The following is a 122,298-nucleotide window of genomic DNA, read 5'->3' as shown; positions in this document are numbered from 1 at the left end:
TCTAATCTATCTCAGAGACCTGCTGACATCAAATTGGATCTTTATTTGAATATAATTTTGTGACAAATGCCTTCCTTTTTCTTTCTTCCAGATCTCATTGTGTATAACCAATCAGACTTAATATGAGTTTTAATGAGCTTCCAACTCTTTAGCTTCTTTAAAAGACAAAGACTGATTTGATTAAATTATGTTAAAACAACCTTAAAACAACAGTCCCTAACATATTTGCTGTTGTAATCCCCCACCTCCTCCTTTACTTTCTGTGAGCTGCATTCAGCCCACTGGCTCCTAACTTTAGGGCATAAAATATTTACCAGCCCTGGGACTCATAAACACATCTTCAGTGGGACGCCATGATTTCACGCTATATCACAAACATTTTAAGGCATCAGATGCACTGCCTGTCATGGACTGTCATTTTTGGCGTGTTAATAATATATCTTGGTTTCTTCGGCAGACATACTTTGGCACTCATAGCACATAAATAGGTAAATAACGCGGATAAATAGGTAAACAACGCAGGTGATGTTAGAGCTGAAAACCATCCTTATAACCAGCATATGCTTTATCTTTATTTTATTTCATTTTTTGCTTGTTTTTGTTCATGTGAATTAGAAGAAAGAGTCGGATTCCATATGTTTTAATCAAATATAGGCCCGTGTCACGCTACAAACAAATCACTTTGCTCACAGCGCTCCACAGATTGTCCTAATTAAGAGCTGTCTAATTAAATTACAGCCTTGACTTAACCAATAGCAGTACTCGTTTCATTAGCAAAGCAGGGAGAGTGATGAAAAGAAAATCCTTCCTGATTGCAGGATGGTGTCAATTGGCTAATTTGCTGCCTCCGGTACCTCAAGTCATAGTAAGGCGTTTTCGTTAGATTAGTAAAGGCGTGTGCAAAAGCTTGTGATATATGTTGAGCTAATAGTGGCTTCCTATTGAGCTATGCAGGTCGAGAATTGCATCTCGCCCGCGAGTGATCTGTCCAAGAAATTTATGAATGTGGGCAGTGGCTTTTCGAGCTCCGATGGATCAGAGCTTTCGTTGCAGGACCATCCTATTATATGTGCAAGTGACAACCTGGAGAGAAGTTCACCTCTGAAAAAAAACTCTAGGGAGATGACGAATCAGTCAGAGGCAGACAATTTTCCCGACTCCAAGGACGCATCGGGGGACGTCCAGAGGGGCAAACTCTCTCCTGATCTTCACGGAGTCTCTGACATCCGTCATAATTTCGATGGATCTGCAGAAAGGTGCATCTTTTCTCCATCCACCCAGCCACAGCCAGTCTCAGCAGCTCCCAGTGCCATGTTCCCTTACCCGAGCCAGCATGGACCAGCGCACCCGGCTTTCTCTATTGGAAGTCCCAGCCGTTATATGGCCCATCACCCGGTCATAACTAATGGAGCTTACAACAGCCTTCTGACCAACACTTCTCCTCAAGGCTACCCGGCAGCGGGCTACCCTTACGCGCAACAGTATGGACACACGTACCAAGGAGGGGCTTTTTACCAGTTCTCCACCGCGCAGGCAGGACTGGTGCCGGGGAAAGCGCAGGTGTACCTGTGCAACAGGGCCCTGTGGCTGAAGTTTCACAGACACCAAACAGAGATGATCATCACAAAGCAAGGACGGTAAGTGCGCGCACAGCAACGTGCGGCTTGTCTGTCATACACCTGCAGAATTAGTCGATTTTTCTGGCGGCACAAAATTGACGCGTATTAACATGGAATCATCGCCCTGAATTAAAAGGATAACGCACTTGGTATCACACCAAGAAAAACTGGGAATATAATCTGAGTTTTCTGCCTTTTTTATTTTTTTTTTATGAGGGGCGTTTTCTAAATCTGCGTTTCTTTATTTTCCACAGACGAATGTTCCCTTTTCTAAGCTTCAACATTTCTGGCCTCGACCCAACTGCTCACTACAATATATTTGTGGATGTAATACTTGCTGATCCAAATCACTGGCGATTTCAAGGAGGCAAGTGGGTGCCATGTGGAAAAGCAGACACAAATGTAATAGGTATTATAATCGATTTATTCCTACATTTGTTGCACCGTTAACGTTTTTAATACCATAGCATGTTTGATATATTTTGGCCAGTGTGTGTGATTTAGAAATCAGATTTAAAAAAAAATATAAACAGACAAACAAAGTCATTTTAAATAATAAGCCGAACAGTTTGTGTTTTATATTCCCGTATTTTCGCGTATCCTTTTCAGGAAATAGGGTTTATATGCACCCGGATTCGCCAAACACCGGTGCGCACTGGATGCGCCAGGAAATATCATTTGGAAAGCTAAAGCTTACAAACAACAAAGGTGCCTCCAACAACACGGGGCAGGTAATGCAAAACCACACGCAATGCTTCAATCGAAAATATTATTTTTGATTATTTATGTAATAACAGTCGGGAAAAATCCAGTTGTTTTCCCACTTACTTTTCCTAATTATTGTTTTTCATCTGGAAATTTTATTTTTTCTAAACTAGATGACTGGCTGTATTTTTCACAGCACAACAACAGTCATAAAAATAATGATAAGATCGAACTGAACGAGTTTCTGTCTTAATCATCCACCCAAAAGTTTGAAGCTGAGTTTCTGACGTATATTCCGTCTTTTAACTGAATCTCCAGATGGTGGTTCTCCAGTCTCTCCACAAGTACCAGCCCAGGCTCCATGTGGTGGAAGTAAACGAGGATGGGACGGAGGACACCAGCCAACCAGGAAGAGTCCAGACTTTCACCTTCACAGAGACGCAATTCATCGCCGTCACAGCTTACCAGAACACCGACGTACGAGCTCTTCATACTTCACACGAAGCTGCAAATGTCCACCCAAGCGAGTCTCTTATCCGTTTTTAACCAATTCATTATCACTGAAAGAAAGGGACAGAATTTTCTACATTTTAGAATATTATTTATGACTTTTATTATTATTATTATTATTGAAACAAAGTAGAGCGCTGTGGATTTTAACTGGACTGAGGAAATCAAATTCAAGCAAGACTTTGAATGGGAATCACTTGGTCCTCTTGGCTCGATTTCTTACACAAAATAAGACTCGTTACTAAATAAAAACACAGATTTTAAGATTGACGCTGCAGCACCCTGAACTCCAAACACACGCCTTTTGTTTTCTAATTAATGTATTACTTACTTATTTATTTTATTTTCACAGATTACGCAATTGAAAATTGATCACAATCCGTTTGCTAAAGGATTTCGGGACAACTATGACACGTAAGATTTTCTTTCTTCTTAGCATTTTTTTTTTGAATATATATATTCAACCGTAATTTGGTTAAATGTTGTTTTATTCCATGCTGCTGTAGTTGGAATTCATAAAAATATCAACAACAGTTTAACTTCATTAAAAGGCATAAAAACACTTCATTTTGCTGAATTTTCGGTGAATTTGTATCCAAATTTGAGGGGACTCACGAGCTCTCGATAATCAATTGAACATGGGCATGAAAAAGTAAGGGATTTTGTACCTCTGAATTGAGTGAAATTGAGGAATTTTTAATTTAGCAGTCAAAACATGTCATGTAAACATCCGAAGAAAAAGTAAACACTGATACCCAAACATTAGTTCAAATTGCTTTGACTAATGTCTATTAAGGACAACGTTGTTCTTTCATTCGAGTCCACCTTGTCTCGCACTCAAAATAAGTGAATACTGAACAAAAACCAAGTGACGACTTTTTGGAAAATGTAACCCTGCACACATCGACGCTTTTCTTTTTCTTTGTATAAGACAGTGGAACTTTTTCGACTTAATACATTTGCGTAAATATTAGAATTATCTTAAGAAAAGGTTCCACTAATGACACGTGAGAATCTACTAAATATAGTGGTTTATTTGGTAAAATGGATATTAACCTAAATTTCGGTGATTTTTTTTTTTGTTTTGTTTTGTTTTAGAGAACTGGCCATGGCGCACCGTTTAGTAACCGAATTGTTTCTCTGTTTTTCTCTCCATCTTTTCAGTGTCTACACAGGCTGCGACATCGACCGCCTAACTCCATCACCGGGTGACTCTCCGCGTTCACAGATCGTGCCGGGTGCGAGATATGCCATGCCTAGCTCTTTCCTGCAGGACCAATTTGTCAGCACTTATGCCAAATCTCGCTTTCACCCTGGCATGGGGACTGGTCCTGGCACGGAGCGCAGCGTCCCACTCGGCAACAGCTTGCTATCCCCGCAGCAAAGCGAGGAGCCCACTGTTGCCACCCCCCCGCAGCGATGGTTTGTCACCCCTGCCAACAACCGACTGGACTTTGCTGCCTCGGCATACGACGCCGCTGATTTCGCCGGTAACGCGGCCACCTTGCTGTCCTACGCAGCGGCCGGAGTGAAGGCTCTTCCCCTGCCGACTGCAGGCTGCTCCAACCGGCCTCTTGGCTATTACGCAGACCCGTCGGGCTGGGGAGGACGCACGCCGCCGCAGTACTGTGGTGTGAATAGCAAATCGAGCTCGGTCTTTTCCTGCTGGCCCGCTAACTCTATCGGTGGCAGAGCGGGCACCAACTACCTGTCTGAGGAGGGAGACTCCATCCCGACAGAGAGGTCACCCATCGGCGGCTCGGAGGAGACCAAACCCAAAGACATAACATCAGAGTCGAACTGGATAGAGACCCCGTCCTCCATTAAGTCCATCGATTCGAGCGATTCTGGTATCTTTGAACAGGCCAAAAGGAGAAGGATCTCACCTTCTGCCACGCCGGTGTCAGAGACAGTGTCCCCGCTAAAGTCTGAGCTGCTGACACCGAGGGAGTGTGAGAAAAACTGCACAAAGGACATTGGTTATTACAACTTCTATACTCACAGTTAAAATACAAGTCTGAAAAAATCTATCTATCTATCTATCTATCTATCTATCTATCTATCTATCTATCTATCTATCTATCTATCTATCAACAGGTTACTCATTAAAAATAAAAAAGACGAATAAGGACTGCCACTTCCTCAATTAATGGCCAAAAAAAAAAAAAAAAAAAAGTAAATTCTTCCACTACTGACTGCTCTGTTCTGCCATGGGTCTGACGCCTTGTTTCCACACTGCTGAGTAAGAAACACTGTAATTATGAATATAATGTACATAATACTGGTGATAGTGAGTGGATGTACACAAAATAGATTAAATCTGATTCATAAGTAGTGTTTTAAAAAAAATGCGAATCCTCTTCTGTTAAGTAGCCTGAACTGTTAGTAAAGAAAGATATTGAGAAATCTGTACATGAAATGTTCTTGTGTAGCATATACTGGCATAATAACCCGTCAGTGGAAAAACAAAAAACAAAACATCTATGTATTTTGTACTTTATTAAAGCTGTAGGCTACCAAAAGTTTATGACGTTACTGGTCACTGCAACCTTCATGATATCTGTGGCAAAATAAGTTATACATGTTGGTAATGTAGACTTAGCCTCTTTTTTAAAATTTATTTCAGCTGCTTATTTTAGCCTGTGTGCTACGCTGTTGTGAAAATTACTGTATCTGCTGTACTGTGGTTGAAACGTAATAAATAATGTTACCATGACGAAAAGTAAGATATTTTTTTCTTCTTTCTGAACTGATATAAAATGATGTAAAGTGTATTTTAACAGGCAGAGACTTTATTTGGCTGTTTTTCTTGAACGCCTCACGTGGAGGGCATTAATTCAGGGCGGTTTGCACGAGGACACTTTGAAGGTGCTGCCGACAACCGTGAATTAGATATTAGGAATATGCTAATCTCACTAAGATCATTTAGAAATAATCCCAACTACTCGACGCTCATGGGAAACGATCCAGTTTCACGAGACTCCTCGAGACTTTGTTTTTTTTTCTAAATTGCTCGCGCGTGTCTGCTGATTGGCCCAGAATATTAATGTTCCGCTTAATGAGACTTTGTGTGGCAGAGACGACAAAATGAAAAAAAAAAGAAAAAAGAAAGAAAGAAAAGAGAAAAAATAAAGAAATACTAAGTGCCCGGTGATTGGAAAAATTGGACTGGAGCCAGCTTGTTCACCTATATGTCAATGTGAAACTTTTATATTGGTCACAATTCAGTTCGTACCTGACTGAATGAATTTGCAATTAGATATTTCACTCTGAATCAACAATGAGGATGTTGCAACAACATTTGGTCGGAATGACTTTGTTTGCCAATCTGACAGGGCGATTTTTTTTTTCGTCATATAGTTACACCGAAAAAAAAAAAACTGTGAAGTTGACAACTTGTGAAGTGACACATCAAAAGAAAGGCTTGCCTGTGTGAAAATGTAGACCAGAACGGACCCACAAGAGACAGGGGTACTGACAAACCTCACAACATGGGATTTTATAAAATACGTGGTGAATTCTTTTTTATTTCACATCAAATTTAGTGGTTAATTGCTGACTGAGCGTCTATTTATGCACAGATTTTTATTTGTGTCATATGAAACAATATTGAACACTGATATCAAATTAATTAGTTAAAAAAAATATATAATAAGCTCAATGTGCACTTGCTTGGGATTTCAGTGTGAAGGAGATGCTCACAGCTGTCGTGTGTGTGTGTGTGTGTGTGTGTGTGTGTGTGCGTGCGCGGCCTTCCCAGCGATAAACAGCAGATGGCGATAACTGAATGCAGGTCCTGCAAAATCAAACAGCTTTTCATTATGTGGCTCTCGGGAGGTCAGTCCAGTCCAGGGGTAGCAGTGAGAAATCTGAAGATAACTTAATTATTAATGAACAAACTTGTGTTTATGACTCAATTAAAAGCTTACTGCGGTTTGCCTCTGGATTCAACCGCACATTTATCGAGATTTAGAGCAGATGGCGATGCTTTATTACATCAGATAAAGGAGTCCCTGCTGTGGAAGAAGCCTAACAAATATAGGGCCAAAAAAAGGATTTCAGCTGCAAGTTAATGCAGATGTATTGGCATGAGAGGCTCTGCACATGATGCACCCACGAGTGGGACCCTCTATGGGGCAGCACGTCCATCTGCATGTTACTTTAATGCCTGGTTCTCATGGTGGAGGTTCGCTACAACAACATGATGGAAATTTGTTTTTGATAAAACATAACTGAATTATACAGAACAGTAGCTTTGGATGGACAGCAGGGTGTCGGCAACACAGCCAGAGGTATCTTTGCGAGTGGGGTTAAGGGCGACAGTTTCAGGGGTCTAAAGTTAGTGATCCATATCTTCTGGAAGTGGATGAGATGTCTATCTGTGACTTTCATCGTTTAATCACTGACAATTTGAGGCTGATTCTCTTTTTTTTCTTCTTAGGTTAATCCACAGTGGGGTTCACAAGAGGCCCTAAAAGACTCACATCTTCAGACATGCCACACACAGGCCTACATCATACACACACCTTCTAACACAAAGCCATTACCCCGCCTGAGAATCACTGAAAAACTACGTCGTTTTAATTAAGTGACGGTCAAGAGGATTTTATGTCAACGTACTGACAATTTAATGCTCATGAAGGAAAGTTTGGAGAAAACATTAAACACAGTGCAGCATTTTCTGCTAAAACAGTCCTCATGAGGAAGCTTCAACACACTGAGTCACAGTTTTATGAAAAACACAATGAAACTGTTGCATAACTCGATAGAAAACACACCTGACATTAACATTTTACACGGGGGGAAAGTGGCTGAGTCATATATTTATTATCATTATTATTATTATTATTTTAGATTTCACTCTCCTCACCTCTGCGTCTGAAACTTAAGAGCGACGCGTTCACGTCTGCCCGGAAAGAAGAGCCTGTTTTTTTTTTTTTGGTTTTTTTTTCATGAACGAGAAGGACTGCACGAGAGGCGCAAATCACCGCCGAGCTGCTGACCGACGGTGATCATAAACATGTGACCGCTGAATGGTCGCACAGTTACTGCTACCCCTGCCGGGATTATACACAGCGTAGGTCTCTGCTTCATCTCTCTGATAACTGCTGAGAGGAGGAAGATGGACGCCAAGGACCAAGGTGCTCAGATTGAGCCGCTGCTGCCCACGGTAAAGAGCACTGATCTCTTGAGGACAAATAACTTACTCATTTATTTTTGACATTTCAGGGCGCCTTGTTATCCAGACTGTCTAGCTTCATACATATGATAGATACTAGTAGAAGACTAATGGTAACATATGTTGTTAAAAATGCACCAATTTCTTCAGGAAGCAGATGCAAAATATCTCTGAAGCTTTAACCAGGGTTGTAGCTCACGACTCTCCAGAAAAGATGACTGTGACCATATGTCAGCTTGCAATAAGATACTGCATCACCGATGAAAGTTTGATTCAGCTTATTTTCAGTGAGCCCAATTGTAACCCAGGCTTTAGTGGCACGATGTGAACTGAAAACAGGCACAAGCAGGAGCCTTTGACTGGCTCTTCTTTTATGTTGGTGCTGTTTCACAGTAGAATATGTATGCCGTTGGAATCATTAAGTGATGTCCTATTACTTTTGCTCTATATGATTGCATACGTGTCAAATCCCTCTTGCAACAGTTGTCCTGTAAATATAATAAAATCAGACAAAGGTGACCTTGTGTCATCTTTTGTTGTAATGAAATTGTGACATAGATTAAGGTGGATGTAAAATGCAGTAAGTGTATGGTGGGTTCTGACACAGGTACAGGCTGTACAAATGTACAACACATACTGTACACGGTGAAAATTGGGAAATCCTATAGATACAGAATAAATATTCTCAGAGACACGAGGGCCCATCACCACTGGTCTTTCGTGATCATTTTGGAGGAGTTTTTTTGTCATTATCTGTTTGCTGTTTACATCAAAACAGATTTTTCCATTTGGCTGAAGGTTTTAGATGGACAGGCTTTTAGAGGTAGAGTTTTGTTGCTCTAGTGCTTCTTTGAGAGCCACATGGCCGTGGTTTCAAATTGTAAGGTCGTAACCCGACCTCAAAAGTTACTGAACACTTAGGAATCTAAAAATAACATCTCAGAGTTAATCTTTATCTGATCAGGAGAAAAATATGTCTGAATATGAAAAGTATTTTGAGTGGCTGATTCCTTTTAAAGAGTACACTGAATACTGCAATATTCATACTGGGTGTACCACTGCCTATTAAACTACAGTTATGGTTTTTAATCTTTCAGGTCAGTTCTTCCTTTACTTCATCAGTTGGCTGCAGAAGTTTGGTGAGTTACTTTCCCTGGGCTTTATGGCTTCTGTCACTTTGAGGCTCACAGCTAAAATTAAAAACTAGCAGAGCAAGTCGGATACAGACTCACTGGTGGAGCTGCGGAAACACTCCTGACTGACCAAGTTGATTTGACACAACAAGGTTAACTATAGCTTTACCTTACACACATATTAAGGGAAGCGAGGAGGCACAAATCAATCTTTGTCTTTGATGAGATGCTGCTGGGCAGCAGCGATGATGTCACAGCTATAATCTCACGATGAGAGCCCGGTGGCTCTGTCGATAGATACTCAATCACAAATTACAGTGGTCTGACACACCAGAAGGGCTTCAGCGGCTACATGGTGTGAGCAGGGCAGCAGGAGTTTGCAGTGCAGAGCTCAGCTTTGAGACTGTGTCTGAACTGATTATATAGCAGAGGAGACAGAGGGAAAGCACATGCATTCAGAAAACTTGGAGGTTCCGTGGCTCTTCAAATATGAGGTAGGACATGACATCTTTACTGCTGTAACGGCATGGTTAATGTACTCACTGCTTTATCGATGTAACGTAACCGTTTCAGAAAATTGTTATGTGGTTAAGAAAGGGCAAAGTGAATTTTTGGGACATTTTGTATATAGAGACCCTCCTGCCTAAGAGTCCAAAATGAGTATAAAATCCTAGCTTTTTCCTGCAAATCATGACTGATCCATCTTGCACCTTGGAGATGGCTGTAGATTTTAAGTCTGCCAGAATGACAGTTCAAAGCTGTAAAACACCTTAAATAGCATATATGCAAAATAAATAAATAAAATAAATAAATGTAGTACTAATGTGTCCTCTTACAGGATGTTGAAGTTTATAGCTGAAACATTTAAGGATTACGGTGTCACATGAAAGCCTGTGCAGTTAATGATATTGCTGCCACTGATGGCTCCAAAATTGCCACAGCCATCTGTAGGGATCAGATCCAAATATGTGCCACATCCTGTGATATCACTTCAGCTGTGTAGCTTGCCAGTCCTTAAACATTCTGCTGCTGAGTGGATCTGTCGTGGTTATGTGTTAATGTTACCTCCCTGAATTTCTTTGTCTGATCAAAATAAGACGAAAACAGCAAATCCACCAAACAGCTTTGTGCATGAGTCTGCTCATATGGCTTTATACATAAGAACCATTGTGAAAGTTGCTTCAAGTGGACTTAAGTGATTATGGTGCACTCATCAAAGTGCACCAAGAGACAATTTTCTCCTCACGAGAACAGAATATATTGCAAACTATCATTAAAGTGTTGGGCATTAAAATCATTTTGGAATTGGTATCCTTCCATCCTTACTCGGTTCACTTTTTACCACTGACTGTATACTAAGATGAATGAAAAAGCTCCCCAAAAGTGAAGCCAAAAGGTCTTGATTGCCCCCTGGTGGCTGGCTGCAGTACAGGTCATAAACCCCTCCCCGTTCATGTAAGCAGATGGGACATGGGCCAAACTAAAAACTAAGTTGTTTCAGGTAGTTCCTATCACATCATTGCATAATGTTGATTTTGAAGAATTTCAACTTGGGGATAAATAAAGGGATACTGATTCTGATGTACATCCAAGTGTTTTTCTGTTTGGTTTTAATCAGTTATTTGCTGCCGTGAAAAGGGGGAGAGGATGGAAGGTCATGACTGACAGCTGAGCACTGCTCACGATTGGTTCAGGCGAGTGTATGGGTGGGAACTTGGTACCACAGCTCCACCACCTATGCCACATACCACATATGCCAATGATTTGCACATTACTATTGTGTTTGAATCATCTCTTTTTTATTTGTTCACTTGCCACAAACCAAAACTTTATTTTCACAGACAATGCTGTAATATGCTGCAGTGGGGTTTTTTTGTTTGTTATTTTCGCAGAGTCATTCCAAGTGCACTAAATGAGTAAGTAATTCTAGAAAAAAAAACAAAACAAAACGAAAAAAACACCATTCATCTTCACTATATGTACTTGCGTTAGCTGCAGATAAAGAAATACAACAGTGAAAGTCAACCTCGTCTTCTACATTTGACCACAGGTTCTCATCAACACCTTATGTCCTCTAACGTAATAGAGTTGTGACAGAATCTCGTCTGATCCGTTCCTGGTAATCTTCTGCAGACATGTCGACACGTCAGAGGGACATCTGATTGTGTGTCTGGTGGTGGTCAAAATCTTTCCACCTTTCCTACCTTTCACAAGGAAGGGAATCCCTCTATGGAGAAGAGAAATGGAAAGTAAGGTGGAAGGGAAAGTGACACCATTCTGGAATAGACTGTGAACCCCTCTAAGTGGAAGACAACAGTGAAACTCCATATGGTCTCATAGTCTCATACGATTAGCTTACAAAATGTTTTGGATTCTGCTGTACCTGCCCCTTTTCCTCCCCTGGCACCCATCTTTCATCTCCTTGTTTGACGTTTATTGATTTTATTTTTTTTTATGTAGGTGTTGCAGAAAATAGCAAATTGCAGTCCAATTTAAAGCAATTTTGTGAGTGTAGACTTTTAAACATATGCAAACCGGAGTGTAGCTACAAAGTTTCGTTGGTGGTTGAGTTTGAAATGAAAAGAGATCCTCGGTTTAGTTCGTATTCACTCCTGTTGTGCAGACTGCCTGAAGAGTTTTGAAAGAGTGAACTGTGTTGAGAAATGAATGCTATGAATTATACATATATATATAAAAAGTGATCTAGTTCTTAGAGATGTATGTGAGCACAGTACAAATTTAACACAGGCTTATGTGGCTGGTATGTTAGTAACAAATACTGGCAGTTTAATCTGAGCACAGAATTTGATCCATGCTCTGTATATTTGTAGACAGATTATCAACATCAGCCTTGTGGCCTGGCTAGCCCATGTGGCAATCCAGCTGTGAACAGCAGTGCCCTTCATTATCATAATGCCTCGATGGTCAACTGGTGGTCAAGATGGCTCAGGGGAAAGCTGATACAAAGCAAGCTTTCAGGATAAAAATATCTACTGTAATAAGGGCTTTGAATCTGTTTGTAATTTCCAGGAGACAAGATTGATCCTGCAGTGCAGTAAAGGCAGTTTGTTTGTTTTATTTTCTCAGTCCCAGCTGTTGCCACTGGGATTTACAGTAAATGACAGTGACAAATGAGTTTTACTCTTAAATCCTCACCATTGGTGCACTAATCAACACCAGCACGGTTCCCAGCTTCAGTAAGCAATCATGTCTAAATATTGTTTGTAAGTCACTCATTTCTCAGATTGTTCAATAACTGTTGTAGAAAACCAGCTGTTTGATAGATGTTTGCAGTAACAATAGTGGTTTTCTTTCTTATTTGATTTATATGCTGATTTCTTAATCTGTTAAATCCTTAAACTGTGTAAAAGTCTCTCAGACCAGCACTTTGATCCAGAGTGAAAAATCAAGACTACAACTACTGGATTCTTATGAATGTTGATGAAGATATTCATGGTCCAAAGACGACCAGGTGCAGGTGCATGAGTCCAGCTCTTGGCAACTGTGCATGACAACATGAACAACTGAATTGCTGTTGCTAGCTTGCTAACATGAGTATGCTACTATGCTAACATTACCACGATAAAATTCTAAGAATAATATTAGTGAAATGAGTGTGAAAACAACAACAACTTATGCTTTAATTGGGGGGATTACGTTTCAGATTTTTTTTATTGGAAACTGCTGCATATCTTTAACTACAAAATTAACTTTAACTACAAGATGTTCTCACACCTGCACCACACACAACAGTACTAGTTTTAGTCTCAACACAACAGATGACCAAAGGACATCAAATCAAGTGATGCCTCTTGCGTCTAATAGCTAAACTTAGTGACTCTCCGACAACCCCGCAGTTACCTCTAGCAGTCTGGCCAGTGGGCTGCTTTCAGGTCCAGGGAATGTGCATCCCGGGAACCTGGAGGTTTAATGGTGGGTTCATTGATGGAGATGGAAAATAATCAGATTCTGACAAACAGGCGATTTACGTACAATGGCTTTTCCGACTTAATGCCAGGAGTTGGCAGGCTAACTGGCAAATTGGCTTGCGGACCGGATGTGGCCACCAGCTACAGATCACTTCTCTGTAGCGCACCAGAGACTTCTGCCCAGCTGGAGTTACTATTTTCTCTTTTAGACTTTTCAAATATTATCAAGATGATTGGAACAAATTGTGACATTGGAATAAATCGTTTTGTGGCGGTTGTGACGCTAAAAAAAAGAAAAAGTTATCCACCAGTTTAAAGCCACTATGCATTTCTGTAGAAATTTTGGGCCAGTGTGCATCATGTGACCTTGTAATTATACAGTTTTCTGATTAGGTCAGATTGGATATGAAGCTTGCAGTCCTCTAAGTGAACTCCCATAAAATAGGCATTAATTGAATTTCCCAAAATATTGAATTATGCCTCAACTCCAACCCAACTTTTTGCCTGATAGTGGTAAACATAGAAAAATAAGACATCTTCATTTTTCCTCCACCAAACACGTTTTAACTTCACGTTTAAAAGCCAGCTGTGCTTTTTAATATTGGCTTGTTATGAGGTTAAGCCTCCCACAGATCAATAACTGATTTTACAATTAAGATTTGCCTCATAATTTTCTGTTTTTCCTCTCTGCACTTTGACGAGCATTCAGTTCACAGATAATACAGACTGAAGAGGTGCAGCGATGACCTGTGCCCTCCTGTACCTTTCCACAGTGGTCATGACAGCTTTGTGCTGCCTGGTGCATTCATTAGCATGTTCGTTCACTTTTTGAGGCTGCACAATTTAGCTGAGAATGTCCATGCCCAGTTGTGATAGTGTTTTGGTGTTCAGATTGAGAATTAATCTGTGCACTGTTGATAAGAGTTTTTATCCTCACACGCACTGACACACTGCATTGATTTCTGTTGGTTTTCCCTCTTACCACCTACTCCCTCTCATCCTTCTTTCACGAGAATTACATAAGCAGGCCGACATTCACACCACAGAATGCTGTGGTCTGACTGCTCGGACTCTGATCAAGTAGATCCATGCGCTCTAAGCCGTCTCCTGTTATGGCAGTGACTGGATGTACTTCAGCAGATCCCTTATTGAGCTGCCTAAAACATTTAACTGGTTACCCTCAAGGTTATGTTCTTTTTGCAATAATGTTTATTCCCCCCCATCAAGAACAAGTGCAGAGTGTTGCTGTAACTAGATAAGTGTGGGTGGTAGGGAAAGATGCATGAATAAAATGAAAAAAAAAAGCCAGTTTAAGGGAATACAAACTTACCAAAAATATTTTAGAAATGAAGTGATTCACCTTTTGAGCTAGTTAGTACATGTTGCTGCAAAGGAACTACCTTGAATAGATCGGTAAATAATTTATTGTTCCCTTTATGAGAAGCTTTTTGTTTTGACCAAGGTGATGCTTTCCTCTTCATGGTGAGATGTGCAGTTGGTGTTTGTGGGATCCATGCTGTTTGGTGGGATGATGTGTTTGTTCTTAACGTCCTCCACTCTTAGGCAACACTAAGTCAACAAAACATTTAATTTCATGGTATATTCAGAACATGTTAGTATACTGGATGGTGTGCTGTTCCACTCCCAGTGGATTGTATGCTAAATAATGTTTATAATGTTACAATGTTGATGTGTTTGCATCCACTTGCTGTCATGTGTCCTACAGAGGAGTGATGACGAGGCCGTGGTGGACAGAGGAGGAACACGATCCCAACAGGGAACCAACTTTGAGAAGGAAGATCTTGAAGGTACACGCACAGACACTGAATGCATCTGGAATACAAAGAGCCCCAAACAGTGAGGGGAAGCTGCAGCTGAGTCCGCCTACTCTGTCCTTCCAACTGCTGCTTTCCTCTTGACAGCTCTTTCATAGTTGAAAGATAAGAGCAGAGTGGGAGGTAGAAAAACTGTGGGTGAGCTGACTTTGTATCAGTAATTTCATAACTGCTAAAAAAACACGGACAATCAAAACCAAGATGCAAACAGTGTGACTCAGTAACTTTGGGTAACTAAAGGCCAGCAGTTTTCCTCATCTCTCTCTGCAAACACAAATAAAACAACCTAACATACTAGATGACACTAGACTCAACTGAACATATACTATTTGATTCAGAGAAACCCGTGTCCTGTACATAGCCAGCAGCTTGTTTTGTTGTTTTTAAACCTAAAATAAGAAATACAGAACACCTACTTGTGTCATGGCTGTACACAGCATTTTGGCATAACCGCACCAGTCACTGCGGAGAGCACTGCATGTACTGTACAGCATGGGCTTGTCTGAACCTTCATGTCATGCTGCAGTTAGCCGAGTGGGGTGATCTACGAGTGCATATGCAGACATGCTCTCTGTCTTTCTCGCTCACTTCTGCCAGCTCACACCTGCACACAACAACACCACAAACATGAACACACATACAAAGTTGTGCAAGGCATTTAAAATGCAAAAAAACAAACAAAAAAAAAAAAACCTAACCCTAACCCATGAATTAACAAGCAGGCAACACAAATTCACACAACCAAAGGCCTTAAGCATATGTAAACACAAATCCCTCATTGTTGGATAACAGCAGAAATACATTTTGCACATCATATATCTGAGCTGTAAATTCACACTTTCCTTGTCATAGCCATGTGCACTCACTTCGTGCAATATTCCTTTATGTTTTGCTTGCCTGAAAAGGATTCTATATACGGATATTCTTTGTTACTCAATTTACTATAATCTGTAATTGTGCAGTACTTTGATGCCGCACAAACTGTCACAACATATTTTCATATATATTACTTATAACCAGTACCCTGCAGCTTTTTCATACTTTCATTTACGTTAAAATTATATGCACCTGTTAGGCAGAAATACTTTATTTTAGAGCTCATTTGAACACACAGTGATTCACGTATAAACTGTTTGTTGGTTAAAGATCAGTAATCCAGGTTTTTATGTACAGAGTATGAAGTCAACACATTGCATAACAGTCAAATATTTGTTTGCGCGGAACGGAAAGAGATCATGAATCGTCCTATTTTATTTAACATAAACAAGGACAAGATTATAGCTTATAATGCGGAACTTTTTCATGAAGGCAATACAGTTAATGATTGTCATATATTTTAGATATAAACTAACCAGTAAAACAAACAGTGGCGGGCCGTGCAATTGGAAGGATGCTTCCCAGGGCCAGATTCTGAAATCTGATTGGTTAAAGAAACAGTCAATGGGCCAGCACTACTGATTCTGAAGGTCCTGGGCAGATTAGACTGACATAGCAACACATAGAGGCTGAAATCTGATTGGACAAAAATCAAACATCCACATACACGTCCTGGAAGCGGTGCAGTCGAGAGAAATGCTACGAAATGAAGAGAATAAACTGTTGGGAATAAATTAATACCATTTCATGGAACAAATATTAGAATTTAGGTTGTAAACGTAGGTCAGTGCTTCTGACAGTGTTTAGGCCAGCAGAGAAGGCCTTTCCGGCCCTGATAACCTGCCACTGAAAACAAAGTATCCTCTCAATAAACCCTTCAGCAAAAGGAGGTGCTGACAGATAAAAAGATGCCACAATAACTTTATTTTTATGTTATCCCAAAGAACCAACAGTGACACAAGTGTGATAAACTTCTAAATAAGAAAAAAACATTACTATGAACGCCCAATGTAACATACAGTATTACAGATCATGGACTCTAGGGTGTACCTTTTCAAAACAACTTCAGAAATATGTTACATTTGGCCCATTTGATGTGTTTTACATCCCCCCACTATGTTCTTGGTTCTGGGTCCTTATGGAATATTATAGGTAATTCTGATAATACTTCACTGTATGGTCGTAACAGGTGGTGTTAACTTGATGCCCAGTGTGACGTGGTGCATTATATAGCAGCATTAGGCTTTATACTATTGCTTATCATCTGTGATGCACTTACATCATAGTAAAATCACTCTGGATGCAGCACAAACCCATAATAAATAATTTAAGCTTAACAGAGTAACACAAAGACGTAGTGCTAAACCATGATCATAACGATTACGTAAAGCACGCACTCACACACACACACACACACACACACAGAGAGACTAGTCCATTGCAGCTGATCCTCCTCTAACCCATGCGGGATGTGTACCCAGGCCACAGGACTCTCTACATCGGGGTTCACGTCCCCTTGGGCAGCACAAGGCATCGCAGTCATCGCAGGCATCGTCACCATGGAAACAAACACAAGAAGAGGAACACTGAACGGGCCCCAACCTTGGTGGAGGGTAGAGAGTCTCCTGTCTACGGTATATCTCTGCAGTCATGGATGTGCATGCATTATAACACACAGACAGTATTGATGCCTATTATCACTAACTTAAGCTACAACCACTTTTGTTTTTACTTGAAGCACTCAGTGCAGTTCCTTGTTTTTGCAGACACTCCCTCCCAGAGAGTGCAGTTCCTGCTGGGCACCGAGGATGATGATGAGGAGCATATTCCCCATGACCTCTTCACAGAGATGGATGAAATCTGTGTGAGGGATGGAGAGGACTCTGAGTGGAGGGAAAGTGCCAGGTACTGTTGGCTTGTCATGACATTAACGTAGCATCTACACACAGTCATGACATGTCATTACTGAAAGCTCTGATTGAATGGACCGGCCATGCCCATGATCCCACTTATACTGATGAAAGATGTAGCTGTTTGTCTAATGTTTGTGTTCCCATTTACATTAAGTAATTGCAATGCACAGGTTTAATTGCAAAAGGAATTTTTTTGTCACTTTCTGTCTTTGATATCTGTGAATCTTAATCAAGATTTTACATATGATACCAGTTATGCTGTTCTGTTAAAATGATAAATCTGATTATACTCTGATGAGAGTCAATAAGGAAATGGAGTAAATGAGTAGAACTAATGGAGAGAGAATGAGATTTTAGAGCTTAATATGAGGAGAAAGGGACCCAGAATGCACGAGTGTTGTTATTGCAGCTAGAGCAGATGGCTGGCCAGTTTGCCATCTGCTGGCCTCTCCTGACTGGTACTCAAATTCCTTTTGCAGGTGGCTGAAGTTCGAGGAGGATGTTGAGGATGGAGGAGAGCGATGGAGTAAACCCTACGTAGCCACTCTGTCTCTACACAGCCTGTTTGAGCTGCGAAGCTGCATCATCAACAGCACTGTGCTGCTCGACATGAGGGCTAATACCATTGAGGAGATTGCAGGTAACTACTGGAATGAGACACAGCGGAAAGCAAATTGAATTTTAAGGTGAATTTTAAAATTGTGGGCTCCATATTTAATAAACTAGCTTGCATTGTACCTTTGAAGGAAAATTCTTCCAGTACATTTCATTGGTGTTTTCTTAGCACTGTGACTTTGAGCTTCTTACATTTGCTTGATGCATGGTTTGTAATCTAAGAACATCAAGTCACCCTGGACAAATCATCTGTAAAAATGAATCCAAATGCCATGTCTTTGTCTACCTTAGATATGGTGTTGGACCACCAGGAGTTATACTCTCCCCTGGGAGATGAGCTCAGGAAGAAAGTGCGGGAAACACTGCTGAAGCAGCACCATCACCAGAACCAGAAGAAGCTAGCTAATCGTCTGCCAATTGTACGCTCCCTTGCTGACATGGGTCGACGGGCATCGGAGCTCCACCTGGACAAGAGTGGTTAGAAAACACAACACTTGGATACCATCCTCTATTGTAATGGTTTCCAAACTGGGACGATACATCTGTGGGGTCATGAGATGACTGAAAGGATAGGAAAGAAAAAAAAAATATTTATATACTATATAGACAAAAGTATTGGGACTCTATTATTGAATTCAGGTGTGGTATGGGGCTGATTATCAGGGGTGAGTCCCCTTACTTCCAGTGAGGGCAAATCTTAATGCTTCAGCAAGACATTTTGGACAATGCTATGCTTCCAACATTGTGTCAACAGTTTGGGGAAGGACCTTTCCTATTCCAGCATGACTTTGTGCCCCAGTGCACAAAGTATTCATGTCCATAAAGACATGGTTGGATGAATTTGGTGTGAAAGAACTTGACCAGCTCACACAGAGCCCTGAACTCAACCCCACTGAACAGAATTTCATTGATTTTATTGAACTTTAAGACAAACTGGAATAGAGATTTCAAGCCAGGTCTTTTTATCCAACATCACTGCTTGACCTCACTATTGCCCTGCTCAGTGGATGGACATCAGCCTATCCCAGCTGACTACGGGCGAGAGGCAGTACACCCTGGTACACCCTGGACTGGTCGCCAGTCAATTGCAGGGCCAACACACAAAGACAAACAACCACACACTCACACCTAAGGGCAATGTAGAGTAGCCAATTAACCTAATGTGCATGTTTTTGGTATTGTGAGAGGAAGCCGGAGTACCCGGAGAAAACCCACGCAGGCACAGGGAGAACATGCAAACTCCACATAGAAGGGCCCAGAAACATGTTATGTTATGTTATGTTATGTTTGAGCTGGTCAGAAAAGGCATGGACATACAACACACAAACAAGGGGTCCCAGCAAGACATAATGTTTTAGGGTGTCACAAGTCAAACAGGTTGGGAACATTTTTGCTTTACTGGACTGTAATCAGTGTGGTCAACAGTAAGTGTGGATACTACGCAAATGTGCAATATGTGTATGTGTCTTTTAAACATATGGTTCTAACTTGCGTATGTTCCCATCTTTTCTTCATTCCTGATTCTATCCACCACCCACCATCTGCCCACCCACCTGCCACAGCCCCACTGAAGTCAACAGGTGCTGGTTTATGCAGTATGCCCTTGTCCCTTTCCTAGCTTACACTAAAATAACATATTGTAGAGGAGTATTCTCATGATTTGTGTTGGCAACTTAAAATAGGCTGCATTTGTTGGGTTGAAATGGTTGAGCTAAGATTAAAAATACAACCTTCATAAGTGCATTTTATAAATATACAGATTTGTTTTCTGGTGATCGTCACAGCACAATAAGTATTTGGTTGAATTTTGAGCTAAATTTAGTCAGGTTAGTCAGTACGGGCTTGTAATTGGAAGCATCACTTGCCTATATCAATGCCAGCTACATTTTTATAATTTTCAGGTTTGCCAACTCTCCACATGACAAAATTAGTTATGCAGAACACACCAAACTGTTAAATCATTTTCTAGTCTACTAAGAATCCTAGTGGCACATCATGAGCAATTTAATTTCACTGGTGTATCGTGTTCAAGCTAATTTCAAAGCAACAATCTCTGATAAGCTCCACATAATGCTTTGTGAGTGTATTAAACACTTTAATTAGTGTTCATTTTTGACCCTGCTGTTTAATGCATATAGAAATTAGGCCAGACGTGTCGGGCGGCTTGGCAGTAATCAGGCTGACATGAGTCTGGATTTTTTGAAACAACAACAGTGATGAAAATCCGAGTGGTTTTACCCACAGCATCCGGTAAAAGCCGTCCTCTGTGATCTGTGCGTGATCCTCACTCTTGTTGTGCTGTCTACAGATATTCTGCATACTTTGTCAGTGTCGTTATATTTAGGGACAACATCAGGCTGCTGAAATGCTGACATGCTGAGAGGGTTTTGGAACTGATTCATAATTCTCCTGTCTGGATTATACAGATCAGATGACGTCCTCCCAGTCTCACTTAGCGAGCCCAGACGGGAAAGGGGATGGCAGTAGAGAGATCAGTGCTGTGGACTTCAGCAAGGTATAGGACACACAGTGTACAGCCGCACTGTAAGAATACAGAACTTAATACGTATCTGATTTCTCTTAAGTTATGTGCATAATGTCAGAAAACATGTACTTAAATATTTCCATTTAATACTACTTTGTATTTCTTCTTCACATTTTCAGAGGGAAATATTTTACTTTGACAAGTGTAGTTACTGGTTCATTTGCAAAATAAAATTTTACATGAAAAGAAACACAAAAAGATAGATTGTTATAGATAGCATACTCAATAATATATAAAGTTGATTTCTGCACCAGCAATAATAATTCAGTAATATAATCTATATTGCACACACACACACACACACACACACACACACACACACAGCTGTGGTCAATAACTGAGTGACATGCAACCCAAATACATCCCTTTCTCCTGTCATCTAGTAAGGGATTAGGATTATAACCATTTTAAGTATTATAAAAGTCATTCAGCATAGATGATAAGCACATGACAACCACACACAGCACAGACAAAGATAATATGCTCCTGCATAATGTGCAGACCTATGCGTTTAACCTTTTGTTGAGGTCAGTATGTGAACTCTTTCATGTGAACAGAATGTGTTGAACTGCTGAACTGAATGTACCAGATCATCCACAGCAGCATTTTTAATATCCATAATCTAATTTGTCCAAGTTACGTTGCAGCTTTTACACTTACGAAACAGGAGATGCACATTATCATGCATAAAGTGATTTAATACACAAAGAAAAAGAATAGGTATTAACTGTTAGTCTTCACACCAGTGTTTATGTATGTCAGGACCCATGCATATATCAAAAATATTCTGTTGGATGGTTCTGAGCAGCCGCCCTAGAGCCATATGAACTGAAGGAACAAACAACACTCCAGTCAACGCTTGTCAACTCCACATAATTATCGCTGAAAAATCAACACCTTTAATATTCCAAAAATGAAAAAAAAATTTCTGTACAATGCACTTCGCCTGCAGAGTAGAAAGAAGATATATCCACTGTAAGAGGATCTTATTCGTGGTCAGCTTTTACATGCTTTTAGGCATCATACATGTGGGTAAGGAAAGATACCCCATCCTAATGAGTTATTGTGCAACAGGTCAACTAACATCTAGATTTCAACAGTCTTTTCTAATATTTTAACTTATCTATGACTTATTTGAATGTTAAATCCTATGACAGCATGCACACTTTGCTTTTTGTCGCCTTTCAGATAGACCTTCATTTCATGAAGAAGATCCCGGCAGGAGCCGAGGCTTGTAACGTCTTGGTGGGAGAGCTTGAATTTCTGAACAAGCCGGTGGTGGCGTTTGTCCGTCTTTCACCGGCGGTCCTGCTCAGCGGGCTGGCAGAGGTCCCCATCGCCACAAGGTTACTGTGGGCTGCTTCAACTAAATCTGCTATAAATATCTCTTATTTATCTTGATCAGACAAAAAAAATAATCATTAAATCTGTGTTGGTTAGTCTTTCTACCGTTCCAACAATCACCAGGTCTGGTTTGGTCGAAATGAACCCTTAATTTTTCGTGCTAGATGTGAAAATACTTTTTGTCCGATGCCCTCTTGCAGCTTTCTTGGCTGTTTCATATGAAATCCAACCCAAAACAGATGAACAATTTGGATGAGAATCTGTCTGAACCGGACACACCTGAGGAAATAAACTATGAATATTCGTCTAGTTTCCAAGCTAGCTGCCATCACCCTCACGTTGTAATCTCAGTCAGACGCTCTTCTCCCTTTCCTCTCGCTCCATGTGCACGAAGGCAGGTGAGAACCAGGTAACCAGGACGCTCCCTGTCACTCTGAAACTTTCTCGCGTTTCCCACCCTCCTCTCACATCTGCCACCCACACAGACTACGGCTCTTAGACTTTAGGACTGATTTAAATGTGGTGTGTGTTCACAGTATATTTAAATAATGTTGGTTTTACATAATGAAAAATGTTTGCAAGAAAGTCTTGGGATGTATCGTGAAGGAAATTGTCACGGGGTGACTGGGAAGTTATATTACCATAATTTGATCGATTAAGATTGTTGATTGATGATTGGTGAGTTGAATTGTTGAGTCATTTCCAGCTTGTCAGAATGAGACTCAACTACAGTTAACCACCTCACATGTATTATACTGTTATTCATACACCCTTTAACAAGCCCAGTTTCTGCTTGGCTCCTCGTGTTGATCTCAGACATTCTGCCTGTGGACTTTCATGTTCTAATCAAATGGGTATAAGGTGTGGCTAAACTTCAGCTTTCACTGCCAAAAAGCATAGAAAATTGAAAAGCACTCAAGAGATTTTAAAGAGTTGCAACATTAATGCTGGTGCTATTTGTTTTATTTTATTGTTTTTTTCCAATTAAGAAGAAGACAAGGCGTGTGTAAAATAAGAAATTGGCTCGTGTTTTAATGAGCTAGATAAAAAAACATTAACTAAAAAGTTATGTAGGTGTTTGATTATTTGCAAGACTAGGGCTTGCAAAAAAGAAAAAGTATCAGTTTCATTTCATAAACATTGAAATTATGCGAAAGCAATCTGGCGGTATAAAAAGCGTTCAGCAGCTAATGTGGGGGCCTCCTCTGTAGCTTGTCACTTGATTTTGATTAGCTTTAAAGCAAGTAAAACTAAATGAAATGAATTCAGATTCAGATCTGATTTGACAGTATATTAAAAAATATTTGTTTTTTGCCTTTAGGTTTCTGTTTATTCTTTTAGGGCCCTTGGGTAGAGCACCTCAGTACCATGAGATTGGAAGGTCCATCGCAACACTCATGACTGATGAGGTAAGAACTCACTGATGAACATCTTATTCCTATGTTATCATGCTGTGGGGTTAATTTATTCATTTATTGTTATCTATTAATGTTTTACAGAGGGTGAATTGTTTTGGATGTCAACCAGATGTCGATTTTTCTACAGGCACGTTGCATAAATTCACAGTCCAGCAGAACTCAACAAATTCCTGAAGTGATGGAACATTTCTCAGCGTGACACACAGCCCAGAGCTTTTATGACATGCTTTTGGCGATTAGTCAGCCCTCATGTCCTCCTTTTTGTCTGGGATTTAGGCTGCCATCCATCATCGCTGAGGAAAAGATGGGCTTTGACAAAGCCTAAACTTTGTTTTACAATCTTTGGAATGAGTAGATTTGATGAAATTACATGTGCTGTGTGGGAAAATTGTGACTCAATGGTTAACAGTTAAAGTGTGACCATGTCTGCCTGTTTGGTGACAGTTAAAGTTTGCACACATTTCTGCATTTAAATAGCCATGACTCTGTAAACTATGTGTTTGCACCTTGAAGGATATTACATGAAACAGGAGTAGTGAGGCTTGCATGTACAGGAGTGCAGGATTACAGCTTGAATCGACCTTTAACTTTTTTTTTTTTTTGTTGTTGTTGTTGTCTGAAGGTTTTCCACGATGTTGCCTATAAAGCTAAAGACCGCAATGATCTCATCGCCGGGATCGATGAATTCCTCGATCAAGTGACAGTCCTGCCTCCAGGAGAGTGGGACCCATCCATAAGGATAGAGCCGCCAAAAAATGTACCTTCGCAGGTTCGTGGAGCTTTCAGTTTCAGTTCTTTTCAGATTTCTTTTCTTCTCCTTCAGATTCGTGTATGTAACGCTTACGAATGTATATCTGGAAAAAGAACCCCACTGCTGTGTTTTGTTTGTTCCAACAGGAAAAGAGGAAGAAAAGTAACATTTTACCCAACGGATTGGTAGAAGGTGATGAGGAAGAGGAGCAAGATGGCCACGGGGGTCCAGAACTGCAGCGTACCGGAAGGTGGGGAATAAAAAAGGGAAAGAAGTGCAGTTTTTGTTTAAAGTGAATAAAGCCTCTAGACAGAAGTGAAGCAATATTATTTTCAATAAATAAGTGCCTCATACTAAACTGTGGATATACATCACTGCGGCAGTACAGCATGCCCTGCTTTACAGACTACTTTATAACTATTAGCCTCTACAGCTTCATACTATGCTACATATGTTTGTTAAAAATATAAAGGAGAACTTCGTGGACTTCATGGATGGATGGATGAACGGATGTTTTCTAAAATGTACCAAGACTTCCTCTCAAACCAAGGCAGTAAAGTGAAAACTATCACTTCTCCACAAAATGCACACTGCAGTGCTGATGGGCTATTTGTGGGTAAACTTGGTCAGGAGTTGTATTCATAAAGTGGTTTCCATAGAAACATCCTGCCTGGAGATGTCTATTTGCAGCTAGACTTTTCTCTCATAGGGGCCTATCAACCACTAAGCCATACTCAGTTTGAGAATGAAAAAATAGTGTTAAATTAAAAGAATGTTTCAAAGTATGTTAGTAAAATTTCATACGTGAATAAATGATGTATTTCTTTATATATTTCCAGGTGGTTTGGTGGTCTCATACTAGACATCAAGCGCAAGGTACCCCACTACCTGTCCGACTACACTGATGCTTTTAGTTTACAGTGTGTGGCCTCTTTCCTCTTCCTCTACTGTGCCTGCATGTCCCCTGTCATCACCTTTGGAGGACTACTGGGCGAGGCAACAGAAGGACGCATAGTAAATCTTATGTCCTTTCCTCTAAATGTCTAAATGTTCAGTGTGACTAGTTGTGTATTGCTGTTAACAGTCCTGGGCTGTCAGTACATTAAACCAGACAACAGTTGAAGTTCAGTATGGAAAAGATTTAAATAACTATCCGTGAATAATCTCTCTGTCCTCCTTTTCCCCAGAGTGCAATTGAGTCGCTGTTTGGAGCCTCATTGACTGGAATAGCCTATTCCCTGTTTGCTGGGCAGCCCCTCACCATTCTGGGTAGCACAGGGCCAGTGCTTGTGTTTGAAAAAATCTTGTTCAAATTCTGCAAGTATGTTTTTTTGTTTGCTTTTTTTTTTATGTTACTGCACACCTAAATCAACTCACTATAGGACCTGACCTCAGGTTCATTTAATCTACACATTTCATAATTTCATGATTACAGTGATCAGCTTGCTGTGGGATAAATTCTGTAGATGTACCATCGCTCGAACATCTGGCCCCCTATAGATCATTAAATGTTCTGATCATCTGAACAAAATACCATTTAATTTCATTGTGATAATGACTTCCTCCAATCCACCGCATTACAGACAATAAATAATCAATGTAAGATGCGGTTTGATCTCCGATTTGCCCCACAGTGATTTATCCTCCTTTTTATCTCCACTTAGGGAGTATGGCTTGTCCTATCTGTCTCTGAGAGCCTGTATCGGTCTGTGGACAGCTTTCCTATGTATCATGCTGGTGGCTACAGATGCCAGTTCCCTTGTTTGTTACATCACACGTTTTACAGAGGAAGCTTTCGCTTCCCTCATCTGCATCATCTTCATCTATGAGGCCTTGGAGAAACTCATCCACCTGGGAGACCACTATCCCTTCAATAAGAACAACAACCTGGACAAGCTCACCATGTACTCGTAAGTGGACTCTTATTCTCATCCAACAATATACTAATAAAAGTAGTTAAAAGGGATTATTACTGAATGCATTTCTTGGAGGTAATGTAAATCCCTGACAGTCAAGGGATTATTTAGTCTCCCAGATGTTCATGTCCTTCCACAGATGTTCATGCGTTGAGCCTTCTGACCCCACCAATGGTACCCTGAAGTATTGGGAGATCAACAATGTCACTGCCTCGGAAATTTACTGGGAAGCCCTGGAGGTCAAGGTACCACCCCCACCAACCATTTTGGTTTAAAAAAGTAGATATACAAAAAGAAAAGAAGAATCTGCTTTTCATGATGGTTTTGTACAAAACACAACAGAAGGAATTATTGAGTCCCGCAAAGACAGACAGAAAAAGATGCATATAGGGTTTCCACCTTAAAGTGGCATGCTCTCCCAGATGGAGGAAGCTGAACAGAGGAGATTAAGGGCATGTGGGCTGGATTATATTGGATTACTCATCGCAAATCACTGTAAAACCAACATTTTTTTTTGTACCCGGTTAAGTTTATTGTGGTCGTGGATGTTCATAAACCTGCTGATGCTGGTTTATTGCTAATCATATGTTAAGCATAAGTACCTGCGCTCTCACTGCTGTTGCAGGATTGTATTGAAAAGCGCGGGGAGTTTGTGGGTAGCGCCTGCGGCCCTCATGGACCCTACGTCCCCGATGTCCTCTTCTGGTGTGTCATTCTCTTCTTTTCCACCGTCATCATGTCAGCTTTCCTCAAGGAGTTCAAGTTCAGCAATTATTTTCCCACGAAGGTACTATTCTTCATACATTATTGTTACATGTGATCCTTGCATGAAGGCGAAGCTGCTACAGCTGGTGAACATGGCCTTGGTTATGTAACATAGTGCAGTGGTGCCCTCTAATGGTCACATAAAAGTACTGCATAATAGCAATAAGGACATTTGGAGAATGATGAGTCCTTTTTACCGTTTGTGATTTCAGTTGGTTATATAGATGAAAGTGCAATGTGTAAGGGGCATTTTTAAGTGTTTTCCTTTCTATCAGGTGAGGTGCATCATCAGTGACTTTGCTGTTTTCTTCACCATCCTTACCATGGTCTTAGTCGACTATGCGTTAGGGATCCCCTCTCCAAAACTAAAGGTTCCGAGTGTGTTTAAGGTGAGCCAGTCCACAAAAGAAACTGTTTACCAGATTTTATCAGCAAATTGCAAAGTGACATTTTTCAACAAACTGCTAATTTTGTCTAACCAACAACAATCTTTGCCTTCTTTTTTAAACCAGCCAACCAGAGATGATCGAGGTTGGATTGTTAGCCCACTGGGACCCAACCCCTGGTGGACCGTTGTTATTACGGTTGTCCCAGCTCTGCTTTGTACCATCCTCATCTTCATGGACCAGCAAATCACAGCTGTCATCATCAACAGGAAAGAGCACAAACTCAAGGTACTTTCCTGTCCTGGCTGCAAACTGCATTAGTCAGATGACCTGTGAAGGATCTTGGAGACTCGCCCGTTTGAATTAAGAAATTAGCGTAATTCAAACCTTATTTACTGGTGCTTTCCCTCTTCAGAAAGGTTGTGGCTACCACCTGGATCTGTTCATGGTGGGCGTGATGCTTGGTGTGTGCTCTGTGATGGGCTTGCCCTGGTTCGTTGCAGCCACCGTCCTCTCCATCACCCACGTCAACAGCTTGAAGCTCGAGTCAGAGTGCTCGGCTCCTGGGGAGCAGCCCAAGTTCCTCGGCATCAGAGAGCAGCGCTTCACAGGCCTCATGATCTTCGCCCTCATGGGTTGCTCTGTCTTCATGACATCGGTGCTGAAGGTCAGACACTCTCTCTTTCACTGTTCTGTACATTTCTTAGTGCCTCATCGTTAAGACTTCTAATATTCCTTGCTTAATTACTGTGTGCAGCACAGCAAGTGCGAAGTGGTGAAGTAAAGCAGTTGCTGACAAAACACTTTTATTGTTCTTCAGTACATTCCTATGCCTGTGTTGTATGGAGTATTCCTGTACATGGGAGCATCTTCTCTCAAAGGCATTCAGGTAAAATGATTCGCATTTCACTGTTTTTAATCCATCTTTTTTCATTCACAGACACTCCATGAGGAAACATTTGATATGGATGATGTTTTATTTGACTAAATGTACCCAACTAAATGTTCAAAGTTAATTTCATCACATCACAGTTACATTTTAATCATACTATTTTTTTTTCTTGTTTGTCAGCCACGATTCTTGCAATAGGCATGAAAACAATGGTCTGCACTCCCAAAATCCCAAAACTAAAATGTGATTATCACACACTTTAGGGCCTGTGTAGAATTATAGTTCTAAATATGAAATTCATTTATTTGTTTTTAGATTATCTCTAAGGCAGATTAGACAGACAGTTGGTCTGTGTGGTTTAGTTTTAATTTGCAGACACTCCAGATAATCTGTGTACACTTGATTCTCACTAAGCCATGATAGGGAGTCGCCTCCATATTGTCTGGTTGCCCAGATAAAAAGTGTTAATTGGCCTCTAGTGTGTTCCCAGCACTTAGAGAACACCTGACTGTTATTTAATTGCCCTGCTTACTTCTAATTTTCTTCACTTTAAAGTTCTTTCTGTTATTGTTTTTGAAAATTATGTTCAAATTAAAACAAGACTCTTTGGGGCGAGCGTTGGCGTCATTATTGCAAGGGTGTCCCTCTTTGTTTTTCAGGAGTAGTTCCACATCAAGCACACAGAAACTTGGTAGAGTTTGGACTTTTTCCACAAGCTAATCAGTAACAAATTCTGATTTCTGCTGATGCTGGGACGCAGTGGTGTACTCAGGTTGTCTGAGGCACAGAGGCAGGTGTATGCGGTGGGGCACTAGAGCGCAGAAAGTTGACATGCATTTATTGTAAAATGGTCTTATAACTGTAAATGTTAATAGTAAGATCAATAATAAAAAGAGGGAGGAAACTATTAACTATTCATTTAGAGACACAGAGAAGCTTTGCCATATCGACAAAGGGGGGGCTGTGTCATTGCTGTAGTCAAAACTTGCTCATGCTGCCCCCAACTGGTCAAAACATTTATTGTGGGTTTAAGACCTGTTCTCATTTATCCTCTGCAGTTCTTCGATCGTTTGACGCTGTTCGGTATGCCAGCTAAGCACCAGCCAGACTTCATCTATCTACGACATGTACCCCTGAGGAAGGTGCATCTCTTCACCATCATCCAGCTGAGCTGTTTGATTCTGCTCTGGGTCATCAAGACCTCCAAGGCTGCCATCGTCTTTCCCATGATGGTGTGTCCCATTACACAGGCAACACCTTTCACCATATACCTGAGGTGTGAGCAGGACTCACTCTGTGAGTTCAGATTGGATTGGGTTCAGTTGGGCTCCTCCCATCTACAGTGTAATTAATGCCAAAGGTATTGGAGAGGGGCACAATAACGTAAACATTAAAACGATAGAATATTTGTTCAGGATCATTTCTCTGTGGTTATGTTTCATCTTGCGGCAGCAGCTCCTCTTACCAAAGTGAGAGTGAGAATTTCTCTCTATTTGTTTGTGTTATGGCTTTGTTAGTTATTTCATACCACTTTCTACTTATTGCCAGACAAGTTCAAGACACATGGAACATACAGACCTCAAATTAACAACAGGGAAGTTCATGTGAACTGATTTGTCTTTAACGTTACCACCTGTTTCCACCTCCTTTTAATATAAAACTGTCTTCATCACAGAGTGCTCCTCTGCAGGAGTTTGTGGACTGTGACATTTCAATTCTGTGTCCTGATTCTGCAGGTATTGGCTCTGGTGTTCATCAGGAAGCTAATGGACTGTATCTTTACCAAGAGAGAGCTGAGCTGGCTGGATGACCTCATGCCAGAGAGCAAGAAGAAGAAGCTTGAAGATGCAGAGGAGGTGCTGTTGCTCTCAACAACTTTCCTGTTGTTTTCATGACATTAATATTGACATGCATTTTTACTATGCTCTGTTCAACCTTCCTCAGGAGGAGGAAGAGGAGGAGGAGCAGAGTATGGTGGCAGAAGATGGGGGAGTGCAAGTGCCATTAGAAGGGTACAAGTAAGTTTTGCAAGTAACATTCACGAGACTGTTTCATTTCTAAATGCCATCTCAGGTGTTGCACTTACTAATTCATTGCATAAAGAGTTTATCTGGCTTGTCTTTTCGCAGAGGGATACCCATCATCAATATCACAGATGAAATGTCAAAAGGTTCCTTTGGAAACACTTGGAACGCCAACAGCTGAGATGTTTGAGAAAGAACCAAGACGTCAAAATGTACATGCATATACAGGACACGTGCTCATAGCTTTTTGGTGTTATGTTGAAGATATGAAGATACATTGAAAACATTTCTTATTATAAATTACAAAAGCGACATCCTTTTGATATACTGACAACCTCAAAAACGAAAAAAGAAAATGAAAATCTGAAGATGATGCTGTGGTCGGCACTACAGGTGGGCAAGTAGTTCAAGTAAATATTTAAATGAGGAAATGGAGCTACAGGAGTATTTATCTGCAAGGTTGGCTGCCATTACCAACTCATTGAATATTTGGCTTCTTGTAGTGACAGAATGTAGCTGTTTAAATGTATAGAAATCTTTATAGGAAGCAATTGGTCTTTGCAAAAGTCAGGCACATCTTTTTTCTTCGCACAAATAAAAAATCACTCTGTACATGCTTCAAAAATACTCCCCGTTAATGTGCGTTTCATGCACTAAAACGGTCCAAAGTGCTGTAGATGAACTATTGTTTAGTCGTTTAGGTTTTTGAATATTAGATTTCATGGAGTTGAATGCGTGTTCGAGTTAGGTGAGTAGATCGATACCAGTCTCTCAGCCTTTGGACAGACTGCCTCTGTGCTCAGCCAAGCTAACCATTTGTTCAAAATATACAATACAGAGTGGTATAAACTTCTTATCCAACTCTCAGCAGCAAAGTGAATGAGCGTATTTTATTTATCAAGATGTTGAACTGTTTTGCCAAGATTCGCCTATCTCACACCTCATCACCTATGTGTCGTAGCTCACCTATCTCTGAGTGTAGTAAAGGGAATTGAACGCAATTTGGGATGACGGCAACATCAGCATGTCACCGGCATCAGCCGATAAATTATTATTTCTGCTGATATGACAGGCCGAAAACTATGTGCACACGCTGCAAAGCAATGACTAAGTAGTTTTGTTTATGTTTTTCAGTGAATTTGTATAGTTTGAAAAGTGCTGTTTGTTCACATCTGACAGTAAGCCATCATGATAAGTGCAGGCTTTAATGTTAATTCCACTGGGGGAGAGACTTCTCTGCAATTGTGTGGAAAAAAAACCCAATATCCAATATCGATGCTTCAGTATCAGCATCAGCATCAGCATCAGCAATTGGCACAGATGATTATGGAAAATATTGGCATATCAGACATGGGTAAAATCCAATATCTGCTATTCCTATACGCAATTCTCTTATGACTTCAGTAAAGAATCCGAGTCCTCCTTTCATCACAGCTGGTAACGAGTCTGCTTAATACTTATATTTATTGATTGTACATCTGTCCTTTGACTCACAGTATTTCACAACACTGCTGTGCAAGTTGAGGACTGTTAGATGAAGCTTATGGAGGACAGTGTTGTCTGTCTTTGTCCCTTCTGTGTGTCTGTAAACAAGTCTGTATTTTACTTTAAGCTGTAGTTAATCAGTCCTTCAAGTTTAGTCTTGTAAATATCAAAGTAACTGTGTTATCTAATCTGTCACAAATATTTTGCCTCTCCCTGAACCAGTTAAACCTGCTACCTTCTTGTTGCTAATGTCACATTTCTACTTTCTATATCTAGATACTGTACTGCTCACACTGAATGTAAACTACGGAAAAAGGTTGTTTTTTTTTTTTCCATGGACTGTTTGGAGTTTTTGTCATTGGATCAGTTTGTAATATTTTACTATGTGCTTTGCAATATCATCACATCCTTGGATCTCTTTATATAATGATTCCCTGTAAGTTCTTCTTCTTTGAGTTCTCCACAATATAAAGATCTTGTATTTTAAAAGCCATTCTTGAGAATAACCATATAAAAATCCTCTGAAAAGCCATACATAAAAGTGAACAAAAACAGGAAAACCAAGAAAAATGCCACATTTCTGATGTCTATTTATCCATTGAATCCCATGTAATGATTCTGAGCTTTAAAGTGAATAATGTATGTACTTCTCTCAAGAACCAAATGCAATAGCACTTTCTGCCAGAATGTCAATATTGTATTTATATGAGAAATTATTTATTTTGTGACAAGAAATGACTGTGTTTGCTACAGAATACCTTGTAGCCTAGCAGAGACTTGCAGAATTTTTCCTCCTGATGTTAGTGGATTGCTTATATTGTAAATAAATTTGAATAACAGCACAACTTGCTTTAAGGTTTATAGAGATACAAGTTTCATCGTAAAGACATTTGAACCTCAAGTCTGTCATACACCTGAGAATAAACCTATAATGGTGGAGTTTAAAAAGAACTAGCCGCTGGTTTATTTTTGAAAAATACAAACAATTTTATTATGTATATCTTGTCACTGTTATTTTAACTTAATAAGTTTCTATGAGCACTCTTGCTTTTCTTGTCATTCACTAATGATTTCATGAATCTACACACAACAGTCACTTTATTCTGAAAGTGGCTGATTCTGTTAGCTGAAACATGCCAGTCTGCTCTCTCCTGTCTCACACTCCACTTCTTTCAACAGCAACAACCCTTAGCCTTTCAATGTGACTTGAACAATGACCTTTTGAGTCATTCAGACACACAGATGTTTGCATCCGGCTGCCATTTTGGTACTAAAAGTGAGCATGAACAGGCACCGTTCTGTTTTTCTGGAGTCCAGTTTAATTTAGTGGTGTACAAACCAATGCGTGACGTGACTGAGAGTTGACATTCTGAAACTGAAAAATCTGATTCAGGATCAGAAGCAGCTTTATAGGCCAAGTGTCTGTACACATGAAAGGACTCTGACTCACTTACACACAGAACAATTTATAGGAAAATAGTAGACATACAGCTACAAACGAGGACAACTATGCTGAACAAACTATAAACAGAGCTATTAAATACATACAAGCAGGGAAAAAGGCCATTAATGCAGCTCTGTGTGCAGGATTTATAATGACAGGGATGGGTGAAACTGTATGTACGTGTTAAAATCGCACTTTAAACGGCCACTAAATACTCATTTGTAGGTAAGTGAATGTTTTAGTGTTACTGCCTTGTTGATCCCGTATGACTAATTTAACTGCACATCAGAGTGAAGGTCTGTGGGAAGAAACTGTTCCTGTGTCTGTAGAGCCTAACACAGTGGAGAAGCAGGAACAGGTTGCGATCTAATGGGTCTGCGCTGATGTCTCCTGCCCGTTTGACTCTGGAGAAGTCCTGAATGTATGGCAGGTTGGCACAGAAGATTTTTTTTCACAGTCTTGACTGTCTGTGTAATCTGTTCCTGTTCCTGTCAAGTCTTTAAGCTACCGACTTAAGCACTACTTAAAGGAGAGCAACAGCAATTCATGATACATCCTTCATGCATCAAATCCTCATGACTCATGCAACTGTTATGGATTTGTCATGCATGATTTTGTTCTTTTATTATGCAGTGCATTTGGAAAGTATTCACACGGCTTTGCTTTATGCACATTTTGTTATGTTACTGTCTCATTCCAAAATGGATTAAATTCATTTTTTCCCCTCAAAGTTCCACACAAAATACTCCATAATGACAAAGTGAAACAAGTCTGCTTGGATTTTTTTTTGCAAATTTTGCAAACTTTTAAAATGTAACATGTACATAAGTATCCACTCCCTGGGATCAATACTTTGTTGAAGCCCCTTTGGCAGCAATTACAGCCTCAAGTCTTTTTGAACAGAGCAGGTTGTCAGCAAGGATGTCTCTTTACATTGCTGCAGTCATCTTTCCCTCAACCCTTACTAGTCTCTCAGTTCCCGCTGCTGCAAAACATCCCCACAGCATGATGCTACCCCCACCATGCTTCACAGTAGGAATGGTATTGGCCAGGTGATGATCAGTGCCTGGTTTACTCCAGACATGACGCTTGTCACCTCCCTGACTGACTGAGGCCCTTCTACCCCGATCACTCAGTTTAATTGGTGCAGCCAGCTCTAAAAAGAGTCCTGGTTGTTCTAAACTTCTGTGCTCTTTGGGACCTTTAATGCAGCAGAAATCTTTCTCTACCCTCCCCCAGATCTGTGCCTCAACACAATCTTGTTTCTTGGTTTGTGCTCTTACATGCACTGTCAACTGTGGGGCTTATATAGACTCCTGTGTGCCTTTCCAACTCATGCCCAATCAGCTGAATTTACCACAGGTGGACTCAGCTCAAGTCTGAAGGATAATCAATGGAAACAGGACGCACCTGAGCTCAATTTTGAGTGTCAGGACAAAGGGTGTGAATACTTATGTTCATGTTACATTTTTTTCCTTTTTCAATTTCAATAAATTTGTAAAAAAATTCAAGCAAACTTGTTTCACTTTGTCATTATGGGGTATTTTGTGTAGAATTTTGTGGGAGAGATTTAATTTAATCCAATTTGGAATGAGACTGTAACAAAACAAAATGTGGAAAAAGCGAAGCACATTGTACATTATACAAAAGATGTTTGTAATTCATACAAATTTTTTCATTGCATCCCGAAGACTCAGAGGGGATCATTTAGGCTCAAATCACATGTCAGATGAACTGTCAAATGATGAGGTGGGTGCACATACAGTGACATGATAGAAGCATCCATTATCAATGCTGCTAAGCATAAATGTCCAATTTATAAGCCTTCAGAGATTTGGCCTACAAACAGACAGAAGTGGGCAGAAGTTCTTATAATCAGCAGATGGTTTGATGTGCTGCTGAAGACAGCTCAGAGAGGTGGCACATCCCAAAGCATGTCAGGCTGCTGGCTCATGTGAATTACTGTTTTGTCTCAGTGCCAGCAGGAACTCGAGAGTGTCGACCCAGTCATTGTTCCCAACGAGTCCGAGATGATTGACATGATTTCGTGTTCGTTCATTTAGCATAACCCTGCTTGGCGTGCTGTCAGAGTATCGCTGAGAAATCCCTCTCCAGCGAACAGCTGACAAGTGACACACATCATCCCGTTACCTGGTGGAAATCCCACAGCATTTTTTCTCCTTGGAGAGAAACGTGTTTATCGATTTTTATTCTGCCTCCATAAACAGAAGGATGAAGAGAACATGGCAGAAAAAACGGTGGTACATGCTGTCAAATCACATTTCTTGGTAACCCTAACCCTATAAAAAAAAATGAACAGTGATGTTAACAATCATACTGGATAAACTTTTAAAGTGTCATTTACCAGGCGACTCTGTAAAAAATGTTATTTGACTGTACTGTTAAACTGAAATGACAGTTCTTTTTAATTATATTCTTGGTGGACATTAACAGCCTAAAACCTCATCTTCAGGTAAAATTACGTACGTACATGTACATGTGTTCACTGAGATGTAGATCCTTGTCAAGAAAGACACCAGTATTCAAAAAATCATTAAATTTTTGAAAGAGGAAACTTGTAGATTGTACACATTTCTTTATTGAAAACTAAATGACTTTAATCTGAATAATAAGAAAATTGAGACTATCTACAGATGTAATTATCCAAACTGCAAATCAGATAAATAATGTGATTGTTAGATATTTGTACAGACTTATGTGAGGATGGAAAATGCCAAAACGTGAGGTGTGGGGGAAAAAAAAATTAATCGTGACATGAATGCTTGATAAAAATTCACAAAGGATTTATGATTGAGACACATTTCAAACAGACTGTAGCGTTTCTGCTTTTCTGACAACATCCTTCTACCACTGAAGGCTGACAGAGCTTCTTCTGTGGGGGAGGCTTTAACATCCTGACCAAGAAAAAGAGGCTAATACATAGTGTGAAACATATAATAGCACAGAGTCGGTGTGGTTTGTTGCATTATTTAAGGGACTGTCGGGGCGCTCTGGTTTACTCTCTTCTGCCTCGGCCGGTCTTCAGCCAGGACACAAACTCCTTGGCTGCCTGGTCCTGCAGGTAGGAGCTCACGTCACTGGTGTAGGTGCCGTCTGCATGGCGCCTGAATAGACTCCTGGAGGAACGCATTTAGGTGATACAGTCACACTAACTGTATATGGTAGTTAAGAGTTGCATTCATATTGTTTTGATAAAACACAATTGTGGGATACATGATGTAAAACCTGATGTGATGCAAGACGTATCAGGTGGCCGACAGTATTAGTGCAATTAAAGCCAGATGTGTGGTTTTCTCAACATATTACAGACTTGACTTAATATAATTCAAAGTATGACTTATTGAAGAGAACCATTAATAAAAGGAATCACTCACCCGTTCCTTTTTGAGTTCTTTAGCCACTGGACAAAATCTTGTGCTCTTCTTGTCTCCAGGTATTTACTGTAGTCATTGGAAAATGTTCCCTCTGAATGTCTCTTCAGGTTTGGCAGCTCGATGGGTTCGGTCAACATGGAGTTTTCATTCAGTAGCCTAAAAAAAAAGAAAAAAAAAAGGAAATACTTTAGCTTAAGGTTATGCAATCTCATCTCAAACGCATCTCCACAGCTTCCCTGCCCTTATTTTTCCTTCATTTTCTCCCCCTTGTAGGATCCACTGGGAGGGTTTGATTTGCTGGATTCCTGACCACAACACGAATCCCACCGATCACTACTCACTTCATAATCAGTGATAATGTCCGGACCTAAATGATGCAGTGATCCGTCCGTGTCAAACAGATTCAATTACATTCACTCAGTGCAAGAGTTCACCATAAGCAGACGACACCACATTATAACTCAAACGTATGAGCATCGCAAAGCTAATACATGAAAATAAAACCCCAAGGAGGGAAGTAAAAAACCAAATAAAACACGAAAGCAAACCCTCACACATAACTCCCCTATAATGCAAATTAAAATGAACGTTTAACCAGAATTTAAAACGACAATAGATATTTACATTTGCTCTGTTTCCGCTCTAGATCCTTCTCTCCCTTAAGTCAACAGCTGATACTCTGAGCGCAACATATGGAGCTGTCAATGGCAATGCTGTTTGCAAGCACAAGTGCCCTTTGCATGCCATCCTTCAGAAATGTTGTTGGCCAATTCCAGCCCTCTTAAAAAAAAAAAATTTATCAAAAAATTTTTACAAAAAGGAAAAAAATACAATAATAATATAAAAATACAACCTGCTGGAACCCTGGGAGACATTATCAAACTATCTGAGCCGTTCAGTTATATCTCAGGACAGTTTCAGGTAATACTTTACTGGTGAGATCCGCCTAATCTTTTCGTGAAGGATCTTTGCCCAGGCACTTTTTAAGCCAGTGTGAATGAAACAAAGCTGAGAGTTGATCTTACATGGAGTTTCGGTCTGTGTCTTGGTCAGGCATCTGCCAGCTGCTTTGGATGATGATGAGAAGCAGGAGCGCAGCCAAAGAGTGAGCGCTTTTCATTGTTTGAGCTTCTGGAAGAGAAAGAAAGACACCGTGAGAATGTTTCAATACAGGATAAGAGAAAAGCATTTCAAGCAGACATCCTGGTTTTGTAAAAGGAGGAAGGTACAAATGCTCTCACCTGTTCTCCTATCTGTCGAGAGTCTGAGAGTGGGGGATGTAAAGTGCGCTGATTGGCCGTGCTTCTTTCTTGGCTTCTGAAGCTGTTTCATGGTCCCCTTTTGATGTGCTCAGTCTTATATAGAGGCGCTGAGGAGCGTCCTCCCAGGTGGCTCCCCCGTCACACGAACCTCAGCACATCCTCACTTACTCTCGACCCATTAGTCAGCTTCCGTCTCAGTCCACTAAATGTATTTGACTTTGCAATATCTGGGGGGTAAAGTTGCTGCTTTAGGTGTTACAATCAGACATGAGCTCTGCCTGCCTTTGCCTATCCATGTGTTCAAATTCTGTGTCATAACACCAAAACTGTCAGTCATGTTCAATATAAATTTCTTTAATATATTTCCATTTGTGGAATTACATTTATTACATTTATTTATCTGAGTTCTTCTGCAGTATAATATGGCCATTTGTATGAGCACATTAAAACACACTGTGTGTTTGTTCAGAGAAACAAAATATGGATTAACAAAATAAGTTATTTTTCATTGTGGTTTATGCTTATACAGTGAAGATGTGTGGACTAAAGGCACGATACACTTAATGGATAATGAAACTGATCAAAACAGGGTTTATTTCACTTTCATTAGAACACGACTGCAACACAAATCACAACACTCCTCAATAAATCAGTGCAGTGCAGCTATTGTATGTTATCATATACACATAAAAAAAATGTCTTCAACCGTAATGCATGCAATGGCTTTTAGTAAGTCTTAATGTCACATAAAGTTCCATAATTCCACATAAAATTCATATGCTCACTTGTGCGAGCAATCCAACATCCATTGCACATGAAAACAAATGTACACTCCAGAAAATCAGCGAGATAAAATATGCACTAATTAGAAAAAAAAAACTGGTGACGTTCACTTTAAATTCTGTCACATTCTTCACATCTATTTGGGATGTAGGAGGCATTTCTGCAGGAAGTGACTCATGAGGGTGTATGTATGACGGGAAGCCGATCCTCTGAGGCCGTGGTCCTTGTCAGTGTACCACTGAAAATAACGCCAAATGCAAATTAACAAACAGACTCTAAAACACATTGCAGAATTTTTCCCCCCATTTGAAACTTTCATTAAATCAACACCATCAAGGCTAATATTAGTCCCACTTATCTGAGCCAATATTTACCATCGCCTCAAAGTCCACTTGCTCATCCACGAGAGCTTTGGAGATCTGTGCTGCCTGCTGGAAATGGACATTGTCTACAGGAAAGACAGTGCTCTCACTACGTGACTGAACATCAAAGCTCAAGCTTCCATCAAGGTAAATAGAGTCCATTTATGCAAGGCTGCGCTGTGTTACCGGGTACACTGATGGCTACTATCATGCTCAAAAACTGAAAAGAAGAGTGCCTGGATGAAATGAGTGAACGTACCATCTGCTGTGCCGTGAACCAATAGGTAGTCTACTGTCTTGAAATTCTTTGCTCTGGCCGTCACTGAGGAATTCTGTTAAATAACAGAGAAATTTTAAAAACATACCCCAAAGTTACACCTCAAGTCAGAATTGTGTACTATTTTAAAAACAAAGCTGTGATTGAGCTGACTTAAATAATACTTACTTTGTAAGAGTCTGAATTCTCTGTGGGTGTACCCATGTAGCGTTCAGTGTACACCGCATCTGCAAATAAAACTCAGTTAATATCACAACTGTGCAACACGAATACGGCACTATCCGACGGCTGGTCGGGGGTGAAGACAACGATTCAATAATATAAATATAAAAAAATTTGAAGGTGTGGACTTTTAAAGAATTACAACAAACCCCCTCTGGGGTCAGCTGGGGAGCAAAACGAGCCATGTGTAAATATGCCCTTTTGGCTTACAAATCTGTGAGCATGGTTTATAACTAGTGCTCTCTGATTCATGCCCATGGTTTTGCAATCTGCACACTGTGCACGTGGATTTGCAAACTGTGCCAGACTGATGTTTTACAAGCATAAATACACATTTGCAGCAGATGCTTTGTGGCTGTAAATGAGTACGACTACCTTTTGTTGCCTTAAACCTCCTGGGCTATTGCTCATTTTAAATGGCAACACAGTCAGTCTCACAGCATAGAGTGTTATTGAGTTTGTCTGCAGCTAAATACTGATGACAGATCAATATAGAACTTATGAGCTGCAATGAAATTGAATACCTTTTATTTGTCTCACAACAGAAACAAAAACATGAGAACAACTTTATTGTGTATTTACATGCGTAATGTATTAAAACAAAATGTGGAGTCGTGTCCCTCTGTCTCTCCTACTCACTGACTCATTGACTCGGTCCTGACGTGGACCCAGTGGAAATCAATCAAATGAAATGTAAATTAAATCATTTGTAAATCTGTGGGCACTGATCTGTAAACTGTGGGTATGGATTATGAATCTGAGAGCACGGTTTATAAACCATACAGATGAATTTGTAAACCAAGTGTACAGATTAACACATACACTAGACAGAAACAGTATCCAGGCAGACCTTTATGGGGCTGTTCTCGGCCCCTTACTACTTTTTAAAAAACAAACTATCATTAGTCTGAGGCTACAGAGGTGTAATGTTAAATCAGTGGCATACTCTTTCAAGGATATTGCAGAAATGAAGTAAACAGTAAACAGTATGTAAGTACACCAACCATAATATTCCCACTTGGCTACTGGGGCAACTGCAATTCCACACTTGAAGAGTCCAGTTCCAGCACCCAAAGCCATCGAGGAGACATAACCGCCATATGACTGAAGTTCAGAAAAGACAGAATTCAGTGAAGGCACAAATACTAAAAGAGATAAGGATGTGAGAGAAAGAAAACTCACCCAGCCCCATATTGCTATTCTGTCTTTGTCGATGAAGCCCATGTCAATAAACTTCCTGCGACAAAGAAATCGTTTATTAGCTACAGAAAACCAGGGAAACATATCTGGATATCCACTAAACCAGACTTTATTAACCTTTGTTATCACTACATTTTGCATACACTTTACCTCACAGCTGCTATCTGATCTTCCACTTCAAACGTCCCAAGGCGCCTGTAGATCGCATGCAATATTTCATCGCCTTGGTATCCGCTTCCCCTGCCGTCAAAGCTGGCGATGATGATCCCGTGTGAGCTGGAGAGGTAGGTGCCCCAGTTCAGCTTGAAACGATAGTCCACCCGCTGACTACAGGGGCCACCATACCTGCACAGCATCATCAAATGTTCACAAAAGGATGTTCACTGGATTACAGTCTGTTTGCGATGGAGCGCTGAGGATGGCGGCTTACTTACACATCAATAAGAAGAGGATACTTTTTCGACTTCTTGAAATTCGGTGGTAACATCATCTGATACCAAAGATCTGTGGGCAAAAATATAGATTTATTGGAAATACTGTCAAATATTTCAAAGGTGTCATCGCAAAATACTATTACATCAGTACATCCAATATCAGACAGATATTATCATTTCTCTACAGAGATGTCTTACAGAAAGATCACTAAATACTTCAATACTAAAGCACAACATACATTCATTTCCTCATTTGAAGTTCCCTACACGATAAAATTTGTCTAAATCTAAAGTCCGCCTCCACTCAAAAATGCGTCGGTTGCTTCACTTTGATGTTTAGCCTTCACGGTGCAGAATGATGTTTGTGCAGATTTTGACACTAGAAAGAAGTTCATCTGCTGAAAGGGAAAGTTTGGAATCTTAAATCTTAAACACATGCATGCAGACGAGTGTCACGTGGAAACTTGTGCCTGTGCACAAACACTGAGAATGGACTTTAAACTGATCTTGTTTTTCCAGTATTTAAAAAAATATTTGCATTTTATTTAAATAAATACATATCTTCAAACATTCTGGAGGGGATCTTTAAACATCTGCACTGCCTCACCAAATCCCGCAACCTTCAGTGTGCCGTACTGCATTGTTGGCATTTGGAATTCCGACAGAATATTTTGCAATTCCTTGTTGTCTTCAAGAACGCTGAGCTCTGAAAAAAATCAAATAAAATAAAACAACTATTATCAAACTGGAAATTACTGCACAAAAACTTAATCTAAAAGCAAGCTAAAAAAAAGTCTATTTCCATACTAAAAACTGCTTATAACCTTTAAGGGACTTTTGACCTCTCTGATACATCTTGCGTAACCAGCAGGGCTTGTTGTAAAGACAAAATAGATAAATATATATTTTTGTCTAAGCCCACTTATGCTCTGCATCTGTTTATGTACAGATACAAATGGTGGCAAATACATGAAATGACGGGGATGTAAATACAAAAGATGTCAAAATTTTCAGCTAGTACAGGCTACATGACACCACAAGAAAGAAACATCCCGTGTGCATCATCACAGACTTATTACATTTTATGAGCATTTTTATGTGTGAGGGTATGAACAATAACAGCAAAGAAATATTTGAGCCATGACATATTATGGTCTTTTTGCTTGCGCAGCTCACACTGAGGGTTGTCAGTGATAAGAAATCTGTGCACATGTGTACAACACACAAAGCGACACAATATGATCTAACTGTAAAATGATTTAAGTGTAATAAATAACTCAAGGTGGGGGGGGGTTGGGATTCATACATTTCAAAAGTAAACCGACCTGCGCCTGGGCCCTGGTTGTCCATGAGTTTGTAGAGGGGAAAACCAGGTCCTGGTAAAAGCAAAAGTGTTTTGTATAACTTTAGAAGTGACTGTGTTAGGTCACGTTGTTGTTCACAGATGTTCCCCCACCGCAGATGAAACCAACACATCGATGACTTAATGCGTGACAGGAAATGTGGATGGGTAACTGACCGTAGCAGTCCACTCGGTAGTAAGAGGCGTCAAAGCTGAAGTAAGCAGAGTTGTACTGACACCTGTCCTTATCCAGGCCACAGGTGAGGCACTGAGGGACAGAAGGGCTGCTTCCAATCGTAACCCTGAGAAACAAACAAGTAACAACTCGCTCATGTCTTTGAGTTGACGTCACTTGGTGCTAACGCAATAATATTTTTGTTGATGTGATTTCAGTTAGCATCGGCTAATGTAGACAGATGTAGACACCAGGGGAAGTAGGGAAGTAAATGCGGAACAAATAAAAGAAAAAAGTTTCTTACTTGTAAAGATTTCTCTTTACGGGTATTCCTTGGTACTCATTACTCACATAATATCTGTTAAAAGAATTTCACAATAGTCAGATTTAAATTGATTTACTTTTTCAATACATTTTTTTTAAGGTTTATGTGTGTGTTTTCTTCCCCTCCAAAAATGTCAGGTATCATCACTCACATGGCATCTTTAGTTAATTTGGATATGTAGATGACCTCCCACTTCCCAGAGGTAATGGGTGTTGCAATGCCCTTAAACAAAATGCCCTTGAATGTGAATACCACGTTCAACAGCAAAAGCATGATGAAAGCCACTGTATATTCTGTAAATATACTTGGATAATACTTACATCTTTCACATAATGAATATGTTTGTATCCCTGAGCATCACTCATCACTTTGTAGAAACTGAGTTTATCTTCGGCAAAGAAAAGAGGTAAGGGCATGTACTGGAAAAAAAAAAGGTCATATTTTATTATCGTGCATCAAATCAAAAGTAAACTAACAATTAACAATCTATGTTTGTACATTTTTGGGAACTTACATGGCCAACCCAGCCCGTCTTGCTCGTTTGCTCAAATTTCTATAAAGAGCAGAGACATTTATTTCAGTTAGCATTTGCTCACACGCCCATGAAGTCAGTACACACATCATGATCCTCGAGGTGATCTAACCAGAAACCACTCACGATCTCAAGACCAGACAGGTAAACAGACGAGTGACGGCTACCTGTTTTTCTTTCCAGCTGCTTCCATCGAAGTCGTAAATCTGCACAACCACGTAATTCTGTTTTCTCGTGAGCCACTGGACAGCGACGCGTTCGTCTGTGACCCAGGTCACTGAGCACAAAATGTGATCACTGAACAAAAGGCAACAGAAAGTGACAAGGTTTTCACATAAGACAGAACAAGAGGATTTGTATTCACTTCGGTTTTAAATGCGGTTTGACATAAACCAAGTGTTTTCAAAGTCTGAGTCAATGGGCCTTCCCTCAGACAAAGCCTGGGAAAAAGGCACCATCTGAACACCCTCCAGTTTACTTGCATGTTTTGCTATGGGATCACTATTACGTCATTTGCTTCCATAGACAAGCAACAATTGAGCCAACGTAGCCAAACATTGCTGTTTATTTCACACACATAAAAAAGGTCTCTAAGCACTTGAAAACCTCTACAACGCATTAAAGAATATACAGACCCAGAAGCGACAGAAGCCGGGGGAACCACCTGAGTGCGGCGGGATGGGTTTGTGGTATCGACCACAAACAGTTTCACCTTGGTGAGGGTCGTTCCAGCCTGCAACAAACACAGCGGAAAGTAGCATTCTCGACAAATAATCACATGACGTGAACAGACAGCTGTGCACAGGAATATAACTTACGCTATATTAAAAAAAAATATTGACTACATGCAGAATAGGTTTCCCACCTTTGGGTATGGGAGAACCACTGTCTGTGGATACTGCTCAGATCCATACCAAGAGAACTCCACTTTGTGAACGCCTGTATCATTAAACTCTGCATAAGCCAAGTATTTTCCGGTTGATGACCACCATATCGCACCGTTTGATGCAAATACTTCCTCTGAAATCATTGGAGAGAAAAAAAATTATAAATATATTCACAGAGAGACACAGAGGCACATCTCTGTAAAAAAATAAAAAGTGAATGGTATTCACCCTCATATACCCAGTCAGGGACACCATTTAGGATCTCATTCTTTTTTCCGTTGTGGGTCACTTGTACCGTTTCAGCAGTGATGTTGGGTTTGAGAAAAATGTTGAAGTCCGAGACGTAAGCCTGAAAAACAAAATGTAGTTAATAGCTATCGTTTATAGTACAAATCTACACTGGGAATCACAATTTTACTTCACCAAAAGTTCTTTCTACAGGAGTCTTGCAGGACCTGATATTCGTTGTGCAAAATGCAACAAGTCCCATGTCGCCACACAGATCGAGGCAGCGTATTTCAAAGCCAGTGGTGTTGACACAGGCACACGATAACATGGTGCAAACTTACATATTTATTTCCTGTTGGAGCCCAGGCAAAGTACTGCACGACGGTCGGAAGACTCACAGGCGTAACAAACGTTCTGGAAAGTGTGGAAGAAGTGGAAAGATCTGACAATTATTTTGGGTGGTAGCAAGTAAATCGCTGTCTTTTAGTGTGATGTCTCTGTCAGTATAATGATAGATGGCCTTCATGAATTCTTGTAGTTCATGAGTGATACTATCACAGTAAAAACATGGTGACTTACGACCTCTCCCTGTTGTAGATGGAGTAAGAGGCTGTGAACGAATGTCTCCACTTCTGTGGGATTGGAAAACACAAAATTTGCTCTCAGACTGTTGTTGTCAGGTTGCTTTAAACGCTAAACCACAAGCTGACATTTCCAGTGAGCTGCCTGAAAAGGTTACTGTAAGAACAGAGATCTACTGGGAGTTTCTCACCTTTGTGAAATTGCTTTCGAAAGCGATGTACTTATAATCGCCTGACAAGTAGTAATCTGTGGCATCCACTTGAGCCTACAATAAAAATGATTAAGGAAACGTAAGTTTAAAGATTATCATTCAGCAGTGACCAAAATATGTGTTTATTTGCTATAAAGTCTGTGTGTATATTACAAAGGTTGAATTGCTCAAATATAGTGACTCCTCTTTCGTTTCGGCATTGTGAAGGAAGACATTCCCATCTCTTGCTTTATGCAGATACTCCTTGTCTGCAGATAGTTAAGACAACATGAAGATCTGCTATGTCATCTTGCCCCAAACAACAAGCTGTATGACACAGATGATCTGAACTGGCTGGGGATACCTGATATCCAATACAGATTGTAGGAACTCCACCTAATGGTGTCATTGAAGTAATCCTCAAAGGTGAATGGCCTTTTGGTAACATCAGATTCTGAAACAATGCACAACGCGTGTTAATTTAAATGGGACCAGACCACTTCTTGCTGGTATATCAAAAACCTTAATGTTTGCCAATGAGACTTTAATAATAATAATAAAAGACTGAGTCACTAGCGTCACACGGTGGCGCTACAAGAGCTGCAACCTCCATCCGCATGTTATTACACTGATAAACCACATAAGAGAAACTTATCACATCGTCATCGTCTGTTCGCCTTGTAATTGAATCACATGTAAAAACATGTAAAAAAAAAAAAAAAGAAAAAAAGAAAAAAGTTTGAACTGAACTCGAAATGAATGATTTTGGCGCACTAAAAATGATTTAGAGTTTAGGTATTTCACAAGCTGCTTTTAGTTGTTTTCCATCAGGACGCACACACACACACACACACAGACAGACAGACAGACACACGCACTGACAGGCCTGAGCGGTTAACTTACTGCTGAAATACACTGCTGGGATTGTTATCAACATGATGACGACCGCCCCCACCACCCCCAGCAGCACCTTGTTGCAGCCCTGTGAAAGGTGACACAAAAGTTACAAAAACACGCTCTGAAATCACACGAGATCACGACACCGCAGCCTCTCGCCGTGCAGCCCGTTCATTTAACCCCGACAGCAGTGCGCTTCACTTAAGCACACAGTTAACTAATCCTGCGTTTATTTCCAAACTGTTTGCCATTTCTCAAGTGTCCCCCTCCCCTCATCACCGCCCCCACAACTCATGAAGATGAATCGATTACTGACCATGATGCTGAAGAAGAAGAAGCAGCAGCAGCAGAAGAAGAAGGAGGAGGAGAAGAAGTCGTTGTGAAGCTCTCAGTGTTTTAATAATCCCGGAAGGTCGGTGGTGTGAAGTTTGAAGGCACCTCCTGGACAAGCAGCCTGGTGAACATGCTATAAGACAAAAACAAACCCGCAGCGACGGCTTCACGCTGAAGCTCCGTCCTACTTCAGTGGAAGCAGACTTCACACACTTCCCGCTGCATTCCTGAGGAGTCCGACACCAGACGGAGATGCCTCCCTGAAGTCAGCACAGCCTGCACAACTTTCCAAGAGCGCACAACTTGCTGCTACTTAGGAAGTGGCTTTTTTTTTCCACCGAGGGCGCAAGTCATTCACTCAACAAACCTGAGAAAGCAGAACTTCACCCCACACTCCAGTTCAATTCAGCTTTATTTTTTATTCACATTTTCCACTTGTGAAAACAACCTAAGGTGTTTTTTTCACTCTCGAGGAATAGGCATTTTTTATTTTATGGATTATTTTATTAACAATATAGACAGAAAAAAAACCCAAAGAAAGAAAGAAAGACAGGCAGAGAACAGACTTAACTGATTTCCACACAGCTTGCATGTTTGTGCACGTCTCAGGCAATTAAATCATACAGGTTATCGTTCATTTATGCGGAAACAAATCTTTAAAAAAGCAAATCTAAAAATAGCACCTCTGACTGGATGAACAGAAGTGACTCATTACCAGTTGGATTTAATGGAAAATCACCAACACTTGTTTGCCTGCCTGTGCGCTGACAGGTGGGCTCTGAGGGGCTATCACAGACTCAGTGGCTCCTATCACATGAGACCACAGGGCTTTGAGACGAAAATCATAATTATTCCTTTCTTCACCCAGTTCATTACATACACATTCTGTGAATGACTATTTTTACAGAAGTAATATCTGATAAACTAACAACCTCAGGCCAGTTTTATGCTTTGACATCATTAAATAAGTGTCACGCAAGCCTCCTACCAATAAAATAATACAAACTTTACGCTGGAGAAACACGTCTGCAGTTTAAATCCACCACTGGTGAGTTCAGTCATCATGACAAAGGAAGCAGCAGTATGATGGATGCGGTAAATCATGCTGTGTAAGACACATAGTAAAGATAAGAACTGAAGTCAATGTTGATGTGATTATAAGTAAGTCTGATTTGGTTGTGATGGATTAAGATTCATCATCATCATCTGAGCTCTCAGCCACTTTGTACGCGTGCTCGATGTAGTTAAATTCAGAAAACTGGACGCTGAGCTCATTCCACTTGGTGCACTTGCTCATCTTCTTTCCACTGCATGTCACCACAAAGTTTTTCACGTGGAGGCACGGGCACTCTATCCCACGGTACCACATCATGGAGCCCCATCTCTGCAACAGAGATCAGGTGTTAAAACAGAAAAGAGATGACATGGTGCTAAAAGCAAGGCTGTGTTCATGGATAACAGAAATTCATTCTTAAGTTTATGTCATTTGTGCCCTCAGCTAAATTATAATTTGGGAGAAAAAATGGCTACTAAATAATAATCATATGTGGTGGTCATGGCAGTAAATAAAAAGGAAGTTGAATCTCATGATTCCCTGACACATCCCATTTTGCACAATTTATTTTTGTGTTGAAAACCGACCGGTCTTGACTCATTGCCACTTTTCTCCGATTCAGTTCAAAAAGACAAATCCTTTGTTTCCATTCTCCACACAGCCATGAAGGCTGCAGCTTCTTACTGAGCGGACGCACATGAATGTTTTATCAATCCTCTCATCTCGCTCCCGACAAGAGAGCAAATGAGCGTATTCCCCACAACGCCAAACTTTCCTCTAAACGATCGCAGAATTTATTTAGAAAGATCAATAAAGTTGATTAATTACAACATTAAATACACTAATACACTGTCTTTGTATTGTTTTCACTTGAATATAAGTCAAAACTGATCAGTAAATTGTCTCATTCTGTTTTAATTATGTTTCACACAGCGTTACAACTTTTTTGAAATCAGTGTTGCAATGAAATAAATCCCAACTGAAAATCCTGAAGTGCATTTACCTGCCCGCATTGCTTGCATGCTATGAAGCCATTAGTCTCATAATCCAGACGTCGCTCTTGAAGGGTGGTGTTTTCTCTCCGAATGAAAAGATCTCTGTTTAAAAAAAAAAAAAAAAAAAAAAAAGTCAGATTTGATTTCTGAAAAATTTGAGTATAATTCATAAGCTGAGTGTGATTAAAACAGTTTATATACACATAAAAGGTTCAAAATAGCGTAAATGAATTCATACTCAAACTGCGATGTAACGTTGACTCTGTGCATGTTCTCGATGATCTCGATGGCTTCACCGGTGCAGACGTCTTTGTTGCAGCCTCTGCAGCTGAACTTCACTTCAGATGGGTCCTGGTTCTTCATGTCCTTCTGCTTCTTCCTCGTCATTCTCACCTTCTCCTCCATTATGGCCTGTATCTGAAACTCTGCGATCTGATGAATGGAAAGAAAAAAAAAAAACATCACAGAGAACAGTCTTACTGCAATGTGGGTTTCTGACTAAAAACAAAATAAATAAAAAATAAAACCCAAATGGTTGGGAGTAAATGAACACACCCGTCTGTCGTAGTCCACTTGGTCTAAGGCTCGGATTTTGTCAATGGCTTTGTGCATCATGGCCATGCGGTACTCATTGACGCACTCCTTTTCAGCCACCCCAGAGTTCTTCACCTCGACCAGCGTGTAACTGCTGTCCTCAGCTCTTCCTCTGCCTTGAGCCTGCAAAAGGCAGCGGTAGAGTCGACTGTTAGCAGCCACTCTAATATTTTATTGTAATACGGCACAATGATGCCTTAATTACTGGACATAGAAGTAATCATCATTACACCACCAGGTCAGTACTCATTTGACCACTGACATCACTGACCTGAATCATAGCGATCTCATTGGTCACGAGGCCATAACGGACAACAAAATTGCACGCTGGTATGTCCAAACCTTCCTCTGCCACCGTGGTAGCGATCAGCAAGTTGATTTCACCTTTACGAAATTTGGTCAGCACGTCCTTTTGCTCTGCCTGATAAACACACATTTGCATTGAGAAGGTTATTTGTAAGTAGGACAGGATGAGGCAAATGAAGTGCAGTTTGTTAAATGATGCGCACTCACAGAGGTCATTGGTTTAACGACACTCTGGTCTCCTCCTCCAATGACATGTGAGGCTTTCACGCCAATGTCAGCAAACTTGGGATTCTCCTGAATCCACTGACTTAGAGCAATGGCACTGCGACGTGTTTTGGTGAAAATGATCCCTCTGGCCGCCTCCCTGGTGCTGAACTCTTGCAAAATTTTCATTCTTAGTTTAGACAGGCTGTCATTTTCATACTCTGGATTGTCTGCGAGCATCTGCAGCTCTTCCTTGTTCTCTGTGAGACATGGAAGGTTATCTGGTTATTATGTTGACATTATGACATTTTGGGAGATGTTTACTTGCTTTCTTCCCGAGGGTTAGATGAGAAGAATGATACCACCATGTTTACAGCTGGTTAGCTTGGCTTAGAAAAAAAGAATTGGAAAATGGGGAAGCAACAGCACTTTGGACTGACATCTCGCTTGTTGCTTCTGAACAACATTTGTATTTGTTACTTTTGGGCAGAGCCAAGCTAGCTGTTTCCCTCTGTTTCCAGTCTTTAGGCTAAGCTAAGCTATCCACCTAGCCTAATTTTTACCAAGCGGATATTAGAAGGGTATCGATTTTTCATCCAACTCTTGGAAAGAAAGCAAATAAGCAAATAACTGATAACAGCAATTGTATTGGTCACCTAAGTCAATACCTTTAAACAAACCGAAGAGAAATCTCTCAGTATCTGTGATTTGTATTGTCTGCTCCTCGTCCGGAGTGGTTTTTTTCTTGATCTCCTCCTCGTGGTATTTGTTCAGGAAATTGAAGGAATCATGCATGCGAATGGTGTTGCTGAGATTCAGGCCCTCATTGTACTGTCGAAGGTGCTCGGCGCAAACCCGCACTTTCTGATCCTCCTCTGCTGCAGCTGTAATGGACCGAGACAAGTTTTTAGATCCCGACAAGCCTGGTTTGTTTGTTCTCAAGCGGGGAGGCTGGACCAACACAAAGGTGAGTAACCCCTGAAGATGACCTTGAAATGTCTTACTCACCTTCTCGCTCTCTCTGAACAACCCACTGTTCATAATTCTGAGAACCAAGGTCACAGGTGGGGTTCAGCTGGGCATGGGCATGAATGGCATTCATGATTTTCTTTAATACATCACCAAAGGGATCCTAAAGAGCACATTTGGTTGGACAAACACAGAAAACTCTCAATGCCGCTGCTTAGAGGCAAACTGTAAAACAACAAGAACGCACAATGAAATAAAGTTAAATAAAAAAAGGCAAACAGGAAATAGCCTCCTGTTTAACACGTACCTCCTTTCTGTCTTCAACAGTTACAACTTTTTTCCTTGGTTCCTTTTTGAATTCCCCAAGGCTCCTTGTCATGATTCTGGAAGCATCCAAGTTTGCACAAATCTGTTGCAGACACACACACAGATTTACAGCGTGACCGTTAGTGATACTATTTTTAATGAATTTCTGCATGTCTGACGCAGAGGTAACGCCAAAGCACTGTTTTTAATTTGTTTCTTTTGTGTCAGTAAGAAATTTATGGCTCCCTTAGTGCCGGGCCAGTGTGGAACATTGGAAACAGCTTGGCTGGATGGACGGGATTCCTAAATGAGTGAGGCACAGAAACTGAGGCAGGAGTTGGATGAAAAAAAAAAAAAAACAATGAAAAAGTGAAATTACAAAGTAGACAAGGTGGCTTAAGGTGACATGTGAAGATAACAGTTGTGGACACAAAACAACACATATAAGATGTAATCCAACCCAAAGAAAACACTCTGAGGGTGATTAGACTGTGTTAGAAGAAGTTAGTTCATCCCCCCAGTTATTTTCAAGGCCATAATCTGAGCTGTTATTGTAGCAGACTGCATCTGAATGAGAAGTATAGCGAGTACTGTGGACACGAAAGCTGATACGTGCTAACACTGTTGTCCGCGGACAGGCAGAAAACCGAGAATGATACTCACGCGTAGTATATGCTCTTCAGCCTTCTCCATTTTTGTGGCTAAGCCGACCCCCGGTGAGGCAGTCAGGCCCAGGATCTGAGGGAGGGGCACGGTCTTCTTCTGCTCCTTCTTCAGCCTTCTGTTCTTGTGCTTTTGCTTCAGGTAGCGCATCATTATGTGGTTGTAGACCCCTCCTTTCTGAGTGTGGTGACATTCATCTATTACGATGAGTGTCAGGTCTACAGCGGACATGACAGCAAACATTAATAAATGCACTGAGTGTGATGCAGGGCGGTGTCTGCATGCTAGGTGCTGCAGTGTGCAGTGTGTTGCAGTACTGTGAGGGCAGGATTACAATAAGCAGAATAAACAAGTGCTTCTTTTAAACAATAACATTTACATTTCTGTATGTCTCACTCTAAAATGACTGTCTTGGGACAAAATTGCATACATCTTTAGAAACACTGCAATTTTCGCAACCATCCAGCGCTGTTTTTGTTCCTCAAATAAGCGGATGATTTTCGTTCATACGTTATGACATCTTCCTTTAAGAGATCTTCCCACACAAACCAGCTCTTTTCTAGGAACCTGATGCAGCAGTTTAAGCCACACAATAACATGTACTGGAAACCCGTCCACTTCAAAAATAGCTTTTTTTTTTTTTTTTTTTTTTTTTGTATTTTACAAAAGTGTAAGTACGTTTAACCAGAGTGATACAAATTCATCCCTGGAGGAATTGAATATGAAGAGTGGCAGGCTGATGTATGGTGGGTGATAGAAGCTCTCATGTGAATTTGATCGGCCACACGCTGATGGCTTGAACAGACGTGTGGCCTGGAAAGCAGGAGATAGGAAAAAAAGAAAAAAAGGACACGCTCTCAGGCGTTTCAACAAACAGCATATGTTCCACTGTGGTGGCTATTCCACCTTGGACTGGTGAGTGCCAACAAGAGTGAACAGCAGAGCCGGGAGACTTTGACAAGATCCTGTCAGGTATTATCAGGGGAGATGTTATGAGTCCTCCGGGCGGCTTTCTATTCCAATACCTGTCAGTGTCTGTGCTTTAAGCCTGGACAGATTTTAAGGTTCTAGGAAGCTTTTTTTTTTCTTTTTTTGAAGAAAATGTTGATATGTTGTGACCTTATTTAATTTTGGATGCTGCTTTGTTTACCGGAACCAAAGGAAATTATAGATCCAAGGCAAAGTTATTCACATTCTTGTGTCGCACTGGATTCTACCAACTTTTGTAAAAATGACGATAAAATCATACCGCTTAAGTTCACCCCTTCGTCCTCTTCATGGTTAGACCTCTCCAAGTAATTCTCAAGTATCTGGGCTGTGCAAATAATGACATCATTTTTCTTCACAATCTCTGTGAAAGAGATTTTGAGCTGCGAGTCTCCACTGACTCTTTCCACTTTATACGTGTCCTTCAGAAAAGGCAGGAACTCTGCGGAGTAATGCTGCTCAACAAGAGGAATCTGAGGGACACAAGAGGACATTTTATTTTACGATGCTGATGCTGTCAATAGAGATAAAATGAACAAAATGTTTCTTTTACTTTAAACGTCCCGATGATTTGAGAGTTTGTTTGTTTATGATCACAATAACTGCTGTGTTCTGACTCTGCTGTGTTCACAGCAGTTTGGCTGATCATCCGCTTTGGTTAGGGCAAGGTTTCAAATTAATTGTGCAATGATTCAGAAGATTTTGTTTCTCGGGAATCAGGGAAAGACACTCCTTTTCTCCGCAGACCTGCAGAGTTGTTGTGTTATTCTGTTCTTTTCAGCGTTGAACCATTATCAGTCTACATTTTCTCACACTGATAAAACTCAACTGAAACATTTTACAACTTTAGGTAGTGATTTTTCCCAGTGCGGGGCAGATCACGTGCAGGCTCGAATAGCAGCACAGTGCAGGGGAATATCTAAACCTTATGCTATGTAATCTGTGGTGAGCTGACACATGTGCAGATTTCTGTCTAAAAGACAGAATGTTTTCTTTGGATCTCAAAAGGACATAAGTAGGTCACCATAACAGCACAAAGCCATAAAGTAAAGTCACCAGACTTGAGTTTGCAGTACCTTGTTCACCAGGACGACCACTTTTCCTGACTGTCCCCCTGCCCTCCTGTCGTCCAGATGTTTTTTGGTAATATAAACTGCCACTCTGGTTTTACCACTTCCTGTCGGCAGGCATATGATGATGTTTTTCCCCTCCAAGGCAGGTTTAGCAACGTTCATCTGATAATCTCGAAGAACAATATCAGCTTTTTCAGGGCCTCTGGCTGCTGCTCGTGAGTCAGTTACATCTGTAACACAGAGCAGAGGTTCAAACACACAAAACGTCTGACCACGTCAGCAACCCGCAATTACGAGCATTACCAGCAGGAAAAGACAGTGCTGATCACTGTTTGTGGTTTTTGTCCTGTGGTGTGATGTTTTCTTAACGCTGCTATGAAAAAGGCAAGACGTTGTGTTTGCAAGTCCACTGGATTCATGCAATACGTTCTATGTTTAAAAGAAAACTGAGCTTTTAGACTTTTGTGTTTCAGTGATAACACACCGATTTTAAACTACACACACAGACCTAAGCACTGAATGGAGCACCAATAAACAACACGTCTCAAATAGCTAACACATGAACACATTTGTGCATTACAAATCACATCACCGAGAGGCACTTTTGCACCATATTTGCTTAATCCAAACCATAAAGTCCTAGAATTAAAAACCAAAACCTGCCAAAAGCAGACCAAAATGTGCACTCAGGGTTCAAGTATAAATAATACGAGGATGTAATCTGGCCTTTCATTACCTCAGGACAAATTTAAAACTGCAGATCACCTTGAAAGGGAGCCAATCCTGAACTTTTAACGAGACTTGAGGGAGTTTATTTCCTTGCACAAACATCTGCATGTATTTATCAATCATCAAATTTTCTTAAATTGCCAGTGAGCGTATCATTTGATTACATTTCATTTCAGCAATGTTTTCCGTGTCCTTGATTTCTATTGTTGCAACACTTTGCTTTATGTTCCTGTCTGCAAGGACAGCAGACTTACTAAGATTCACTTGAGTCAGACTTTAAGTCGCTGGCAGGCAGTGACTCATTTGCTCTGTCTCGGCTGGGGATAAAACACGCACCCCCTGCTCTGCTACTCTTTCCCCTCAACTCGAAGGTCTATATTTCCCCTCAGTTATGAGTTCAAACTCAGTGCAGACGTGTTTTAATTTTCCTTCTCAGACTTGGTATGCCAGAGGTTAAAAGTGTTGTTTCAAGAAACTACGTGGATGTAAATACGGGACTGTGCCGATGGACAGATAGCGCTTGAACAACATTAAGAAGTAAACAGCGGCTTGTGTAGCCCCCTGATTTTTCTTCTTCTTCTTCTTCTTTTTTTGTTTTACAGTCCCAGATGCTAAACTTATTAGAGAGCTAAAGTCAACAAACTATGTTTCAATAAGGACAGAAAAACCCACTGGCTTATCTTTCACTGCGATTCAGTGCAGAAGATCCACAAATAATTCTGCACATGCAAGTCATTTAACAGGCCAGTGGAACAATCTCACATGTAATCTGTGCTGTTTAAACCATGCAACCCTGGCCAACCACTCAGGCTTATTGCATTACTCAAATTAATGAGACAAAGTGTACCGTAACCTCATATTAAGAAAATAAAAGACACTTCCTGTCTTTCTTCTCTTTATATAATTATTTCCACTGCCTCATTAGTCCGCATGCATCTCCTTTTGTGCCTCGTCTCGGTTCTGGGCTGATTACCCCTAAAGCAATCACTTACTATGTGAACACAATGTCAGAGGGGAACTTTAAATGAGCACGGTGCAATGAGAGATGGTGCTTATGCAGTGACTGCTGAACTAATCAAACATATTACGGATGATTTAAGCCCGGAGGTGTAAAGGAAGGTCCTCAATCCACAGGGACTGGAATTAAACTTTTTCTTCACATTACTTTACGACACAGAGTCAGCATGTGGTTTTCATTTGAAGCGCTGGCTATGCCGTGTCCTCCTTGACCTCCGCGTGGTTCATCGTGGTAAACACATGGAACGTATTCTTTGATGTAAAGCAGGCAACATGGAGAAATGTTCCACATGCAACACGTTGCAAACACACTCGCCTCGCCTCCGTGATACTAAAGGGCGTCTACACATCCACTGTACATTTTTGTTGCTATGGCTTCAGTTTAGTTTCTGTGTGTGGTCTACTGGGGAAGAACGAGAACGAACTTTTGAGATGACTAACATAGTTTCAATAGTCGAACAGCATCAACAGCATCAAGGGTGAGTGAGAGTAAATCAGTCCCACCTGGCTGTGAGGCCTCCGAGCAGCTGGGCTGCTGTTCTCTGGATTCAGTGTCTGCTCCTTCGTAAAGGTCTGAAAAAATATCAGTCGAAGATTAAAACTCACAGCTGAGAAAGGTAGAAGTCTTAGCCTTGTTGTGCTGGGAGGGCCAGTTTGCTAAAGGGTCAATTCACCCAAACTACTACCAAAAGGCTCTTTGCCCCACTCATCCCTTGTGGTATCTGTGCAGTTACTTTCAGATTTATCTATCTCTGCTTCTACAATACAAGAGATGTGACCTGAAGTATTGCGTGCGCATTGATAAATTACATTTCAGATGTGTCACAAAGAAACAATTTCAATCACAGTGTCCCTTAAAAAAAACTATCCATACAAAATGAAAATTATCCCCATGGGCAGACACCACTGAGGATAAGTGAGAAGATATGTGTTTTGGGACAGTATGAGTGTCCACATTCAGTTACTGTAACAGAGGTGCTCAGTTAAGACCTTTGCCTTCATCTTGAGGGTTCTCGGTCGTGCTCACGTCCACAAACTGTGGGCTATCACATCCTCCATCTGATGCTAGGCTCTCCCCTGTGGCAGCTTCACTTCCTGTAGATTCATCTTTCAGCGAAGGCAGTTTCCCATCTGAGCCTAGTAAGAAATAAATATATCACACACTGCAATGTCACTGTAATTAATAATTAAATTAAATAATTGATCTGTGTGTCAGTAAATCTGCTCTCTGGCTGCAGTCACTCATGTGCAGGTGCTTTGCAAAGTCTCTGTCTGCACACCACAAGATTGGTATTTCCTGTGATGGGTGTGTGTGTGTGTGTGTGTGTGTTCCCGTTCAGTAAATAACCTTGCTCGTCACAATCAGGTGGTGTTCCAGTCAGCTCACGGCACAGATTACCGTGTCCAGTTTCACGCAGAACGGTGAGAAAATCAGAAAACCACCCGGGACGACCTCTCACGATTCTTCTCAGAAGTTCACCGGCTCCACTCTTGAGTCCTTGTTGTGCTGTTTTCGATTCAATCTGAGAACAAGAGCACAATCACTGGGGCGGACCGCTTGCGTGAAGCGCAAAACAGATGAGAGCATTTGTCTGCCATCGTGTGGTCAATGACCGCTAACACAGACGCAAAGTTAAGTTTCGATTTACCCAGAACAACACACACTTTAGACATTTTAATGCACACTGTCGCCCTTTGCTGGTCAGTTCCTGGTCAAAACTGATGAAGCAACCTTCACAACAGTGTACTTACAATCTCGGCGTCCTCCTCGGTGATGAGTTTTTGAGAGAGACAATGGACGCGCACTTCTTTGGTGTTCATGTCCACAAGAGTGGGAGACATGATGTAAATAAGCTTGACACAGTAATCATTCTCTGCCTCCACCTCCGGGTCGGGAATTTTGTTCTGCATGTAGTCCGCCGCATATCCACAACCTCCATTTTCCAACGCGTCCACAAATGCCCGGAACCAGCCCGGGGTGTGCGGCTTCTTGGTGACTGCGGTGATGAGGAGATCCGCAGCCGCCACATCCCCATCATTCGTGCACTTCTGTCTGATCCGCTCCCTTTGTTCGAGTTCTATGATATGTGGATCCAAACGATCCAGGACCCGGTTCACCACAATAAGTTTGCACAACTTCGGCCTGAAGTCTTCAATGAGACATACGTTTACCTCGTCGTTGTCAGATGCCATTTCGACCCACCGTACTTGATAACACTGATCACAGGACTGTCGAGGCGCAGTTAAAGAGCCGCTGGAAACGAAAACAGTGAATCATTGAAACTGAAACGCTTTCACTTTCGTTTCTCCAAACTCAAACGTCAGACTGGCCGGTAGGTGACAGGATTGGAACGTAAGTTTTGTCCTCATAGTTAAACACTATAGATAAATGTTAATCTTCTAACAGCGACCTTTGCTGTTAAATGGATGCTGCATTTATGTATCTGTCTCTATGTCAATATAATATTTTGATGAAATTCTTCTAGGAACCTTAACCAGAGATGAAAAGTACATTTAGTTAAAGGGAAGTGATTTCCAAGCAGCTTAGGATCATCACAGTGTGGGTCTGTATACAAATGAATGTGTTAAACATTTCTGCCATTTTTCTGCCAATAGTGTAGTAATGTAGTCATACTATTCCAGAGAAACTGAGTGAGTTTTAGTTCCCTTCACCAAGCCACAATACATCACCCACCAGTCGAAGCTGTTGGCAGCTGCATTTGCATAATTACCTTTTAAATTATCTTTCTGCTGCATAGACAGCCCAATTTCATGACAAGACCACACGTCCAGTAGTGTGATACGTCTCCGAAGGGCCCACACACACGCATACCTGGTATCCTAGCACAGTTTCACAGCACCCCCCCCCCACACACACAAACACAGACCCCCTGGATAATTCATATCGTTATATGTCTCTTATTGTGTACACTTTGTAGAAATAACAATAACACTGACAGTGTTCATATTATGACTGTGGTAATGAATCCAGTGACTCAGCTTAAATTGTGTTTTCATTTATTGCTCCCACAGCTTCAAAACAAACATAAGTACTACTATTTCGCTAAAGAGTTTCTCATATAATTTACTCAGTTAAAAAAAAATACTTTTTTTTTCTGGCATCTGGCAATATGATGCATTTATTTTCTAACAATGGTCTAACAACATTTCTAACTTTAATGTACATGGCCAACAAAAACTGTACAGGGAAATGATATGAATCATTGATGGTTAGTGATACATGAGGATGGTGACTTAGCATTTGGATTGGTTGTATAGGCACAAGACCCTCCCTGGGGCCTGTTCATGCACAAGTACTTACTTTGCAAGTGTTCCCCGATCTCCCTTACCCGCTCTCCCCCAATCCACCCTCTAAGTGCATCCTAAGAGACAAGTATGCTGACATCATTTTTAAATTGTAATGTGCTACTTTGGGCTGATAAGCAGTGCAAAACAGTAAATATATATAGATATAAAACTCATGCACTGCCTTGTAGAGATACCTACATCATACTTGTTTGTCAGAGGCCCTGCTTTGGGAACACAGCAGAGTAGTCTTAAGTCTGCATGTTACTATATCCGCCTGGACAAGCATGTATGGCGTATTCTGTTGGCTTAACGTCGTACAGTAGGTGCACGTCAGTGACCGCAGTAATAATGCACATTGTTGAAAGAGGAAAACTACAGTATACTTGATACTGTACTGTATATTGCAGTGCAATTGTCCATAACCCCTGAGTCACACTTCAGAGAAGACAGGCATACAACTAAGGGTAAGAAAACTGTTCTCACACCTTTGTAATAATGCTGTATTACACTAATAACTGCAGAAAATAGTTTGTATGATCAGTTCATATGCAGGCTCAGTGGTAGAGTCTGTATATGTATCACACGCAGGCTTTAGACTCTAACAGGCTCTAACAGCAATGACCACATCCATCAGTGACTTGCGAGTGTGTCCACATGGCCAGTATTGGGCAAGATCATCCGTTTCAGTGGAGGAAGTTCCACCTGTGGTCTTGTCAGGGCCTCACAGACAGGTGCTAGGCCAAGAATTCGGTATCTGGAGGTGGGTATTGCTGTGTCATAATTTTCCTCCTCGGGTACTCATGCATGTACGATGACAGTGAGGACACAAACCAGTGCAAGGCCCAAGCTTTGGCTCACTGGACAAGTTCTGGTGACAGTGGTGGGTTGCTGACAGTCGATATTTACAGTCTTTAGTGAGGACCTCCTTCTTCATGTCCCTGTTGCTGTCGACTGAGCTGCCTGCTCTTTAGTTGGTGCAACAGGGCAGGCAGCTCAGTGATCGTCTGCATAAAAGCGTAAAAGGCTTGACAGAAGTTGTTCCTGTCCAAAGAAATTAACCACACAAAACAGGAACTCTCCTGGCAGTGTTTATCATGGAACCCCAGATATCTGCTATGTACAGTGGGGTGAACCATGTGTGTGGCCTTTTACTGCCCCCTCTTTCTTTCTTGCTTGTTTTCTGCACAGGAGTACTGGCAGAGAAGATTTGTTGCTTCTGATTGTCACCTTATCTGTCAGGTGACCTTTGTCTTTGGTTTTGACTTTCTGTGTGGTGTTGCAGCCCTCCTCACCTTCTACTGGACCAGAAAGGACAGGTTCTTCCATCTGTCTTTACCATAAATCCCTGGATCTTTTCCAACCATGATCAGATACTTTGCCTGGGGATGGTGAGGAGCTTGAGTCATACTGTGGATGCCCTTCCTGGTTTGTTTTGTGACCCTCCATCTGCTGAACAGTGCAGTGAATTACGGTGGCTATGGCCGCGGTGTTGGGGAGCCAGAATATTTCAGAAGAAACCTGCATGATGTGATGCACAGATGCCTGGATTGTTGGACACTGGGAACCATATCGAGTGAGGTAGGTCAGTCAGCTCCTCTTGTTTAGAAGGAAATTATGACAGGAGGGACATGATTATCAAGGTTGTCATGTCTTTTTCTTGGATCCATGAATAAAATTGGGAATTTTATTTAGACCGGAGCATTGAGAAATTATTTGGAACAAATATGTTCTTTATGACTTTGTGATCCACTCAGCCCAGTGTGACCAGTGTGTTGGGGCGTAAAATGTTGCAACAGTGTCACGAGAAGCGGTTCAGAGGCTGTTAGAGTACAAAGCCTGGGTGAAACAGAAAGTAAGGTGTTGTAGAGATACACCTTCTTTGTAGTTGAACAAGTTCATGCTGATTGGTTGGGGCATCTACGTGTAGATGTTGAGTGTGTGAACAGATGAGCGATGATGCTAAACAAGTCCATCGGAGGGCTACAATATGTAACCATTGTTATTACACTGATAACTGCAGTAAACAGTTTTTAAACACTCTGTTAACTGCAACAAACAGTATTTTATCCACATGCATAATGAAAAAAATCATCTATTACCAAACTATTGCAAATTAACAATACAGATGTCTGTGCCAGCATGCTGATGAAAAGCTGCTACTTAGTAATTACAGCATTACAACCCAGATATTAGAACACTGTGCGTTCGGAAGGTTTATGGTCTTGGGAACTGTGAGTCTGAGGCAGGTCTACGAAGTCCAGTGGTGTTGAGGTTGGAGTCAGAAGAGGCTGGGGAGGAAGAGGAGGTTTCTGTTGGAAGAAGGATCAATGCAGACTGTTGATGCCCTGTGATCTGTTGTTGTTGCTGTTGCTGCTGCTGTGGCTCTGTATGTCTTTCTACAAGCAGTGATGTAAGGCTGTCCTCGACGGACGCATTGGCCAAGCTCGACAGAGAGTCTTTGGATTCCTGAATGGTCCTCTCCAATTTGAGGCTGGGGCTTCCCTAAGAGGAAGAGTGGCAGAATGTATACAACTCAACTCTGTAACTGTAATTGGTAAAAAAAAAAGGTCAGAAATAAGTGATAGTTGTCAAGTATGGAGTAACAAACATACTTAATTACTACTTGTTTTAATGTATTGATTTAACGTATTGATGTTGAAGTCATTCGGACATCAGACGATCTCAGGTAAGATATCACAGAAAAACATGAGGCTCAGTGATTCTTTCCTGTGTAATTTCCAGACTTTTTTTTTTTTTACAAACACAATGGCAGGCAAAGCAGTTAGTGAGTTAGTTAGTGTGGAGCAGGTCAGAAGAAAGCATTGCAAAATAGTGGGAGCTCATCAGACTACAGACGGCCTCATTGTCTCCTTGGACATCGCTGATGGCTCAGTGAGAATGTGATTGGTGATTGCAAAAGCCAGCTGATGCACAGCTTCAGCGCTCTGCCTGAAAGACATGCAATGCCTCGTGTACACATGGGTAAAAATAGCAACAGATACAGTGTCTGCCTCCTAAAACCTCCTTACTTGGGTTCCCGTATGGCTGAAAAGATGACTTCCAGTCACAGCAACTGGTTGAACCTTCACAGCAGGTCTGTGATAGTCCGGACTGGCAGTCACAGTGCTGTAGGCTGGAGGTCCCAGCGTCGGCTGTCTTTGCAGCAGCTGCAGGATGGTGTGAATATCTGACATCAGCTGAGACTCAAGCCTCAAAAAAGAACAGAAAACATACAAGAATAAGAACAACAGACGTCCAGATGATCGTGGACAGGTGCAGCTAAATCCATAACTGTGACAAGAAGGAGCATGTAATGGGTAAAAACACACACTCAGTTGTGCTTCACTGAGCACTAGGTGGAGCTTGTGCTCCTCAGTGGACAAATGAGGAGACGCTAAAGGCATGGAAACACATTTTTCCAGAGTAAAGACGGTGCTCCTGCTAGGAGTGATAATGAGCTTTGTGTGGGGAGGTGTGAATTCAGCATTTACTGTGGAAATGACTGTATCACACTCATTTGGTCAATCTAATTATGAGTAGATTTCATCCAGGTTCTATATTTAGGACATCAGGCAAAATCGGGTAATGCTGAATAACGTTTTAATTACCACTTTTCCTTCTAATACACACAGACATTGTCAATTTTTTTATGTTCCTGGTTTACTGTGCTGTTCTACTGCAGTGAAGCAGCATTTACATGCTACAACTGATGTGGAATACAAGTTTACATATATTATACAAGCACAAGCAGTAAGATAGTAGACATTTTTTTCATGTGCAGCAAACCAAATTTTTCTTGGGTTATTTACGTGGACTTGTTGAAGAGAATGCACCACTAATGTTTTTTTCCTTGTCATATCCTTTCAGACTAGTCAAAGCCACAAAAACACAAAATGACAGAGAAGTGCTGCTCATCCTGCAGCCAGCTAGCATTAAGGGAAAAAACAAGGTCAGGTAGAGTGCAGTGGATAAAATGTCTTATTTGTGCTAAATAAAATGTGCCAGCCCAGTATTTCAGGCTGCTGTCTCTTGTTCTCTGTGTTAATTCCATCTAAAAATACCACCTGCTGTTCATTTGGGCGTCTATTTCAGGTGGCCTGCTGGCTGCAGGTGTGCTCTTGAAATCATGGTCAATGTGGTTCTCAGCTACAGAAAATGACGAGACTAAAATGCAATGTATTCTTTGTGGAACGGAAGTGTAAATACACATTTATTGTTTAAATCTCAGTGAGTGGCTTTTGATCCAAGGAAATGTCAGACGTAGTTTGCTCTCGGTCACCAGTCTACTCTTCAAAATTGCACAAACCAACCTTTTGTACCAATCTATTCTCAAGTTTGAACTATTCCGGTTCTTCAGTGGTACATCCTACTTCCAGTAGATCCAGCCACCCACTCTGAGTCCGACAACTGCTTCTGCCAGCTAGTTGCTTTCCTCCACCTACTCATGTTCATTGGCAATTGAACTACACATTGCCAGTGATCGTGGTGGGAAGCGTAGCTTACTTTTAGCAGTGTGGGAGGTGACAACTTTAAAAAATAAAGCACTCCATAACCATTAAGTCACCAACTGAAAATATAATGGTAAGATAATTAATAAGAATACTCTCAAATTTAATTGTGTTACTCCCTCAGAATACAAACAAAAATGGTAAAAATGCCATGTCCTTGGGGCCTAAAAAGCTGCTTTTAAAAATTTCCGCCCATATTCTTCAGTTTCAAACGGTTAACATTTATTTGCTTTGTAATGATTGGTGAGCGCTGCCACAAGGTGATGGACACATATAGCTCTTCTCAGCAATTTACAATACTAAGTCGCATTTTTGGGTAATTTGGAAACTACCACAAATTCAAAATAAACTTTTATGGCTTTTGGTGGCAAACAACACATACAGTCAGACAGTGAGACTGTGTATAATACATTCCATTATTAAATCCAAGACCAACGAAGCACATGACTTTGGGTTTATAAGTGCCTCCTGCCTCTTTTTGTTGTAGCTGATCATGACATAAATACACTATTCACGTGCCTCTTTTGTGTATATTTAAGTCTGTTCAGGTAAAGACAAGAAATGCAGCCCACAATTCAGCAAAAAGAATGATTTTGAGGATAAAATTTCAGTTCAGTCAGTCACCATGTTTTGTGAAGCTGGAAGAATAAACCATAACAACAATTTCAGCTGATTTCCCAATTGATAAAGCTCTCTTACAGACTAACAGTAGTGGAAGAAGCATTTAGATTATTTACTTAAATAAAAGCATAAATACAGCAATGTAAAATTATTTTACTCTACGCTTGTACACTTAAAATCTCATTCATGCAGTATTATCAGCACCATTAATGGTTAGGAAAACTTGCAGAAAAGTGGCAACCGTGTTAAATCATTATTGTACTATTCAATTATTATCACATAAGTGGTTTGTGCTCTTTCTTTATCTGTCTTAGTTTCAATGATCCTGCACGTGGCCTGACGTGAGCCAAGACGATACCTACTGTTACTTGATACACGACTGGTAAACACTGTGTCCTTACAGCAGGTGTTGTGAGTGGGCATCAAAGACTGATGAGTTATCGGACTCAACCGATAAAGCTACGATGAAGGAATAAGGTAAAACACTTTCTGTACCTTAGAACAGCATCACTCTTATCTTACCCCTTCTGGGGTGGTCCATAGTTCATGACAGTCAAATGAAAATCAACCATCAGCACGCAGACTGGAAATATGTACCTGTTTAAGTGCTCTTGAAGCTGACCTAATCGCTGTTCCACCTCTCCATACGTGATTTCGCTGCCAGAATTATCATCCTCTCTCAGCTCCTGGAACTGTGCTGAGTCATCCATGAAGTCCGTAGGCTTCTTACAGGCCCATTTATCACAGCACAGATCTGGAGAGGCAAACCAACATGCATGCTTTACATCCTCACATGTGGGTCAGAACAACGTCATCACTGAACAAAAAGGCCCCCCACTAAAATAGAAAGCAATTAATCTCTACAGAAGTGCTGCGTGTAGGTTCTTTGTTGTAATTTATCAAGCCTCTTGCATTGGGAGAACTGTTTATTCAGTGTTTTCCAGTAGCAAACTAACTCGGTTGTTATCTCTCGCAGGCACACGTTAGCATTCACCTTGCAGTCCAGTGATATGTGTCGAGCCTCTTTTGTGATTTTAATCACAGAGATGGTTAGTTCTGTGATTACACTATCTGGTGCAGCAGTTGGTGCTGGTGGGTTTGTACTAGCACGATGAGCTGTATAGATAGGAGGATCCTTGTTCTATGTTGTGTGTGCCTTTACCGTGTTAGGCACTTACCTCTGCCCATCACAGTTATTTTCTGTATCCTTCCAGCAGCGAAGATTAACAATAGCTCCAGTCTGTCACTCAGGTCTTTTTCCCCTTCCATATCCCCAACTGTCTGTCTTGTACTACTTGGCTTGCCAGTCTTGTCAGTGGGATGTGCTATGCCCATACAAAATCCTGAGATTTCTATATCAGGTTATTGCAGCCGGTTACTGCAGTGTATTTTAGATCTGTGAGCCAGACTCCTCAAAGAAAAGAAAGGAGACTATGAATTTGGAATTTCCACTATCTGTATGCTGTCTCTGTTTCGTTGGAGAGACTGAGACTGCAGAACGATCTCAAGCATTGTTGTGAATGTATGTATTTAAAACTTATTAGTCTTAGGTGTGAATATTACACACCTGAACCTGCCAAAACAAAGAATTCAGTATTGATAAGAGACATGAATCACATCTTTCTTCGATATATGCCTACATTGTAGTCGTGTCTCTTGTACAAAAATAGGTCAGCTGATTGACTATTGTTGATATGCACAAGAGTGAACATGAACCAAAACATGGATAGCTGTAAAATATGATGCTATGCATGGCTATAGCCATGCAACAAAAAACTGCCCGAGTAAAGCTTGTAATGTTCGATCCTTATTGATTGTGTACAACAATTGGATGATAATGATACTAAGCTATTTATGTGATTCATTTCAATTATTTCATTTTTCCCATTTTCTCTCTAATTTTAAATTGTCAATGTCCCAGTACTATTTCACTCTGAATGTAGAAAAAACACAGGAGCACTGTGTGCCCTCCTCATTAGAAAGAGGGGGCATTGACTAATCAAATACATACATTAATAATACACAATATATGCACTCATTCCTATTCTATTAAGACAAGATAATACTTCCTGTATCCTGCTTCACCAGGGTCCCTGTGATGTAAATTTTGGCATCACAATGTGTACCCGCAATCTGTGTGGATGTCCGTGTACCTCCAGTGGTTCTCTTGCTATAGGACAACAGAAGGCAGCATCTGTTCTCCAAGTGTACTCTGAAAGTACTATAAACAGAGCTGTTACACATCTGTATTGTCTCCAGCTGTCTGTGTACGTGTCCGTTTAGGAGTTTATAAGTCCTCTATTGATGTGTAACTCTCCCATGTACCTTATCTTGTTGAGAGATAAAATAATTGTCTGTTTAGGAGTGAGACAGGCCTTCACACTATTGCTCAATCCAGGCTTGAAGGCCTGGGAAGATCTCAACCCCATCCACACATTTGCTCCAACCACTGCTGGAGTCGCTAGTGCAGCAACAGGAACATGACCGCCCACTGGCTTCCCACTGCCACCTACTATGTTTCTGCCCTGCACCACCCAGAAACCCCTAGCAGCACTTATGCTTAACATGTTCACTTCACCTGGTAATAAAATATAATACCTTCAAAAGATGGCCTTCTCTCCAAGTTTTCCCTAACGACAACATTTGAATCCAGGACTGCAGTGCTGGGTGGTGTAGGACCCAGGACTTCTGAAGATCTCTTTAGGCACGAGTTAGACTCCCTCTCCCTCCCCAGGTCTCTAACCACTTCCTTGCTTTCCCCTGCAGAACAGCAATCAACAGCAGTCAGTGGAATAACACTGTACTGTATTCCACATGGAATAAATGTTCTCAGGCAGTGAACAATAACAAATCTGCAACCACAAAGCATGAAGAAAGAGACTGGACTGGACCTGTGCAGACTGGTTTCTACTTACCTTTAGACAGGTCTGGTGTGAAGGAGATCCTTCTTTTAGTGCTCTTAGAGGCCTCACCATCGGAGTCACAGTCTTGGGAACTTGAGGGCTGCAACAATGTGAGCATTAGAATAAATTCATTAGTACAATTAGCGGTAGTTCATTTTTGAATTGCTAGAAGATTAATAAAATCTAACATAATTTCAAGAATCACTGCGAATCATCACAGACAGGAACAACGTGACAACTTGTTAAACAGCATTAAGTGAACATGCAAGTTCTGTAACACTGGTGTGGTGTTGTCTACCTTTGGAGACTCATCTCTGAGGTTGAAAGTAAGTTCCAGGTTGTTGAAGAAGTAGTCAGCAAACTCTGGGTACATGTCTATCACCTCCAGCAGGTCTTCTCTCTGAATGGTGCTCAGATCGCAGTAACTGAGAGCTCGCACATCAGCATTGGACTTTCCAGGCTTGGGATAGAGATGGATCATTTCTCCAAAGATGTCATTTTTTCCTGGTATCAACACACACACAGACAATAAATCCTTCCACAGTGTTTGTTGGGATGAGGCAAAAATGTCAACTTTACCTGAATTGACAGTACAAATACTAACATGTGCTATGGAGAGGAATTTATGTCATGATTTCTATGGGGACTTATATCGCTGTTCCTCAGACTCTCACTAAAGGGCACCAGACGTGTTTGTTTTTGTGGATAATAAAAATCAGACAGCCTTCCCTCTCTGTGTAGATGTTCTCTCAAGGCCTTTGCATCAGTTGTCTTTCTATCTTTGATCCATTATTTACGCTAAGGAATTACTGCTAACTCAAAGGAACTTTGAAGTGGAGGGAAAGGAGGGTTAGATTGTGACTGACACACTTGTTGTGTACTTCAAAGGGAAAAAATTATGCTGATATTGGCTATCACATAATGAAACCAGTTCAAACATATGCGAGGGATTCATGAAATCTAGCGTGGGTTTAGTTTTTGAACTGAGGAATAAAAGCTGAAATATGGGTCCTTTTGGGAAAAAAAAAATAGGTGTATAGAGGTCTGGTTTAAAGGCCGTGATGAGAAATCCCTTTGTTGATCCCAGGGTTCACTAAATGCCAACACTGTAAGCAGGGGTTCAGGAGAAAGAGATATGATATGTTGGCAGCCAGTGTGCCTTTCACAGCTTGCCTCTGACACCTTCCTGCCATAGACGACAGCCTCACACGGAGTGCTGTATCTCTCCCCCACGTACAGCTTTCAGCACAGCGATTTAGATAGTCATTAGCCTGGATGGCAGCGTAAGAGACTAATTCCTCACCAGTGGAACAATGCTAGTAGCCTTGTTGGACTCTGTGTCATTACAAGAGGAAAATGCTCAAGTATCAGTATCAGCTGACTGCTAAATTGTTATAGGCTGGGGCAGTCTGGCAGGTAACACAAGAAATAACATTCAGATTTTCAGATGAATTAGAGCCAAAAGGTACTGATGGAGCATTATGTTTGTATCAAAAATAAATGGGCTGATCTATGAGATCCGTGACTTTTCTAGTGTGTTTGTTAATAATGGGTTTTGTGTGATGCAGCAGCTTCTGCTCGGTTTAAACCCCATTCTGTCAGGTGCAGCTTTGGAGAGCATTCATCTCATGAATAATGGCAAGTTTAATCCAGGCTTGGCCTGTAGCACCTGCTTGTGGTTCACCCGTGAAGAAAAAGATAAATACTCATTATTCCAATAAGAGTAATGAGCATATAACCATATTACTAAGGAAAAATATTATTAATAAATTTAGAGCTGGCAGTTGTTTTGTCAGCAGTTTTTTACTGCCTTTTTTATAATCTCCATTTTGCAGCTTTAACTCATTTCCCTCTGCTGTCAAGAAAGTGGCAGCAATTTCACCGTGTTCTTTGAAATTGCCAAACAACCTTTCATGGAGCCACTTAATAGAAATGTCAGAGTCTCAAACCTGCCACATGAACAGCCCTGTCGCCCAGAGGACAGAAATGGGGGTGGCAGGCACACCTTGCCATTCTTGTCAAAATGTGTGAACATGATGTGGCTTAGCTGCTGTAATGACCTGAAAATTATTCACGTAAGGACTCACATTACAACAGTTAATTCTTTGATGTGCTCACAAGCCATGCTTGGTTCCTTGTAAATATCGCTGCATTATAATAATGTGTGTCCACCGGGAAACTGCACTGCCTGTCCTTTCCTCAGCTCATGACAACAGCAGCATCTCCACATGTTTGAAAATATCAAGCATCCTGGGCAGAGTAGGGGGTTAGCTCAATGAATAATTCAAATGTCTCAATCAATCAGAGCAAACTACATAATTAATGTCCTGCACAAACAGTGGAAACCCTTGCAGCTATTTTCAGCCATCCTTAAATTTTAAATCGACCAACATGCCTTAAATTCACATTTGGGTGTTAGTGTTATTAGTGCTTTCTCTTTGACTGTAAAAAAAAGGCCCAATCTTATAATACAATGATTGCACAGACCAGGAGATTAGATATGCTTATGCAAACTCACATAAACAACACTGAGGTCAGAATAAGACTTTGAACCAGCACTTCCTTTTTTTAAAGATCTGAATAAGGTTTTTATGTTTGTCTCAACAGGATTGATGCTGACATTCAAGAAACAATCAGCTGAGACATCTTGTGTACAATAGGGAGGTGACTTTTCCAGTTCACACCTCACTGTGATGGGTGGAGGTTTTGAGAACAATGGGGACTGCTGCTACATCCATGATACAGATGATGGACACCGGCAAAAGGTCAAAAAAAAAAAAAAAGATCTTACCTCAAAGGAGATGGAAAAAAACCCGAAGCTTTGTTCACTTAAAGCAATTTCAACTTTCTTAGCACATACATTGCTGTCTCTTATTAATTCAGCGCCAGCTATTCAGGTTGGACATTATGATGCTTCACATGCTCATACTTACCCAGGATGGCTACCACTATGTCATCCTTCAGGATCTCGATAGAGCCACGGGACAGAAAGTAGAGAGCAGTGAGCACGTCGCCGCTGTGGACCAGAGTATCTCCAGGAGGGGCATGAGTGGTTTTGAAGTGCATGGCCAAGGCCCTCAGGCAGCCTTTGGTGGCTCCTTGGAACGCTTTGCAGTTGTGAAGAAGATTCCTGTTGAGGTGAAGGCAGATATCCGCCTGCAGGCACTCAGGAAAACCTTTTAACACCTGCGATGCAGACAAAACTCTGAGTAAAATGCCCAATGTATTGATTTGTCAACCTCAAACATATGTATTTAGATCATCGTTCTGTGAGCCAGTGGGACCTGTGAGCAGTGAATGTGTTAAGATGAATGTACTTTCACATCAGAGACATTGTTAGTTAGCATAGATATTAAGGACATGGGCTGATAACAAACAACACGTCACAGAGTCAAACGCAGTCAGATGCAAAGACGTCACATCTTTCATAAGAAAAAGTTTAAGTGCAAAAGAGCAGACACTGTGATGTTTGTTAATTAAGATGCATTCGAGTAACAATATCCTGATATAAGAGTTGCTGATCTTGTGTGATTTTCATAACAAATGTGGTATGTAAAAATAACTGCCACCTGGATTTATGTAACCGCCCCCCTTGAGCTAAACACACAGCACAATGCCTGCTCAGTTTTAGCTTTGCCTCTTTCTTATCTTAAACTGGTAACACATAATATCAAAGTGAGGAGAAAGATGCAACCATTTTTAGACATTTTTATATCCTAAATCCATTCATTCACAGGATCCAGGTATTAAATCCAGACTTTTAACTTACGCATCCACTCTGAGGGGAAGAATCAACTGCATTTTTACATAACGTTTTAAAGTAACAGACTTATCTGACAAGTAACCATATTTGATAATCACAACCTTAATGCTTGGTCCTGCTGGTTTATAGCATATATCACATAAGGTCCCACCATTTCATCATTGTAATATTCGTGCTAATTAAAACAATTCTTTCAAGTGAGTGGATCCATGAATCACATTGATGGAGGAGAAGCTAATTTATGAGAATGCTTTAATTAATAAGTGCACATTTAATTTGGGGTTTTTCACATAAATGCCTACACCTGAGAGGTAAAATTACTTGGGAATGTAATTTGTAATATAAAGTAATCTTAGTGCAAAACTTGCACTGGTACATTCCCAACTTTAGAACAATTGAAGTAATAACTAAGCAAAACACACAAATTAACACATTTTTTGGTACCACAAAAATGATGGTACTGATAAAATTATTGCAAGTAAAGCTTGCGATGGAACTGAAATGAGACAAAATCGAACCATATTTGCTCCATTTTCAGTGCATGCTTGCAGTTTTACACTCAAAATACTTTTCTCTCAACTATGATTTCCTTGCGTTAAGAGAACTATTTAGACACAGATCACACATGATGAAACATGCTGAAAGAGTAACCAATTTAGCCAAGAAAATGGAAAGAAATAAAAGTATGTACCTCCTGCTCTTAGCAATGTAGAGATGTTAATCCAGATGAAAAGCAGACAAGAGAGAGAAAGCTCTTTTTAGAAACTTGCATATACAATTCAGATCAGTTAATTAGCATCCTATCCAGCTATAGTAGCAGGTAGATAATAGTGGTGATCATTTTTATTTACCGTGTTCATATCGATGCCATTGGTGTAGGTCCAGGAGTGTTGGAAGTACTCCTCCAGGCGTTGCCTCAGTGGGTTAGGAATCTGGTGAAAGCGTATGAACTCCTTGACGCGTAACATTTGAGCATGATAGCGGGCCGTACCCGAGTACAACCTCTGGATGATGGCAGAGACGTTTCCAAAAATACTGGCGTACATGAGGGCTGAAACGGTCAATAAATGAGGTGAGATACATTCTACAGACTGCTTTGCATGTTTATTGCCTTTTCCCACTGAGACAAACTGTTAACTTGGATGAATGCTACTATAAACACACACAATCTGTTGTCTAGGATCTGGACGACAGATAGAATAAAGTTACACTGAAAGAAAATGAAAAGACCATAACATACTCACAGCCAATCAACATGACACAGATGGAAAAAATCTTCTCTGAGTTGGTGTTTGGGGAAACATTTCCAAAGCCCACGCTGGTCAGACTACTGAAGGTGAAGTAAAGTGCTGTGACGTACTTGTCCTTGATAGAGGGACCAGAATTCGGATCGCTGTAGTTGTATCTCTTTCCTATGGACACACCCAGATTGTCCAGCCAGCCAATCTTGTGCTCCAAGTAGGGCTTCTCCACATTGCCAATGGCGTACCATATACAAGCCAGCCAGTGGGCGATGAGGGCGAAGATGCACATGAGCAGCATAAGGACGGCAGCACCGTACTCAGAGTAGCGGTCCAGCTTCCTGGCTACGCGCACCAATCGCAAGAGCCTTGCTGTCTTCAACAGGCCAATCAGAGTGGTAGTCTAAACAAAAAGTACAGTGGCAGTTTTAATCTTAATATGTCAGACATAACATGCATGTCAGTTCAGCATTGGATTTTTATCATGCAATTGTTTCTTCAAGAGATAATAAGATTTGCTGCTTGTCTACCGCAGCCGTGCGCTCTGATGTGTCCTCTTAACAACACGTCTAAATTTGCGACAAACCACAAGAGTCACTTCAGAAACGGAGGTATTGACAGTGTAGTGGCAACTCCCCACAGCTCTTTGGTCAAAGGCAAATGGACACAGAATAGAAGACAGAAGCAGCCCACAGATAAATCCTGTTATTCAATACTGAACAGACAGCTACACTCAATCAGTGGGTCTCTGGGAGTTTGTTGCTGCTCCTGTGTCATCAAGAAGGGGTTTAGCAACACTAACCACCATTCCCATTAGCTCAGTCATTTATCTACCTGACAATTACAGAATGACCTTTGGAAATGAAGTTAATGTCTGCACACGAGAGACTCTTCTTTCTAACCGCTCATGGCTGGTATTGTATTCAGTCTAGATTTTAATCAGAAAAATTAAAAACTAAACCCGTTTGTCATTCTGCTTCTTTGCTGAATGAAGTTTAGCTATTTTTGAATCCAGAAATGATTGTACATTGACTTCCCAAAATATGCACAGCACAACACCAGTATGTTCACTTTAACTAACTAACGGACTGGACTAACATCCCCACAAGAGTTTCTAACTGGGTTTTTCTTTAAATTTTCTTGCAAAAATATGCCACCTATCTGAAAAAAAACCTAAACATGAAATATTAAAAATGAAATATTACATTTGGCCTTTAAAATCTTGTATCAGTTAAACCTACAAGCATTTTGCACTCAGAAATCTAATGAAAGTTTGATTAAGTCTTAAATGTACTTGCACAAGCAATTATGTAACACAGCTTCACAGCACTTCACCCCCCACCCCCTTTGTTCCTGTCTAATGGGATCTCGCTCCAACATTTATGGGGTTTAAGTTTGGACACTGCATTGGACTTCTTTTCCACTGACATTCACAGTGAAACAGCTTGAACTAAATCTTTTGTTTTTCCGATGATTATTATTATAACACCACATGGTGCCAATTTTGCATAATGCCTCTCACAGTATGTTCAATCTTTTGGCAAGACTAAGTTGTTTTGAAAAGCAACAAGCCACTGATTAAAATCTATTTCAAATATATTCCCTGTTCTAATCAAAACATTTACTTAAATGCTTGTAGGTCAAAACTGCCTTATTAAGCTGTTAAATTAAATGAGCCTTGTGAAAACCATCTGCCACTGTCTCAGTTACTTTTATTTTCTTATGCAATTGAACAGAACTTGTTGAGTCTGAGAATTGTAAACACGAAGCTGGAATTTATTTGCAATAAAATCAAGTTAATAGTGTTCAAAAGCCATGAAGGGCAGTGATTTCCTATAGGCACAATTTTGCAAATGTTCTGTTTTGTGACTCGTTTTTTGCAATGTTTTGTGAGAGAAACAAATCACATTTGCGATTTTTTTTGATTTGCTGTCATTCCCTGAACTGACTCAGCAGCAGCAGCAGCAGCAGCAGTGGCAGCAGCAGTGGTGGTGGAAAAGATGATTATGGTTTATAATCAGGAGCTTTTCTGGTGTAATGGAGTGCCTACAAAGCACGATAAAGCACTGAAGTGGATCCAGAGCCTGAAGGGACATATCCTACCAACAAATAAGCCAACAGGCCTGGCAGCCAGCCTACCAATGGCCATCTCACATCTGCATGTAAGCTGTGCACACAGCCCTGCTGGCCTGCTACTCACATAAATGCATCATTGATTGCCATTTGGTAAGCCATTAATCCGTGTAAATGGATTCTAGAATGAGGACCATTCAAAAAAAAAAAAAGAAAAAAAGAAAAAAAAAGGAAATAAAGAAAAAAAAAAAAAAACAAAAAAGAAAAAAAAACATGCAATTTAAAGTAATCCTTTCAGAGCCGAGACAGAAAGATTCAGGCCTTAAGTCGTGGCCCAGGGGTGCAAGTCTGGACTTAAACGGGTAACAGTGCAAGCATGGCCTGGTTGATGTGCAGTAAAGCCTCCAGGCAGAGAAAAAAAAACAGGTAAATATATATGCATTAGAAATAACATACCTCATCTGATCCTGAGCCAAAGATAAGAAGGTCAAATGGGATTGCTGCCACCATGTCTATAAGGAACCAGCCTTTAAAGTAATGGATTGCTATCTTAGCTGGATCACTGACCACCTCCTCGTTCTGGTTTACGTAAGTGGTCCTGAAGTTTATGAGGATGTCGATGATGAACATGATGTCCACAATTAAATCCACCACATTAAGAGGGCTGCAGGAGTATCCACATTCACGCCTCTTCTGCTCCTCTTGGTCATTGAGAAGAAAAGCAGCGGAGTAGGGAGTGAGGATTGCTGTGTAGATGACCAGCAACAGGATCAGCCAGTCCCACACAGCTTTGAAGGGGCTGTAGTGGAGGATGGTGAACTTGTCAATGCGGGCTGTCTGGAGTTTGTACTCTGGTAGCACATCGGCTCCAAGTGACAGGACCTGGAGGAGTGGTCAGAGAAGGTCAGAGCAGTAAGGGAAATCACCTGATTACACCACTCCACTTTAAGTTCATTTGATGTGGGTCAACCTCTCAGCTGAACAAAAACACTGATAATATAAAAACTCACACACACGGTACAAAAAAAAACAATCATCCTTCTGACTTCAAGTACTTAATCCTTTATATGTAAACGTGACACTGGACGAGAGGCAGGGTACACGCAGGTCAACTGTCCATCACAGGGCTGATATAGAAGCCATATTTCCACCCAAAGTGCCTGGAACATTTAATCCCAGAAATTACTTTTCAAGGAACCAAAAGGCTCCTTTGGGCCACAAAGACTGGGCTCATTAGACCAACAGAGATGTGCTGGACTTTGTTGTCCATCTGTCATATGCTTTTTTTCCCTATAAATCTATTTATAGAACAAAAACAAACTGTTTTTTTTTAAAGTGTGGAGACTCGACCAATCATAAATGTTCAGTGTTGCAAGTCCCACCATCAAATTCTACCCCTCAGCAGGTGCTTTTTGGGGAGCAAAATAATGTCTCTGGAACTTAATTTAGACCCTGGTCCCTGCAGTGGAAACACACTGAGTTCCTGCAATGGTTCCTTGTCCCTGGGAAAAGTCCCTGCAGTGGAAACATGGCTGTAGAGACAAATAACCATTCACACTGACATTCACACCTACAGCCAAATTAGAGTCTCCAGTTAACCTTGGTGTTTTTGGACTGTGGTTGGAGCACAAAAAGGAAGCCCACGCAGACACGGGTAGAATGTGGAACCTCAATGGAGAAAGGCCCTAATCAGCCTGTTTGAACCCAGAACCTGTGCTGCCCTTAAGTTCTTAATTCTTATGATAATTATTGCAGAAGCCAACCAGATATTTTCACAGACTTCAAGGACTGACTTGACAGTAACGGTGACACACTGATGTAAGTGCTCTGCTGTGAAAGATATGAGGTAAAGTCAGCCATTCTGGTATGACAAGTAGCCAGTGTCCTAGCACTGCGAGTAATGTGACTGCCATTTGCAAGTGTCACATTCTGCACTCTTGTTAAAAACTGTAATTACTTTAATATACAGATGATAAAATAGCAAAAAGCTGTATAACTTTTGCCAAAATGTTTATACATTTATTTAGGTAAAACAAATGTTTGCTTTAATTTTCCACATGTGAATGAACTCTGACTGGGTGGTAAATTATTCAGTGTGCTCTGGAAGGCCAAGCTGTCCCCTGTTCTGGGCTTAATAAGCAGTGGCAGACAAAGAGAGAGGACCCTCGTATGGCAGAAAATAGTGCAGGAGTGAGGATGAGGGCAGCAGGTCCTTCTTTTCATCTCAGCACATTCCCCTATCTTGAACACATGAATTATAGATTTCCCCATGCTAGCAGTCAGGAAGTAGATGCAGCGTTCACATCTCAGTGGTGTCTCCAAACTAAAGCCAACAGGGAGGGAGAGAATTTCTATTCATTCATTTACTCATTATATTCACAATAATAGCTTGTCTTAATTTATAAAAGACACAGCTTTGTTGAAAGAAATGTAAATAGAAGGTTTCCAAACATGTATGGTGTGTGTGGATGTTGCCAATGTTACCCAGAAGTACTAGCAGAATTGTTTTTCTTTTGTACTGTGACCTACAGTCCCTCCCTGAGGAAATCTTAAACACAGCAGATGTTATTTTCTGTATTATGGTGTCTTTCAGCGGGTCCTTTGATACTTTTATCTGGCCATATTGGTGTGAGAAAAATTATGGGTACATTCTGTAATTTCATCCAGAGGACGTGGTTGGCACCAGATCAAAAAATCTTAGTACAGAAGTACAGAAATTGATTTGCAGACTAATTCAGAGCCACCTTCAATAATAACCACTCACGGTTTACTTACACTGTGACAATCTCTTTGTGCTTGCATTCAATAGCAACTTCTGTTTAATGAATTTCTTTATTGTCTCTCCCCCATCTTCCAATCATATCTACTACTATGAAGAAAAACTGAGGCTGTGTCACAAAGATAGGTTATGTTGGTAGATGGTTATGTTGGTGGCTTCATGAACACACACGTGACTTTACTTACACCCACATGCACAACACTTTCAGCGAGAACTCCAAATAAATACTTTTATGGCTACATTTCATGACAAAAGGCTTCAATATAACAACCTAAGTTCTGACACCTTTCACAAAAAGCAAGCAGTTTTGGATTCGTAAATGGCACAGGTTTGAGTGTGTGTACGGAAATGCACCAAATTAGCAAGATGAAATACACATATTTATGAACATTTCAAACTTAAAAACCAACACATGGAACACCCAAATCTCATGAAATATTTACATGAAATGACACCATCACCAATAATGACGTAAGAGAGTTGAAGCCTTTTGCCATTTTTTTATTCACTAAATTTCCTAACCTCATACAATTATCAAGCGCCCAGTTGTACCACCTAATGCAACGGTGGCACTGCAGTAACAATTTCAAGATTTAGAGACAACTAAAAAAAACTAATCAAAGCTTACAGCTATAGCCCCTCCTTGACTTGTTACCTATTTTATTGTTGTCTTCATCAGTCTGCTTCATTTGTTTTTGTTTCCGCTCTTGTATCACCTGTCCCTTCTTTACCTTTATATTTCATCCCTTTCATTCTGTCCTTCATTTTAGTCTCATTTTCTAGCTTACTTTCCTGTCAGGTTCACCTTCTTCCTACTTAGTAGACTCTCTCTGCTCAAGCCTTTTTGTGGTGACAATGTGTGACCCACCTTGATTCAGCCTGCGCCACTGAACTCAGCTACCTGGCATCCAGGAATCAATGATGAGCTGACATTATGCGTGCCCTCATGTGTAGGTGTGTATGTGTCCGTGTGTTGTGTGAGAATCTGCTTGGGTGCGACGGAGCTGTGAAAACTTGGTCTGGAGTTTTGTTGATTTCTCAAGCAGAATAGATTTGATAATTATGAACTGATAAAGCGCCTTTGCATGATATACCAGCGCATATTCAGCCTAGTAAAAGTTAGGGGAGAGTTGATATTAATTTGCAGTGTATGGCTCTTTTTACTGACAAGATAAAAATATATTTAAGTTCAGATCAGTGATTGAAGTCATGCCACAAGTAATGCTGATGAATTTTGGCTTCCTATTTCACGTAATGTAATGATATGTAAGTATCCATTAAATTAAATCGCACAACGAAGCCCTGCACTCTTCAGGCTTTCAGGCACATCAATTATGGTGCAAGTCTTGTCAGTGAGGAATTCTGCTCCCAGATGGCCCTTATATCAGCCATATGACAGGAAATGTGGTTCTGCTGCATTGTCCTTGGGCAAGAAACGAATCCCTCCTGCATCACTGCAGAAACCTGCATTTGGGCTTGCAAGTAAAAAAGATGGATTACTTGTATGAGGAATGAAATGTCCTTTTTTCCCCTTCAATATCCGCTCCACTTTTTCTGCAATTAAGAATGTTAATTACCCATCCATTCCTGTCCTTAATGTCACCAGTCGTTCCACTGTTGACCTGGGTATGCAGTCATATCTGACCTCTGTGAACCATGGAATCACTAGCTGCTATATTTCACCTGACAGCAATAAATTTCATCAACACGCTGTTGACATGTATTGTGTATCAGTGGATCACACTATCCTCTAACCCTCCTTGGAGGAGCCCCCAACCAGTCAGAGTCACCAGCGCAGTAACACAGACATTATCCCTTTGCCTGCTTCCTTTGCCTGTCACGGGACAAAAGGCTACTGGCAAACATATGCTTCATACAGTTTGGAAGATACTGCAATATCAGACAAGGTGGAAATTCCTGACTCACCTGTGTGACTTTTTCAGTGACATTGTGAGTTCTGTCTTTGACCTTTGGTGCTATGATGGTGGTCTCAGATGTTGGTGGAGAGTGAGTCTTCTTATCAGTCCCCTCAGAGAAGTTGAGTGCAATCAGAGGGATCTTGTTGATGGTGCTATACTTGTTGATGTTAGAATCAGAGGTAGAGCCAAGCAGGCTGGACTTCACATGATTAAAAGGGCCTGGTGGTTTGGAACAAATAACAGACATGTTGCCACCCTTGGTAACCTTATTCACCAAGACTGAACATTAATCTTACATAATATTTCAAATGTATTCATTGATTGGAGTTGGAATTAGCTGAAGTGCTAGAGCAATTACAATCAATATTTTCGTGAAATGCTGTAAGCGGTTTCTGGTTTTGCAAGCAAGGACATAAGAGTTGCGATGAAAAGAAAAATGTCTTTCAATGCTTTTAGACCAAGATCCACTCAAGTTATGTTCCTGTAAAAAAAAAAACAAAAAATGAAGTGTGCTTACCAACCAATAATATAATGACATCCAACTATCAACCAGTCTTCAACTTTTAGACAGTTTCATTAGTCAGCAAGATGGTGGAATGTTTGTTTGACATGCCCAATGTACAACATTCAAATGAAATTCCTCCTGATGTTATTCCATGCATGTCCTGTCCTGTTCCACTCAGAAATACACCAACATATGGTGACCCTTGAAATGCGGTTTCATCTGGACTTTACTGAAGATTAAAGTAACATTTCCCTGATTTTAAACCTTATTACTATGTTTCAGATATCAGAGTGACGGTGATAGGCGCCTCTTACACAGTTGATAATTTAGGAACTACAGCTGTGGCACATGTTGTTGAGAATGAACTTCTGTACAGAGAACTGTACTTAGAATTAAAGCCAACTGTGAACTCAGAAGGTTTTAGTTTTACATGTTTCTAATAGCAACATTTTGTCTTACAGTACTTCTGATTGCTCATGCATCAACAGACATGTGCTAACAGTATGGACTGGAACAAATATCAAATATACATATATATATATAGGTAGTCAAATGTAACTTTTCTCTAACCTAAAATGTTGTTGCTATATGGACTGTAATGCATGTGTTATTTCCCAAGATACTGTGCCCTTAATGATTAGAGCAGCTTGCTGTCAGAGTTGCTATAATATCACATAACACAAGCATACACTCATGCAGGTCATCTTAAAGCAATGCTTTGATTAACATATGATGGCAGCAGATATGAGGCTTATACTTTCAAGTTATGTTGTATGATTTCATAGGCGTGTAAGGTGACAAAACCACTCCACTGGAGTAAGTATACAACCTGTCCACCAAAAGACGATCTATGAAGAGTCTTTAGGCTGATTGCTTTGCTTGAAAGTCATGCCCCAACACAGCACAGAGCAATGAAATCAGGGACAGAAATACATGACCACTTCTGACATGCCTGCCATGGCCTAAAACAACTGTGTGTCATCAACATTACATTACTGGATCAAATCTGTAATCTGTGTACACTGTCTTGCAATGCCATATGGCTGAGTTAACATTACTCTGCAGTCCAGTGCAAACTCACTCATAATTTGATACCTGGGCTGCCATCCTGCAATGTAGTACATACCTTCACTTGTATGACGATCCCTGAAAATGCTTTTGGAATTGGAGTAGCCTTCAATTTCATGGACGGACGAGGCTCGCCTCATGCTGTTGATGCTGCCTCTGGGAAAGGTGTTTGAAAGGGTGGTTGAGCTCTGGTGTGGCTCTGTTTGGTACAGCTTCTCCCAGGGGAGTTTAGGGGATGAATGGTCAAGTGGTTCAGGACCTATGCTAGCCTGGGAAGAATGGTGGCTTGAGCTTATGAGGCCATGCGTGTCATTGTCCTCGATGGGACTGCAAATGCTCTTAGTGGGTGAGGGGAAGTTCTGCAGGGCCACTGAGTCCTCATCCTCTTTGGGCGAATCCACCATCACAGCATCTGGGTCCTCTTGTGGAAGAGATTGCTTGTTGGTATTCATTAGGCTCAAAGCAGCCTGGCGGAAGCGGAAGAATCTACTCCTCCCTAAAAATTGAGAAAAAAATTATCATAAGGCTTGTTAATGTACAGCAATGAAAAATAAAAACACCCAAAAGAATCAAATATTTTTCTTACAAACAAACAATGAAATTCATAGTTGGATGAAGGGGGTTTTATTCTGCCTCAAAGAACTGATAAAACACCCACAGACCCATTTTCAGCAATTACAAAGAACAGAGGAACCAGTAAAGAACCAACATATAGAACAATCTGTTGCTATATTATGCATACCCTGTGCTTTGTTAATATACATCTGTTATGTCTGTGACAAAGGTAATACAAAAAAGGCCCAATGTTGTTAACTCATTTTGGTTCAGATCTCTCTGTGTACTTTATATTCATATCCATCTGTGATAAGTTGTCCATACTATACTGGTTTGATGGCAGGGCAGTTTGCTGTAAATGAAGCTTGCAGTCTTTTAATTAACAAAAAAGCGTTTAGTTGAACAGTCTATGCTCTGGTGTTAAACTTTTTTTGTGTTAAAAGATCAATGCATGAAACCATGAGCATGAAGACAAACAAAAAGAGCTCTGGTTTTGCCATATTGCGACACATCTCCTTTCAGTGCCCATAAGTGTGACATAGAAAATCGCACAATTGATTTATTATCCCTCACTGATTTGAGACAGAAACCCAATTTTTGTACAGAAGCCACATTTTCAGAATAGACACAGTTAATGACCTCTTGGGACAGGGTGAAAGTTTTGGCTCATTAACAATAGAAAGAGAGTGAAAGTGAACCCTGCCTCACGAGTGAGGCATCCATCCCTCAACACCCTCCTTACATAACGTCACTGCCATCTGTTTCCATCCCCTGTCCAAATGTGCTGATGTTACTACTATAGGTGCTTACAATAGACATGTGACACTCAACAAGTTTCCCGGAGAGGAACCTGAATGATATCCTCAGCTGAGATATGGACAGTCTTTCTGTCTCTTCTCTGCAGTGAGACTGTCATCTGTACTGCCAGTCTCACTGAATGCTTATATAACACCTATATAACATATTTTAGTGGTCTCGCTCACATCCACCCAACTGCAGTTTGTTGTTACAGTGGCTTAAGGAAAATATCCTTCTTGAGAAGTAAATCACTGTGTGCCCTTCATGACATTATCACCAGGACACAAACAGTATGTCCTGTGAATATATTATTGTACTAAAGATTATACAAATTGTGCCTTATACAGAACTATAAACACTCATAGCTCTCATATTTAACTTATACATGTTTTAGCTGGAATATGATTTTAAAATGCAAAGTGTTTGCAATTCTTTTTAAGTACATTTAATGGAGAACAGATAAGAGAAAATCTTTATTTTTAGCCACAGTGGTGACATGGCTCTGGGGATGGCATGGACGCTCTGTTGGTATCTCTACACTACAATTCTTTAAATGATTGCTATTAAATTTTGTTTATAAATTCATGATGCCCCAAGGATGAAGCCAACTGACTGTGGCGTCTCCCTGACTTTGTCTCTCGTGCCACCATGAAGTTGACTTTTGGGTTTTTAAGTGTAACCTCTCAACAACTAAGCTTATTGATGGACACATTAATACTAGCCTAAAACTTTTTATCCAACTTCTTTCTCAAGTAAAAGTTTGTGACCAGTTCTCAATTTTGTGACCAAATACCTGCAAAACTGAAATTATTAGAGGAGTCTGATATCCACTCGAACCAAATCAATGACAAGCTGACTTGTTGTTTTAGTCCTCAAGACACAATGTCACTACTCATCCAGGAGGCCTCATCATTTCTATTGATTCATGGGGAGTCAGAGGATTTTAAACTTCTTTGTTTTTCACACCCTGACATGACGCAAGATTGGGTAAGTTACGTGTAAAAAAAAAAAAGCAGTGGTGCGGCCCAGGAAGTAATATAAGACGGCACTGTAACTGCTGCTGATAAGTGATGATACAGCCCACCTTCCTGTGTTCAGGAGTAGGTTGTTTCAATTTGATGTAGAAGGCTTTTTTGTCTTCCAAAAACCTGAGGAAAAACCTCTTGATTTACCAGTTGATTTCTTTTCCAGCACCCAGTTATGCTTGTCTGGGCTCACCCTTACAGATAGGTTGAAAAAAGAGTTTGGAGAGGACTCGCTGATCCTTTATAGTGAAAAGAATTAGCTTGGTTGAGCCTCTATTTTGAAAGTACATTGATTCTAATGGAATTTTAGGAAAACACTGACTAAAATGTAAACAGATTTCTATATTTACTCTGCAACCGAAGTGCGTTTTGATGATAACAGAATCTAAGTAATTTCTACTGATGTGTATAATTACCTCATTCAGGAGTCATTGGCTGTACAATAAAACCATAATTTTTGCTTCATGAAGCAGCAATTGGATAGTCATAATATTGTCACTAAGAATGAAATTAGAGCAAAATAATTCAAAGAAAGTAGTGACAGGGAACATTTACAATTGAGCTTTTATGTGAAAGTAAGTTATTGTATTGAAGAGTGTATGATGTGCATCCAGCTGGAGACTGAACACTAAAAAGAGGTCTCTGTGCACTGAACAGTGGATCCTTCTGCTGGGTAATTTCTGTTGTCTCTGGTTTTGGGCCTTGAAGGCATGTTGAGGATGCTGAATGGTGTGTTCTAGATGGGAGCTCAGGGAAAGAGGGATTTCTCTTTTCCAGACTCAATATTGTGCAGTTTGACACCTGCAGGCTTATTGCCTGCTGTCAGCACCAAATCATAATTATGCCCCCAATGTCCACAAATCAGTTTTCTCAGGCTGCAACACTTGAATGTATGGCTAGGTTACTTGGAAATGTTCTCCTTAATCATTTCAGGTAAAATGTCAAAAAAGGCATTTCTGTACTGAAAGCAGTGACATTCCAAGGTTCTTCCTCTGCACGGTTCCATCATTCTGCTTTTAAGGCCTGATAACCTGAAAGAAATTTGACTTGTAAGGGTGCAAGTGGGAATTTCTAGTATCTAGTTATGGTCTAAATGTTCTAAATCAAATACATCTGAAGAAATACAAAACATGTGGTGGTCAATATGAAAGACAAAATTATTAGCACTGGTCTAAAAACCCACTGAAGTCAAACCAAGCATAGCATGAAAATACACTTTAATACCTTGGTGTTATCTAAGGGCAGCGGTAGCATAGTACTTTAAGTGTGATGTGTGCATGTAGTCAAGACTGCTTCTAATGTAAAGTCACATCATATGTTTGTCTGCCCCATCTACCCACAGATCCCCCTGCTGAAGCACTGTCACAAGCAATCAGCTCTGATTAGCAATGCTAGCAAGGGACACAGGCAGTCACTCACACATAAGAAGACACACACACGCGAGTGCACACACATATGCATGCACGCACACGCCAGAATGCACAACAGCGCAAGCCGAATGCCTGCGCTTTGAAGGGATTCATGCTGAGTGAAGGGGATCGCTGAGCTCCGGTCAGAGAAGCGATGCTGAGTGCCTCCAATCAGAGAGGAGCTGGAATGTCTCACTGACATTTACACCTACTGACACGCCTCCAAATAAAAACATGAGGGTGCAGTACGTGCATTTATGTATATGCTTCCCTCGCCAAAGACATAAAACAGACAGAACTTAAAAAATTAAATATACGTAACCAGATAAGGTTATGTAAGCACACCATTCAAACTTTATTCTACTGGGAAATTAAATAATGCACACTTATTTAGGAGTAGTAGAAGCTGACATCATGATTGGAGGTTACAATGAGCCTGTCAGGGAATCAAAATCTCTAGTGCTTAATTAGTGTCTAACAGATACAAAAGGCTATTTTAATGAATTACTTCAATTACAGCCACCGGCTTATGCAACTGCCCTTTGTTAGAGGGGTGAGGAATTTGTTGTTTAATCAATGATGCCATCTCACAATACAAACACAGGTTATTTAAGAGAGAGACAGAACTGTGACAAATGTATGACAGATGTAAAGCCTTGTATAATGTTTTGTATGGCATCATGTCAATGTTTGTTTGCTTTAGTGATGACCTTTACCTAAAAAATACTTTTGTGAGGTAGCTTATCAGAAAACTGAGGGAAATTAAACTGATAAAAAAGCAGGACAATAAAGACAAAAAGTAGTCCAGTTTCAATTTTTATCCATGTTCACATGATAGTAAAGAGAGAGCAGTCTATGAAATACTCACTTTGATCTGACTTTGTAGGGGATGTTGGGCTTATCTTCTCTGTGGAGTTGTCACTTTCCTCATCCACGACATATTCAAAATTCAAGATGAACATCATCACCACACCCTCCTCATTTTTCACTGGGATTATGTGAGTGTTACACTGAAAGTCAGACCCTGAAAGAGAGACAAAGCGTCGGTGCCAAGTAAAAAAAACACAATCATACATCATCTTGTCCTTATCTGACTTAAACCTATGGAAAAGAAATAAGCCTCAACAAATATTATCACAAACAAGTGGATTGCAGAAACCTTTATTTAGAATGTTAATTAAGCACAAATCTAAACATGACAAACTCCTCCTTCTGTTTTTACATAAATGTTGGGAAAACCACAGAGAAGTTGATCCAATTTAAAGGTCAATGCCTGCATGTCAGAACAAATAAAATAGTAGACATAATGTAAGCAAGCCCAGGGGTTAAACAAAGTGTGTGTTGCACGCCTATTTGTGCCCATATAGATTGTATATGGGGTATTTTAATCAGCAATACATTGCAGGTTGGCAGAATTTATACAAATAAGGTGCAAGAGTCAGTGTTTTGCAGACAACGGGGTTTATGAGAATAGATTAAACAAGCAGGGTAGATTACAGCCAATTTAGAGGATTGCAATGTGCTCATAGGTATAATGACTGGCACAGGGGATTGTGTCAAGCAGTGGAGCAGAAAACAATCAGCAATCTAAACTTAGTCCTGAAGCCCAGAATATCCCAATTTCTCAGCTGGATTAGTTATTGCTGTGTTAGCGAATGCTACTGATGCCTGCGGGCACAACTGCCTACCAAAAAAACTCCCTACTCACTGGACCCTAAACGACAACAACAACACAATAGGTCCTATACAGGATAACATTCCAGTCACCATAACTGGTATGGGAGAAAGCTATTTGACAGTGTTTTTCTCTGAAAATAATTGAATTTTCAGCACAGAAAAAAAGTTTAATTTACTTTTTTAAATGTACTTTTTTTAAGTGTCCCTTTGTCTCTCTATGTAGGTCTGTCTGTCTGGCTTGTTGTGTTGCTCCTACTCACAAAGGACACATATTACCAGTGTTCACTGTAATCTCTGCAGGGCTCACAGACACCCTGCCAGCAGCATTCATTAGCAGTAGACTTGCTGTCTGACTAAATATAACAAGCTCGGTCTGCCTTAACATGCCAGAGTTCTGTTGGAAGGATTTCTACATCAAGATTCCCAGGAGTAATGCTGCATTGCCACCACTGACAATATGATAATGTGATTTTAATACGACGGACATCAAAAATGTACAGTTGTTGAATATACAGGTAGAACGAAATGTTTGAGCAGTACTGTGTGAATTAATGAGGGATAAATAGCTCTGCATACATATGTGTATGTGCTGAAAAATAAGATCAGCGGGTGGGCATTCTGCACCCATCTCGTGTGGTGTCGTGGGTGCCTGGTTATGTTGTGTTGTAAAGCAGAAGAGCTGTGCTTAGAGAGCTGGGGAACTGTGAGTCCTTGGCCAGAAAATCCCCTTTTCATAAAAAGCACTTCCCTGCATTTCCCTGAAAGCCTCCTCTTAATTCTGCATTGTCCCTTCTATAAAAGGGAACATTTCTGGTTTAGACTTTGATGTGTTTGATTTAACAGTGTGCTCACTTCTCAGAGTGGAGGAGAAAATAATTGAGCCAGTCGGTTGTTCTCTATTGACTTTTAATTATCAGATAAATCCTGCAGGAATTGAATTTGTTAGTGACAAATCCTTACTAATAAATTTCCAAAAATGTGCATTTACTAATGTTATTTTGGGGACAGGTGGACAGGAAATGAGGGAATAAAGTATTTTTTTTCTAATGCCAGATCACAAACAACATACTCTTTATCCTTGTTGTTTTTCAACCAAAATGTACAAGTCATTTCCAACAAATCCTGTTGTGGTGACTGTTTAATATATTAAGAAAGCACATTGTAGACACTTAGACATCCCTCCACATTTCTACTGAGCCATTCAAGATGAGAAATTCTAAGTAAAAGTTACAGTATATTTATTGCAGTTTTCTATGTTTCAGACATGCTTGGCTTTATAAATTCAAGGTAAGATAGTGTGTGCAAAGACACAACACATCCCCGTCTGAGATATCACATGTTGTATTAGCCTTTTAGTGAGTCCTCACGGCAGCTGATTGCTGAGGTGAGTAAAAATCATCCATAAATCCCTTGAACTAAGACTCCATTATGAGTCACAGGGGCATTCATAGTGAATTATATTACACTACGAATGCGCCCATAATGCACTACAGATATGGTCTAGCCAGCATTACTCCCCTTTGCTCCACTGCTCATGCATGTGAGCACACTTGATCATAATTTCCTGTCAGGGGTTTTCTGACCAATACGTTTTGCATGAAGTGTTACCTGCTACATGGCTGCATTCATCCTCTTAATTCACCCTCTTAAGTATGTGCCATTTTTTTGCTTACCAAATATTTTAGACCATGTAAGCACCACCACAACAGCATTACCATCTGACATTAAAGTGCTGTATTGCAGTGAAATGCCTAGCCAACATGGTAAATTCAGCAGAAATATTTCTGGGCTGGCGTTTATCTCACCAGATGGGAAAACAATGGTCATGCTTAAAGGCTAAACCGCAGGGGTCTCTTCTCATCTAGTCTCCCGCTGAATGTCACCTCTACCAAAATGGATCAAAGGAAAGCTTCTTTATATCAGCGATGTTCAATCCAAATTTGATCTGGTGATGCAATGTGTTCTCAGCACTGTAGTCTTTATTATTTTGTTAACTTTTGTTTGTCAATCGTGCTCTTATCCTAGTGAGCAAGTGAAACTTTCTGTGAAAAAAACAGCTTTTCTTCACCCAAAATCTGACCATAAGCCGTGTGATCAGCAGAGCTACTCATGATCTGACTGGGAACAACTGCAGTATTCATCTTCTTCATGAATTCCAACAAAGGTCAAAAGCCCACTGAGGGTATTTTGATGTGGAAAATAAAGTGAACCTAAAGCTTTGATTTGATTTTCTTCCTATTTTCTGATTGAGCCTATTCAGCTAAACCTTATTCAGTGGTAACCCTAATTGACATCCACAATATCCCATGATAACTTTGTGAAAAAAGTTCCTGATTATTAAACAAGAATATTTTGACCTTTGAAGAAGATTTAGATCATGAGAAACCTTCTAAAAACTGATGATGAAATGATTTTTGTATGCACTGACCACAAAGTTATGGATTTGCAGGGGTTTTTAATGAGAGTCTAAACAAATGTCGTTACCTAACATTATGAGATAATATGATTAAAACCAAACTTTTCAAACTCATGTAGTAAATAAAAACTGAATTCAGCTTGAACGATTGCATCTCGCCACCTCAGCAACCATGCTGACTGACAAATTGCCTTGGCAGACACGACCTCTCAGCTGAAGTGTCAGGATGAACCAAACTGACAGTTTTATGAGAAGCTATAGTCTTTTTACAGGCCCACTGGGTAATAAACTGGATTTGGAAAAATTGGTTTTGTACTGGAGATAAAAACCATCAAGAGGAAAAACACACTGTGTGGTTTATTTCCTCTGACATCAACTGCAGTGAATACCAATTCAACTTACTTTTTAGCTCTACAATTCATAAATTAAGTCATGCTTCATTTTTTTCGGATTTGCGGTCATTTTTAGCTCGGTCTTCTTCATTCGTCTTCATTGTCACTGTGGTGATAGTTTGATAAGGTCCGTCTGCATGCTCTCCATCACATCTAAAGGTACAAGCAAAGCACTTGTTCTGTCGTTAAACGCCATCTAAAGCTACTATCTCGAACCCTTCAAGAAGTCGGTTCAAAAGTGTGCGTTATCTTGTTTGTCTGGTTCATTATGTCTCACCCCTCACTTTGATGGCAGGCTTTGAGTGAGTGAGGCTTTAGATGTGGACAGACAAGCTAGTGTGCAACAAACACACCCAGCCTTCACACACCCAGCCCCAGGTCTAACATAAAAAGACTTTATGGGGGCCATTAATGAACAAGCTAGCAATTAGTAAAGGGCAAAATCTACCTAGGTGTACATCTCCAGTAATATCAGAATCATGCAAACATCTTGCTACTGTATATCTAATAATATACCACGCATCTAATCACCCGTCACTCTCTTGCGTTCTGGACAACTTGCTGTGTTTGGGCTCCATTTATCTTTATGCCGCATTACGTTTTATCAAATTGGTGAATGTGTTTTTAAATTGGCTTATGTCTAATTTATGTTCCCTCCCTTCACTCTGTACAGTGTAGCTGTAACATACAACCACACACATGACATGATTAACTTCCAGCCCTGGTAAATATTAACACAAAGAAGCTGTAGTGTGACAGACAACCATTTGTGTTTTAGGCTAACCAACCTTGCTATTCTCCTGCAACACTCAACCCAGCACAACACAAAACTGTCCAAACATGGCCATAGCTGCTGGACATGGTTAACATCATTGACAGTGAGAGCAGTGTGTACCAGTGAGCTTCCATTAATTGCCTGACCTTTATATACAGTGTTTCCCCGCTAGCCAAGAAATGTTATTTACACCTGCTTGAATGAATGGACAGTGTATTAAGACTAGCTCCCTTTTCATGATGGAAATTTCATTACTCTAGATTCTATTTCCATCATCAATTATTAAAACATCGCTGCTTAATCAAGTGATCTTTTGGACACTCTTCAAATGATGACTCACAGGTCAAACAGAGTTGTGGTGAAATTGCAAGATGTATTAAAGATACATCACAATACAAAGTAGTAGTATTTGTACTTATGTAACAGCGCACGAGTGACGCTATACATTTTTTAAAATCTTACTTCAAAAATCAAAGCTATTTCTTATTTAAAACCCGCAATTTGGTTTGGATGTATCAAGGCTTCATATTAAGCTGCATAAGCTGATCTACTTGAGGGAGAAACATGAGTAATATTGTTGAGCGCTGATCTTTGTTTTTGTATCTTTCCACCAATGTACTATCCACATCTGCAGCTTTTAAACAGTACGGCCCCAGACTACTGCCTGGTAGTAAGTCTTGCATAATGAAATCTGACATGTTTCTCGTTTAGGGCTATTCTGCTTAAGCCAATACACAACGTTACTGGGGCATAGCCAATCGGGACTAGGGCATGTAGGGAGAGGCCATGCAAGATAACCCTTTGTTTAGAGTCCCTGGGCCTTGTGGCCATATCTCGCCTCAGTGAGACTGCTGTAAGCTACACAGCCTGGCCTAATTTCATCTTCAATCAGTGTCTCCAAAGCCATCAGGGATAACTAGCAGCTCCGACTCAAAACCACATTTCATTTGTGTTTATCAATTCATGATATTTTGCTCTGTGAGCTTTATTCTGGTTAATTTAGGTGAAATATTGGTGGATTGGATGCAATGGATGGTGAAAATTGAAGTTAGCAAGTAACTGTAGCTGATTAAGAGAAAAACACATAAAATATGGAGAGCAAGATTAGTTGGCTGCCTCTAGTACAAGCATCCCATGGGATAAAAATAGCCTGTGGATGAACATCCCGAACCAATGCGAAGTGAGACCTGTATTGTAATATTGTTGAAAGATAACATGCTCCTCTTCTCTAACAATAAACTTGTTCCACGGTGTAATTATGGGCAGTAATGTTAGTAATCCAACCGTTATTTAATAAATATGCAAATTTTCCTGCAATGAAGCTGCTGTGAATTTCTTCTGTGGAATGAAAAAAAAAAAAAATCCCACGGAGCACTTACCAATTTGTTACATCTACTTGGCCAGCTCATTTCACTCTAACAAATGAAACCTGATGAGGAAAGCTGTGTATGAGTTTCACCTCATACTGCAGCAGAAAGTGATGAAAAATGGATGTGCTCTTTTGGAGGGTAGTCATCCAAGTGTCCTGTAGCACACCTTGTGCCCTGTAGCCACTCCGCTTTCCCCTGTCCCCTGTGTCCCCTGCCACTAAACCCTCAGCGGGGGTATGTGGCCCTGAAGTCCCCTCGGCAGGGAGTCACCTATGAAACCCTGCACCCACGCATACCACATGCCCCGGATCATTCAGCACGGTTAGCTAAGCTGCCGCTGTTATGTACCCATTATCCATTTAACTTCTCTCTGCACGGTGTCAGCTTCCTTTTGTTAACAGTCATTCAGGTACAAAGTATTATTACACCCCGTGGAATAGGATAGCTTTTCAGAGCCATCAAGGGAAAGCATTTACCTCATTGATTATGTATCATCGTTAGAGAAAGACTGCGCATGTGGTACCTCCTCGTAACCCATCTCAGTTGCTCGCACAGGCAAAAATGAAACGAACATGGCCCTCATGCTGAAGGCCTTTGCTCTGCTCCCATGGTCCCCTTTGTTCCAGTACTTTTAATTTCGAAGCATACGCATAAGCAGCTTAACTTTTTGCCTTTTCAGTGAAAAAGGCCAAAGCTTTGTTGCTCCCGATGTCGCACAGCTTCCTTCTGCAAATCCTGACCTTACTTTTTTTATTTTTAAGATTTCCAAATACAATACACTGCAATTCCTCTAAACACTGGCATCTAAGGCTTGTCTGCAGATCCTAATTCGGCAGATATTTAGAGTGACAAACAGGAATGAAAACAGGGAGAGGAAGTACAGTAACATATTTGAGCAGTTTCATTTTATGCTGCTATTTTACATGCCCGTGTGTGAAGTGACAGTAGTTGTGTGGAAAGTGGAGGAGGCTGATACAAAGGATTAACTGATTTGCACGAAGACTGATAATTTGAAACACAGTCAGGATAGAAGACATTGAATAAATCCACTTTCCAACCCATCAGCTTCAATTTGAAAAGCGCCTTGAATCAATATGGCCATCGTTCTCAAGGATGCCATGAATCTTTCATTCCCCTATAGCGGTGGGAGCTTGTGGATTGTGTCCTCCATACCAGTTTAATGCATTTATTCTGTAAGCTGCTCATTCCCAGTCACTGCACTGTCAGCCCTGACATCTTTATTCATGAGCACACACGCTCACTGTAAATTCCTCTGAGGAGTATTAAGAGTTGTGTCTTGAAGCCGTGATGCACACCGGGGAGGATTGTGAAGAGACAGAGAGCAAAGATTATGTTAGAAGGTTTCTGTAGCTCTCATTCGCCACGCTTTAAACATTACACTGGCGCATGATGTTTCTGTGGAGTGCAGCACAGGCGTGTAAGATGGGAGGATGGGGAAACTAAATTAAGTTAAAATCCTGCTTGTCAAAAACCAAGCTGTTCGTGGTCTCGCAAACAGACCCTGGAGTGTATTGTGTAATTGCCTTGCAGGTTTCTGAAACAATCTGTTTTAACAGTGCAGCAGCTGGTTCCCAGTTTCTTCCTGATTAGTAAAAAACAAAAAACAGAAGAACAAAACAAAACAAAACAAAAAAGTCTGCACTGATGGCTGCTGATGTAGATTAAACATGTATCCATGGCCTAGAATCTAATCAAAGTCACAATTAAAAATTAAAGCTCTGACTCCTTATGATTAAATAAAACATTACGTCTCCCTTTATCCAACTTAGACTCCTCATATGCTGCTGTTTGTACATGGCTTGAGGAAAGAACGAGTTCATAACAACAATATCACACAAATGTTGGCCTCTGTTGGTACACATGCTGGTACAAAATAAAAGGAAAAAAGCAAGTTCTCATTGTGCTACTCTATAAGAGGAGTATATTTGGACTGACTCTGTACAGCCATGTCATGCTGGCCATAAAAATCTCATGCGAGAGCATGGCAGGGGGTGGTCAATCCGAGGATTTATGCCACTGAGCAGTAACATCGTATTAATTCTCTCTGACTCAGGATTGCTGTCTCTTCATTTCACCATTCATACCAGGACTAGGCTGGGCCAAAAATGAATGACAAACACGAGTCCAGCATTAAAGAGAGGGCGTTTTTATGCAAAGCTGGTAAAGCTGTTGCCTATCACATGAACAGCAATTGTACAGATTAGTGGATTGATTCACCGTCTGCTAAAGCTGCTGTGCATCTTTACTATAAAGCACAACATATCTAAATGAATCATGCATCTTAAACTATACAGCGGATGTGTCATAACTGAAATGAAAATCCAGAGACAGAAAACAGAGCAGACTTTTCAGGATGTCTGATTTCTGTGTCTCCTCCATCTCTCACTCTGTCCATCAAAACACTGTATCATGGTATCACCTGACATGCTGGTTCACACCATTTCTATTTCTATGTTAAATTCAAAACTAAGAAGAGGTGCACACTATGAATTTGGAAATCTGGCTCTTTTTCTCCGTCACCCAAGCACATGATGCTGTGTTTCTGACTGTTGTGTCTGACACCCCGACTATTACACCTCCTCTGTAATGCATACAACCAAACAGTAATAACACCACACCACACGACCACAACTATTTTCTATTGCCTTGTTGTTTAGATGTGGTTACTATACGCATACTCATAATCATCCTGATATATGAGAAGGAACAAAGTTATCTGTGTATTTGCATATGTTTGCACAAAGTTATTTTAGAACTGACTCTCCCTGCTGTTTTTCTCTCTCAGGGGTAACATCTGGAGGACATCTTGTACCTGACTTTGGCTGGTTAGTAAAAGAACAAGAGGTCACATCGTAGAGTGGACATAGTGAGGAGCTGCAGTAACGTGCTGTCCTTCTCGGCTTACAGGCATGCTGCGACAGCCATACTTTTGTGCCAGGACACTGACTCACCATCCTTCCGGTAGTATGTGATCTCAACCTTGCGCTCCTCGGACCCAACCACAGCCTGGGACACCTGGTTGATGGCGTCTTTGTCGGTCAGGTCACCGTGGAGGAAGTCACAGGTGCACGGCTTCTGCATGATGTCCGGTCTTGAGAAGCCCGTCATCTCGCAAAAGCCATCGTTGCAGTATATGATCGCACAGTTCTCCACCCTGGCATTGGCTATCACAAATTTCCGGTCTGCATGATTAAAAAAAAAAAAAAAAAAAAAAAAAGAGTATGCACTATATAGGTACAGTACGTACACCTGCCTCAGAGTTGACAATATGGAGTCAGCTCAGAAATAATAATAACCAAAAAACAAAACAAAACAATCAATAATCAAGTTGATGAAGCTCACTGGTACTGTATAGAGAAATAAGAAGCCTGAGGGTAATCAAACCTTATTTTCTAATACTTTAATTATTGATAACAGCATATATATGCACACACACATTTGTCTTCAGTTCCCACAGGACTAATGTTTTTTGTGCAGCAAACCTCATCAGAAAACTCAACAACTCACTCTGTCTTTTGTTTGTCTTCTTAAGAAAGAAAGTCATCCGTACTGTTTAGCGTTTTGCTCTGGTTACATTTGCATTTTTTTTTTGGTCTTAATGTGAATATGCCAAATCGTTTATCCTACTTTGTAGTATTCTCTCACTGACAGCAGAAATTGCACATCAAGAAGGTACTTACTCTGACCCTCGAATTTCCGAATAATTAATCCAAGAAATGTATTTTGTGGCGCAACGTGACCTCTTCTTACAGGCATGTTTATACTCAGAATATCCCACGATCTCCAGCAGAATCGCCCTCACAAGTAAATCCCGAAGTTACAGATGTTGGCTCTTTGTGCCGTTTCCTCTATCACAGACCATAGTCGACGCGAGCACTCTTCCCTCCACTTAAAACGATCTTGCCACTTCGCCGAGGAGTTCTTTAGCCCGCTTGTATGCCTGAGCATGTAAATGCCTCCTCGCCGACACGCGTGGAATCGGGGAGGATTGCCGGAGTTACATTTAGTTCGCAAAGCATTGCGCGCTGAGGATGGATGCTGGTCCTGACGCCCGCTGTGGTGGTGTGTTGGGCGCATAAAGCGGACAGTGGTTGATATGCCAAAGGGAGTGACGTTGCTCCCAGGGGGCTTAGTTCCCTCCACCTCGGGTAAGGATAAGTCCCACACTTGTGCAGTGAGACTGAGCATCTCCGAAATATGCGCTCATTTGGAACTGTATGCCATACAATCTGATTCCCTGTATGAGAATATATATATTTGACAGTACACTTTAGGCGCAGAGTGATAAAGTAGAGTGTGTTTCAAATGTACTGCCGCTGCTTATAACCTGTAGTCTACTGTATATGCACACACGTTACCATGTTTTTAAAATCCGGAAATATAGTAAGTCTGCCTGTACTTTTGCTCTGCAGTTTCATTTGCACACAGTGTTTTACGTATAATACTATACTGGGCCTAAATTACTGAGAAGTATGCGGTAATGTGTAATTCAGTTCTGCTTTTTACATGTTGACTGACTGCTTGGAGTCGTATGTGTCTTAAGCATGTAAATTTATACCAATAAATGTATAAATATTCTTAAGCCTCGATAATTAATGAGTAATTATTAAAAGAACCGTACAGCATTTTTGGATGTATTTCTTGTGCAGCTTACTAATTTAGATATCTTAAAACCCCAAGTGTCAATTTATCCCAGCTGGGAGCAGTGACTTCAGCTCACTATTGGCAGCAGGTAGATTTTGTTGCCCATGCAGAGCTGGGGTAGCTACTTACCATGATTCCAGTGTGTATTATGCTAAGCTAAGCTAAGCTAAGCTAAGCTAACTGACCGTTGGTTACAGCTTTATATTGCAGGGGCAAACATGGGATTGGCATCAATTTTCTCCTCTAACTCTCAACAAGAAAGTGAATTTAAATTGAAAGTGCATTTCTTAAAATGTCCAACTGTTCCTTTAATGAGCTAATTTCAAATCAATAGAAATTTCATTTTTTACAAAAAAGTATAGTGATTGATTTTGTATTAATATAGTACAATTAATATATGAACACATCTTATGCAAATGGAGTACCAGCAATGTCAATAATATGTTTTATTTTTAAGGCAACATTTGGTTAACTCCTACATAATGTGCGGAATATAATATTTCTTATGCCAAACTGTAATTATTATAACAAACCCTAAGCCTAACATTTTTTAACATTATGAATGTTTAGTAAAACACCTGTTTCTCCAAACAGTGATTTAATTCTAGTTCTGGGTGTTTTCAATGAGCATTTCTGTGACCACGCTACAAGTGTGACACATATTCACACGCACACAAAATCTATTTAACGCACAGTACGTACACCTATAATACAGTCATATACTCTGTGCACTTATTTCACCCGAAACAGCCTTTTCTCGGGATAGTGTGGGCGTGCACAGGCTGCACTTGATTGACATCTGCATGATTCTTCTGTGGGTTTTGTAACACCTGTGAGGGCGGTGCACAAATGACAAAATCACACCTTGACAATTCTCTTTACATATACTTAGATGACCTTATATTGTTTATGACCCAGCTTTAACCCCAGCTGAGGTCAGTTCAGTCAGAATAACAAAAAACTTGTTAAGGTTTGCTGACTTTTCAGGTGTTTGACTGCCAAGAGCTCCTTAAAGTTGCTGTCTGTGGAGCTGAAGAGGATGATGGAAAACTTGATTAGGTATATACTTGGTGCAAACTTTCTTTTTCTAACACTGTGCAGAAAAAAGATCCAGAAAGAAGATCCTTTGGGTGTAGTTGGGTTTAACCACTGTTTGGTCTACAGTTGGTGATGTGTTCACTGACATTGGTTAACACGACTTGTTGGGCTGAAACAGGAAGAGTTCTTTTAGGAGGGTCATTTGAATTTACCTTTGAGACTAGTGTTAACAGCTGAAACTAGATTAGGAGTTTCTTTTTCCACGCCTGTGAATTCAGTGGTGTATTAGGCCTTGTTTGGACCAGTTATCAGTTTTTTTCAGGACTGTGTTCGCCTATCAATTAGTGAAAAAATACATACAGTTTTAAAACACTAGTTTACTTTAGGCTTCAATTATGATGATGGATGGGTGGATCATCTGCCCACATAGAGTTTAGATGAAAGTTGCAGGGAGACACACTGTCAGACTCAGCCGTGGATTCATAAACAGGACTAGCAACACTTTAAAATTACAGCTAATCATATGATAGAATACTTTCATGTTGCTGGTTGATAATGATAATTGTTAGGTATCCTCTCAGCTCAGCATTTTAATTGGTTTGCTTTTACATCTACACCGTGCAGGTAGCCAAGTTCTGGGGCTGTTGTTTCTAACTTGTCGAAAGGGCCTTTGTCAGCAACAATCAAGTCAAGTGGAGTCAGTTTTATGCACATTGCCCAATATCACAAACTTTACAATTTGTACCGTATCAAACTTTGCTTCCTTAGACCCTCACAACATAGCAAAATCTATTTATACGTAGCCCACTACATCAGGAAAGGCTACATGAAAGACAAAATTTTAATATATATCCTTAAGATATATCCTTAAGAACCATTTTTATGGCTGTTATATCATCTAAAGTGATTTCACCACAACTTTAGTACAACCACATTTGTTCATGAAGTGAGCAGCATATGCTGAACGACTTTTATGCTGTATCCTGGGGATCCCACATGCTTGTATGTGTTTCCACATGACTTACCAATAAAGTCAGCACGTGGTGAGCTTGACTGTGGTGCTGTCCATGGTCCTGCAGCTTCACTACCACTCTGAGTCCTCTGGGAGCTGGGGAAAAGCTGATGTATTTCACTGACGTGCAATCGCCTGCATGCAGTCACATAAACATAAACCAGCACACACATGCACACACTTTTTTGCAAAATCATTTTTTTTCTCTGTCATTCATGGGATTTTCACGATTTTTATGAATGGGTGCCTGTAAATATAAAGTTTAGCTAATCTGTGAGGAATGCAGGCAACAGCCAGGCAGTAATACAATGAAAATATATGCATAATGCAAACCCTCACTCAGTCTCCAAACATCTGTCTCAGTATTTCAGCTCCAGCTCATCACCCATCTGGCCAATTGAGGCCAAGAGGACAGACTGAATGAATGCATAAATACAAACCCGACATCATATACTGCATGAATTTCAAGATTACTTTTGTGTTTATTGGTATCTAGCTAATCACAACCCAATGTGGGATGCATTTTTTGGGGTTTTACTCAAAATATCAGGCCATATCATCATGTAGAATGAAAAAAGCATGAGTCCTCAGTACTTAATACTTGTGGACATTATACAGCTTGGATAGCGGTTTTCTCACTTTTCAAAAACCATGCGAGATAATCTTGTCGTGCTTATTTCCTCCTGTACCCATACACAGAGAGCACCCCAGGCGCTCGGTTGGCTGTATTTTATTAAATCACTGTTGCATTAAGCCAGCGTGCAGCTCACATCCATTACTCACAACACAGCTTCAGTTGAACCCTCCAGAGGTTGGTCATTATTCACTAACAATTAAGTTACAAAGTCATGACTGTTTTTTCCATTGTCCATTTAGCTTAGCATCTTAGGACAAAAATCCAGCTGATCGACTGTCCATTTTAGTACCTGAAGTCCGAACTATAACTTACAGTATTATGACTAATGTGAGAAATATCATTGTTGTATGCACTGCAGTTCTGGAAACATACTTGATTAATGCTGGCACATTTGCTGACTGGTAAAAGCAAAGGGTAGCAATGGGTGGGTGAGGGGTGATACTTACTGATAGCTGCATACAAGGGAAGCAATATTCCAGGGAGGGCTGTGTGCCCTTGGGTGAAGACAGACTGTAGTGCTTTCTCATCTCACAATGCATCTGCACCATATATGTGAACTACACTTGAAATAAAGACATCATATTCTGCCAGAGCTATTTTTCCATCTTCAATAACTCAGGTAGTGGAGACAAAGAGAGCAAAGGTTCAGTATTTAACCTTTAATTCTATAGCGAGCTTTATCTCTTACTTAAGGTATCTACTATATGTTCTGTATTTTAAATGGTTTGTAAGTGTTAAAAGTACTATATACTCAATGATGCATTAAATACTAAAGCTGAAATAACAGTTTACAGTAAAGGGGATGGAAGTTGGGATCAGCAATATGAACAGACAGCACTCCACTCAACTAGGTGCAATGAAAATTGAGTGAAACCTCAAACCTGTACCGCACAGATCTTATTACACTCATGGTAAGAGTGCATTTGCTCTAATGGCATGCTACCTGATCTTTATCTTCAAACGATGCAAATGAAACAAGATGCATGAATGCATTAAATTTTCCATTAAATACAGGCTGTGGCGTCTGTGACTAAGTAAGATGACGACATCCATCACTCTGTGGGTCCAAGATTAGTAATTGGTCTGTCAGGTTACAATAGTTTCAGCTTTGAGTGATTCCAAAAGGAGAGAGGATGGTGATTTAGTGAAGAAAGGGCACCCAGATACAGACCTGAATGCCAGAAAACAGCCATCTTTTGTGGAACAAAACGAGTGTCTACCTGCTCCAGCAGAGATTGCTGTTTCACAGCTGAGCTCAGCCATGGGTCTTATTACATTACATTGCATTACGTTACAGTACATTAGACTTTCAAAATAAATCTCTCTATATATATTTTTTATATATAAGTGTAAAGCCTCATGGGATTCCAGTACTAAAGCTTTCTGGATACTGTAAGGTTGTTTTGAAGATCATGCCACCATTCATTCATTCGGTCATTCATTCATTCATTCCACATAATCTCTGAGAATTTAGAGCAATTTGAAAAACAGCTGCAGCCACAGCAGCATCCACAGCCGAGATCCTAATCCAGGTCTCACGGCAGTATAGCTCTCTCTCTGCCTCTCATTTTTCTCCCTCACCCCTTCTACTTTCTCTTCTCCTGTGGCCCATACACATACACCAATGAAGCACAGTTGCAGGGCTTACTCATTGTCCACATAAACCATTACGGCCCTGTCTCGGAGAATAATCCACTAGTGCAAAACACTAGAGTGCTATTGCTGCTTTTGCTGCTGTGCCCTACCCCATATGCCACTGCACACATTCACCACCATCTGCCAGCAATAGAAAAAAAAATGCTGAAAAAAAGTCCACCCTGGACTTTTAGCTTAGTACATGACTTCATAATATAATTTAATCTACCAGAGGTCAGCACTTTTTTCCTCTCATACAGACTGAAAAATGCTCTCTGAGAAAGGGTTTCTTAAAATTAGATGAAAAATATGTAAAACATTAAATTAAAGCATCAACTGCTATTTTCTCCCGGTGCTGTAGGGTGCAAAGATTGTTTTAAAATGCCTTGTATCATGCATGTCTAGCTAGAAGGATTTGCAGGGTCAGAAATACTTCAGCATCTGTCCCCCCATGTCAACACTGTGAGGAGACAAGTGCTTGGTGCCATGTCAGTGCAGCTGCAGTCTCTCAGCACAAGCACCATATGTTGCCACCCACAAATAGGCTACAAAGTCATCTGACAGTGAAGCGCCGCCTGTGTGACTTGCTTTGCCATTTGCCTTTGTCCAGGATGTGCCTGCTGATTCATCACAAAGCCGGCATCTTCTGTAGGTCAGCCATCCATTGTTGTCATCAGACTGTGTGCAGTGGCAGGAGTATTAGTCCTGATATGTAAAGCTAACATGAATCCTGCATGAAGAAAAACTCAGTTTACAGATTACATACAATTGGGGTTAAAGCATCACGATAATAAACATAAGAATAAACACGTTTCAGTTAAGAATAACGTCCCTCAGATTACTTGAACAAAAGATAATTAGGATCAGAACTGATAATAATCATCTATCATCCTCATTTATCACTTGAGGTGGCATTAAAGCTTTTCATCTTGTCCTAATGATAGGAGTTTCCCACTGAGGTCATCAAAAGCCTCCCTTTTTTCCTCCGGTGGAAATGGCTCTTCAAGGCTACAGCCAAACATCATTATAGATCATTTATTTGTGATTACCTTAGATTACACGCAAAGGGCGCCACCAATGGACTTTTTCCCAGTAACAGTTTACATTTATAAAAAATCTGACGCTGACTAAATAAACAGCAATCCAAATCACTTTAATGACCTTCTTATTAAGCCCTTTGAGACAAACTGCTTGTAAAAATGGGCTATACAAATAAAGTTGACTTGACTTGACTTGACTTATCCCACTGTAGATCAATCATCCAAGAAGACATAAACAGCAACTGTATATCTGTGTGTATGTCTACCACCGGTACAACAGCAGCCACGAACAGAAACATATCTTTTCGAGTGAAACCTCAAAATTTTAAAACCCTAAATATTTCAGAAAAACTAACATAATATATTAATATTTTGACCACTGATATTAATACTGATAGCACTGGTTGTTGAGAGCAGACACTGATGGTATATATGAAAGGTGTGGCGATGTCCCTCAATAGTCATGGTGGCAGCAGGCTAAGCAAGACAGTCCCAACATCCCTCAAGGTTTTCCAGCTCCCAGGGGTCCTGAGGTATTCCCAGGCCAGATACAACATATAATCCTGGGGATATGCGTAATCCCTCCAGAATGTTCCTGGTTTGGTTATACTGTTTTAATGGAAATCTAATTAGGTTTCTTGTATATCTAGTTGTGGTGTGGCTGCGTCCTAATTGATCCATGTGTGATGTGTGCTCTGTAGCTCCACAGTGAAGAGGTAGTCCATAGATTCTTTTTTTTTTAGTTAAGTTTAAGTTTAAGTTTAGAGGATTCATTAATGTAATACTTTTACCTTTGAGGAAAGGATTCAGCTTTCGCCTCTCCCCTATTTCAGCCAAAGTACACAGCCAGCCATCTTTACTGGTGTTGTTTTTAAGCACGGGCCCATACTGAGCAAGGTAACCTAACATGGCAGATTGCTGCCTCGCCTGACCCGACCATGCCATCTGGTCGATGTTTTTGTTATAAACTGTCTGGTATTTTAAACAGCTTCTTCAATGATATTCATACCGTTTCTGTATTCTGGAATTTTGAATCTGCTAACTTTTGTGAACCTGAACTAAATGAATCTCTCTGAATTTTTTGCTTTATTTAGTGGGAGCGCTTGTGGTACACTCAGCCCTCTTTGCATGCAGTGTGGTAGGCCTGAAAGGTGGTGGTCACTTTAAGAGTCTTGAAGGTTGGCTTTTCCTTGTGGTGTAAGTTGTGATGTTGGCAGTGATCACAGAGTGCACATGTGGTGGCTTCTTTTGGGTCTGCAACAGAATCTCCCTGCGGTAAGTGCCATGCATATTTAATTGCTATCAGTGTATTCTTTTCTGTGTTCTATCCCACAGGGAAGTCAGTAGGTGTTTCAGCATTTTAGCTAACTGTTTATCATTACTGGAAATTAAAAGTTTGACTTGTGATTGTTTCCTCTCTGTTTTTCCTCAGGGCCTCAGCTGTGGGCAATTATTACATTTTGATAAACATTAATATGTAATATGAATGCAAGTATCCTGCCCACATAGAACCCATACAACTTTGCTGCAGGCTTATTATGGCCTTTAGGCTTTTATCTGTCCGCCTTGGATGCTCTGTTGGGACACGCCTAAGTTTGAGACTTCCTCTCAGTGACTCACAGTTACAGTTACACTTACAGAAGCAACTCTCTCACTCTATTCCCCAGGGAAAAACTCAGCCTCAGTGTCCTCACAACCACTCAGTGCCTCCCACCCTTTGCAACTCTAGAAAAGGAGAGAGTCTAGCCCCTCTCCGGGAGCTTGGATCTGTGGTTTAGTTCCAGACCCAGTGCTATGCATAGAACTAAGCCCAATTATCTAGATCACCAGGGGTCAGCACACCAGTGTCCCTTGCAATGACCCCAGTGCTTATCCCTGCGGGTGGTGGGCCTACATTTGAGGGTTCTAAGTAGTTCTTTAAGACTATGCTCAGCAGAGAGTCAAGGCCATCTTTTTCCTAAAACAAATATCATCAAGATGCTGAAAATCTCCAGCTATTGCCGTCCTCTTGGCAAGTTTGAGGAGGAGCTGTTCATTACCACTGTTGTCAGAGTGCTGGCAGGGCTCAATGGAGTGATTATCTCATTTTAGTTATCCAGTCTGTGATCAGAGGTTACTATGGAAACTGGTGTGCCCCAGTAGATGTGCCACTGCCCCTCTCCCCCTGGCAATGTCGCTACCTCTCATACAATTGCTCTGTGGTGGTGCTGTCACGATGTTTTCATCATAACTGAGCCGTTCTTTGTGAATTAACACTATAATACAAAATATACTATGTCTCTGACTTTTATTTTAAGCAGCAGGTTGAGCTGGGTATTGTAGAAACTGTTTTGTTTTGATTGACAGAGCTTTGGATCAGTTGAATATAACTAAATGTCACCTTTCATGTCATTTGATAGCAGCAGTGTGAGGTTGTGTATTATGTTTTGACTGTAGGCAAAGAAAAGCCCATTCACTTCCTGTTCAGTCTGCTTGGCAAAGGACACATGACAGACTAGTCTGACTCCAGCTCTGTGTCTTTGGAGGGAAGCCAATATAACAAAGTGCTTCTCTACATCCAAACAAACCAACACAGATGCTGTCATGCATAACACAGACAGCCCGCATTTACCGTCTATGAAATTTCAAAAAAAACAAAAAACAAAAACATATTTAAAACAGAATTAATAAAAAAATATATATATTTTTTTTAAAGTTTAGGTCTGTAGTCCAAACTGTCATTAAGACTGGCAGCTACATGCATGTATTTCCACTACAGACATATGCAGCCACCAGTCTAGCGAATGTCATGAATCACTCGCAGACTGAAAAAGGGTGCATGGGCCTTTGATGGTGAAATATTTATATATTAGAGCAATATAGCTTGCCTAAGCAATTTTTAATGACTATTCCCTGGTGCTATACTGTACACCTATTTCTCTCTGATCTCCACTGTTATCTATGGATGCAATTATCTGTAAGTTCTGATGTCCAAGAAAAGGTGAGGAAGCACTCAGGGATAATCTCAGAATAAATGTCCTAGAAAAAGCAAGCATGGTGCATGTCCCATCCTTCAGTATTTGCAATGCGTACATTATAGCTTCATATCTGCAGAATCACAGAAGTATCGTATAGGTCAGCAGTAAGTTTAATTTGAAGCACAACTCATGTAATCTCTTAATGGAAGAATGTATACGGAGTTAAAATTTCACAACCAGATGGGACGGGTTCTGGTTATTTGAGCACCTTTTGCTGTGGATACTGAAAATATCCACAGCAAGACAGCTGTACAAATGGCTTTATTGCATTTATTCCCCTAGAAATTACTTGGGATTATCTTAAATTAATTTATATAGACATTTTTTGTCGAACTTTGAGAGATTTATTGTTGCATAAAGCTAATTTTGTTTAAATGGATTTGTCACTATTACTAGTTACACTTCTCTGGTATCCATTGCAACAGTTACTTTTAATTGAAAGTTGAAATGTAACTTTCCAATGATCTCAATACATTTTGTCGGCTAGGTGGCAGGATACAGGGATAAATGACTGTGTGCTGACACCGTGTGGTCGCTACCGCATGTTACATGTAGTGTTGATGTGACATCTACTGAATCCTGTAGCACAAGACAAACTTGTGGGGATGGGGACATGGAGAGAGAGAGAAAGGCAGTTCATGTTGGCTAGATTAAACTATATTACAGATTGAGTTAGGGACCTCTCCCCTATTAACCAAGGAAAATAAGCCAAATCCCTGCTGCCACATTCAGTCGGTCTATAACATTAATCCACCCTGCACCCTACTAGCCGTGATTATAGTCTAATTATGGCAATTCAGACTAACTAAACTACAGAGTAACAAAACTTAATGTACTGTAACGTACTGCATGTAGATGAACCCCTGAGTATAAAAACGACCAACTGAAATTTGTTTAAAAGTGTAAACATGTAGTGCTTTTCATCCAGCAAAATACGCAGCTCCAGCGTTTACTTTTACCTGTACACGGGCCGTCTTTGCTCTTTCCAATATGGCGGCGACATTGACGTATCACAGCAACGAGCCGAAGCAGCTGGTGCGGCGTATCCTGTGTGCCCCTTAAGCTAATCACGAATGCTAATCGCTAGCATCGTTGATTGTCCTTCCGCTGAAGCGCGAGTGCTTATCAGTAGCAGTAGAGCTTCAAACACATGTACCAGCGCTTGTACAACAACTCAGTTTCACAGTAGTATTTGTGACAAAACACGTTAAAATGTTAACAGCTAGTGTATTTTGTCATAGTAAGTCCTAACATCGCTGACATAACCACTGGTAAACTTTGAACACGCTCTGTTGACCTTTTAAAGCTAGCACATACATAGACTTAACATTTAGTTGTTTTATAACCCAGCATGGCGCTACACTGTGATTTTCATCACAGGTGTTGTCTCTTATTTCGAGGTAAATGGTGCATGGGCCAATGAAATCAATTTCTGCGTTACAGGTAGCACAGCTGACAATGGGAAATGTTTCCAGGAGAAACTGTGCAGCATTATTTTCTAAATATGGCACATGCTTGGGTTTTCTCTATTTGTATGTTTCTGCAAATATTTCACTTAAGTAGGCTGTAGACTACAGGCGTTTTACTATGGAGTATTTTTCATACTTTTATACTTAAATAAAAGATCTGAATACTTACCACCATACCATCGTTTTCATAACATTTTTATTTGTGGGGCAAAAGAGGTAAAGTTGCCACGTTTTCACATCAACTGACATAAAAACAGATTTCATTAAAAAAAAATTATCAATTAAATCTACTTTTAACATATTTATGGTGTTTAAACTGTTAAATTTTTCTCAGGTATGTTTTCATGCAGATAATGTGTCATGGCACATGCTCTAGATACAAAACCGTACGTACATAAATGCTTTGAGTGCCATCTGAAGTCAGGCCTAATGTGGAGTTCGATATGTGCACCTTCAAGTACTAGTAGAAACAAAAGAATCACAAACACGGTGCTTTATGGAATATGTATGTTCCTACTAGTATGTGACCAAGACTGTGCACATAAAGAGTGTGAATGTGTTTGACTGACAGGGAGGGAAGTCTAGGCTGCACTGAATAAATTTGGTCTGGCATTGATACCCCATCCTCTCTGGGATGTCAATGAATTTCTATTATTATTGCCAACTGTAACACAGTTAAAGTCAATTATTGTTGTAGCACATTTCTGCAAAAAGTCTGTGGTGATGTAATGATTCACCAAAACAAACTCTGCTCACACTTTAAACAGAAGAGGGCAGTGTTGACCAAGATATAACTAAGAAGACCACAACTAGTCAATCAGTTTAATGTATTTTATTGTACTTACTTAAATGTATGACATTCTCCTCAAATCGTGTTTCTATATGAAAATTTCCAAACTCTAAATAAACAATATTTTTCAAAAGCGAGATCACTTATTTTTTTGTTTTATTCTAACCTACACAACCATGGACTAAACACTTTGGTTTCAATACTTATGCACAAAAGAGGGTATGTATCATGACCCAGGCATGCAAACAAGTTCTCTACCCTAACTTAACACTAATTTAGCTTTAGGTTACTATAGCTTAGGACTCATGCTCTCACTGCTCATCTGGCTGGAAGGACCAAACCTGTGGCCCTGTGTGTGTCGGCCTACCACACTGGGAATTAACAGTGGAAGGTTATACTGTAAGCCTGTCTAGACTTGCCAGAGGCAGGGTGAGAAGCATTGAGACAGCCTTAGACCTGACAAAAGACAGACAGTGATAGATAGATAGATAGATAGATAGATAGATAGATAGATAGATAGATAGATAGATAGTACATCTAACTATTCTACAACTGCATGTATTTTAAACTTGCTTCGTGGCCGCAGACTGGTGAATAATAGTGTCAATGTCATGTAAATCCTTCCTAGTTGGGTTGATTCTTAGTGAGAAATCCGTGTTAGGGAGCAGAGTAAGTATACTTTGAAGTTGCCTCTCCAATGAAGAAAGGTGGTTGGTGTTAAAAGTCATTCTTAAGTGTGGCACTGATGATAGAAAGTTGTTCTTGTGAGGGGGGGAAATGGTGCCATATGAATGTAACATTCATATCATTTGAATTATGAATCAGAGTAATGTTCTAAGCTGATGAATATTTAAAGGATTGAGTATACAGATCATCATATTGACAATGGGAGAATACTAATGTCCTCTTCTCGGAGTCTGATTAGAGGTTAAGCAGAATGCAAACTGCATAATTTATTTTCATTCTTGCGTTTTTGTACCTTTTGATTTAGCTCCTCTTTTTAGGTTTGATAACTTCTTTGTGCAGAAGTCCATCCCTTTTTAAACTGAAATACGGTAAGGTGCAGCATGCAAATGAAGGATAATTGGTGTCATTTGTTTTATGTCTATGTCAAAGAAAGTTAAAGATGTATTTGGACTTATAATGGGCAAAGTATTTCAAGTGCACAGGACCAACTCGGTAGGCACAGTAGTGTAATGTAAGTAAGCCTTGTTCGAGGCTCATGCTTTAGTAGTTGACATACATGCAGTGCCAGCTGTCCCCACTGACACAGACATTGTCCACAGTCTATTAAATTGAATGTTGTATTTAACTGGTTTGGAGCCAGGGCAAAGTTACATGCTTTTGTATCATTCTAACTCCTTTCTCTGGTGGAATGTGCTTATTTCAGGGAGAGACAGGCAGAGAGAGAAAGTGGGAGTGCGAGCCCATGCAGGTGAGAGTGTCTAACAGTGAGGAAATCAATATGATGTAAATTATTAAGAGCTCAGGAATGTGTCTGACCCCTACTGTCTTGCAGCAGGCTGGGCTCTGAAGGCTGGCAGGTGGACGCGAGCTTGGACTCTCCCTCTAACACTCATTAGTGGCTGGGAGCCGGGGCTCCTTGTGAGTGGGAAGGCAGGGATCACAGCGGGGAAGTGATGGCCCAGGCCTCTCACATCCCGGCTCAGCCTTCGCTCTGGCTCTGCCAGCCTCTCCCTGGAAGCTCATTAGTAAGTGCACTGATGCATAAGAGCTAGTCATTAGCTGGGCTTTTTTTCCGTCTTCATCTCTCTTTCCCTCGACACCATGTCTGATCCTGAAGACCGGTGGCAGTGCTGGTTTAAAAGACGAGAGAAGTCCGCGTTACCGCAGGTACTCTAGACATATGGATATGAGACAGTGGTAGCCATCAGATTTTTTCCCCCCTTTCTTATAGGGGTGTAGGGTGGGGGTGTCAATTTGGAGTTCTTCAACTGGAGTCCATCCATAGTCCTTCAACCAAAGAGTAAACATTAGCGCTTGACCAGGACTTTGGCTGAGCGCCCCTTTCTTCCTCCATGGTTGGTTTTGATCTCGGGTATTTGCTTTTGCTTCTGGCCAGATCCCCTCAGCACCTGATGGTTGCCTAGGCTCTGAGTAAATAAGATCTGGGGCCCAGGTCTCTTCGGGGCTGCTGGGTAAATAAGGTCTCTGGTGTGTGTAGTGTGCCTGGCAGCTGGGTGAGCACTGGTGTGGAGGCCTCCAGAGACACGCCACCCCCTTTTCTATATCTAGCTGTTTAATTCTGTTATCCTCTCTCTCTTTAACTTACTCCATTCTCCCTCACTACCCACTGACCCACACACACACAAACACACACACACAGACCTCCCTCTCAGCAGGCGTACTGATTAATGTTAGCCAGTTGTGCTCATGAACATTTATGGCCTCTAAAGCACTTACAACAGGACCCATGTGTGTCCAATATCACAGTATTAACTTGATACACTTGTTCAGGCAAATTGCTTAAATAAAAAGGAAACAAACCATTTTCAGATTTGCAGCATATGAACTTTTTAGTCATGACTGCACCCGAGGTGATTCACATGCTTTTTTTTCCCACAAGCCTCCGTTGTGCCTCGAGTTTGCAGATGGACGCTCTCACAATTTAAAGATCCTATAATTAAAAGTGTTTGAACATCACATAGGATCAAGCTCTTGTCTCGGAGGAACAGTTTGGCATTTAGTAGGTCTTTAAATGTCAGAAAGATAAATGATGATGATAGCACCTATAATAATGTAATTACGTTCTCGATGGTAATCTTCCAAGCCTACAAACAAATGGATTTCATATACTACTGAAAGATTAAACAATTTAACACCTGATGTCTTATATGATGTCTACTTACTGAAAAAGAAAGTGACCTCAGGGGACCTGCAAAATATTGTAGTCATTATATTGCTCAACCTACATATTGTGTACCTTGTTGACTTTAGCTGGTCTCAACAAAAGCTAATAATAGTGGCCTTTTGTAAAAGACACAACTGTTGTGTCTTCAGTAAATGTATGCTGTTCAGTGGCTGCTATAATACTGTATATTAAAGTCTTTTCAGTGGTGGATTTACAGATAAGACAGTATGTTTTTATGCTATAGTGTCATTCAGCCAGTGTAACGAGGGATTTGCCTTTGTGAAAGTTTACTGAGTCAAATCTCATCAGCTTAATGTGATCTGGCGCGAGCCATGCTGGATCCCCTTATGCCAATTAATCCAGGTTGTAACTCAGAGACTCCTGCTGACCAATTCACATCCATTGTTGATAGTTTTTGGCTGCAGGAGCCTCAAACCTTCTTGTTAGAGCCAAAAACCACAAGAAACCCACCACCTCTTTCAGCCCCATCATATTGTCTGTTGATTGCCAGCAATTAGTAAAGCCAGGCAGGCTGAGAAATGACAAGATGGGGCATGGATATTGCAATGCATGGGCGTTGTTGGCTCACACGCCAGCTGAAAGCCTCGACAGTGTTTGTTAACCCTAGGGGTCACGACTGATTCGCAAGTGCAGACAGAAAACAAGATTTATGTAGCACAAATCAATAAGCAGTCAGACTTTTACCATTGTGGAGCACCAATCCAGGCACTTCTCTTTATCAGTGTAACATGACACTAATGTGTTTTTATTCCTGTTTAACCCAGCCGGTGATGAATCCGTTGGCAGGCTAAGATGGAGACGGTGAGAAGCAGGCTGCCCTTGATTAGTTGGGATACACATGGCAACATGCAGAGGCTGATGCAATGGCATGTCACGGAGGCAGTGCCCTATCAGTCTTCAGGTTGCCTGCTGGGGGTTGTTTATCCTTGTTTATCCATTGTGAGAGTAGCTATTTACATCCCAGCTGCCGTCAGTGTATCAAATGGACTAATGACAGTATACTTAGGTGCTGATTCCACTCAGTGCTGTCTTAAGTAAATTAGAATGAATGCAGTTCCTCCAGTTCTCCTCACAGAGAGTGTTCACTAAGCAACCACTAACTGCTCCTCTTTTATTCTCCTCTGCCATCAGCTCTGATTTCATTAACACTGCTTGTCAACTGAGCACAAAGGGACACACACCTGGCAGAACACCCGCCGCAAACAACTTCAGAGTAAATGATTGTACAGTAGTAATCCTCCTCTTACAAGCTGGCAGGCCAATAATGTAAAATTTGTTTAATGTCCTCCCTGCTTACCCTGTTAAAGGGTTGGGAATTGGAAAGTGACATGAGTGACGGGTGTATTCTCTGAGCACTGACCAGCCGGCACAATAGAGGAGTTGAGTCTGGTGCCAAGTTCTATTTCAGGGGCTGCATTCCAATTGATTAGGAGGCTTGTGAAACAAACTCTGGTGACAGAAATGAGAGTACGGCCCTGGCAACTGTTGGGCATCGTGCCAGGTGTACAGTCTTCCTTTGCAGCCTCTCTCTCTCTCTCTCTCTCTCTCTCTCTCTGTTTCACACACACATTAATGACACATTAACGACACCCACAATGTGACCACTGGGATAACTTAGCTGCATTATCTCTCTGCATGTGATTATGTGCTGGGCCAGCTTTTGCTTGTTCACTTTAATTCCAGCGATACAGTGATTGTGAGCCAGGACTCTTCAAATGTATAACCTCTATTTAAAAGGATTTTTTTCTTTTAAATTTTACAGGATTCCTGCTATGCAGGAATATTCCTTAATTTGCATTAAACTTGGTCCTCGACAATGAGTCCTGAATTGTGCTTCAGTCAAGTATAGTTTTGAAGTACTTTGAGTACTTTTGGGCCTGATCTTCAAACTATATTAATCTCTGTATGTGAGTGTTTGGCATGGTAATATTGACTGTGAGTTTGTGCATGCGTGTGTGCAAGGGCAAGTGAATGCATGTGTGTGTGCATGTGCCTGGTCTTAGCAGGAGCACCCTGTAAACCCCAGCTTGTCTTTATAGTGAAGTAGATGATTGGATAAACAGTCTGAGTCTGGATTATTGTACTGGAAAATGAAAGCATATGCACAATTTGCATTTTAATGAGCAAGTGAGCATATTAAAATAAATTGTCCTGGCAACAGCAACTCTTACAATAAAGCTCTGTTGTGATTTGGCCCATATTTTATAAACACATTTGTAGATCAGTTATCATCATGATTCCATTGTAAAACCTCAGGATGCATTTATAGTTTATTTAAAATTAATTTGTGCACATAAAAATTGTTTTATTTTCCTTTCATCTTGTTTTGGTTTGCCATATATTCAATATACGCCAAGTCATGTGTTGCATCTTGCTCTTTGCAAATCTGCTTTGATTGTGACACATATGAGCAAGCCATGCATAAAATTTATGCAAAGTTCAGTAGGCCTGTGCCAAACAAAACACTGTTCAATTAAAAGGGAAGTAATGGCATCCTATACAATAAGGGATATCTGTGCATACATAAACTGACAGAAAAGCATGATGGCTCATTCATGCCATGCTATGTAATTTAGTTAATGCATTTCCCCTTGCTCTTTAAAACACTTGCGCATTCAAATTTGCCATCATAATCTCTATGACAGAGGACATTAATTATGTTCGTTGGCTGATCGCTGTTTCTTCACAACATCTCTGATTAAAATTTCACACATTGTAATGATGTGCTTCAGAGCTAGAAGCTGTGAAATTTACTAAGCAGTCAGTGGGCTTGAATCCTCATTCTTGGGAGGTTCGTCCACCGCGAAAAGAATCACATATTATCCAAATCAAAGCTGTTAAGTGCTTAAGGAAAAGCTTTATTTACATGCAAATGGCAATATATCTTAGCAACTTGTTCATTAAAACATTTTGCAAATGAGGGAACAACAAAGCAGTAACTTCTCTCCAGATATGTGGGTTCAAATTTCATATTTGGGAAGTTTAATTAAGCAATAGATTATATTTTGAAAGGAGTGTTCACTTTAATGAATCCCCGGAGACCGCAGATAAACACTGCAATGGTATCAGAGCATTCATCTCTTTAATGGATGTGAAAATTAGGAATGTAAATGGATTTGAGCCTTTATTTTCATTGCTCGTGGGAATATTTACCGGATAAAGACGACACTTATGTAACCTACATTAAACATATACTTTCATTTTTGGAAAACACATGAATAGTGCTTGACAATTTTCAAGGACAAACACTAAACACTTATTTAAAGCATGCTTTTAACAACTGCACCTGTTTTTTAAAAAAATGAAGAAAGTAGGCTTTTCTTCTTTGTTTAGCCTAATTCCATGTAGATTTGAATATAAACACTATCTTTAAAGTCACTGTACAACACTAGTGCTTTTTCTGATTCTCGCTCTTCTGTTTGAGTGAGCTCTCATTTGACCAAAGAGCATAGCTTGAGAGAACCACTGGTCATTTTAGCTTTTTCAATAAGATGTTTGTCTGAGTGTGGCTCTATATTCTGCAATCCTGAAACAGTGAAGAGTCAGTGAACCCTGGTACATTGTTTGATGGAGGAGTGCTACGTGCCCAACATTCACCTCAGCGAGGCCGGCTGTTGTTTTTCCCTGTAATGTCCATTTTATTGGGAATCTCAGCGAGCCTTCACAATACCTGCTGTGCTCAGCAGTGTGGAGAAGCTGGGGCCAGTAGAGTGGTGGTCAGTGCCTGTCAATCACAATCACAAGGATCAGTTAGCAGCCATCAGTCTGAGAAGCCGTACCCAGATGTTACCTGTCCTCCATTCCCTCATGTTCTCCCTCTGTAGGTTGTCCTTTCTCCATTATTTATCGTCTAATCTTTCCACCTTTACACGTCACAAACTAATATAACTGGACGCTTTCGATTATTTTATTCAGTGATTGTTTTGTGCAATTCATTGTTCAGAAATATATCGAGAAATATATTCCTTTAGCTAAAAAAACTATGAAGAAAACGTGTTATTTTCAACCTCACGGGAGGCTGTTTGTTTCTGTGTTTGTGCTGGAGTCCATACAGGGGAGGGCTGATGCTGGGGAAGAGAGCAGTCAGAGGTGATAAGAAGGGAACAGCACAATATACTCTAGCTGCTGGAAAACAAACACAAAACATTGATTATATCATCTTTACAGACACCCAAAGCTCACTGTGGTTGATGTTTACCTGACATGAAGTAAACAGCACATTGGACCGCAGACTTCTGCTCTGCATTTCATTTGCTGCCATGCCCCCAGTATATGTACGTCTGTGACCTGTTCCCGCCCCTAATTTCTCCCATCACATTCAGAGCAGACCTACCAACGGTCAGCTTCATTACAGCCAATATCTTAAATCACCTCTCATGTGTTTCCTTCCAGTTTGGAGCTCGGTCTCCTCTGAATCGCAGTCATTTAAATGTTCCTGCGCTGATTGCGGGTGCAGGTGGTAATACATTAAGGGACTGAGACAGCCAGTGGCAGAGTGCTGAAAGACCTTTATCCATTTGCACTAAGTTTCCCCTCACATTCGGAGGCATGTCGGTCTAATTAGGCCAATGGTTTTGACTGGGGCCATATTCATATGGGACAGCTCACTTTAAGTTGTACAACAAGGTGATTCTACATCATATATACTCCGCCAGGCCAATAGATTATGCCTTGGTCTGGGGAATTTCAAGAAGAAATTGTACATTAATGAAAGCAGAGAATGGCTGTGGAGAATTGCGACAGGGTTATTGCTCTTTTCCTCTCCATCTTTTAAGTAAAGGAGTCAGATCTCACGAGAGGTGAAGAGATAAATGAGGCGTACTGATGATATCTTTTTGTTTCTGTGGCAGCACAAATGAAGATGTGTTTGAAACTACTTAAGCAGACAATCTATTTACAGATTTGCATTTGAAATTTAAAGTGAGTACCTAAATAAAAAGAAACAGAGCTGCATGTCATATCAAAGGCACAAGTTCAGTTTTATCCACCCCCCCCCCCAAAAAAAAGAAAAAAAAAAAGAACTTGTCTCGGTGTTTGAACCGCAGTGAGTTCCCAGTACGTCTCTGTCTCTCAATGATGAGCTCCTCTAGCAGGTAAAAGCTTCAGAAAGCCCTCGGTCCATTTCCATTCTAGCTTCCAGCAGTGTGAGTGGCGTGACAGCCTCTTGGGGCAAAGGGATTATTGAGATCAGGCCTCCCCCAGCTCTGTGCCCCTGGCCCAGCCAGCCAAGGCAGCCCAGTCAGTTCCTCAAGCCCCCCGGTGCCTTACAGAGCAGCCCACCAGGCGCACAGAGAGCAAAGAGGCACCAGGGACCCCTCTAATTGTCCATGCTTTGGGCGGCTCTCTGGCAAGCCAGCATGAAGAGGGCCCCCAGTCCCAAGGCTGTCCCACTGCTCCCCACTCAGCCTTCGCTCAGAGATTCTGAGGACGATATATCTGCTTTGAGGCTTTACGTTTTCTGAGGCCCTTCTTATAGTACGCCTGAAAATTGTGAATTTCTCTGCTTTCAACGTGGTCAGTGCCAGTGTTACAGCAGGGTCATATTCTGAAGTGCTGAAATGTTCTGTATGATTCACGACTTTCATGTAGTGTCCTGAATTTCATTTAGTGTTTCTCTCACAAGTCTTAAAGTTTTATGGCTTCTTTGTTAGTCTTGAATCTAGGCCTTAGCAAAATTTCTGTATGTGATAAGTAAGACTCATGCTATTATATGACCTGTTATATATGCACACATAGACAGATAGATGTTTCTTTTTAATCATTCTGACATAGATATTTCAGTGCACGTGTGATCTGACATTATCTTACTTATCTTACTATTTTGGTAAGATAAGTCTCTTTATTAGGTACACCTATACATTACAACGTAATACAATCCAATACAACACAGCTGCCTCAAATGAGAAACACATCAGTATCATATCAGTGACATGCAGTCCAGTATACTTCTCTAACAGTCAGTTAAAACTGAACATAAGAAGTCATGGCTGAGCTGCTGTAGATCATTTTATTTATTTCGCCAAATAAATTGTCAGCTTGGGTGGATTTTTCTTCCAGTAGTTGGGGAATTAGTTAATGTTTTTACAAAAAAAAAAACCTGGTTGTCCTTCTTTAAATGATGCATGTACCTGTATGCTGCAGGTAACATAACTGTGGTACTGTACTGGGAACAGTGGCAGTTATTAATATAGCCCTAAAAATACAACATGTATTCTGTTAATTTTGTTTCATTTCTTGAAAATATAGACAGGAGGAGCTGCTGTCAAGTGAGAGCTTGAGGTGCTGGGGAGGCCTTGGAGGCTGGGAACTGGATGAGGACTGACGAGGCCACCTATACAAAGGAAGGGTCAACCTCTAGTCATCCAGTGGGGGGAGGGGAGGCAAAGGAACACTTAAAGCCCCAATAATAAACGCACAATTAATGTGATACTCTATAGTTTGTTTTTCTCTGTTGATGTTTATTGTGCTTTCTTATCAATTTTAATATATGTGACTTTTTTTTTATTTTAGGGCATTTGTTCAATCTGTTCAACAGAAAATGATGCTTCTGTTGCATGAGGCGTTCACAACATTTGCCGATGTTTAACTGCAGGACAGGATTTTTTTTTAAAAATTACAACCATGAAGCAGCAGAGTCCTGACAATGCAGTAGTCAAAATATGTTGAAAGTCTGTTAAAGCATGTGTGCTGCTTTCTAACTGCTTGATCAACCAAATGGAACTAAAAGCAATTATGAGCCACAGTAACATTAAGCTAAGCATGCCATTTCTGACAAAATACTGACTGAAATACTGAAAAAAAACCCAGCACTTATTAGCAACTCATTAACAACATATACATAGCACAATATCCTCATCCATCTAATTAAAGTGATTTCTTCTTCCAACCCTCCTCCACCCCCACACTCTTTTAATTCCAGAAAAACACCTGGTACAAATTCCACACCAAAACCTTTTCTATGTGTGTGGACCATAGTTTTCTGGCCGCATCTAATAATACTGTGATAGAAAATCATTATTTGTTGTGTTGTCTAAAATCTTTGGGTGTGCAAAGCGGCATAGTACTCATATTGTACACAAACAGTCAAACAGTGTTCAGAGGGGTTTGAGCTGCTGTGTTTTTTGACTCTTCCTCCACATAATATCTGGCACAAAACAAGAACAAATATGCTTATGTGGTGAATATTGTGCAACTACTGAAAAAGTTATGAGCTCAGTAAATACGTATTTGGGCATGCTGGTCATGCCAATAACAGCTATGCAAAGGATAGCTAGACAATTGCCCCTAACTGGACTGTGACAGGGTAATTACTGTGCGCACATAATAAAATTCTCTTTACATAGGTCACTCGGAAAGTGTAATTAAAAAAGCGTTATAGATTATTTTTATTGAAGCAATTAAACCAAAAAGCAAAAAGTAATTAAGTGTGGAGGTAATAATAGTGTTGGTCAACAGCATTTGTTTTGAGTGAGGGATTTGTCAGCCTCACCTCTCTAATGCAGCACAGACATCCTTTAATTTACGCGGACGATTTTATTATGTTAAACTGTTCTTTTTTTTTTTTTTTTTTTTTTTAACTGTGTGACAATTATATTTATAATGCCAAAAAACTGAGCTGGATTTAATGAAATCATTATCATGTGTGATAATTGTGAGTAAATGCTAGATTTGAATTATCATCTTCCGCTATGTACTGAATTAATGAATCGTTACTATTCAAACTACTGGTTTATAATTATGTTAAATTGGCCGTCTTATCAGCAGTCAAAGACTTGGGATTATCAGCGTCTTGACTGTGTGGACTGTGCCAAATTCCTTGTGGATGTACGCCTGTTCTCTGCACAAAGAAAAAAAGGAGAGATAATATTGGGAGGTTAAACTCCACAATTTTCTCTTAAAAGACGTAAGGAGAGCTATTGCACAAATGCTCTCCTGCTTTATGAGGGAAATCAGACAGACGGGTCTGTGGGGCATTAACATCCACTTGACTTTGAGTGCAGCCGATTTTACAAGCCAACACATACATGTAGCTGACACATCAACTGTGTTGATCTCTGCAATTGTGTCAGGTAAATGAATTCAGATGATATGTTAATGTGAAGGGGAAATATGTTGCCCTAGTTAGCATATGGGCCACTTGCATTTCAGAAACTTATTATCATTCAGCCTGCACATTTGTGAAAATCACAGTAATAATCTAATTGTCAGGCTGGGGGAAAAAAAGAGATCATTTCATATAGTAAGGTCATGGAGAATTTTGGGGGGAAGAAAGCAGAATAGAATGAATGAATCAAATAGAATGAGGTTGTTTTCTTTGGTTTGCACGTCAATGATCAACAGAAATGATCAGAATAGGAAAGAGAAGATGAACAGGAGAAAGAAAAAAAAACAAAAAAAAAGAGCCAATCAAAGACAATTAAAATGAAAATGTCTACAGCTGCATTGCTTGAATGCCACAGCAGTTCACTGTATACATCTGTGTGTGTCAGTTATGAAGCAAGGATCTGCTGAAGCTGAATCAGATGGAGGACTAAAAGCTTTATCCACAGGTACCTAATCAGCCACATATGCTACCAGGTTCAACTCCACGCCCCCCCGCCCACCACCATTATCACTTACATCTCCATCCCTGGTGTCACTTATGTGTAAAAAAAAAAAAAAAAAAAACCCAGCAGTAATAATAACCTTTCATGTGTCCTTCTTTCATTGCTCTATAAATACCCATGTCATAATGACACACAGAGATTTAAGATGTACCATGAAAAGAAAAGAAAAACAACAGATTGTGCTGAATTCAACACCAGCAAGGATTTTCCTAGCAGAGGAACATGAAATCAAAGCGGGGGCTTGTGCTGCCGATTTCACACATCTGACTTCGGGCACCGTAGTTGTGATTTGAGATGAAACTTTGTGATTTCCTCTCGTTCCGTCTCCTGTCATTGGGAATGCGAACAGCAGAGGGCAGCTTGAATACATAAATACAAACTAGGAGGGTGCATCTCTCAGTCATCAAAGGCATGCACTCGTTTACATCTCTGGGCACACCGCTCAGCTCCTGTCTGACAGCCGGCTGGACCACAGAGAGCCGGGGACTGTGATCAGCATCAACCCTATCACAAGACCACACAGGGGACTCAGTGGAGGAAGTGGGGAATAAAAGAATTGTGGAGTGACAGGTAATTGACCAACACCAGCCACGTAGCAGGTAATGTTTTGAAAGCCCTGTGTCAATTTGTAAGTCACATAAAATCTTGAGCTCTCTCTGTCTATTATTTTGTCTCTCTCTCTCTGTCTCTCTCTCTCTTTTCCTCTCTGCGTCACTCTCTCCTGCAGGTTTCAAAGAGAGTTACAGCTCCTTGCTGCTGCAGAACAAACCTCAAAGACAACACTCTGTGCTGTTTTTATTGTTAAACCTGTGTTCTGCCATTGTCTGCCCTCCCTCCTGAGCTCCATCGCTCTCTCTCTCTCTCTCTCTCTCTCTCCCTCTCACTCTGCCTCTCTCTCTCTCTCCCCCTCTCTCTCTCACTCTGTGGTTCAAGATGAATCTGCCAGCATGTGCCCATGCTCTTCATCACTGTCAGATGCCCCATGGTGGTCCTCCTCCTCTTTCTCAAACTGGGCACCAACCGCTGGCTGGAATTATTCCTCACCTCCAAAACTCTCCCCACTGTTTCTAAATAAATGTGGCTGTAGTAACTGAGGAGTGTTGCTCATCCATCTTTACTGTGTGGTGTGTGGGGTGTGCAGTGTTTGCTGAACTAGACAGAGAGCCTAATAAGCCACACAGTCCGTGTAAAGACACAGAGTGGATAATGAAACATAATGTATTAGATTTCTACGATTGCTTTAGAGCTTGATGTTTGTTCTGTTGTCTCTCAGCATCAGTGAACATTTTGATTTATAACCCATTTAGCAAATCAAAAAGTATCATTCGCATTCGCTGTCACTTTTGTTTATTTCTTTATTTCTTTATTTTATTTTTTTTGCCTCGTCATCGTGGCTCATTTGCAGACATTTGGCCGTCAGACTCGTTAAACTGTCCTGATGACACACAAGAGTTTCACTTGACACCAGAATAACTGCTGAAGTTGAATTTGTAATTAAGGCACAAAAAGATAGCTGCACCATCTGTTGACAGGGTGCCTGCAGTGTTCGTGAGTGTCTGCTTGGTGGGATGCTGGTTGCTAGAATTTACAATGAATACGTGCTAAAGAACAGCACTGTATGGCTCAGGCTTAATGTTTTACTACACCTACACATGCTGCATCTCTATCATGCTGTTGAACAAGGTGTGTAGTTATTTCTCTCTGCATTGGTTATCAGCAGACAATTAAAGAGGATGCATTAATTTGCTTTTCTTTGAGGTAATTAAGCTCTTCCGCATGAGTGATGTTGTCCTTATTGTCCCCAGCTTCATGCAAATATGATTTTCCCTCCAATCCTTTGTTACATTTACTCAAATGTCTTTCCAGCACCAGTTTGTTAAATTCTTCACACAGCATTCAGTTAAATAGATTTTCACTTCTCGAAGAGGCTGTGTGTGACTTAAATAAGGAAAGTACCTGCAATACAACTTGATTAGCAGTTAAATCAAATGACCTGCAGTATTAGACCTTTGGTTGATCTCTTGTGGAACACATCAGTCAGGATTCTTTGCCTTTTCAGAGTGAATCTCATTCCTCAACACAAATATGCACTTATTAAGTTCCCCAAGTTCAATCTAAAATGGGTTCGTAATTAACAAGTAAGCCAAGCTTTAAAATGTCACATTTATTGTATTTTCATATCTCTGAAATTCAGTCCTGAAACAGAATGATGTGTGTTTTATAGCAGTTATGATAAGAGGCTTACACAGTCAAAATCTCAATATAGATCATTTGACAAACGTCTTTGGTGGCCACTCGTTAAATTGGTTTCACCCGCATATTTGGGCCTTATTTAAAAGATATCTTTGAATAATGGTAAGCAGTTTAGCTCCTCTGAAAAGAGGAGGGTGATGCAAATGAACTCCATTTCACTCTGTTTTGTTTAATCTATAACATTGTACATTTTCTGCAGTCTTTTCTCAGAGAGTTTATAGCTTCTATATTCCAGCATAGATTAATACAGCTTAGGCATACCTATCTTGAATTTAAGTCAGTCTAATGCTCCTCATTGCATATCAAGGACACAAGAACATATTATCTGATCATTCCTTGCATTCATTACATTAATGAATCAAATATGAATAAGTGTTCCTCTTCAAAAAAAGTCCATTACCATAAACATTAATATTAATGTCATTATGTGGTGATGCTGAGCTAAAATATCTAATGACATGTTTCATTATGTTTGCAGAGAGAAAAAGAAAACACCAGAAAAACAAAATACTGTTTGTAATTGCTCCTTTAAATAGGTAATTTTGGAAACAACAGTTGCAACAACTGTGGAAGGCATTTTTTTTTTCATTGCAAAAGCAAAACCTGTTCTGCTAATCATAATTAACACACTCACAATTTGCAGTCTGTCACTGAGTTGCAGGCAGATAAGATCTAAAAGGCATTGTCTGCTCTCTGTGTTTTTGCATCTCTCAGACACATCTGTTTGGAATAACAATGTGCATCTGCTGAAAATCAGTGGATTTAAAGCAGCTACATTTTTCTCTGTACACAGTAGTGCTTTTTTTGGGGAGTGGGGGGGTGGAGCATCAACAACATAACACATAAGTATGAGACGGAAAAATATATCATGAAATTTCTAGAGATGAAACTAAAAAACATAAATACACACAATGATCACACTGTATGTCTCTGCTCGCCCTTTCAAAAAGAAGAGGAAACGCATAGTGCAGCTAATCATACAGAAAACAACACGTTATGGCACACATCTCAGCAGTTTGCCCCAAAATATTCTGAAGCATCGTTGTATGGTCACTTTATGGTACCAAATGCATCAACAAGCTGGTTGTATTTTACTCCCGACCCAAACGTTGGCTGTCAGCTGAGTTCCTATCAAAAGCAGCCGCACCATCCAGTGCCTAGAGCGTCTGGCTCTGTCCTCTTTTTCAGCCAGACCGGTCTCTGGCAGCTGCACGCATGCACGCTGGCCGAGGTCAAAGCTGTCACTTCAGAGGGCACTGTCAAATCTCAGCCAGCGCTGGATGATGTGGGAGTGCTCCCTACAATCACCCAGATGTTTCCAATCAGCTGGGCTTCTCCTATCCTGCTCACCTGCTTTCGGCTCCTGTTTGAATTTGGAGTGCCACTATCAACCACTGGAAACGTTTTATGAACGCCAACGAGAAAATCTGATTAATTGAAACCCGACAATTTGCATTTTTCCTTCGCCCTCCTGGACCCTTCCCCTCAACTGTTTCAGCTTAAACATTTTCACAAGGAGGGAAATAAATAAATACACTGTGAAGAAGTTTTGACTGCACTGTATAACAGATTTTCAATTAAATGTTTTTAAGGACTCTTTAGATGTATATTTAATATATATATGTAATACATACGACAGACACTTTTATAAGTTTTCGATTTATTCTAAATGCTTGACTGTGCTGTGTGTCACTCACTGGTGTGTTTTTGTGACTATTAACCTTTTGAAGTTGACCCCATATTTCCTGTGCATGTTAACAGTGTTAATCACCCCTCTATGACTCAGTGACTAACACAGGTAACTAACTAACTGGATTAATCCTATACATACAACTGCAGTGTAGCACATTTTATATATTGATTTCTGGTAAAACACGATTGTGTGAGCTGACACAATAATAGGTACATGCCTGTGTGTAAAAGACAATGTGAAACATAATTTTATTTTTTATTTTTTTTTACAGAAAATCTGTAATTGCAGTTTGACAGTCAAGCAGAAAAACATGTCTGCTGACAAGCTCTTCCACGTAACCTTATCTCTAAGTCAGACAGAAACAGCGATGTTACAAATCATGTCTAATAACAGGATGAAGGGACTGACAGGTGTGATGCAGAGCGCTGAACATCAGCCTTCACAGTACACACGGACAGACAAACTTCAAAGTGTAAGCAAATGCTGCGTATAATGTTGTTGGATCGCATGAGGTTCGAATTGCTATGTGCATGAAAATATTTTAACCTCGTACAAAAAAATAAATACAACCCTGATTCCAATACAGCCGGGCTGATGAATAAAACATAAAACAATGAATGTGATAATAGCGAATAACGGTACAAAGACTATAGATTCAATGTTTTTTCCATATCATATTCACTGATTTTTGTAAATGTATGTTTGATGCCTGCAACACATTTTAAACAATTTGGGCTGACAAAGTTTTATACTTTGTTATGCTGGACTTTAAGCCTCCCGTCTTTTTTGGAATCAGGGTTGTAATGAATAATGACAAATGGAAACTTCAAACAAGGC

At 40.5% G+C, this 122,298-nt stretch overlaps 6 protein-coding genes and 1 long non-coding RNA gene across 12 annotated transcripts; 2 read left to right on the top strand and 5 right to left on the bottom strand.

The window, feature by feature from the left end:
- Positions 1–832: 832 nt before the first annotated feature.
- On the top strand, positions 833–5,521 carry tbr1b (T-box brain transcription factor 1b). Its single transcript, XM_046403597.1, has 6 exons — positions 833–1,637; positions 1,874–2,028; positions 2,229–2,350; positions 2,643–2,801; positions 3,187–3,248; positions 3,999–5,521. The coding sequence occupies exons 1-6, from the start codon at positions 949–951 to the stop codon at positions 4,840–4,842; spliced, it is 2,031 nt and encodes a 676-aa protein (XP_046259553.1). The 5' UTR covers positions 833–948; the 3' UTR covers positions 4,843–5,521.
- A 2,125-nt stretch (positions 5,522–7,646) lies between these two features.
- On the top strand, positions 7,647–31,090 carry slc4a10b (solute carrier family 4 member 10b). 3 transcript variants are annotated; one of them, XM_046403591.1, is made up of 25 exons: positions 7,647–8,004; positions 9,111–9,152; positions 14,802–14,883; positions 17,268–17,420; positions 17,553–17,691; positions 18,179–18,339; positions 18,606–18,791; positions 19,877–19,894; positions 20,741–20,829; positions 22,048–22,205; positions 23,525–23,612; positions 24,244–24,390; positions 24,519–24,622; positions 25,212–25,386; positions 25,560–25,693; positions 26,037–26,282; positions 26,428–26,533; positions 26,914–27,075; positions 27,329–27,727; positions 27,855–28,106; positions 28,260–28,328; positions 29,390–29,563; positions 30,068–30,187; positions 30,276–30,349; positions 30,461–31,090. In XM_046403591.1, the coding sequence occupies exons 1-25, from the start codon at positions 7,957–7,959 to the stop codon at positions 30,534–30,536; spliced, it is 3,402 nt and encodes a 1,133-aa protein (XP_046259547.1). In that variant the 5' UTR covers positions 7,647–7,956; the 3' UTR covers positions 30,537–31,090. The 3 variants fall into 3 exon arrangements, with proteins under 3 accessions (XP_046259547.1, XP_046259548.1, XP_046259549.1); XM_046403592.1 differs by lacking the exon at positions 9,111–9,152; XM_046403593.1 differs by lacking the exons at positions 9,111–9,152; positions 19,877–19,894 and having other exon boundaries at positions 7,652–8,004; positions 27,329–27,442; positions 27,566–27,727.
- A 4,803-nt stretch (positions 31,091–35,893) lies between these two features.
- gcgb (glucagon b) lies at positions 35,894–38,355 on the bottom strand. 2 transcript variants are annotated; one of them, XM_046403599.1, is made up of 4 exons: positions 37,921–38,355; positions 37,705–37,807; positions 36,680–36,835; positions 35,894–36,421 (listed from the first exon to the last, which is right to left on the bottom strand). In XM_046403599.1, the coding sequence occupies exons 1-4, from the start codon at positions 38,009–38,011 to the stop codon at positions 36,301–36,303; spliced, it is 471 nt and encodes a 156-aa protein (XP_046259555.1). In that variant the 5' UTR covers positions 38,012–38,355; the 3' UTR covers positions 35,894–36,300. The 2 variants fall into 2 exon arrangements, with proteins under 2 accessions (XP_046259555.1, XP_046259554.1); XM_046403598.1 differs by having other exon boundaries at positions 35,896–36,421; positions 37,705–37,810.
- A 152-nt stretch (positions 38,356–38,507) lies between these two features.
- On the bottom strand, positions 38,508–47,042 carry LOC124066822 (fibroblast activation protein, alpha). The gene is made up of 26 exons (XM_046403596.1): positions 46,694–47,042; positions 46,384–46,462; positions 45,845–45,934; positions 45,655–45,749; positions 45,481–45,555; positions 45,288–45,340; positions 45,050–45,122; positions 44,709–44,829; positions 44,459–44,613; positions 44,229–44,326; positions 43,761–43,890; positions 43,576–43,614; positions 43,382–43,480; positions 43,213–43,283; positions 43,041–43,094; positions 42,739–42,863; positions 42,545–42,595; positions 41,827–41,925; positions 41,220–41,289; positions 40,936–41,130; positions 40,768–40,822; positions 40,590–40,689; positions 39,532–39,590; positions 39,346–39,418; positions 39,099–39,172; positions 38,508–38,962 (listed from the first exon to the last, which is right to left on the bottom strand). The coding sequence occupies exons 1-26, from the start codon at positions 46,694–46,696 to the stop codon at positions 38,861–38,863; spliced, it is 2,238 nt and encodes a 745-aa protein (XP_046259552.1). The 5' UTR covers positions 46,697–47,042; the 3' UTR covers positions 38,508–38,860.
- Positions 47,043–47,104: 62 nt separating this feature from the next.
- Positions 47,105–57,899, bottom strand: ifih1 (interferon induced with helicase C domain 1). 2 transcript variants are annotated; one of them, XM_046403594.1, is made up of 16 exons: positions 57,360–57,899; positions 56,956–57,130; positions 56,598–56,744; positions 56,112–56,180; positions 53,865–54,091; positions 53,051–53,261; positions 51,802–52,019; positions 51,140–51,241; positions 50,872–50,995; positions 50,532–50,747; positions 49,867–50,123; positions 49,625–49,774; positions 49,315–49,476; positions 48,998–49,191; positions 48,768–48,861; positions 47,105–48,094 (listed from the first exon to the last, which is right to left on the bottom strand). In XM_046403594.1, exons 1-16 carry the CDS (start codon positions 57,798–57,800, stop codon positions 47,897–47,899), a joined length of 2,985 nt encoding a protein of 994 aa, XP_046259550.1. In that variant the 5' UTR covers positions 57,801–57,899; the 3' UTR covers positions 47,105–47,896. The 2 variants fall into 2 exon arrangements, with proteins under 2 accessions (XP_046259550.1, XP_046259551.1); XM_046403595.1 differs by having other exon boundaries at positions 56,604–56,744.
- A 2,652-nt stretch (positions 57,900–60,551) lies between these two features.
- Positions 60,552–97,895, bottom strand: LOC124067271 (potassium voltage-gated channel subfamily H member 7). Of its 2 annotated transcripts, XM_046404502.1 has the most exons (15): positions 94,415–95,352; positions 93,686–93,916; positions 84,952–85,107; positions 80,355–80,792; positions 78,731–78,942; positions 74,482–74,907; positions 71,956–72,355; positions 71,563–71,762; positions 69,882–70,134; positions 67,247–67,452; positions 66,961–67,048; positions 66,644–66,805; positions 64,643–64,799; positions 61,946–62,126; positions 60,552–61,418 (listed from the first exon to the last, which is right to left on the bottom strand). In XM_046404502.1, exons 1-15 carry the CDS (start codon positions 94,488–94,490, stop codon positions 61,131–61,133), a joined length of 3,474 nt encoding a protein of 1,157 aa, XP_046260458.1. In that variant the 5' UTR covers positions 94,491–95,352; the 3' UTR covers positions 60,552–61,130. The 2 variants fall into 2 exon arrangements, with proteins under 2 accessions (XP_046260458.1, XP_046260457.1); XM_046404501.1 differs by lacking the exons at positions 60,552–61,418; positions 61,946–62,126; positions 64,643–64,799; positions 94,415–95,352 and adding exons at positions 66,074–66,215; positions 97,442–97,895.
- Positions 97,896–100,019: 2,124 nt separating this feature from the next.
- On the bottom strand, positions 100,020–105,140 carry LOC124067272. Its single transcript, XR_006844734.1, has 2 exons — positions 104,717–105,140; positions 100,020–100,430 (listed from the first exon to the last, which is right to left on the bottom strand). It is a non-coding gene; the product is annotated as an uncharacterized LOC124067272 (long non-coding RNA).
- Positions 105,141–122,298: the final 17,158 nt, after the last annotated feature.

Source organism: Scatophagus argus, chromosome 11, assembly GCF_020382885.2.
Source record: "Scatophagus argus isolate fScaArg1 chromosome 11, fScaArg1.pri, whole genome shotgun sequence".
Classification (NCBI taxonomy): domain Eukaryota; kingdom Metazoa; phylum Chordata; class Actinopteri; family Scatophagidae; genus Scatophagus; species Scatophagus argus.
This window is presented reverse-complemented; position numbering and strand designations above follow the sequence as displayed.

Excerpts from the sequence above, each read along its gene's own strand:
- ifih1 (XM_046403594.1), bottom strand. The coding sequence starts at position 57,800 with ATGGCATCTGACAACGACGAGGTAAACGTATGTCTCATTGAAGACTTC. Across the intron at positions 51,242-51,801 it reads CTGAAGAGCATATACTACGC|ATTTGTGCAAACTTGGATGC; the intron begins GTGAGTATCATT and ends TGTCTGCAACAG. Across the intron at positions 50,996-51,139 it reads CTGTTGAAGACAGAAAGGAG|GATCCCTTTGGTGATGTATT; the intron begins GTACGTGTTAAA and ends TGTGCTCTTTAG.
- tbr1b (XM_046403597.1), top strand. The coding sequence starts at position 949 with ATGCAGGTCGAGAATTGCATCTCGCCCGCGAGTGATCTGTCCAAGAAA. Across the intron at positions 2,351-2,642 it reads CCTCCAACAACACGGGGCAG|ATGGTGGTTCTCCAGTCTCT; the intron begins GTAATGCAAAAC and ends CTGAATCTCCAG. Across the intron at positions 2,802-3,186 it reads CAGCTTACCAGAACACCGAC|ATTACGCAATTGAAAATTGA; the intron begins GTACGAGCTCTT and ends TTATTTTCACAG.
- LOC124067271 (XM_046404502.1), bottom strand. The coding sequence starts at position 94,490 with ATGCCTGTAAGAAGAGGTCACGTTGCGCCACAAAATACATTTCTTGGA. Across the intron at positions 67,453-69,881 it reads CATAGTGGTAGCCATCCTGG|GAAAAAATGACATCTTTGGA; the intron begins GTAAGTATGAGC and ends TGTTGATACCAG. Across the intron at positions 61,419-61,945 it reads TCAGCCATACGGGAACCCAA|GGAAGCCCCAGCCTCAAATT; the intron begins GTAAGGAGGTTT and ends TCTTCCTCTTAG.
- LOC124066822 (XM_046403596.1), bottom strand. Across the intron at positions 45,750-45,844 it reads CAATCTGTATTGGATATCAG|ACAAGGAGTATCTGCATAAA; the intron begins GTATCCCCAGCC and ends AACTATCTGCAG. Across the intron at positions 41,926-42,544 it reads CAACCAGGGCCCAGGCGCAG|AGCTCAGCGTTCTTGAAGAC; the intron begins GTCGGTTTACTT and ends GATTTTTTTCAG.
- slc4a10b (XM_046403591.1), top strand. The coding sequence starts at position 7,957 with ATGGACGCCAAGGACCAAGGTGCTCAGATTGAGCCGCTGCTGCCCACG. Across the intron at positions 25,694-26,036 it reads ATCTTGTTCAAATTCTGCAA|GGAGTATGGCTTGTCCTATC; the intron begins GTATGTTTTTTT and ends ATCTCCACTTAG. Across the intron at positions 27,728-27,854 it reads GGAAAGAGCACAAACTCAAG|AAAGGTTGTGGCTACCACCT; the intron begins GTACTTTCCTGT and ends TTCCCTCTTCAG.
- gcgb (XM_046403598.1), bottom strand. The coding sequence starts at position 38,011 with ATGAAACAGCTTCAGAAGCCAAGAAAGAAGCACGGCCAATCAGCGCAC. Across the intron at positions 37,811-37,920 it reads CTCGACAGATAGGAGAACAG|AAGCTCAAACAATGAAAAGC; the intron begins GTGAGAGCATTT and ends TTTCTCTTCCAG. Across the intron at positions 36,422-36,679 it reads AAGAACTCAAAAAGGAACGG|GAGTCTATTCAGGCGCCATG; the intron begins GTGAGTGATTCC and ends GCGTTCCTCCAG.